Genomic DNA, 136,906 nt, shown 5'->3' with positions numbered 1-136,906 from the left:
AGGGACAGGTTGCCACTGCTGTGGCGCGGCTCCTCTTAGCTCCTCAGCTGCCTGCGGACCAGGGAGTAAAGGGACCAGGCCCAGCATCCTCTAAATTCAAGCTGAGGTGGGAGAATGGCACACCTTCCCTGTTGGAGAGGAGAAGGGATATGCACCCGAGGGCTTGGAGGACAGTAGAGCTGGAGAGTTGATCCTGGGCAGAGTTCCGGTTGCCAAAGGAAGACCCAAAGTGACGGCACTGCAGAACTCGAGGGACGAGGGTGTTCTCAGGGTAAGTGTCCAGGGTGGGAGCAGCCAGAGAAGTCCCGGAACTTTGTTTTCCAATTGTGTTGGTCTTCCTCTCTCCTGGGTGCTGAGAGGCTGCCGGCTCATGGGGGGTGCCCTGCCTTGGGGGAGTCCCAACTGCTGGTGCCATGGAAGAAGTCCTCAGGGAGCTCGCTCAGGAGTCCATCTAGGTCATCTGCGGTGGCGGGGGTGGGGGAGGAAGAGAGGGCGGGGAGACTTAGTGATAATATTAGGGCTCCACGTGACTCAGAGCCAAGGCTCCCGCCCCTCGGGAGGGCTGTCAGGAAGGTGGCTCGCCCAGCCGCCAGCACCCACACTGACGGGCCTGAGGCCGGCCCGCCTTCCACCTCCCCTCTGTCCCCCATATACCCACACACAACAAAGGCAGAGGCAAAACGCCCGGGCCACCTTGCTAAGAAAGAGTCTCCCCTCGGGCCTTCATGGCTCCTCTTTCCATCCAGAGGTACAGTGCCTGAGCAGAGGTCCCCTAGTGCAACCTCTGCGTTGGACAGAGGGAGAAAGAAGGCCAGGAAGAGTCACTAGATGTGTTCAGAATCACACAGTTCATTAACCTGGTTTCTCATCTGCAGAGTGGGAGACATCATCATCCCCTCCCCCAAAGTGCCTCGTAGGCAGAGGGGACAAAAGTAACTGTCCCTGACTACAGTTCTTGGATGGGGTGCTTCTGTCTGAGAACTTGGAAACAGAGCTGACCTCAGTAAGCCCTACTGCTACTCTGTTAACAAGGGCAGCTAACACATACCGGGGGCATGCTGGGTGCCAGCACAGGGCTGCCCATGCTATACTCATCACTTCATTTTGGTCTCACAGGGCCCCTTTAGAGGGCATCTCGTGGTAGTTCATGTTATAATCCCCACTTTACCTGAGAGAACAGGGTTTAAAGAGGTCAACAACTTCCCCAAGTAGCATCCCTTTGACACCAGAGCCCTAGCTTCCAACTAGAAAACTCCCGCTGAATGGACGGGATCAGGCAGCCCTAGAGTCAGTCAGGCTGGAAACTATACCTGCAGAGGCCAGCTCCCAGTCTGGCACAGAGCACTCGATAAACACTGCTGCTGGAAGGACAGAAGTCAGTTTTGGGGCATTCAAATTTAATTAGGGTGACCAGCCCTGTGCTCAGGGAAGCAGGACGGCAATTTGATTATAACAAAAAAAGTTGCCCCTCACTAGCTACACTGTGACCGTCTGAAGAAACACTAGGTTAAATGAAGGGGAGTGAGCCAGCCAGTGTGAGCCTAGGAAAACGGGAATCATAGTAGGAATCCGCATTTGTGTCTCCTAGCGCTGCCCGGCCACCACCAGCAGCTGCCTGCCCGGCAGGTCTGTCCCTACAGTGGAGATATGACACCAACCACACATCCTACAGGCAACTCGCCTCACTCTTATACTATGACCACCAGCAGCCTTCTGATGATGGCTCGGCTTGTCATCAAGCTGACCTACAAGGAGACAGTCCAAGATTCTAGGGAAGATTCCAGCATACGGGGTAGATACTTTTTCATACAATATAAAGAAATGGGCTTTGTGGTTTATCCATTGGTCTACTGTGAAATTTGGTTAACGCCGAGACACCTATCCATAATCCCACGAACTTTCGGGCCAAACAGGGTTGAATCAAAGAGCTAAGGACCAGACCTGGACTGTGTTAGCTTCACCTGGGTGAGGCTCCCTCCTGAGGAACAAGTTGGCCCTCCCCTCAAAGGTCTGTATTTGGGCCTCTCAGGTATGTATCCTGGTCCCACCCTAACCTCATGGATGTTCGACCCCTCAGCACCATCTGGAGGGCCTTGGAGCTTAGTCACTATGGGGAAATCTGCCTCTGAGGTCTGGCCATCAGTCCACAGAAGACTCAAGGATGGTGCCAGTCTATCTCCCCCTGTGGCTAACAGCACATGGCCTGGAAAGTGGGGCGCTTCGGTTCACATTCTTTGTGTTAATTAGTTTGTGGCCTGCAGCCTCACCAGAGAACACACCACATCGGATTTCTGTTAAGATTCTGTAAGATCCAAAGACTCACAGGAAGAGGAACAATCTGGCTGAGCTATTCAAGAGGAAATAGAAGGAGAACCTCTCTTGCTCCTGGGTGGGCTGACGGCCTTACCTGCTTCTGGGAGTAGTTCTTTCTCAGGTGATGCCCCTGCCTCTGGGTTCTGTGCTATTCTGAGGCCTTTCCCAGGCTTCTCGGTCTCATGCTGGAGGCGTTCATGGAAGCTTCCTGGATCCTGGGGACAGAGGATCTGGTTACCAATACCTGTGCCCCTGAAATCCCTCTGGACAGTTCTGCCCAAACAACCTCAAAGGAATAGGTGGGGGCTCAGGAAAGACAGGAGAGAGGAACGTGGCAGCGGCCAGTCACCCAGGCCCATGCTGTGGGGAGGGGGCTGAAACGCCAAACACCCCAAACAGCAGACAGTTAAAAAAAATAAAAGAAAAACAGAAAACTTTTGGCCGATTTTCTTTTCTAATTCTGCTGGTATCTGATGTTTTAGGGAATCTCTATAACTGGAGCAGAGAGTGAAGACGCCATTCAGAATTATGCTGAGGAGTTAGCCTGGAATTAAAAATGAGCTGTTAACAATCCCCAAACTAGCTAATATATGAACAGGTAATTAAAATTAGTAATTAAACCTGTTAACCATGGTTAGCCCTAGGGAATGGAAGTGGAGAAGGGTCAGTTTCACATTGCTTTATTCTGTACAATTTTTTTCAACAAGTATGGATGACTTGAAATTTTTTTTTTTTTTTTGGCCACACCTTGCAGCGAGGGGGATCTTAGTTCCCTGGCCAGGGATCGAACCCGTGCCCCCTGCAGTGGAAGCACACAGTCCTAACCACTGGACCACCAGGGAATTCCTGGGGTGACTTGAAATTTAAAAGGAAATCAAGATGGGACTTCCCTGGTGGCACAGTGGTTAAGAATCCACCTGCCAATGCAGGGGACACAGGTTCGAGCCCCGGTCCGGGAAGATCCCACATGTGGAGCAACTAAGCCCGTGCGCCACAACTACTGAGCCTGCGAGCCACAACTACTGAGCCCATGCGCTGCAACTACTGAAGCCCGTGCGCCCTAGAGCCTGCGCTCCGCAACTAGAAGCCACTGCAATGAGAAGCCTGCGCACTGCAGTGAAGAGTAGCCCCCGCTCGCCGCAACTAGAGAAAGCCATGCGCAGCAACAAAGATGCAACGCAGCCAAAAAAATAATTTTAAAAAAAAATGGAAATCAAGATGCTATTTTTAGAAGTGGGGTGATATTGAGAGAATGAAGAAGGTTAGGGAGAAAGATGAGAAGCAGCAAGTTAGAACTAAACATGTAACTTGACTAGATGTCATCTAGTCTAACCCACTCATTTTATAGACAAAGCAACAGCAGGGGAGGGGACAGGACTTGCCCAAGGTCATGTTACAAATTTCCAGCAGAGCAGGGCCATGACCTAGGTCTCCTGACCCCCAGGCCAGGTCATGACGACAACCGAGGATCCCAGGAAGGTGGGGGTGGCCACAGACGGGACACTGTGTGTCAAGTCAAGGCCGGGCCCTGCACCCTCACCCTGGAGTGGAGCTGCCTGGAACCCAGCCTCCCTTGGCTCCCAAAGGAGTTCTGGGCCGGCGCCCCCTCACCTAGCAGAGGTGGAAACCAGGAGGGAAGATGCAGAGCAAGTACTGGCTCACCTGACAGACCATCTGCAGCTGTCTGTTCTCTGCATTGCCACCTGCAGCAAATCCAACCCTCAGTCACTCACTGAGGGCCCCGCCCCATCGTGGACCCTCAACTCGGTTAGTTCTCAAGTGATTCCCATGCTCTCCAATGTTCAGGTCTGCCATCAGACACTCAGGGATCCACCCAGAAGCCAGCTGCTCCTCTAGGTCCTGTTACTGTGCCATCTGGCAGGTGGCTGGACCAGGGACAGGAGGAGATGGCCCTGTCCCCAAAGGGCATCTTTTCACTTCAGGGCAACTGTCCACTTCACATCCCTGCTCCCCAGGATAGAGGAGGGGAAGAAATCAGAAGACCCAGGCGGAAAGCGGCTCTACCCATCCCCACTCCATCTTGCTCCTCTTACCTTGGGGAAGGGCTGAGATGGCTTGAGGAAGTTCCCATCCCCAGAATCTGGGCTATAAACGTGGACCAGGTTGTTGGGCGTCACGTTGAGATAGTGATTTCGGAGTGAAGGAGAGAACACTCCGATCTGGAGTAGAGAAAGGGGGTGAAGGTGTCCAATGTCCTGACAGAGCGCTAGGTGCTGCCGGACGGCCACCCAGTCCCGCCTGCCTCACCCTTGCTAGCCTCTGCACCAGGGTCACAGAAATCACTCCTGCCGCAGCCCTGCTGCCAGAGTAGAACTGCGTACCCCATCCCCAGCCCCTCACAGCACGACCTCCACCCCCATCTGCCCCCTGAAGGATGGCAGTCAGGCCTTTACTCGGCTCCAGTGAGCCAAGGTCTTGCACTAGGGCAGCCACTCTGCCTGGGCCCTGGGAGGGCAGGGAGCCAGAGAGACAACCCAGGGCTTCCTCCAGGGCGGGAGGCGGGAGAGCAGGTCCCCACCTGGAGCTCCCGTACCTGCTTTAGCAGCAGCACTGAGCCAGGCTTCAGCTCATTCTGGCGTGTCTCCAGCAGCAACCTGTGCACCGTGCCCTGCATCTCTCCTGCAAACGCCACACCGCCCATCAGTATCAGGGCCAAGGGCAGCACAGTGACTGGCTTGGGCCCTGGCGGGGAAGGGGGCTGGAAACCGCCTCAATTTTCCCAACTGCAAATGGAGAGGGTGGCTCCTCCTCACCTCCTGACCTCAATGCGGCCACTCGTCACATTCCCAGGACTTAACTCCTCACCCGTGGGGTCCTTGAAAACCGCACTGGCGTCCACTGTGCTCCGGGTCAGGGACTTGATCATCACTGCCATGTTGGGGACTTTGTTCCTGGGCAGCTGCTTCAAGGCTGCCTGGTTACAAGGAGAGGCATTTGCTGAGCCAGCCACGTCCCACCTGTAAGGTTCCCAAGTGTGCCAGGACAACCCAGGGAGGGGGGTGGGGTGGGAGGGGGGCAGAGCACTGGTGTGGTGATGGTCTTCCTTTTCAGAGGGCCAAGAGGCAGTCTACAGGGCTCATCCCATCTCCCTCTGGCAGACCTGAAGCTGGCGGGCCTTTCATTTGTCTGCCCTGCCTCCTTTCTTTTGTGTGTTTATGTGTATGTATTCATATAGAGCTCCATCTCACAGGCCACAGGCAGGAATACATCAGCACACGTACTAACGTGAGTCTGCACGTGACCTTTGATCTCTGGGGAGCTCTAGGGGTAGCAGTGTGTTTACCCTACCCCATTCAGGGCCCAGATGTGCAGAGACATGCCCATAACCCACCTCCACCTATGCCAGATACTGTGAAAAGGCAGGTGAGTGGAAGACACAACCAAAGGGGCTTCACGTTGCCACTCAGAGACAGGCCTGGGGTAGCAGGGAGCAAACAGAGAGCCCTTTTCCTAAGGTGGAACAGGGCAGGAGGTTGGTGAAAGGGATAAAAATGGTCTTCCCTTTGGGTCTCAGCACCCAGGACCCTTACCTTCCGCAGCACCATGATGATGCTGTAGGTACAGAGGAAACAGGTAGGGTCTCTCTCATCCAGGCCCAGAGCAGATTTCATGGTCAGCCAGGGCCCTCGCCCAAAGTCCTCCTCCACCGATGCCTGGGAACTAGCAACAATCTGGCACAACAGAGCAGAAGGGGAGCCTGCATTAACAGGTCCGCTTTGCTAGAGGCCTTGACTGAGCTGGGATAGAGGGGTGGGAGAGCAAGGGTGAATTCCCTGCAGCACGGTGGTCACACTCTCTCCCTTCGTGTATCTCCAAGTTCAGAAAATGGTGCGTGAAACCTTGTGGCACATCACATCTTTCACTGAGAAGCAATAGCAAAGGTACACTAGCAAAAGTACTTTCACTGAGGCATTTGTTTACTTTAAATCAGGCCCTGACTTTAATTACATTAATGCAAAAGGCTATCTATGCTTGTCTCTTACAACGGACTTGCCAAGTCTTAGGGCTAGGGAGCTCCCACATATATTTATAGGCTTCCAGGCAATTTTGAAACCAATTATATTTTATCTGGGATGCCTCTGGCTTTAACTATTCACCTTATTATATTAAAAAATGTTTTGGGGCCCGTGAGCCATGGCCGCTGGGCCTGTGCGTCCGGAGCCTGTGCTCCGCAACAGGAGAGGCCACAATGGTGAGAGGCCCGCGTACCGCAAAAAAAAAAAAAAAAAATGCTTTGAATCCAGGTGAGTATTTATTGCTTTGGAGCTGAAATGGACTGGTGGATCTGCAGAGCTACAGGAAAGAGAAAAACTTCTAGAGAGAATTAAAAGCAAAAGTGGGTCTGGGAACGGAGCAGGTCAACCAGAATCCCAGGGAGGAGGGAGGCTGGGTCTCACCCACCAAGAGGGAACCCACCAGAGGCAAGATGAAGCCAGGTCCTTCCCAGCTTGATGCCCAGAAACCTGAAAGGCAGGGGTCCTGAGATACAATTCCGACAGCTATTACACTCTCCTCCTCTGAGGGAAGATGGAGTTAGCTGGGCCTTTCTTTCTTAGCTGGGAAAGAAGGCTGGACTCATGGTATCGGTTCACACCCCTCTGGCATCAGGATAGGCTTCAGTTTATGCCAGGAAAATTGCCACCTCCCCAAATGCCCTGTGGTGTGTGACCCCAGGGAACGGGCCGAGCAGCACAGACTCTGATCCTCAGCTACTGAAACATGTAGGGATGTCCCTCACTCTTAAACGATCCCCAGGAAGTTAACATTTGCATGGAATTAGTTACCTCTGTCTGGAATTTAGCCAGAGCACCATGAGTCGGAGTCTGGGGCGTGGAAACCATGATGTCGTCCAGATTTTTCCCACTGTGCTACAAGGGGACAGAGGAGGAGAAGGCGAGAGCAAGCTCAGCAGCTGTTATTTACAAGTACAGCTTCTTGTCTGGGTTACATAATGAGTTCAGGAAACTACCAGGGACAATTAACACATAGTACATCTCTCCTAAGGAAGTCTCAGGAGCCTCGTTGGCAGCTCAAAAAAGATGCTTTGGGGATCGTTTTGGGAGTGTGAGGAAGCTAGAGCTGGCCCAGGAACAAACCCCAGGGCTTCCTGAAGGGGGCGATGACTTGAATAGAGAGGCCTGAGATGAGTAAAGGGGCAGCTTTCCCCACACCCCTTCTCAGGGACCTCATCCTTCCCTACAGAGATCCATCCCAGGTCTCCTTGGATTTCTCTTAAAAGTGCCAGGGAAGAGCAAGTTAACAGGTAGGAATCTTTTCAAACACCTTTCAAATGTGAGGAAAGGGGGTAACCTATCACAACCAGACCAGATCCTCGGAGTCCAATTATCTGGGATCTGATCCAAGAGTAGTTTGATGGACCCTGTCTCTCCACTGCTGCCGAAATCTACACACGCAGCTCAGCCCCAACTCCCCCACATTGACCCCACACCAGCTATGAGTGATTCTGTGGATCTCCCAGAGCATCTGTGCCTTTGCACATGCTCTCCCGTCTTTCCACTGCTGAAATGTCCTCCAAGACACAGCCTTCTGACACACACCTCCGTAAACCTCCTACTCGTCCCTCCAGAGCCCACGCAGCAAGTCCAAGGAGCCCAGTGTCTCCCCAGCACCCAGGGAATGACCTCTACTCTCCCTGTGCCTTTTATGTGTAATCGTTTGTCTGCTTCTTCCACTCTCCTGGAAGCTCCTTAGGACGGGAATTATTTCTATGTTAATCTCTGTATTCTCAGGTCCAAGCAAAGTGCCCAACACATACCAGTCTTTAGCAAATATAAGTGAATGAATCTTTCTGCCCTGGTGCTAGGAAACAGTAGATGTTCAACAAACGTATGGAAATTGTGACATTCTCAAGCCTTAAGCATCTCACATGTGGGTTTTCAAGCATTCAATTCTTCCCACTTCTTCTGACTTCCTCCACAGCTTTGGAAACGCTCCCTCTCTGCACTTCCTTCCTCCCCTCCCTGGGGGGCGTGAAGATCCTCTGGGACTCTGCTGCTCTCCTGGGCCCCCAGCAGCCTGGGGAGCTCAGGCTCTGGCCAGAGAGAAGCTGTCACTCACCTGGTGAGGCAGGAGCCCTGCTGGGCCGGGGAAGCGGCGCGTTTTGGCGCGGGTGGAAGTGCAAGTGGGCTGCTGGGGTGTCCGGTTGGCAGCAGTGACCAGCCGCACCAGGTGGTTCGTGACGATGGGCGTCTGCAGAGCAGCTTGAGGGACTGGGGAAGGACGGGGGCCCTTCAGGGTGCTGACAGGAGACTTGACAGAAGACGCTGCAGCTCGGGGCTGGAAGGGCCCCCGAGGAAATAATCCAGAGATAGTCCTTGAGGGAGTAGCACAGCTTGAGTTGGGAGTTCGTGGTGTAAGAAAATGAGGTTTGCCAGATAAGCAGTCATTTGGAGACTGGAATGGCTGACCAGGGAAATGATTTTGAGGGCTGCTGTGAATGAGCCTGCCAGCAGCTTGGAGAGGCTGGGGTGCTTGAGGAGGGGGACCACCGGGAGAGACTTCCCAATGGGGCTGCTGACCGCGAACCACTGAGGCAGTTGGGACAGGAAGGTTACCCGTGGCACCAGGCCTCAAGCGGGACTGTGGAGTCCCACAGCGGACAACAGGATACGGGGGCACATCCCGAGCTGACGGGATACCAGTTATGTGGGTTGCAGACACGGGCCCCTTTTGGCAAGGTCTGCTCAGATCAGCTGCCCGGGCCTTTTTAGCCAATGTTGAGTCCTCCCGCTGCCAGGTGGGCAGGATTCCTGTGGCCTCACCGCTAACTCCAAGTTCCAGCTCCATGACGGGGCCCTCCAGCTCCACGCTTGCCAGGACCTTATCAAATTCATCTTGTTCAGGCCCCTCAAAGCCACCAATCACCTGCTGTTTGCTCTTGAAGGTGAGCTGGGGGTGGGAGACTGAGGACTGGGGTCTTACTGGGGTCTCACTGAGCACTTCTGTCAGTGTCACTCTTCCCTGATTGCCAGTCCAGCTGCTGGACATTGAGACAGGCCTTAGGGGAGCTGTTCCTGTGGAAGGTGGACCTCCAATGGCCCTGGGCATGCCGGAGGTAGAAAGGCGGAGTCCCAGGGCTGGCAGGCCCACAGCCTCTGAAGGAGCAGTGGGGCATGGCAGTAGCTGGGCCTCCTGTGGCCGGGAAGAGACAGGTCTCAAGCATCCAGCATTCACAGGCCGTGAGCCAACAAACTGGTTCTCTGCATCCTCCACAGCCGACAAGAAATCCTACAAAGAAGCAGAGACAGCAGGTCTTGGCATCTGGAAATCAAGAAACACTCTGCTTTTACTGCTTCGGGCACGTCGTGTGTCTGTGTGTACAGATACTCGCAAACAAGAAACCAAGGTGTGAAAGGCAGTGGTGGACTCTCTCACCACTTTTGACCTCGCCCAGGAGCCCACAACGAGGCTTCTGCCAGATGCATTCTAAGGTTAAGTCTTCAGGTAGCTTCTCTCTTTCTTCAGTCTCAGGTGGGGGGTGGGGAGGGGTGGTGGCGGCAGTTGGGGGAGCAGTAGGAGAAGCAAAGGAACCAGGTCACCCAGGAGTCAAACAAATCATCCAAGGTCACACACCCATCTCAAGGAAACTAGCTTCATGGTGTTGAGCCTGTGCACTAGGCATCTATCCATCTGGTCCTGCTGCCTGTCCTCCACCCACTCCTCACCCCCACCACACACACACACACGCACACACACGCACACGCTTAGTCTTCAGTAAGCCAGAGAGTCCTTGGAGCCTGCAAAATAGATAGAAGTTAAATATAGCTTTTCAGGCAGGTAAATGAAGTATGGATTCCGGTTGGGAAGCAAGGGGAGATTGACACCTTCAAGAGCAACAGACCTGTTCCGAAGGTGTCAGAACTGCTGATTTAACTGACAGGAAGGTCCCCTCCACCTCCACCCCCCGCTGCTGTACTGGACTGTCCAGGCTAGAGAAAGGATCTTTCTTGCTTCGTGTATCATCAGGAGAGTAGCATACTCTAACAGGACTACCTTAGGACTTAGTAATAATAATATTATAATTACAGCAGCAATAAAATCCTGATGGCCCTGGGAGTTGATGCAGCCCTTTTCCGCTGAAGAGCTCACTCTCAGACATGATGTCATCTGTCTTGGGAAAGGGGAAAGGGACTGGTCATGGAACAGAAACTTGAGCTGTCAGAGTCCTTCACTCTTAATTCCATTACTAGCCTAGCAGTCCTACCATGACCTGGTAAGACCCAGGAGGGTCATTTTTTTCAGCCCGTAATTACACATCTCCAAAGCTGAAAGACAAAGACAAGGACGCATATCTCCTTGACAAACCTGGCAGTTTTGAATTATTTGTAAAAACAAAAATCAAGTCCCCAAGTGATAACAAAACATCTAACATTTGAAAAACCTCACTGGGTGCCAGGTACCATGTAAACATTTTACCAGAATTCTCTCCATGAGTTCTCATGATGACCCTATGAATAGGTACTATTATTGTCCCTGTTTTATGGATACAGAAACGGAGACTCAGAGAGGTTAAGTAACTTCACAGAACCAGGACTGGAACCCATAAGTGCCTTTGTCACTATGTCTTGGGGCCTCAATGAATGAGACAAGCCAGAGATGGAATTTTAAGAGGTCTGAGGAAGGTCTGCTTTTCCCTTCAAACCTCGGGTTCCAAAAGCCTCAAAGGAAGGGAAGCATGGGACTGTGGCTGCCAGAAGGGTCCCTGGTGCAGCATTCACCATCTCACTAGGCACCAATTAGGCATCCGGACAAATTCTAAACGTGATTTTTAAAGCAAATCACTGGGAGACAAAAAAGTAGGCTTGAATGGCTTGTCATTGATAAAACTAGAGCAACCCTAGTCTATAAATGTAGTTTAATAGTTTCCATGTACATTAGACTGGAGTCAGGAGGCCATCCTGGCTGTTGGTGTCGTATTCTTTCTTTTTCATCTATTTATTTATTTATTTGGCTGCGTTCAGTCTCTGTTGCCGCACACGGGCTTTCTCTGGTTGCATCGAGCAGGGGCTGCTCTTCGTTGCAGTGCGCGGGCTTCTCATTGCAGTGGTTTCTCTTGTTGTGGAGCTCGGGCTTTAGGCACGTGGGCTTCAATATTTGTGGCACGTGGGCTCAGTAGTTGTGGCTCGTGGGCTCCAGAGAGCAGGCTCAGTAGTTGTGGTGCACGGGCTTAGTTGCTCTGCGGCATGTGGGATCTTCCTGGACCAGGGATGCAACTGGTGTCCCCTGCATTGGCAGGCGGGTTCTTAACCACTGCGCCACCAGAGAAGTCCCTGGTGCTGTATTCTTAAGCAATTATTTACCTTTTGGAGATTTACTCATTTAAATCCTGTTTCTTTCTGAAAAGGATTTGAGATAGCAATTTTGGGCCTCCTAGATGAAACTATATCTGTTAGATCTGAGTGGGAAGACAGCTGTGCAGATCACTAGTTCAGTGGTCTCTGGCTGCACCCAGAGATTAGGAATACCCCTGCCTGCGCCCATTCCCAGAAATTCTGATGTAACTGGTGTGTGGTAGGGCCTCGGCAGAGGTGATTCTAACATGCCAGCTTCATATCTAGTCTAATGTGTCATCTTCTGAGGAGAGAGGGGGAAGGGAAGAGTGTTTATGGCAGAAGAACGGCCATCACGTGTGATAGGAGAGAAAATGGAAGGCCACAGAATGCAGTACTTTGCCCTGGCTCAGGTAGCCAGTTGGTGACCCCAGGCCTCCTGCTGTCCAGTAACTGTGCTGTCTCTCCCTAAATTTTCTTCCCACATCAAGTACGTCATCGTGGGGCTTCCCTGGTGGCTCAGTGGTTAAGAATCCGCCTGCCAATGCAGGGGACATGGGTTCGAACCCTGGTCCAGGAAGATCCCACATGCAGCGGAGCAACTAAGCCCGTGAGCCACAACTACTGAGCCTGCGTTCTAGAGCCCGCGAGCCACCACTACTGAGCCCACATGCCTAGAGCCTGTGCTCCACAACAAAGAGAAGCAACCGCAATGAGAAGCCCACGCACCCCAACCAAGAGTAGCCCCCGCTCGCCGCAACTAGAGAAAGCCCACCTGCGGCAACGAAGACCCAATGCAACCAAAAAATAAATAAATAAATAAATTTATATTAAAAAAAGTATGTCATCGTGAAGGTGAATCCAATCATCCACGTGACACAGCTTCCAGGCAAGGGCCCTTATAATTTAAAGGTATGACAGTTAAGCAGCTCATCTTTCTGGTTTTTCATTTGTTTCCAAGACAGTTAAGTGGGTTGTTTACATTTCTCATCATTTCTCAGCCTCTCACAGACAAAAAAAGATATACATGTCAAGTAAAAGGAAACTTGGGCTCTGGGCCTGGGTGTTTACATCTTAAGACCTTCTCTGCCATCTCTGTTCACCAACACTTCTTTACCTCATCTTCAAACTCCTCTTCCACAGCAAACAGCTTCTGCAGACTGCATGCCTGAAAGGAAAACAAAGCAATTGAGGTTGGAGGACAAATACCGTTTGCAAGTACATTCTGTCCTCACTCTGCTTTTTCCCAATTCTAACAAGACCATCAGGTTTACTGTTTTCTGTTTGTTTGTTTTTCTGCTAGTGTTGGGGGGAGGAATAAGGGATGAGGAGAGAAGAGATGGGATTTACTTAAAGACTTAGATGACTTAGAATCCTTTCTTGTAAAATAATTCACTCAGGTCCATTTGCATTAATCTTTTTTTTTAAGATTTATTTATTTGGTTGTTGTTTTTTTTTTTTTTTTTGGCTGTGTTGGGTCTTCGTTGCTGCGCGCGGGCTTCTCATTGTGGTGGCTTCTCTTGTTGCAGAGCATGGGCTCTAGGCATGCGGGCTTCGGTAGTTGTGGCACGTGGGCTCAGCAGTTGTGGCGCACGGGCTTAGTTGCTCCACGGCATGTGGGGTCTTCCCAGACCAGGGCTCGAACCCGTGTCCCCTGCATTGGCAGGCGGATTCCTAACCACTGCGCCATCAGGGAAGCCCTGCATTAATCTTGTAATAAGAGGGAGGAAGCAAAGAGAAGACTGCCCACGGGAGCCTGCGTCATTCTTTAGACCCAGCACTGTGCAGTGGGCCTAAGGATTTTGCAACATCCCAAAGGTTTGGTGTTTGGAACCTTTGTCAAACATAAGGACACTCCCATAAATCCAAGCATGCCCAGCCTAGTGGCCTTGATTCTGAGAGTCAAGCTAGTAGTTTTTATCTAATCCAACACCCAAAAGCTAGGGTCCCAGGAGGGTGGGATGCCTCCCAGTCCACAGTTCAGTTCCTTCTTTCTGGGCAGCAGGGCTGCTGTGGCCAACATTAAAAGTGTGTCACTCCTAGAGTCAAGGGCTGTGCCTAACCTCAGACGCCAGAGCAGCAAGAGCTACAGTTAGGGAGACCGATCCCGGAATGTCAAGGATCAGACTGGAAGGGTTAGGGGGAGAAGGAGGGCCCAAGAGGCGTGACGTTTGAGCACACCGGGAAGGATGAACAGGAGTTCTCCAGGATGAAATGGAAGGCAAGAGGCAGGAAACTGAGGCCCAGAGGGAGGTGAGTGGAGAGGCCTTCCCTGAGGGTCCGGGCGCGTCCACGTCGAGCCCTGACTAGGGCCCAGGCCTCCCGACCCCACCGAGCTCTCTCCTAAACCCTAACCCGGCCCTGCAGCTCGCACGGGGGAGGGGCTGGAACCCGGAAGACAGGTCCATGCGGCCAGGAGACCGGGCGGCCGGGTGGTCCCAGGCAGGGCATTACCATGGCGACGGCCGGTAGTCTCCGGCCGCGGCTTGGCCGGGTAGACCCCGACTCTAGGGGTCACCGGGGCCTCGGCCTTGGTCCAGGTGGCAGGGTCAGAGTCCGGGCGACAGAGTCTCTGGGGCGAGCTCGGAGAGAGGCGTCTTCGCAGCCCAGGTGGAGGCCGAAGGTGGGTGGTCGGGAAGCTGCGGCTGGCGTCCTAGGCCGCTTTCGAAGCCGCCGCCACTCAGCGTCTCCGCCCTCTTAAAGGGGCAGGTCTATTTCTATCCCGCCGACACAAAGGCCCTTCACCGCAGTCTTCCGCCCCGGCCTTAAAGGGAAACGAATGAGCTCTCGGTCGCCCCCCAGCGGCCCCTAGGGCCCAATCCGCTTGTTCAATGCGCGCTCAGGTGAGAGCAAGGTTGGGAATTTGGGGCCCATTGCATCCCATCCTGCCCACGCTCCTCTCTTGTGTTAAGCATACTAGGGACTGAGTACTACAGCGGGACTCTCATTCACACCAGAATCTACCCTGTTGCTCTGTCTGTCTGTTCATCTCTCCATTCATCCATCCATCTATTCTTGCCACGCGTATATTAAGCAAGGTATTCTTCGTCGGGCTCTTTTCATCCTTCATGTTTCAGCTTAGATCTCAGATCTTCCCTGTCACCTTATCTCTCAAGTAACATCCCTCTCCCCATCACAACGCTTAATTTCCTTCACAGCATTTTTCATTATTTATAATTGTCATGGTTTACATCTTTTAAAAAATATTTATTTATTTATTTATTTATTTATTTGTGTGTGGTACGTGGGCCTCTCACTGCTGTGGCCTCTCCCATTGCAGAGCACAGGCTCCGGACGCGCAGGCTCAGCGGCCATGGCTCACGGGCCCAGCCGCTCCGCGGCATGTGGGATCTTCCCAGACCGGGGCACGAACCCGTGTCCCCTGCATCGGCAGGCGGATTCTCAACCACTGCGCCACCAGGGAAGCCCAAAAATATTTATTTATTCATTTTTGGCTGCATTGAGTCTTAGTTGAGGCACCCGGGATCTTTCGTTGTGGTGCAATGGGCTGTTCATTGCGTCGCACAGGCTTCTCTCTCTAGTTGTGGCGCAGGCTCAGTAGTTGCCGCGCACAAGCTTAGTTGCCCCGCGGCATGTGGAATCTTAGTTCCCCAACCAGGGATAGAAGCGGTGTCCCTGCATTGCAGGGCAGATTCTTAATCCCTGGACCACCAGGGAAATCCCATGATTTACATCTTTACTGTCTGTCTTCCTCACTAGAATATGAGCCCCATGAGTGTAGGGACCTTGTCTGGCTTGTTCAACTTTGTATCCCAGCACTTAGAACAATGACCCATAGAGTTACTGAATGAGTGACACAGCGACTACTATTTAACAGGCACAGTGCTTGACACTGGAGATGAAGAAATGAATGACTCCTTGTGCTCTCAAGTTCATGAACAAGTCAAGGAGGGAATTCCCTGGTGGTCCAGTGGTTAGGACTATGTGCTTTCACTGCCATGGACATGGGTTCAGTCCCTGGTTCGGGAGCTAAGATCCCACAAGCCGCACGGTGGCCAAAAAATATATAAAATAAATAAAATATGAACAAGTCAGGGAGATACAGATCAAAAGATAGAGTCCAGGAGAGCTGTGCAGACAGATGGGCAGGGGCCCAGAGATCTGGGAAGGCCAGCTCTTATCACTAAAGCCTACTGTGGTTACTGATTCAGCCCAACCTCAGTTTCCCTTTTTGCTTGTCACAAGAGAGATAGTCAGAGAGACAAGAGTTGCATGGTTTTGAGGACTCAAAAGGCAGAAGGAAGGTAGCTGACTCGAGTTCTTAACAATCTGATCTGAACCAGCCATGGATCTTCCCTAGGGTAGCCTGCTTGGTCTGGCCTGACCACTGGGCAGCCTATGGCTTCCATCATTACTCCATGTGGACCAGCTAACCTGTCATATGTCAGAATAGAGGCCAGAATGGTACTGAGAGAGGAAACCTGGACTTCTAATTCTCATTCAAGTTAGGAATTCCTTCAAGGTCTCTGTGCTTCTGAGCTAGAGGACAAAACCCCAACCCTCCCATTTACAGGCCCCCTCTCCTCCCAGGAATCCCAGGCACAGCTCACCCTGGATCTGGGCTCTGTCAGCTCCAGTTGAAGGGACACCACAGAGCCCAAAAAGCCAAAAGGAATAATATCAACTCCTACTCACACCGTAATTTCCATCTTCCAATTTTATTTTATTTATTTATTTATTTTAATTAATTTATTTTTGGCTGCGTTGGGTCTCCATTGCCGCGCAGGCTTTCTCTAGTTGTGGCGAGCGGGGGCTACTCTTCGTTGCGGTGTGCGGGCTTCTCATTGCAGTGGCTTCTCTTGTTGCGGGGCATGGGCTCTAGGCACGCGGGCTTCAGTAGTCATGGCATGTGGTCTCAGTAGTTGTGGCTCGTGGGCTCTAGATTGCAGCCTCAGTAGTTGTGGCGCATGAACTTTGTTGCTCTGCAGCATGTAGGATCTTCCTGGACCAGGGCTGGAACCCGTGTCCCCTGCATTGGCAGGTGGATTCTTAACCACTGCTCCACCAGGGAAGCCCCTGATTTTATTTTTATTTATTTGTTTGGCTGCACTGGATCTTAGTTGCAGCACGCGGGATCTTTGCTGCGACATGTGCAATCTTTTGTTGCCGCGCAGGGGCTTCTCTCTAGTTGTGGCCCACAGGCTCTAGAGCACACAGGCTCAGTAGTTGCAGTGCGTGGGCTACGTTGCCCTGAGGCATGTGGGATCTTATTTCCCCCACCAGAGATGAACCCGCACCCCCTGCACTGGAAGGCGGATTCTTTACCACTGGGCCACCAGGGAAGTCCCCATTATATTGTTTTGCCTTTTAGAATTCCGATGAACTAGGTTCTTATCCTGGGGATTTAGGGAATATGAATCCCTTATAATTGCCCAAAACATCATGTGCCTATGCACACATGCCTTATTCTGAAAGAAAATCATGGCTTTTATTACATTTTCATGGGTCAGAAGACTTTGCCTTGCACTGTCTCAGGACCAGGATACACCCTAACCCCTCATCCCCCTCCATCCCTTATCTTATCTGGATGCCTTACATTCTACATCAGGCCTTACCATCTCCTGCCTGGGCTATCGCCATCCATAGCCTCCTGCATGGTCTCCCTAGTCCAAACTCTCCTCCTTTCTGTCCACTCTTTGAACATGCAAATGGCATACTATTTTTCCACTGTAAAAATTCTTCAGTCCCTCCCAGTCACCTGAGGATGACATATAAAATCCCCAGGGACTGCAATGCCCTGGCATCTGATCCCCTGCCCTAGCTCATCTCTCAACCAATATCCCAGTCAATACCAATCCCTTTCCACCCCACTCATTCTTCATGCCTCATGTCACATGCTGCCTCCTCCAAGAAGCCTTCCTTGACTGCCCCAGGCAGACCCAGGTTTCCTTCTTGGGTCCTTGCACTTGGGGGCTACCTCCATGATAGCTTAGGTCCCTTGTATGCCCTGTATTGCCTTCAAATTTCCCTGACACCTCCCTGCTGGCCTTTGAACTCTTTCAGGGCAATTGACCATAGGGTTTCACTTTTGTGAGCCAGCACTTGGCATGGGACCTGGCACACAGAAGACACTCAGTAAGCGTTTGTTGAATGACCTAATGCCCTTTGTCAGAAGGGAGTGCAAAGGAGTCTAGGTAAATCCATGCTCACTTCCCTGTACAGTACCTGTACTTATTGGAAGCGGAGCCTCACCTTCTTAGACACAAGAGAGAGAACACCTGTATTTGTGTGTGGTGTGTGTGTGTGTGTGTGTGTGTGTGTGTGTGTGTGTGTGTGTGTGTTTGGAGACAGCATGCTGCACTGCCTATGGAGTTAGGCAAATGTTGGTTCGTATTTGACCCTGCTGCTAACTGGCTGTGTGACCTTGACTAAGTTGCTTTCCCTCTCTGAACCTTAGTTGTCCCCTCTATGAAAATGGAATAATGCATCTTCCTCACAGGGTTGCTGTGAGATTAAAGGAATTAATGCATTGAAATGGCTAACTCCATGCCTGGCACATTGGCAGGGGCTAAACAATGTGGGTTCCCTTCCCCCTCTACTTGAGTTTGCAAACCTGTGCTGAGATTTGTTATGGGAACCACAAGGCTTGAGTTTGTATCTATTTCAGCATATTTGCAAGTGTATTTCTTCCTAATTTGTATTTTGATCGTATGAGCAGTTGTATGCGATTCGGGGTGATGATGCGTGTTTATGTGTTTACGTTTGTCTTGGTATGGACAGTGGCATACACTGGAAGTGTGTACACACACTGAGAGTTTTGTGTGGCTGTGTTGGTGGGTGGGTGTTGCATGTTGAATGAGCGTGTGGAATGTGTGTGGAATTAAGTGTGTGTTGTGTGCTACCTACGAGGGTGGGGGTCTGAGTGTATGGGAGTGGGGAAAGGGCTGGTCTGTTTGTGTGGCATTATGTGTGTGAAGGCTGTGTAGACCAGCACCGTCGCATAGAACTTTCTGCCTTGTCCAATAGAGTAGCTATTAATAAGAGCACATGTGGCTACTGAACACTTGAAATGTGGCTGGTGAGACTGAGGAACTGAAGCTTTAATTGGATTTAATTTTAATCAATTTAAATGTAAATAGTCACAGGTAGACTATTGACAGAAACCTCAAACTTGTTCTCCACAGACCAAGTGATGTGCTTCTCCCTCCCTCTTATCATGGAAACCCATCCATCGCGTCCCGACCCCAGCAGGGAAATAGACCCGCTGGAGCCCCGCCCGCGCGTGTATGCGCGTGTGCGCGCGTGTGAGACGTACAGAGGGGGCTGCTACCGCCTCCCCCCAACCAGCTCCCCCCTCCACCCCCCGCAAGTCCCCAGGCGAGCAGTGAATCAGCCTGACAATGAGGTGAGTCATTCATGAACTGCTCTGGCCGACCCAGCAGGCGGGAAGCTAACGTCAGCCAGCCTCCCAGTCCTACCCCGCAACCCCCCGGTGGGATCGCTCAACCCCACGCACTGCAGATGTTGAAGAAACTGACGCGGGCGGATCAAGGCACTAAAGCTCATCTCCTCGGCCCCTCCCTTTGGTTTGCAATCCATTCATCCTCCAGCCCCTTTCTCCCCTCCGGTGGCGTGTGAATCATGACAAGATCTACGCCTCCAGTCCGACACCCACCTCCCCCAAGCCTCTCGCAGACGGTCTTCTTCCAAGGTTGGGAGGTGGGGGCAAGGAGGCTGGACACCTGGTGGGACGCCAAGGTCTGGCTTTGGACGGGAGGCTGACTCTCTCCGAACCGTGGGGGTGGGCGGGGCTCAGGGCAGGCTGCAGCCGGCTGGGTCTCTGCGAGCCGACATCCAGCTTGCCTGGAGCACCAAGACCAACAGGGGTCAGCAGGGAAGGAGTTGGTGAAGCTTGCTGCCTGGAGCACCTGTGGCTGGTGGTGAGGAGGGGATGGGGCAGGGGCAGCAGCATTCCTCTGGTTTCCAGGGAGGTCCCAGTCCCACATAGTGTCTCCCCAGTACCTGATAATCTTCAGAACCTGGTAGATGCTCTCATCTGCCCTCCTCTACCTGTTTCCCCAACCCCCAGCCTGAACCCCGCCACCCAGCGTCAATCAGCCTTCTTCTCTTGGGCTGAATGTCACTTGGGCTTGGACAACTTGGTCCCACGGTGGTGTCCTTTACAGGGTCGGAAATAAATCATCAAACACCTTAAAAATGTGTAGACCCTTTGACAAAACAGCTCTACCTCTAAGAATTTATCCTAAGAAAATAAAAACTGATGTGTGCAAGGATTTAGCTACAAGAGGGTGCATCACATCATTATTTAAAATGGTGAAAAATTTGAAACAACCCAAATTTCCATCAAAAAGGGATTGAATAAAGAAACTGGTAAAACAACACAATGGAATGCTGTGCAACCTTTAAAAATGATGTTGTGGAAGAAGATTTGATGCCATGGGAATATTTTCATGATGTATTACATTAAAAAATTAGATAGTAAGATATTGTATACTGTGTGATACAATTTTTCTTTTTTTTTTAATTAATTTATTTACTTTATTTATTTATTTTTGGCTGTGTTGGCTCTTCATTGCTGTGCGCGGGCTTTCTGTAGTTGCGGCGAGCGGGGGCTACTCTTCGTTGCGGTGCGCAGGCTTCTCATTGTGGTGGCTTCTCTTGTTGCGGAGCACGGGCTCTAGGCACGCGGGCTTCAGTAGTTGTGGCTCACGGGCTCTAGAGGGCAGGCTCAGTAGTTGTGGTGCACGGGCTTAGTTGCTTGGCGCATGTGGGATCTTCTCGAACTCATGTCCCCTGCATTGGCAGGTGGATTCTTAACCATTGCGCCACCAGGGAAGCCCATTTCTTGAAAAAATATGAACATAGGAAAAAGATTAGAAAAGCATTTACCCAATTACTAATAATTGTTCTCATTGAATTATGCACTTAGGAGTGATTTTATTTTCTTCTTTGTACTTCTCTAATCTCCCTCTACATTAAGAGTTTGTGATTTTTGGGACCTCCCTGGCGGTCCCGTGGTTAAGACTCTGCGCTTGCACTGCAAGGGGACATGGGTTCGATCCCTGGTCGGGGAACTAAGATCCTGCATGCTGCTCCACGCGGCCAAAAAAAAAAAATTAAATAAGAAAAAAAGAGTTTGTGACATTTTACAACAGAAAAAAATAATTATTAAATATTTTAGAAAGCCATTTGTGAGGGTGGTAATGGGAATTAACTGTAAATGGGCATTTTATTGGGTGATGAAAATGTTTTAAAATTGGATTGTGTGACGGTTGTACAAATTGGTAAATTTACTAAAAAAATGTTGAATTGTATCCTTAAAGTGGGTAACTTTTTGTTTAAAAACTGTTAACTCTTAACAAAAGCCATTTGCTGGGCTGTCTTCCAACCTGAACTTGAGGTCTAGGAGTAGGGATGCCAGATAAAATATAGGACACCCACTTAAATTTGAGTTTCAGATAAGGAATAATTTTAAAATATAAGTATAAAAATAAATAAGTTTAAAAAAGTCAGGAGCTCTTTATGTAAGTATACAAAATTATTCCTTGTTCATCTGAAATGTAAATTTAACTGGGAATCCTCCCCGCCCCACCCCCCACCCCCCACCCCCACCCCGCCCCCCCAATTCTGGCAACCTTAATCTGGAATCCTTGTTCCTACAGCATCCCTGGGGCAGAGAAACAGACCTGGGGGTGGACATCTGGGCTTGCACCTCCACCCACCCCTAGGGCAATTCTATAGATACTAAGTCTGGGAGAGTGGGATGGGGATCTCAGGAGTTGGAAACGGCAAGGTGAGAGAGGGTGGGGCAGAGATCACTTCCAGTGTAGAAGGTGAGTTCCTTGCTCAGGGAATGGGAGTGGCCGGAGCATTACAGCGGGCCCTGAACCAAGGGGCGGTAACACCAAGGCTGGAGGTGAGGGTCGGGCTTACCCTTTGCCATGCCCTGTGCTAGCTCTTCACACAGGTACCCCACATCCTGCTCTAGCAACCCAGGGAGGAGGAGGTCATTGTCCTTTCTTATGAGTGAGGAAATTCTAAAAGATAAAGTAAATTTCCAAGTTCATATAGCTGGTAAGTGGCAGAGCGTCAGCTCAGGTCTAGGTCTTTACCCTTTCATTGGGGCTGGGTCCAGTGGTTAAACTGATCGCACTCTGGGCTCTGATAACCTGGGGTCAGATCCCTGTATCCTTACTTACTGAGTCTGCTGCTTTTGGCAATTTCCTTATGTCTCCTGAGCCTCAGATCCTTCATCTTTAAAGTGGGGGCAATAATAATAACAATAATAGTAATAGCAACAGGACACTCATCTTGTGGAGTTGGGAGGATGAAGTGAAATGGTGCAGGTAAAGCCTGTTGCCTGCTGCTCCGTCTGTCTGCTGGGCAGGACGAGTCCTCAGTGGGTGTGCTAGAGAGGCCCTACTGCTTGAGGGTGATGGAATGTCCTTTCCAGACATGTAAATCAAGGCCTTCTCATTGGGGGGTCCTCGGTCCGCAAGGAGTTCCCAGGAGAAAGATGACACCGCGATGTCTCTGCGTATGCGGGGGAGACCCTTCAAACCTGAGGGGACCTCATCTGGCACTGTACCCACAGAGTCTGGGTTCTGCCCTGGTCCTGACACTTACTGATTGCTTAACCTCACTGGGCCTCTGTCTCCTTATCTATAAGATGGAATAGCACCTACCTTGTAGAATTGTGAGAATGGTAATACATGTGACAGGCCCTTTCAAAAGGAAGTTGCTCAATAAATGTTTAGCAGAAAGGGGGCAAAATGTATGTCAGGACTTCCCTGGTGGCTCAGTGGTTAAGAATCCGCCTGCCAGTGCAGGGGACACGGGTTCGAGCCCTGGTCCGGGAAGATCTCACATGACGCAGAGCAACTAAGCCCCTGCACCACAACTACTGAGCCTGTGCTCTAGAGCCCACGTGCCACAACTACTGAAGCCTGCGTACCTAGAGCCCGTGATCCACAACAAGAGAAGCCACCTCAATGAGAAGCTCGTGCACCACAACGAAGAGTAGCCCCTGTTCACCGCAACTAGAGAAGGCCCGTGTGCAGCACAAAGACCCAGTGCAGCCAACAAAACAAAACAAAATTTTGTCAACCAAAGACGACTTGCTGGAGGGACACAAATTGGGCCAGTTTGGTGTGGCTGTGGCCCATGCCCCTCCGTGTAGCATCAGTCCATTGTGTCTTGTTCTCTATGGTTTCATGACCTCAGGGCCAAGAGGGCCTTCCAGAATCACAGTGTCCAATCCTCCGATCACAGAGGGGAAACTGAGGCTCAGAGAGGGCAAATGATTTGCCTGAGCTTCTATAGGCAGAGCTGGCCTGTGTCTCCCAGGTTCCCTCCTTCACCACTGCTTCACTCTGCTTCTTGGGGCTCTGTTGTTTCCACAGGATCATAAGCTCCCAGAGGGCAGGCACATTTGCACCCTCTGTCCCCTCCCCGACAGGCACACCCCGCCCAGAGAAGATGCCCTGGAGGGACCTGCAGACATTTGGAATGTGACTGGCCATAACCGCCCTTGCACTGTTGTGCTCATGTGGCCTTGACTCCTGAGTGGGCAGACAGGAACCCCGTATAGTCCAGGAAATCCTGGGCCTCACTTCCAGGTCCCAGCAGGGCGGTGGGGGAGAGGTTTCCTTTTCAGCTACAGTCCCCTGGGCCTCCTGCTCTTCTTGCTGCTAGAGGGGTAAGAAGCCTCTGTGTGGGTCACTCTGGGTCCTGGTGGGTAGCGGGGGTGGAGTTAGGCTGAGAAGCTTTTTCCCACCTCTGTCCCAGGCCTCCTGGTCACCTGCTGTCCTTTAGCAGGTAGCTAGCTGCTATGCGAGGCTCTTGGTCGATATACTGGCAGCTTTTTTCTGCTTTCTCTCTCTACATAACATATATATTAAAGGTACCATGACAAATGGTGGTAGCTGCACCCAGAATTGTCTTTATTTTTAAACAAATTCACAGCTTATTCCAGAAGCCACAGCACTGGCTTTCTCAAGGCTCGGCCATTGCCGAGTGAAGAGACAGTGACCTGCTTCCAATCTCTGGGCCAGGAAGGTAGGAGGTAGGAGGCCTGGGAAAGGACAGAAAGTGTCGAGGGCTAGGTAAGGCTTTCAAGTGAGAAATGACTGAGGCCCTCACCTCTAGCCACTTGTTTTGGTTTTGGTGTTTTAGAGCTACAGCTGTAGAATTGTTAGCTCACAGAGCTGGAAAAATCCTCAGAAGTCATCCGTTCAATTATACCATTTTACAGATGAGCAAAGTGAGGTCCAGGGGGTAGCAGCCTTCCCAGGCACCTGTATGTTGCTCTTCTTCCAAACATCTCAAATAGTCAAGCGTGACTGTATCCTGGATGCTGGCCTGAAACAGGTTTTCTTCTGCCCCAAGCCTGGAGGAGGGGGTCCTGGGAGGAAGGCAGGAGAGGGAGGGGAGGAGGAAACTGTTTTTCCATCTTTCCTTTTCAACTTCACCTGTTGGACCCTCCAGAAATGTCTCCAGCTGGAAGGAAGAAAATCCAGTCCAACCCTCTCATCCTACAGGTAAAGAAACAGAGGCCCACGGAGAGGAAGGGACTTGTCCAGGGTCACGCTGGGAGGCCTGGGCCAAACTCAGGCATCCTGGGGGCAGTTTTCATTACACTCTGCATAGCTCAGTCCTCAGTGACACTCCTTTGCTTTGTGCCTTGGGGCACATGAATTGTTTGCCCTGAAATAAACTCTCTTGACTCTTGAATGTATTGTAAACTGCCCGTGGGCAGGACTGAACCTTAAAGCATGCTGAAGGAATGAAGGTCCCGCCTAAATTCGAAGCCTAGCACTACGCTGGATGTTGTCATCACATCTAATTTGGGATTCTCAGAGGGTCAGGACTGAAAGGAACCTTGGAGAACAGAAGTCCAGTCCTGTTCCCCAGATAAGGACACCAAGGCCCAGATGGACGCATCCAATAGCATACCCGGATGGAGCTGATCCTAGGACCTAGGTTTTCTCATCTCCTGTCCTGTTTTCTTATTTATTTATTTATTTTTGCAGTCCCCAAAATACCTAGCATTGTGCTAGCCTGATAATTTTTCAATGAGCTCAATAAATTCTTGCTAAATGGACTAGAAACAACACGCCTCTACGTACCAGTTGCCCTTGGTAATTGATAAAAGCTTTAAAGAATGCGTATTTCCTTTGATAAATATCCAGTAAATCGGTGTTGCCTGAGTTTATCAGCTCAGTTCTTCCTTGTTCTATTAAATATTTTCCACCCGAGGCTGTATTTAGGCACAGCTGGACTATTTCCACCCCAGGCACCCTTTGGAGGCCGGCAGGGCCACCTAAAAAGTGTTGCTCCACCGGGGACCAGAGCTGTGGGCTGGACCGCTCTGACAAGGGCCACCCCAGAGCCTCTGGAATTCTATCCATGGATCTGAGGCTTTCTATCCCAGGAGAGATTCTGGGTGAGAGTTTGCAGGTAAGAGCACATTGGCACTGGGTGCCCTGTCTGTTCCCCAGGTAATGCTAACTTTATTATTATTTATTTTTATTCGTTTATTTATTTATCTATTTTTGGCTTCATTGGGTCTTCATTGCTGCACACGGGCTCTCTCTAGTTGCGGCAAGCAGGGGCCACTCTTCATTGCAGTGCGTGGGCTTCTCAATGCGGTGGCTTCTCCTGCTGTGGAGCACGGGCTCTAGGCGCGCAGGCTCAGTAGTTGTGGCGCGTGGGCTCAGTAGTTGTGGCACACGGGCTTAGTTGCTCCTCGGCATGCGGGATCCTCCCGGTCCAGGGATTGAACCCGTGTCCCCTGCACTGGCAGGCGGACTCCCAACCACTGCACCACCAGGGAAGTCCCTAATGCTAGCTTTAGGTGCTGTGTGAGTGAGAGGGATGTGGAGGGAGATGGGTGTAGCTGTTGGTTCCGCAGCATTCACCGAGCAGGGAGGAAGAGCAGGGAGGAAGGTTGCTCTCTGTCCTGCTCCAAGAACTGGCCAGGACATTTCTCATGATTTTAGACAGGAGTAGCCGCTCCCAGAGCCCCTGGCACTGCTGCTCACCACTCTTTTTTTTCCCCAGCCCTGATGCCTCCTTCTCAAAGTCCAGTGGTGCTGCCAACCTGTCAGGCTATAGGTTAAACACCTGGCTCTCCTCCAAGATTGATTTCCTTCTACCAAGAGGCCAGATTCACCACTGGGTCCCAGGGTCAGAAGTTTTCCCATCAGCTACTAGATCCCATCTGCCCGATCATTCTAAATTGGGAAACTGAGGCACTGGTTAAGGAGACAACCCTGTGACTCCTGTTTCCATGGTGAATGGTCCTGGCAATGGCCCACCCCAGGGACTCATAATAAAAGATAGTTTTATTCTCTGTGAGACACCCTAAGATCCTTAAAGGCCGTTTCATCTCTATATCTCCAGCACCTATCGTTTGTGCTCAAGAAAAGTAAGAAGAATTCATGTGGAATTACTTAACCCCACTTACCAGAGAAGGAAAAATCTGAAGGCTCATCAGGGCCCCATATGGTGAATTCTCCTAAGTTCTGGGGCATTTGGCCACGGCGGGGACAAGGTGTTGATCTCAGAAACCTACAGAGAACAGGGCTGGAGAGCCGGGCTTGGGAGCCCAGCTCCCCCAGGCCCTTTTCCTAGTATTTGGTGGGACAGCCAGAGAGACATGGGTCTCAATCCTAGTTCTTGCTTGCATGAACTCTGTGACTGGGCAAGTTATTTAGCTTCTCTGAGCCTCAGTCCCTTCATCTGCGGAATGGAAAGGGCCTGGCCATAAGACAGTTACTGACATCTATCATACCACATGGGGAGATTCTTCCCCATGTTCTGAGATCTTGAGAGAAGAAATTCCAGAGTCTTCAGTGTCCCTGAAACTTTATCTGCTATATGTCAGGTGATGTGCTAGGTGCTGGAAAGGCAACAAAATATATATGATCTTACGGCTTTTCTCAAGTGGCTCATACTCTGCTTGGGGAGGTAAAATATATGCACTGAAAAAGCAAAATCCCAACCCAACCTAACCACCCAAGAGACATCATAAGATTGCACAAGAATGACAGGAAATGGATGGCACCATCATTACAGGATAGAGGCAAGAAGACCCCTGTCTTGAAGTGACACAGGATGACTTTGTTGGGGTGGCCTTTCTGCTCAGAGTCCACAGTCAAAAAGTGCTTATCCTAAAAAAAAAAAAAAAAAAAAAGTGCTTATCCTGGCTAAGTCATTTAACACTCATTAGGGGAAGAGATGCCATATGCCATAAATAGATGTATAGTTACAAATTGTTATCAGCATCAGTGAAAGCATATGTGGGCTTCCCTGGTGGCGCAGTGGATAAGAATCTGCCTGCTAATGCAGGGGGCACGGGTTTGATCCCTGGTCTGGGAAGATCCCACATGCCACGGAGCAACTAAGTCTGTGAGCCACAACTACTGAGCCCGCCTGCCACAACTACTGAAGTCCGCGTGCCTAGAGCCCATGCTCCACAACAAGAGAAGCCACCGCAATGAGAAGCCCGCGCACCACAACAAAGAATAGCCCCCGCCCTCCACAGCTATAGAAAGCCCACGCAGCAATGAAGACCCAACGCAGCAAAAATAAATAAATAAATATTTTTTTAAAAAGGAAAGCACATGTAACAAGAGGATCTTATTTAATCAAAGGACCAAGGAAGACCTCTTATAGAAAGGGATGTTTTTTTGGATCACGCCCTTGCAGCTTGTGGGATCTTGGTTCCCTGACCAGGGATTGAACCCAGGCCCTTGGCAGTGAAAGTGCAGTGTCCTAAGAAGTTATATTTAATTGAGCTCTATGGATGAGTAAGAGTTAGCTCGGCAAATAGAAGAGGGGAAGGGAGCATTCCAGAAAGAAAAAACAGCCTGTGCAAAGGTCCTGGGGAGCAAGGGACACACTATTCACGGACATGAGAGAAAGCCACAATGGCTGGAGTATAGAGAGCTAAGGGAAGTGAGGTGAGGTGGGACCAGATCATGTAGAAGCTTCTAGGCTGTTTTTTATCCAAGTACGAGAAGTATGACCAGCTGCAGCAAAATTCCCTGTGGTACTTACTAAAGATGAAGATTCTAGGCCCATCCCCACCCCCACCTCTGTCACTGGGGTTCCGGAATCAGCATTTTGAACATGTTCCTTAGGTAATTTGTGAGTACCCTAAAGTTTGAAAACCACTCTTCTGGGACAGATACAGATTTCGGTGACAAAATTGGAAAGGTTTTAAGCCCTCCCTTGATTAGATTTGTGTTCTAAAAAGGTCATTCTGACTTTGGGAGAAGGCTGGGATGGATGTGGGGAGTGGACTGACTGGTTGGGGAGGCAGCTATAATATCTCAGGTGAGGCATGATTTGGCTTCAGAAAAGGGGTGGGGATGAAGACAGGTGGGACCTATTCATGAGATACTTTGTAGGAAGAACCTTTATCATTTATTACAGAACATTGGGCTTCCCTGATGGTGCAGTGGTTAAGAATCCGCCTGCCAGTGCAGGGGACACAGGTTCAAGTCCTGGTCTGGGAGGATCCCACATGCTGCGGAACAACTGAGCCCGTGCGCCACAACTACTGAGCCTGCACTCTAGAGCCTGCGAACCACAACTACTGAGCCTGTGTGCTGCAGCTACTGAAGTCCGCAAGCCTAGAGCCCGTGCTCCGCAACAAGAGAAGCCACCGCAGTGAGAAGCCCGCGCACCACAATGAAGAGTAGCCCCTGCTCACCGCAACCAGAGAAAGCCCGCACACAGCACCGAAGACCCAGTGCAGCCAAAAATAAATAAATAAATATATTACAGAAACATTTATATAGTCACTTTTTCCGATCAGATAAGTAACACATGATAGCTGCAAACTTTCAGCTATACAGAAAAAGATAAAGAGGAAAGCAAAGGTAAATATTTTGCATATATTATAGGCTTTTTGATATACAAACATTCAGACATATGGATCTAGTTTTTTGTTGTTTATAATAATGGAACAATTCTGTAGTACTTGTTTGATTTCTGATTTTCAAGAGAACCGTATACCTTGAGCACCTTTTCAGGTCAATATGGACATATCTTTTTAAATGTCTGGATCTGGATGGTATTCCTCTGTATGGATGTGCCTTAGTTTATTTGCCAATCCCCTACTGATGGATCTTTAGGTTGCTTCCAACTTTTCACATCATTAGAAGCGATCTCTTTCCTTCTATACTCAGTTTTGAACACAACAATATTTATTTCCTTAGAATACATTTTCGTTAGTGGAATTACCGGGTCACTGACAAACCACCTAGGTTCTATCACACATACTCATATTGTGTTCTAAGGGGAGCTGTAGAAGAGGATAGCACCGAAGCCAGGGACCGGAAGTCTTCCCTTTGAAGGCCTTGGACTATTACTACATTACAGCTCTACCCTGGCCTTTCCCATTCTTTTTTTTTTTTTTTTTCTTTTTTTTTTTCTTGGCACACATTTAGCGTGTGCGGTCGGAACTGGCGGGTTCGAGACTTGTCCCAGACATCCACCCCCAGCCTGGACCCCTAGCTGGGGCCTCCACGGCCCTCCCAGCCCCTAGGAATCCATCCCCAGTTCCCCTCCCCCACCGCGGGAGGGCGTGTTAGGGAGCCGCTTAGGCAGGCAACGATTGCACCATCCACGGTTTGAAAAGGAAGTGGAGGAAGCGCAGGCAGGAAAATCATGCATCCCAAACGCCGAGCCCCCAGCAGCCAGGCCCGTACGCCTGCAGCGCTCCTTCAACCGCTACTCCCAGGGCTCCTTCAACCACTACTCCCAGGGCTCCGATCCCTTGCCTTCCTTCCTCTCCCCAGCCCAACTCTTTGCTGGGTACTGGCCCTTTTAGAAGCTGTCACGGTGGCGCTGTTGGCCCCGCCCGGCGGGGAGGGCCAAGAAGGAGGGGAGGGGTTGCTGGTGGCTGAAGCTGGGGGTGGGGGTGTGTGTGGGGGGGTGGTCTGGGTCTATTTTTAGCTCCGGGTCGAGTCACGTGACGGCAGTGACGTCTCGAATGTTGTTGTTGGTGGCGGCGGCGAGCGGAGCCGGAGGAGCCGCCGCAAAGATGGAGGAGCCGTCGAGGAGGTGCTGCCGCTGCTGCCGCCGCCGCTGCTGCCGCCGCCGCCCGCGAAGCCGGAGCTCGAGCCGCAGGGGGTGAGCGCGCCCCACCAGCCCCGATCCCATCTCCCCCAGGCTCCCCGGACTCGACGCGGCGCCCCCTCCTCCCGCCGTCGCTGCCCGCGGGCTCCCCGAGCGCGCGTCGCGCTCCGCGCCCCCCTTCTTCCCTCCCGGCGCCCGGGTGCCAGTAGGCGCCCCCCGGGAGCATCGCCAGCCGGTAGCCGGGCCTCTGGGTTACTGCGCGCGCCCCTCCCCGCCCCTCCCAGGCAGGGGCGCCTTCCCTGCAGGTAAGGGAGGGGCCCGTCTTCCCGCTACCTACACCCCCAGATGGCCGGGAGACCGGCCGGGAATGTCTGATTTGTCCTCTCCCGGGAGACGCGTGGTGCGTTGCAGGGCGTTTTGAGCCCTGCACCCGGATTCTGTGCAAAGCCCTCTTCGCTGGACACCCTTTCTTGGTACTCTGAGGTGAGGGGCGCTGCCCACCCCACAGCGCTTCTAGCCATACCTCAGAACGCATCCTTGATTTTGTGTCCTTGACATCCGTGCTTGAGGAGGGGGCCTGCGGGCCCACCTCACTTCTCTCTCCCATTATTCTCACCCCCTCCCCCGTGAGGCGTTACTGCGTTTGTTCCCACCCTCTTCTCCCGTCTGACACCCTGGAGCCAGAGAGAGAGAGCTAGGAGATGAAAGCTGCCCCCCTTCTTGTCTGGGGTGGAGGCCCCCCATTTTTCATCCTGGGTCTGTATCTCACAGAGAGAGGGACACTGCCTGTGCCTTTTAACTTGGGTAGGCTGCTTCCCCACCCCACCCTTCCCTGGGCCCCTGGGGAAGATGAGAATTGGCTGGGTGATAAGTAATTAATCTGGGAGTCTGGTTGTGGGGAGAGAAGAGGGGAAGGTGGGAGCACCCCATTTGGGGGAGGAGATGACCACATGATGTCCCCCGTTGGCCTTCTGAGATGAGGTGTGTCCCTAAAGAGGAAGGGTAGCAGCTGCAGTTGCTCTTGGAGGTGCTCAAGAGACCCACCACTCTGACAGTGACCACTGTGCTTCTGGGGCCTGGAATGAGCTTTGGCGACTGGGGGTGATGATGGTGGTGACTGGGTTCAGGGTCCAACTGGGAGGGAAGGATGGAGCAGACCATAGGAACAAAAGGAGGCAGGGGGTGGGAGATCAGGAGTCTTAGCCAGAAGGACCCATGACCAGACTGCTTTGCAGGACTGGAGCCTGGAGCTGGGTCCTGCCCTGGGCCTCCTCAGGTTCAGAGGATGTAGGCAGGGAGGGTCCTCAGTTCGAGTTCCAGGCAACAGGGGCCCTGAGCCTATGCTGGCTGTTTAGGCGCTGGGCTGGGCTGGGCTGGGCTGGGGATGGTGGGTGAGCCATGTTGGGGGCTGCCTGCTTCTTCATTTCAGTCTTCCTTCCTTCCTCTTCCTCTTAAACACAAAGCTTGGGGAGCCCTTAGTTTGCCTCCTGCCCCTTCTCTTGAATCTTCTCTTTGCTCTATCTCCCCTTGGACTTGGATCTGGGCTATGTCCAGACAAGGCAGGGTGGGCGTCTCTGAGTTAGAGGGGTGGGCCCCTAGCATCTCCACTATATGCCGGGAATGTATGCCTGCCAGGGGCCAGAGAGACCTACCAGGTGCAGTTTACTTGGGGGCAAGGATGGAGGACATGTTAGCTCCGTGCCAGCCTCCCCTTCCCAATATATCCTCCTCTGTGGCTGGATGGAGTAATCTGGGGTGGGGGGAGGGCAGCACTATCACATGCCCCACCCACTCTAAGTAGCTGCAGAGACAAAGGTTTGCATTCCCTTCCCTAGGGGTGGCATCTTAGCTGTGTGTTTAGAAATGGGGGCTGGGGCTGGGGGGTGGTGGTGTGGGGCGGGGAGTTTGTGTTTCTGCGGGGGGGAGGGGGCATCAGCTATAGGAGCTGGGGGGAGTGCAGTTGGTGCCCAAGTACCAGCTGCTCTTTAATAATTAATTCTTCCTACTCACATCCCTTTGAGGAGGGATGTCTGGAACACGGCATCAGGCTCAGCCAGCCTGCTGGAGGACGCACTCCTGTTGGTGGGGGGTGGGGGAGAGACGGCGAGGGGGTGCGGTTCTTGGCATTTTTGGAGCACTGTTGCTTGCTCATGAATGAAAACCTGATGCAGCCCGTGAGGGGGCCTATTGTAGCCGACTTTGGCTAATTAAACTTTCTCTGCCTTTCTTCTCCCCCACCCCACCTCACCCCAGCCTCGGCCCCAGCCGTTTCTTGGATGGGGACTCTGTCTGGTAGTGCTGGTGAGGGGGTACCGTTCTGCGTGAGGTTTTAGGGCAAACAGACCCGGTCTTCTGCCCTTTGCCTCCGTCTTGCCCCTCCCTCCCCTCTCACCCCCACCCCCCCCACCCTTTTTCTTTTTCTAGAAATAGCAGCCTCCTCCATCTGGCTTGTGCAGATGCCTGGAGCTGCGTCTGAGCAGACAAGCAGAAATGGGCCGATTGCAAAAATGAATTTGTCAGCCTGGGGCCTTTTTTCCTCCCCTGTTGCCCTCCCCCCTCCGTTAGTCTGGGCCCTGGACATTCAAGTCAGCCATCCCTCTTGGCTCTGATTGCCTGCAGGCTTCTGGTGGGCCAGCTTGGGGGAAGGCACACGGCCATGGAAGCTTTTGGAGGCTGGGGAAAGCGATCAGCCGTGGCCACGGTCAGGAGGGGTCAAGATGAGAGTTCCTTTGTGCCTTGGGATGGGATATCTGGGCTTGTAGCTTTCTGATGACGTCTTTGGGGCACATCTCATATTGTGAGCAGTCTCAGGCTCACAGGATTTGGTTCAGACAGCTCACCTGGCTGCCTTGACCTGGGGACAGGTCCCCAGCCTCAGTGCTCAGGACTTGGGCCTGCCTCTAGCAGGGCCGGAGCTGGTGTGCTGGCAGAGCGGCTGCCTGGTGGTGCTGGAGTTCAGCTTCCTTGAGGGTCAAGATACCTGCAGGGCAGCATTGTGAACTTCTGGCCTTTGAGGCGTTGCATCCTCCTCATGTCCCTCACTTGGCTGCCCTTCTCCTGCCACCCTCTGCCAGAGTTTTTATTGCTCGTGAATGGAGTGCGGGGATATTCCCCTAGGGTTTTTGCCTTTCCTCCCCGGCTTAGCCATGAGCTTGTAGGGTGAGATGCAGCAGGTTACCTGCCGTCCTGGCTGGAGGTGGGAAGTGGGTTTGGATCCTGGAGTGGGACAGAGGTCTGACTGGAAGAGAGAGTTCTCAGGGGATGGGGCCAGGGCCCTGGGGTCTGCCTACTTGTGATGTCACGGAAGCCGGGCTACTCACTGGTTTGGCATCGAAGTGCCAGGAGCCACACAGCCCTTGGTCCCTGACTGCCCACCAAGACCTTCCTATAACAAATGGTCAGCAGTGAGTTTCTCTGGCTGAGGAGGCACCCAACAGCTCAGGTTTTAACCATAAAGCTGCCCTTTCCCCTTGCATGGCCCTCCTTAGTCAAAAATCTATACCTGTCCTGTCTGTCCTGATTAGACGGTGGATGCTGCTTTGTTTCCCAGGGAGGCTTGATGGGGGTGTTGGCAGACACTCTCCACAGGTGGATGGGGGTCCGGGGTCCTGCTGCATCCTGCAGGGTGGGCAGGAGTGCAGCCTAACAGAGTCCTGAGCCCCTTGGGAGTTCTAGGAGCCCCTCCCTTCCTCTTCTCCCCAGGGGGTGAGGAAAATGGGGGCTCAGGGCAGATCTTAACGTAGATTGTGTACCATGGAGGCTCTGCCCCTCCTGAGTGCCCTGTTGTGGAGGTTCCTTTCACTAAGGAGATGGGCTGAGGCACTCGGGCTGCTGGGAATCGTGGGAATTTCTGAACCTGTGTTCCCCAGCCCATGGGAAAGGGTGTGAGCAGGGCTGGACGCCAGCCCCGGGGTGGGCATGGGCTGAGCTGTCTGCCCACGCGGGCCCTGCCAGGGCACCAACAAGCCCACCTGCCACCTTCCTGAGCTTGGCCCCAGTCCTGCGCAGCCTCTTTTGTCCTTGCCCCACACCTGTACCTGCTGGGAGCAATTCAGCCCCTTCTCTCTGCCTCCTCCCACCTCCCCATCTGAGTGCACCTTGCTCCAGCTACAGAGTCCAAACCTAGGGGGCAGCAGGCCTAGGAGGACTTGAGGTCTTCCTACTCTGTGCATGGCATACGTGTGTGCATGTCTGTGTGTATGTTCCTGTGTCCCTGCCGTGGCTGACTCCTGCGCTCCTCGGCTCCAAATGGACCCCACACCTGGCAATCCTTGAGAATGCAGAGCTTACCGAGAATTTATCCTGCCAGGAGGTGGGCTGTCCTGGGCTGGAGCTGATTGTCTCTTCCTAGTTTGGGGAGCAGAGTTAGGGTTTAAATCTCGGCCTCATCGATCGCTTCCAGCTACCTCGATTTCACTGGGTGTTGGAGGGCCTGCCTTCATCTGGAAGAAAACGAACGAGATCGTGTCTAGGGTGGATCGTGGACTGTTTAGGGATGGGCCCAGGTGGGTGCGTGTGTAGTGTCTGAGGCTTGAGGACTAGCTGTGGGGCTGGAGCGAGGTGGGGAGCTGGAGAGGTGGGGACAGGTTGGCAAACTCATGGTCCTGTAATACGGGGACATCCTCTCTTACTATATTGGCCTCAGCGGGTATACTGCTGGGCCTTTTGGTGCCTTTGTACAAACTGGAAAACGGTGTCCCTTATTCTGGGTGGATTTAGCCTGTGTAGCTTGGCAGGCAGAGCAAAGGCTGGATTTCAGACCTCGTTGCACAGGGCACAACCTATACAACACACACAAGGCCCTGGGCTTGGGCCTTGGACCCCCAGTCCAGAGGGCACCGGATGTGGGATGAATGTCTCTGTCTTTCGAAATTCTTGGAAACAGCATGGTTAATGGGTAAAGGAAAAACAATTGTTGCCCTCTTTTTTCTGACCTGTTGTTGAATGGGGGAGACCAAGACAGAAGCACATCACGTTTCCAGAGTTGGGTGGCACAAGGATCAGGGAGTAGGGAGAAGATGAGAGTCCCACCTCAGGCTACTGGGGCTGGGATACCAGTCTCTCCCTTAAGTTCTGCGAGGGGCTCCAGATCAGCCCTGCGTCTCCCCACTGCCCTGGACAGAGGTCAGAAGCACTTACCCTGCAGTTTCTCCTTTGGTGAGCACCATCTCCCACGTCAGGCACCCTTGGGAGTCTGTGAGGTCTCCCCACCTGGCAGTGGACATTGTCACCTAAAAAAGGATTTTGTTGTGGCTACTGTAGCCATTTCCCTTCCCTTGAGGGCTGACGTCCTCACCAATTAGAAAGAGAAGAAACCAGGGTCTGGTCCAGTTCTGTGCCCCTGGGCCCATGGCCCTCCCTCTCTTCCCTAGGTGTAACTGACAAGCTCCAAGGTCTCCTTTGACTCTCAGATTCCAGAGTTGGGGACCTCTAACCCTGCTCCATCTCTCCCCAGGGATGCCGTTCTGAGTGCCTGACTGCCTCGCCCCGAAGGATGGCCTCGGATGGGCGTTAGAGGCACAGCGGCCCCGGGCTCCTGTCCCGTCCGTCTGTCTGTTATCGTCTGTCTCTCTTGACATCACCGCAGCTCCACCCCCTCCCGTCCCAGCCCCCAACGCCAGCTTCCTGCGGGCCCAGAGCCGGCATGAACTCTCCCACCGAGTCGGGTAAGAGCTGGGAGGCTGGAGAAGGCACCTGGGGTGGCTTTGGATGTAATGGGCTGTATGGGTATCCAGCCCAGGCCAGCTGCCCTTCAGGGTCTGAGCCGTAAGGGAACAAGGGGTCAGGAGTGGAGAATCATCGTGAGAAAAGGACAGAGGCAAACCTAAAGTGATTGACCATGGGGTAGACCTGAAACTGATGGGTTGACGGTCCAGCCTGGCCCTGGGAGGGCATGGGTTCAACTCTGTCCCCAGGCCTGCCCTCTCAACTCAGGGGCCTTCAATTCCGTGCCACCCTGCCCTGTTCACCAAGACAGGCAGGGCTGAGGGGGATGTGTGCCCCTGAACCTCTGCAGGCGGTCCGGGGATGATGTTGGAAGAAGTTCCCTATGATAGCTGAATGTCCAGCTTCCTTTTTTGTGGTGGTGTCCTCTCTTCCTGGTGGAGTGTTTCTCTGTGTTCCTTACTTTATTCTTAGTGGAGCTTTGCAGGGCCTTCAGCCTTAGCCTATGTTGGGATATGTGATATTGGGGTGGGCATGCAGTGACATGTTGGCGGAGGAGACTTGGCTCTCTCCTTTGAGTCCAGGTAGACATGCCCTGGACATGGGAGAGTCCTAAGTTGGGGTCTCTGAGGTTTCTTATTCCCCTCTGCTCGTGGGAGCCTGCCTAGTGCTTCCAGAAATAGTCTATGGGTGGGACTCCAGGCAGCTTTGTGTACGGGTGGGTCTGGGTTTGTGCCCATGAGGGTGTGTCCAAATGGCCTGAGCTGGACCCTCAGGAGTTTCACAGGGGGGTCTTGGGTCAGTGTGGTGAGAGTAATAACTGCCTTCTCTCCTTGGCTGTCTCCTTCTGCACAGACTTAAAGGATCAGAGTCCATCTTGCTCAACTTTAACCGCCCCCCCCCCCACAGGCCATCCGGTCACTTAACATCTTTTTCTGTAGGGGTGGGAGCTATTTCTGCTTCTTTAGAGATAGGGAAACTAGGGCCTAGAGACCAAAACCCACTTGCAGGATGGTACTGAAGCAGCACCAGGGAGGAATCCAGGCCCCTTCGCCTCTCGTTCCCTGTCCTTGCCACCGTGCTCAATCTCATGCTTCCTGTTGTGAGGCTCCCCTGCTGGCGACCTGTGGCCCTGACTACAGCCCCAGGGCTTCCAGCAGATTCGATTCAGGGAAGCCGAAGCTGGCGGGATTGCTTGGCTTTGTGACCTTTGTTTTGGTCAAGGCTGTGCCCCCTCCCCTTTCCCTTTCCAGCATGACATACCCCGGGCACAGACAGAGTAGAGAGCCAGCTGGAGGAGGCTGGGCTCCTGAGACTTAACCAGGTCAGCTTTGCCGATGGGCCCCCTCCCGCAGGGTCTGAGGGTCCCCCTCAGGTCCTCCCGCCTCTGCCTGCCTCCATTCCCCCTGCAGGGGCTGTGCCAGGTGTTAGACGTGGAGAGGTCTGTGTGACTCTGGTGCTGGAGGGGGGCTGCCCTGACTTCCTGCTTCCTCCTCTGAGGCTGGGCTGGCGAAGGGAAGGAGAGGCCTGGTGGGTTCTCATCAGCCCCTCGGCCATCTCAGCTGGACACTGCCCCTTGCAGGGTCAGTTGTGCCCGGCAGGGGTGCCAACCACTCCCTTCCTGAGCTACCATGCTGACCTGTCCAGGAGCCACTTCCAGTCACACCGGGCCTGGGGTCTAACCCTTGGCCAAGGGAACAGGAGCCTCCCAGAGGCATCCGTTGGTGGCTTGGGGAGGACGTCTTCCAGCTTTGGGCTGTTATTCCCTTACAGTGAAAGGCTGAGATAATCAGCCTCAGATAGATCAGGTCAGTGGGTTGCCTTTCCACATGCAGGTGGTCCGAGTACCCCCTTGTAGCCACTGGTGCCAGGGCTGGCAGGGGCTGGAGGTATCCATCTGCGCTGAGCCGGGCCAGGAGGGGCCTCGAGTGGGGCCTGTGGAATTGGCCGTGCCTCCTGGCTAGCTTTCCCGCTCCCCCCAGCAGGGGGAGATGCCGTCTTCTCGTGTTCAGGAAGGAGGGAGGAAGAGAGGGGGCCAGAGATTGAGAAGCTGGTTTTAGGACTGTGGCCAGACCTCAGAGCTGGGATCGTCGTCATTGTTCAGGGCAGCGCCCTGAAGTCTTTCCCACCGAGTTTTCCCGGGGCTCCGGGCCTGGCTCGCCCGCTTGTGGAGTTCCAGCTGCTCTGGCCCAGGGAGAGGGCCAGCCTCCACACAGCCTCCCCCTTCGAGGGGCCCAGCATCTGCCATTCCCAGAGCTCAGGGTGGCATCTGGGCTGGGGCTGCGGGCGTCCGGCGCCTGGCAGAAGCCTGGGAAGTCAAATGAAACCATGAATTGTAGCTGGGCGTCCACATCCCGGGTAGACACCTCACAGGGCGCCCCGGAAGAGCGTGAGGCTGTGGGGCTGGGGATAGAGATGGGGATGAGAATGGTTAGTACCCGAGGCCTGGGTGCCCCGGCCCCTGAGCACCTCCCACCCCGTCCCGAGACTCACTTCTCTCTCCTTAGGGCGCAGAACGGCAGGCCTGGGTGAGGGGCAGTTTCCCTCCATTTCTCTCAGTGCAGGAACTTTCCTGTTTGGAAAAGAAAAATAGAAGATGGTCCATCCCAGCCTTCATAGCAAACAAGTTAGTAAGAGAGCACATTCCAGGTGAGGGGTGGCAGGTAGAGATTTGGAGAGATTTACTTCTGGGGCTCAGCCGTCCTCCCCGGGGAGTGGGAGCTGATCCACTTACCTCTGGGCTGGGCCGAGGGCCAGCGTTTGACCTGATTGGCCTCTCTTGCAGTCTCGGGAGTACAGGCAGAGCCACTGATGGGCTGCCCGCTTCCCTGAGGAGGCCACGGCCTGGGGTCTGGCTTCTCTTCAGGCAACAGGGGACTTGAGGAGCGAGGCTTTATTTTCATTTCTGCTCCCCTTAGTGGGACTGAAGGACTGACAGAATGTGCCCCTGGCCAGCCTGGAAGAGCTGCCCTGGGGCCTGGGCCCACTCTGGTCACCGCCCTGTCTTCCATGCTGTTGCCCAGAGGAGAGGGCAAGGGTGAGGCTCGAGCCAGTCTGTGTGGCGACAGGGCCCCAGGAGAGAAGGTGGCCAGGTTCCTTAGCCCCAGCTTGGGAGGGAGAGAAGCTTCATGACAACACCTGCCTGCCCAGCATCTCCCAGCTCGCTGCACACTTTCTCTCCTTCCCTTTCCTGGCTGCCCCCTCCTTTCTGGGTGACCAGAGAAACTGGGGCATAGGCGTGGGGTGGAGCCAGGAACCTCGGCGTCGCGCCTCCCAGCCTTGGGCTCTGCCTCTGAGCCCCCAGGGAAGGCGGAGAAAGTGGGTCAGAGTCGGCGTGGGGCGGGGGGTCTGGGAAGTGGACTCTGGTGTCCCTTCTCCACTTAGATGCCCCCGCTGGCACACCTCTGTGCTCACTATAGATCAGGATCTGCCCCACTCTCCCCTCCCCTGTCCCATCATTCCAGAGGGATTGAAGGCTTAGCACGGGACGTCCGGAGGAGGCAGGGTCAACCCTGAGGGGATGTGCAAGATGCCAAAGTAGGTGTTCACATTTTTCCCAGACTTGGTCTCAAGAGATGGTTCGGCCAGCACCTGGCATGGGACCTGGCGCACGGCAGCTCCTGGGCGATGCTGACGGGCTCCAGCATGACTGGGCTCCAAGGGCAGGAGAGAACCGGAGGGCAGGCAGGCCCTATGTCTCCAGGACCCCAGGGCAGCTGGCACCCCACACTCCATCTGGGGTGCTCCCCGGCCAGCCCTTGGCTTTTTTACCGTGCACAGAGCAGACTTTGCTTTTTTCTTTTCGGTCAGGCCCCCACTCCAGCCTCTTGAGCCCAGGAAGTGGGAGCCTTCAAGAGCTCAAGGAGCCACATTAGGTTCTCCTCCTCGAGATTTAGAGGGTTAGGAGGCCTGAGCCCAGCCTCCAGGGGAGGGAGCAGAGTGAGCAAGGTCATTGCGGCACCAGGGAGGGGTCGGTGCCTGTTCCTAATGAGGCTCCTGTAACCCACGCTTCGTGGGTGCTCTGTAAGGTTTGTGGGATGACACATGGGAGAGCTAGATGCGTGGGGATGGAGAAGAGACATGAACCGCAAGGAGAGGGGCTATAAAGCGAGAAGGATTGAGATTAGACATTAGGAAGACTTTGTTGCATGACTTGAATCTCCGAAGAAAAAAAAAGACACTTGTCCCCATCCCAGGCCTCCTGTCTTATTCCCCTGGAGGATTCTGGGAACTACACTGAGGATTGTCTGGCTGTGTCTGACACTTCACTTCCCACTTCAAGCTGTTACTGGAAGTCATAGTAGCGCTGGGAACTGCCCCGGGTCCCCGGCTCTGGCCACCTCTGGGTGCCCAGTCTCCTGGGTGCTCCCAGCTTTCCTAAACAGGGAGTTGTGTTTCCTTAGGTTTCTGACTGCTCCACGTTCTGGGGCCCCTGCTTTTGAGTCACTGTAACTGATGATTTCCTCTCTTCCAGAACAGGGCTGCCCTACCATACTCTTCTGTGCCTGGGGCAGGCAGAGAGAGTCAGGACAGGGCTAGCCAGCCCTTCTGGTTGCTTTCAGCGTGGGTGGGTGGAGTCCTGGCTGGGAGGGGCTGCTGCCCCCAGCTTTCTGGGTTCCCTTGAGTCTGCTGCCTGTCACCTGTTAAGGAGACCTTGACCTGCCCTTCCGTTGCTCTTGAGAGAGCCTGGTTGGCTAGGATGAGATTGGGGCAAGGGGTGCTGAGCAAAGTCCCCAGACCTACCCTGAAATGTCTACCAACTCCAGAGCCCTGTGGGGAGCATTGCTCCATCACCAGTTTTCTGGAGTCTGCCCTGGCTGAGAAGCTGAGGCTCCAGAGCTTTGTTTTGTTCCTGTTGACCTCCAACTCCCTCAATATACATCTTGCCAGCCAGTCTAGGGCCTGGGAAAGCCCACCTCTGCCACTTACCCATCCACGTGATCCCCCCCACCTGAGGGCAGGAGGCCCCTTTGCCATCCCCAGCTGGCAGGAGCCACAGCTACTGTGTCCTTGGTTGGCCAGCTCCTCCTGGGCTCCCGACAGGAGGGTGAGGTCATCTAGTCCAGGGACAGGACAGGTGTCCCTGGCTCCATGCCTAGAGTTGGGGGCAAAGGGGGCCAGGAGGGGGCTCCAAAATAGCCACTGTGACGTCAGGAAGGGGGAGGGGGACACAGACCCAGGAATAACCAGGCTATTAAAAGGCTCCAGTGAGGTCAGGGGGCCAAGTGGGAGGCACAACCTCAGGAGGAGGGATGGGCCAGCAGTGGGCTGGGTAGGCGGGTGTCACCAGTCCTCATGGCGCTCTAGCCTTAGGTGCCAGCAGGGCCCCAGTAGCCGGGGCTGCTCTGCCAGGCCTGGGGCTGGTGGCTGGTGGGGAAGGGCTGGATGCTGGCAGCCCCTTGACTCTTTTTGAAGGGGTTCCAACCTCAAGTCTCTTCCTGCCTGGGTACCGGGGGTCATTATACCTGTTAATGGAAACCCTGGGGCAGCTTCGTGTGCTCCCTGTGCAGGAGGCAGTGGGTTGTGGTGGTTAGAGCTCAGACTTGAACTTCAGACATCCCAGACCTACCACTGAAACAGCTGTATGACCTAGGGTGAGCGACTTCATCTCTCTGTGCCTCGGTTTCCCCGTCTGCACCTCTCTTCTGAGGTCATCGTGCAGAATAAACAAGGTGATGTATGTGCTGCTCTTAGCATTACACCTGGCACACTGCCACAGGAAGAGCTACCTGTGCTCTGAGAACGGGCAGGTGCTCCCAGGTGCCCTTCCCTGGGTGGGGTGAGGCCTGTCCAGGAAGAGTCTCCCTGCCCCCTGGAAGGAAGCCGAGCAGCCTCTGGAGGTGACACCCCTAATGGGTAGGCGGGAGCTGCCCTTTAGCTGCTGCTCGGGGGTCTGCCTGCTGGTCGAGGGGGTGGGGGAGCCACCCCCCAGCTCGGAAAGAGGGCAGAAATTAAATCAACTCCCATCCGTCGGCTGTTAGAGGGACTCCAGGGAAGATGCAAGTTTAGGCCAGGTGGCCCTGTCTGCCACCCTCTCCCAGACCCTTCCAGCTCCTTTACTTGCTCTGGATGGCGAGAGGGCAGATAGAGGAGGAAATCTGGCTTTTGGGTCTCTAGCCCCTCGCCAGCCAAGAGCAGCGCCAGAGCTGCTCCCAGATGCGTGGGTATTCCAGCGTGTGCCCTTCCCCAGCGCAGGCTCTGGCCACCCGGCTCTGTGGCGTTGGCCCTGAATGCAGGCCCTCCCCTGCCCCCATCCCCCTGCCTGGCGCTTCCTCCTGGGGTGGAACGCGCCTCCCCCTCCCCCACTTGGGGCCTCCGCCAGGCCCGGGCTCCTGGCAGCCGGCCGGCGGCTCCCTGAGCATGCTCCACCTATTTATAGACAGGGCCCTCCCCCAACTGCTATTTCAGTCTCCTGCCAGCTGCCGGCGGCTCATTCGGGAAGGAGGAGCAGGGAGCCGGGCCCAGAGCTGTCACCCAGGGCTGGGAGGGAACGCAGAGAGCCCGCCTGCCTGCTCAGCTCCCCTTCCTGTCCCCTGAGTGCTCAGCCATACCCGCTTCTGGGAGCTCTGGAAGGGCCAGTGGTTGGATGCCCCTCTAGCAGGGAGCTGGGCCTGTGGCTCTGGGGCTCCTGGCTCCTCCTGCCGCCTGCAGTGCCCAGGCCGGATGAGGCACCTCCCCACAGCGCGGGTCCCAGCAGCAGTGGCCTGAGGGCCCCGCCCAGCCACCTTCCCTTTGGCCGACTCCCGCCTCAGGCGGCCCCCTGCCGGGCATGCTGCTGGTGCCCAAGGCTCAGGGGCTTGTGGAGATGCTGCAGACCATCTATGAGACGGAATCCTGTTTCTCAGCAGATGGGATGCCAGGCCGGGAACCATCCTTGGAAATCCTGCCTCGGACCCCTCTACATGGCCTCCCTGTGGCAGGTAAGTGCCTCGGTGTCCCCGCCTGCCCTCTGCCATTGGGCATCCTTGTCTCTGGGGCTGAGCGTCTGGCTCCAAGTCTCGCCCGGATGGGGTCCTGCTTAGATCTTCCTGGAGGTCTTTGTTGAGGATATGTGCAGTCAGGGGAGGTGTGCTTACTGGGATGGGCTTCCCTGCTCTTCCTGGGTCGAAACCTGCCCTCCCACCATGCCCTCCAGCTGCACTCTGCTGCATCTCTTCGAGTCCCTTTGGCCTCAGGCAGGGTCGACATCAGCTGCTGGGGGCTGTGGATTACTAGAGGATCCTGGCCTAGTTGGCACCATGGTCAGAGGGGAGGAAGTGGGTCAGTGACCTGCCTCCAGGCTGTCTGCTCCCCGGGTCTGGACAAGGGAGGAACCCGTAGCCCGAGTGTCCATAAGAATAAAGGCTACCCCCACTCCTCTGGCTGGGTTCTTAGGGTCAGAGGGTCCAGTGCAGTGATTTCTGCCGGTGCCCAGTCAGGAGTGCCCTGGGCATCACACACCTGGGGAGGAGGCTTGATGCAGCTGTGGTAGAGGTAGGCAGAGGCCGGCAGCTGGGATGTTGGGGGTCTTGGCTGCCTTGGCTTCTGGCTCCCCCATACCTCTCCTCCCCCCCAAGCTTTGGTTTATTCTCAGCCCATGAGGATGAAGGAATGTTACTCAGGCTCATAGGGCTTGAGGACTCCCTAGCCCTCCCACCTTCTCAGCGGGGACCTTTTTGGCTCTTGGCTGGGGGTGGTGTCCCCCAGAGCCGGGCCACTCCTCTCCTCCCTCCCGGGAACCTGTTGGCAGCATCAGGCCTTCCTGGCACAGCCTCCCCACCAGGCCGGTACCACAAGATGCTTCCTCTAGGGAGGGGCCTGCTGGACCCGTGCCCGCTTGGCCCCTCCTGGCAGTGGCTTGGCACTTGGGTGTGGGCGTCTGTGTGTGTATGTATGGGGAGTCTTTGCCTCTGGATATGTGGGTGTGGGTCCCAGGCTTTGAACTGGAAGGTGGGAGCCATGTGCCTGTGCAAGTACCAGTGATTTGACTCTAAGCTGTCCAGGGATAAGGTTGCAGCCGGACTGGGATGTGTGAGAGGATGGAGGTTTGGGGAACATTTGGAAAAGCCTTCAAGCCTACCATCTGCCTGAGCAGGGATGCCCATGTAGTCTCCTCAGGTCACGGCATAACCCTGGGGACCAGCCCTGAGAGTCCCCGTGCAGGCCCCTGGGATGGGGGGGTGGTGGAACCTTGGGGCCAGCCGTGCAGAGTCTCTGCACAGTCCCCTGGGAGGGGTGTAAACGCAGAGGGCCGTTCTAGCCCTGGTCGAGTGGAGCTCACAGCTCTAGCTAAAGACCTGCCTGCTCACTCCTATCCTGAAGCCTCTGGGAGTCAAGGTGGTCCCTTGCCAAGCAAAGGGCTGACTGTGCAGAGCATCTGCCTGGGGGGTGGTTCTACCCCATTCGGCAGATGCCATAGCAGCCCACCCATCCTGTCCCCACTGCCCCTTGCCTCCCAGAAGCAGTTGGCGCTTGGCCTGAAGTTTCCTCCTCAGCACGTTCTCTCATCCTCTTTCTAGTTGGGCCCCAGAGTCCTTGCAGGCTGGAACCCTGCTGATCCCATCCATTCCCTAAGGCTCCCTGTCCCTGCATAGACCCCCCCCAGCCAGTCCCTCCCCCCCACCCCCTACCCCGACACATGCACACTGCCTAGCCTTCTGAGCGGTGGCGTGGTCCATGCTGGCAGGAGGGAGGCGTGAGTCACCTCAGCGGCTCGGGGAGAGGGCTAAGAATGTTCCCCCTGCACAGCTCTGATGCTGTGTCTGTGACGCGGCTGGGGACAGATATAGGCCTGGAGCTCGGCTGCCTTGTGTTTTTTTTTTTGGACTCTGGAATGTAAATAGATGTTTCAAATAGAAACGCTTTAACCTTTGGGTTAAAAAAAAATCCACCCCGGATAAACACGGCCATGAGGGCCAGGCAGCCTGGTGTTCCCCCCCCAACCCTCCCCCGCCACCTCCTCTCTCCATCTCTTGATCAGTCTCCAGACAGGATGCAAAAGCCTGTGGCTAAAAAAGCAGGTGTCCAGGGACGCTTCTTGGGCAGTGTGTGTTGCCAGGCCTCCCCAGCCCGAGGGCTTGAGGAAAAGGGGCTTTCCAGGGTGGGTGTCTGCCCTGAACCCTCTGCCCACTCCAGCAGTCAGTCTTTGGAGCCCTAGTTTAGGGGCATCCTTGGCTCTCTGGACTGTCTTGTGCGCACTTAGCACAGTGCCGGGCACATGGATGAATGAATGTTGCTTGAGGGGTGTTGCTTGAGGACACTGGCATCCAGGGTTCACAGCAGGGTTCCTGGGCTCTGTTCTGGGGCTTGGTCCTCTAGGTGAATAGACAGATATGGTAAGTTGCCCTGGTGGGTGAGCCAGAGTCTTGGCCGGCGAGCCCACGAAGGATGTGGGGTGCTCTCCTCTGTTCCTGCTTGAGGACGGGGACAAAACACAGCTTCTGCTAGTGCTGTCGGGTCTTCCTTGATAGATGGGGTCTCTGCCTGGCTCCTCCCGCAACAGCCCAGCACACAGTGGACACCCCTCTCGTACAGGCTCGGTCCCGGCTCGGGGAGCCCAGGAGCTTGAACTCTGGTGAGGGTTTCCCAGGGATGCAGTGCTGGGGGATCCCCTGCCTCCCTTCTGTTGGGCCTTGGATTTCCTTCTGGCCTGGACTGGGCAGCGCACTGCTGCTTGGGCAACGTGTAGGATGTTAAAAGCAGGCGTGGAGGAGGAGTCTTCTTTCCCCAGTGAGGGAGGGTGTGAATCCCGCTTATGCCAGGAAGGGATGCTATGCATGTTGGGAAGTGCCATGGGGTTTGGGTTTGAGGTTTCCCCCTGGATATTCTTATTCACGTTCTCCATACCATTCCAAGCTTGGCTAGGTAGGTGGGTGTGTAGGCATAGGGGTGTGGGTAGGTCGGAAGTGCGAGACTGGGGTGGGAGGGGAATTAATATTATAATCTACTAAATGATGGGTATTAGGGTGCTTTCCTTACCTTATCTCCCTCGGAAAGGTATAAATAGCTATGTTTTACAATTGAGGAGGATCTGAGAAGTTAAGGAACTTGCGCAAGGTCCCAGAGTAAATGACGGCTGGGCTTCCGACTCAGGGCTTTGTGTAGGGCGACGTCTAACCCATGCAAGAGCTTCCCTGTACAAACGTCTTAAAGGTGGCCCTTCTTCCAGGTGGCTGTATCCTCAAGCCAGAGTGCATGGCTTAGCACTGGGAGCATGGGCTAGACTTCAGCCCCCAACTTGCCCCTTCAGTTGGGTGCCCTTCTGCAGTACACAGCCTGCACAGCCTTATGTGGTGGGTCTGCCTTTGTTGCTTCCAAAGTTTGTGCTCCTCGACCAGAGAGACCATTCTGGTCTTGGGGGGCTCCTGAGGTTTCTGGGAGGAGACTGTTTTCTACCAATACTGGGGGCCGCTGGATCAGCTGTTTCCCTCCCTGTAGGGATTTCGGCCCAAGGGGGGAGAAGGGGGCTCAGGAACAAAGTTGAACACCCTGTCCCATTCAGACAGCCTCCCCTGCCCCCATCCCCCCCCACCCCATCCCCTCTTCTTGTTTTTGAGACCCTCAGCTGTCCCTTCCCTGCTGCACAGCTGCCAGACAGGAAATCAGATTAACCGTGTCCACGCACACAACTGTAACAGCTGTCAGGTTGGCAGCAGAAATGCGGCCAGCGGGGGACACTGCGAGAAAGTAGCTCTCAAACTTTCAGTTGCCACAGAATTACCGAGGGGAGCTATTAAAATGCGGATTCCCAAGCCTTACCCCCCCACCCCCACCCCAAGGTTCGGATTCCGTAGGGCAGCCCAGGAACCAGCATTTTGAACACATCTCAGATGATTTTGATGTGAGTAGGCTCAGACCATGCTTGGAGTATGGGCAGGGGTCCTATGGACAGGGGTCATGGGGCCTAGCAGCCTGCCCGTGGATGTCACCAGTCTCCCTAGAAGGCCTCGATGGGCTTTGGGACTCTTGGGAGAAGGCCAGCTGCAGAGGGAGGGAGGCTGTTGCCTCAGTCAGATTCAAATCCAGCTCCCAGCAGCCTGGCAGTCTGGAGACGGAGGATGTCTTAAGACACTGGGGAGCAGGTGTCTAAATCCCAGCGGGGCAGGGGATTATGACAAGTGGCCAGGGGGACAGGGCGCTCTGCTGGACGCTCCGGGCTGGGCTGTGTTCGGGGAGTAGTGCAGGCAGAGCTCCTGCCCTGGAGCCCCTGCTGTCCACCCCAGGTGTGGAGCGAGCAGTCCCAGCAACATTTGCAGACTTTGAACGGTTAGTGTGCCTTTTCATTGCTTCTAGCTTAGTGCCCAAGTGTTTCCTGGAAATGGCTGGGCTGGGAGAAGTGAGTCTACTTCTCCAGAGAGCTGCTCAAGACCGGTGACTGACTCTGTTTTTGCCGGTGAGAGATGCTTTGTGCCTTCCACCAGGGCTCTGCATCCCTTAAGCTTAAGGTCCTTGAGAGGCACAGTCTACCTCAAGGTTTCTGGGGGTTCCGTTCACTTGGCCCCCTTTTCCCCTGCACTCTCGGCTCTGGGGTTCTGGGGCCAACCAGGTCTCCCATCTAGATCCCTGGATCCTTCACACGGAGTCTGGCTCCCTGCTGTCATTAAGTTCAGGAATAGCCTTCAAGATTTCTCCTGGGTTTTGGTGGGAGGCGAGAGAGAACCAGAAGACCCAGGGTTAAGCCCCGGCTCCTCTGCCTCCTTTCCAGGTGACTTTGGATGAATTTCTTCCATCTCTGGCTTTACTTTCCTCCTCTGTCAACTGGGGGAGTTGAGTCTTTGACATCAGTTTCACGTTGCTTCCGCCTAAGAGGGGCTTCGGGTCACCCGAGTCCTGGCCCCAGGTGGATGTAGAATGGTCCTGGGGAGAGGGGTGTTGCCTGCAGCAGGCACAGCAAAGTTTCCAGATACCTGGAAAGGCTTTCTGACTGCCGGGAGCTGGGGCCCCAGAGCAGGGACCAAAGCTTGTGCTCACCTGTGTTAAGTAATGCTTTTAAGGGACTGAGGGATCCCACCGCTGTGGGCTGAGCCTCAGAGGACAGGGTGGCCCTTCTTGGAGCTAACAAGGCAGGGGAGGCCGGAGAGACAGGCCAGGAAGCGCTGCCACCGGGAGGAGGCTCTTCCCAGGGATGCCTCCTCCTGCGCTGGGATCCAGCTGCCGGCTGCTCCGGCTTGTGTGGGGCCCACTGGAAGGGCTTTGATTGGGACAGGACCACAGAGTGACCTTGGGACAGTCTGAAATGAGAGCGCTAAGAGAGCTTAGGCTTCACTAGACCGCCAGAGGGGTCCAGGACACACACAAATGTCAGCCATTAATAGCCTCTACTAGTACCTCCTGAGATTTTCCCAGGCTCTGCGCCAAGCCCCACTGCACGTGTTATCTCTCCGGAGCCCTAGCAGCTCTGGGATGTGGGTGCTGTTCTTCCTCCCATTTCACAGATGCCTGCACGCAGCACAAGGAGGGGCTTGGTGTCTTGCCCTGGGAAGTGGCAGAGGCTGACTCGAACCCTGGTGTTCTCTTATTCCAGAGCCCTCGCTCTTAACCATTACGTGATGTGTGTTGGCTTGCGCTGCATGGGGAGTTGGGAAAATTGCTAGGTGAGCGTCATCCCCAGCTCGCACATGTGGAAATACTGTCTGCATTGTGGTAGAACCTGTCGAGCCTAAATTGGCCTCCCTAGTCACGTAAGAGCACAGAAATAGATCATGGGAAACCGTCCTTGGTGGGGAGGGGTCATCGGCGTCATGGGGAGGAGTGTGAAATGCTGTTCCCTGCCTCCTTCCAAAATCCCTCAAGGCCAGCAAGGGGACAAGAGCCTTTTCCCATTCTCCAGAGGAACAGAACGAGGTCATTTGACATTTAAGGAAGCCGCTGACACCCCAGACTGCTGAGGGAGCTCCTGAGGGCCTGGGTGCTGGTGGAAGGCACTGCCCTCTAGGGTGGGCTGCCAGCCTGTTGCCTCTCCAGAGGGGCCAGTTCTCTAGGGCTGGCTCTTGCTGGGCACCTGGGATGCCCCGCACTGGAGTTAGCACTGCGTAGGTTAGTGTTCAGACGGAGCCCGCCTGAGCTGGGAGCCGGGACACCTGGGTTTGAGTCCCTGCGACGTAAATGGTGAGATCTCCTGCACAGCAGCCCGAGAGGCTTGGTTTCCTTGTCTGTGACACGAGGCAGCTGAAGCAGGTGAACCCTCCCCTTTCTCCCTCTTCGTTCTTCTTGTTGGGGGTAGTAGCTCTTCAGATCCAGGGCTTATCTGCAGAGGCCTCATTTTCATCCTGTGTAGACATTCCAAACCGCTTAATACACCCCTCCCTCAAACGCTATGTACCCTGGCTCCCCTCCTCCCCCCAGCCTTCTGTGGCTGGTGGCTTCTGGGAGCAGGGTCTTTTCAGAGCCAATTGTTAAGCTTCTTAGGTCTACCAGGTCAGTCTACCCACTGTGGTGCTTCTCCAGGGGGAACTCAAGGTACCATTTCCTTGCTGCTAGGGTTTGGGTCACAGGGATACTGGAGTTGGTGACTTCTCCAAGAGAAGGCTGGGAGCTGGGGCATGGCCTGTGCTGTGTTCAGAGCAGGAGGAAGGCTTGACCTTGCTTTTTATCTTGAACCCTTTTCCCAAAGGTGCTGCTAAAAACCTGCTCTTGGTGTCCTAGAACCCCTTGTCTGCTTGGGGGCAGTGTCCCTTTGCCTGGACACTCTCTTTTTAGTCTAAGCCTGTGCTGGCAGTCATCCCAGAGGTTACCCTGTCAGCACCTGCGTCATCCTTCCCCCACCCCCCCGGCCCCGCCCCCGCCCCGAGGAGTCAGGGTATCCCTGGCAGTACTGCCCAGAGAATCTGCTGTGGGAGCCCCCGCTGGGCTGATGGCGCAATGGGGCTCATGGAGAGATCGGAAGCCCAGCTAGATGGGAAGGAAGTGTCGCTAAAGTATCACTGGCGCTGCTCAGTTGTACCCATGAGCTGGGCAGAGTGGTCTGCTCTAAGCCAGAGCCTGGTGTGTGCGGGGCCCTTCTGATGGCTGCCCCCCCAGTTGCCTGGGCCGGGGCTTCTCCGGGGAGGCAGTGTTGGTTAGTCCTTCCGAAGGCTGGAGGACAGGATTCTCTTGCCGCCAGTTCCTAAGGCCACAGCTCCCAGGAGGCAGGGTCAGAGTCCCCGGAAGGGGAGGAGTATGGAGTGGGCAGACCTGAACCCTTCTGTCTGCCTCTGCAGGAGGTCCCTGGGTCAGTTACCGGCTTCCTCTCCACTTCTGCCGCTCTCTGTCAGGAGGAGGCCTGGGGTAGGAGGCCGTGCCCTCCCATGTGACCCCTTCCCAGGCCTTTGCTGGCCAGAGTCCCCAGCCTGTCCTCTTAGGGACCAGTGTTCCTCCATCTACTTTCTTCCCTTTCCAGAGGTCCTGCCACCTTTCTCAGTCCACCAGGAGGCGGTCGAGAGCCTCCTCCTATCATGACACTCCCATTTCCCCTTCCAGGTGCTTGGTTCTCAAGGCAGCCACTGCCACCAGCTCTGCTCATGCTAAGCTTGCAGAGGGCACAGATCCTCGAGGGGGAGCAAGGCCAGCCACACTCTAGGTGTCATGCCCAGAATACTGCATTTGGGGGGCTCTGTGCCTCCCCCCACCCTTTCCCTGACTCCAGCTGTCCAGCCGCAGCCCCTTCCATCTTGGATGGAGCCGGGCTACTACCTGCAGACCCACGGGCTGCTGCATCCTGTCCAGGCCCCACAGGGCCTGCAGAGTAATATTCCCAGTCGCTCGTGCTTCCTGCTTGTGTGGGAACAAGGCTGTGTGGCAGAGCCTGCCGGCCGCCCCGCCACCTGCATACCAATGGGACTGAGGCTGCGACCGCAGCACAGGACCTAGCATCTCTGCCGCGGTGGCAGCGGCGGCAGCGGCTGTGCGGGAGCCCTGGTGGGAGAGTCCCCTCGCCTGAGCCCGTGCCCTCTCTGCAGGGCTCCTGCAAGAGAAGCCAGCACTGCTGGCGGCAGTTCCAGCCCAAGCAGGGTTATCTGCTGGGAGCCAGGAGCACTTGGACCCCTGCCCTTCCCTGGGCGGGCGGGCGGGCTGGCATCCGGCTCCCACAGCCCCGGCACTGCCGGGAGCAGGTTGAAGCCTGTCCACCTCTTGGCTGAGTGATCAGAGTGCCATGGGCCAAGCCAGCCTTGCCTAGGAACAGATAACACTCCGGCCAGCCTGGGACCTTGCTGAGTGTTTCCGGGGCTGGGGACACCTGAGGCTGGCTGCTGGTTCCTTGCTGCCATCCTACTTTTGCACCCTGGACAGGGCCGGCCACCTCCAGAAAGGGCCTCTGTAGTTTCCCAGGGCCTTTCCTCCTGGTGCTGGGGCAGGACATGGGTTAGGAGGGAAAGTGAGTGAGTGTGTGTGTGTGTGTGTGTGTGTAAAACCCCACCCTCCTGGTCACATCTGGCCACTCCTGCAGATGTGGCTCTGGCCTTGTGGCCGCAGAGTCGTCAGTGTGGCTGGCGGGCAAACCACAGAGGAATGTGCCCGGCAGTGCTGGGGGAAGAAGGGCTAATGGGGAGCATGAAAGATACTATGCTCAGGCCACCTTCCCTCTCCCATCTCCAGTGGGTCCCAGGAGCCATGTTCAGCCATGAGGGTAGCATGGCCTTGGCCTTCAGCAGGCCTTGTCCCTGCCTTGGGGGGACACTCATTCAGTGCAGGCTCCCTGGAGAGATCCAGGCTCACAGACTGCAGTGGGTGTGGGAGCCTTTCTTAGCTCAGCCTTTAGCCCCCCTCCCGGCTCCCTCTCCACTCCTGATAAGAGATGGCAGTGGGGGCCTGGGCAGAGGCCTGCTCGCGAGGGCAGGGGACACCGGCAACCATCAGGATGGTGGGGTCTCTCCTTCTGCAGGCCTGGGCTGGAGTGGGCCTCCTTGCCACCGGAAAGTCTGCCCAGCTCCCTGTGGCCTCCCTGGGCTGGAGTGGGGAAAGTGAGGGCTGTCTTTGGAGAAAGAAGTGGAAAAGAAACAAGACGGTCTGGCCCTGCCTCTCTCACTTCCTCCTTTCCAGGCAGTGGGTAGCTTGCCTTCCCTTTCCTGCAGGCGTCAGGAGGCTTTGTGGGGTGTGGGCTGGGCTTGGGGCTCCCTGCTGGCGTGGTGTTTGCCCAGTTGCCCTGGCAACCGTAGGGCAGTGGTGGAGAGTGACATTCAGTGACCAGAGGACAGTATACAGGGATCGAGAGGTCGAGACCCATCTTTCCCATAAGCCCATTGGAATCTTTTGCCACTTCCTGGGGCCCCTTGGTCCATGGTCCACATGGGGGGCCTGGACGCAAGGTCTTGGGACCCAGCAGTTCCCTCCACCCCTTTCCCCTTTCCCCGCAGGTTCTCCCTGGGACTGGAGTTCTGAGATCTCTGCCTTGGCTCCAGCCAGCCCCCCCTGCCATTACCCTTCTTCCTGTCTGATTCCCTTTCCTTTCCTGTCTCCTCCTCCCACCTCCTCCCTGCGCCTGCCCGCCCATTCTCTCTCTCTTTCCCCCCTCCCCCCAGGCACAGCTGCTGTTTGGCTCACTCTATATATAGCGGCATTTTCAGGGTAATTACAATAAAACTGTTGAAAGGAGATAATCCAGCAAAGGAAGCGAGTCTGACTCCCAGCCCCCTCCTGTCCCTGGTTTGGTGCAGCCCTGCACCCCCCCTTTTCCTGCGGCCTCCTGCTCCCACCCCACCCCGTATTCCCATAGCCTCTCCTGCCCGCCCCATCTGCCCTAGCTGAGTGTGGGGCAGAGAAAAGGGGAACGAATAGGGATGCCCAGAGGGTCTCCACAGCCCTCTCCTGGGCTTAGAGAGGTCCCTGGCTGCTAGCCACGTTAGTTCTAGAACTAACGTCTGTGCCTCGGTTTCTCCTGTAGTATATAGGCCTCTTGGCAGGGATTGTGTGGTGTTGAGAGGTGGGGGAGGAGGCACAGGAAGGACGGTGGTTAAAAGTATAGGATTTGGGGCTTCCCTGGTGGCGCTGTGGTTGGGAGTCTGCCTGCCGACGCGGGGGACACGGGTTTGTGCTCCGGTCCGGGAAGATCCCACATGCCGCGGAGCGGCTGGGCCCGTGAGCCATGGCTGCTGAGCCTGCGCGTCCGGAGCCTGTGCTCCGCAACGGGAGACGCCACAATAGTGAGATGCCCGCGTACCGCAGACAAACAAACAAACAAAAAAAGTATAGGGTTTGGAATCACATCTTGGTTCCTTGATCACCTGGCTGTATGTCTTTGGTCGTGTTACTTACACCTCTCTAAACCTCAGTTTCCTTATCACTAAAGTAACTCACAGAAAATGCCCAGTGGCCTTAACTATCAATGACGATATTCTTCGTTGAACACTCGTGATCTTCCAGGTACCCTGCTTTGCTTATGCATGTTTTCTCTCTTTTTTCTTTTTTTAATAGATTGATTTATTTAATATTGGCTGTGTTGGGTCTTCGTTGCTGCATGCGAGCTTTCTCTAGTTGCGGTGAGCAGGGGCTACTCTTCATTGCAGTGCGTGGGCTTCTCATTGCGGTGGCTTCTCTTGTTGCGGAGCACAGGCTCTAGGCGCGCGGGCTTCAGTAGTTGTGGCGCACGGGCTTAGTTGCTCTGCGGCATGTGGGATTTTCCCGGACCAGGGCTCGAACCCGTGTGCCCTGCATCGGCAGGTGGATTCTTAACCACTGCGCCACCAGGGAAGCCCTGCACGTTTTCTTAGTGAAGTTCATGGCTTCGATCTCATTTAATGAAGGCAGAAGGTTGTATCCACAGAGCAGAGGGATTTGACTCCCCCCTCCCCCATTCTCTTTGGCTCTAGTAGTCCTGCCTGGTAGCTTTCTGGGCCCCAGGCATAGCAGCCAGGGCCCGGTGGGGTCTGGGATGGCCCACTGACCCCTTCCTGTCTCTTCTCCCCGCAGTGGAGGTGAAGCCGGTGCTGCCAGGAGCCATGCCCAGCTCCATGGGGGGCGGGGGAGGAGGCAGCCCCAGCCCCGTGGAGCTGCGGGGTGCGCTGGCAGGCCCCGTGGACCCCGCGCTGCGGGAGCAGCAGCTACAACAGGAGCTCCTGGCGCTCAAGCAGCAGCAGCAGCTGCAGAAGCAGCTCCTGTTCGCTGAGTTCCAGAAACAGCACGACCACCTGACCCGGCAGCATGAGGTCCAGCTGCAGAAGCACCTCAAGGTGAGCGAGGGAGGGCGCGGGGGTGGGGGGCCACCCAGACCTCTGACCCCCGCCCGGACCCGGCTCACCCAGCCTCGCTCCCCCTGCGCCCCTGCAGCAGCAGCAGGAGATGCTGGCAGCCAAGAGGCAGCAGGAGCTGGAGCAGCAGCGGCAGCGGGAGCAGCAACGGCAGGAGGAGCTGGAGAAGCAGCGGCTGGAGCAGCAGCTGCTCATCCTGCGAAACAAGGAGAAGAGCAAAGAGAGTAAGGCCTGGGGCCGCCCGGGGCCAGCTGGGACTCCTGCCCCGCCCCACGCCTCCCAGCTGTGGGGACCTGGCTCCAAGCTCCCGGGTCAGCTGTGCCCTGTCCTGCAGGTGCCATCGCCAGCACTGAGGTGAAGCTGAGGCTCCAGGAATTCCTCCTGTCGAAGTCAAAGGAGCCCACACCAGGCGGCCTCAACCATTCCCTCCCACAGCATCCCAAATGCTGGTAATGGCCCTTGGCAGGCATGGGTTGCACAGGTGTCCTGCTCAGGGGCTGCTTGGCTGCAGGATGGCAAGGGGCTCCTGGCCTGAAGCCATATAGGGGCCCTGTAATCTCTCCTAGGAGACGAGACTCCCACCCCTGTTTGTCTCCTCGCTGCCCTCCCCAGGATCCATTTCCTATCCCCATATGCAGTGGATGTTTCATAAATGTAGATTGCTTGGTGGCCGGTCCAGCTGCCTGGGTGATAACCTACATCTGTTTCCATCCCCTCCCTCCACCCTGCAGGGGAGCCCACCATGCTTCTTTGGACCAGAGTTCCCCTCCCCAGAGCGGCCCCCCTGGGACGCCTCCCTCCTACAAACTGCCTTTGCTTGGTCCCTACGACAGCCGCGATGACTTCCCCCTCCGCAAAACAGGTGAGTGAGTACAACCTGGCCTCCCAGGGTATGGGTGGGTGGGGTGGGCAGAGGTGGGAATGTGGAGGGGCCAGGCTAGGCCGCAGGTGTGTTCGTTTGTGTGCGTGTGTCTGAGCCCCGGCTGCCTTCTCCCCAGCCTCCGAACCCAACTTAAAAGTACGTTCGAGGCTAAAGCAGAAGGTGGCCGAGCGGAGAAGCAGCCCCCTCCTGCGTCGCAAGGACGGGACTGTCATTAGCACCTTTAAGAAGAGAGCTGTTGAGATCACAGGTGCCGGGCCTGGAGGTAAGGGCTCCTCTCCTGTCCCTGCTCTGAGGGCCGGGGAGCGGGGGGTGGCTCCGAGCAGGCCCAGGTGACAGCCACTTCTCCCATAGCGGCAGCCGTGTGCAACAGCGCGCCAGGCTCCGGCCCCAGCTCTCCTAACAGCTCCCACAGCACCATCGCCGAGAATGGCTTTACTGGCTCAGTCCCCAACATCCCCACCGAGGTACAGGCCTGCCAAGGGCTGGGCGGGTGGGCCAGCGCTGCTTTCTGTCCCGTCCGGTCTGTCTGGCTGAGCGTGCCCAGCAGGGACCCTCTGCCTGCGTGGACAGGCTAGAGGGACCTATTGCCCCGAAGTGGGATCTGTCCCACGGGCCTCTGGATGGCTCTTATCTCTCAGTCCCCCCAAGGTGGGGCTTGGTGCAGGAAGCGGGGCGCCATTCAGAGCCCTCAGCCTTGGCCCCAGGTGGCCCCCCTTTGCCTGCTCTCATGCTTGTCTCTCCCAACTGCTCCCCAGATGCTCCCCCAGCACCGGGCCCTCCCTCTGGACAGCTCCCCCAACCAGTTCAGCCTCTACACGTCTCCCTCTCTGCCCAACATCTCCCTAGGGCTGCAGGCCACGGTCACTGTCACCAACTCGCACCTCACCGTAAGTACGGGGCACATACCCTGTCCTCCCTCTGGTGTTGAGGTCTTCGGTCCTGGATGTCCCCGGCTGGGGCTGTTGTCCTCCCAGGGTCCTGATGGAGATCAGATGGCCCTCCCCCAGAGCTGGGGGTGGGCAGAGGGTAGGTGAGGGATGCTGGTCCAAAGTCGGCATGACTGGGGACAGTATAAACCCCTCCCTCATCTCCATCTCCTCTCCCCAGGCCTCCCCGAAGCTTTCGACGCAGCAGGAGGCCGAGAGGCAGGCCCTCCAGTCCCTGCGGCAGGGTGGTGCCCTGACGGGCAAGTTCATGAGCACATCCTCTATCCCCGGCTGCCTGCTGGGCGTGGCACTGGAGGGCGACACCAGCCCCCACGGGCACGCCTCCCTGCTGCAGCACGTGCTACTGCTGGAGCAGGCCCGGCAGCAGACTGCCCTCATCGCTGGTGAGTGGGCGGGCAGCTGTCCGAGGAGGGGGTGTCAGCCCCCCCCCACCCCATTCTGAGGGCTCAGGGAAGGACCAACTGCCAGGGAGAAGTAGCCAGGGATCCTCACCAGCCCTGTCACAGCTCCCCTCCACGGCATCATTGATTTCTTCCATATTCTACAGACGTTATTGAGTACCTACAGCCGGCCAGGCACTGTTCCCGAACTCTGCCGTCGTCATGGAGCTCACATTCCAGAGCAGTGCTGTCCAGTAGAGATATAATACAAGCCATATGTGTACTTTAAAGTGTTCTAGTGGCCACGTTACAAAATGTAAAAAGGAACAGGTGAAATTAGTTTTAATGACATATACTTAACTCAGTATGTCTAGGACACTATCATCTGAACATAAAATGAATATGAAGAGTTAGCAATGAAATATTTTACTTTGTTTCATACCATCTTTGAAATCTGGTGCGTATTTCACACTTAGAGTACATCTCAGTTGAGACAGGCCATGTTTCAAGTGCTCAGTGGTCACGTGTGTCTGGCAGCTATGGGATTGGACAGCGCGGCTTTGGACAGTCAGCCCATAAGTAGCTGGTGGCATCAGAAGAGGTTCTGCTTAAAAGACACGTGACCCTGGCCTCCAGGCTTCCCAGCTGGGTGGGATCCACGTCCATGATCAGGGAGGTCTTGCAGCTGGGGAGAACTAGTCATTGTTCATGCACACGGAGGGCCCGAGACTATACGTGCTCGTAAGTGAATCCAGGACGTTTTGCCAGAGGTGGTGGCTCTGAGCTGCGAGACTGTTCAGTTGTGGGGAGGAGGAGGAACGGGGTTCAGGTTTGGGGGCAGGGTGCTCCAGGCCCCTCGCGGGTTTCTCCTGAGTATGGAGGCGGCGCTGCTCCAGAAGCGGGAGAGTCTCGGGATGGGAGTGGGAGTCTGGTGCCCTGACAGTGATGGTTACTTCCCTCCCCGCACCACCTCCACAGTGCCGCTCCACGGGCAGTCCCCGCTGGTGACGGGTGAGCGCGTGGCCACCAGCATGCGGACGGTGGGCAAGCTCCCTCGGCACCGGCCCCTGAGCCGCACTCAGTCCTCGCCGCTGCCCCAGAGCCCCCAGGCCCTGCAGCAGCTGGTCATGCAGCAGCAGCACCAGCAGTTCCTAGAGAAGCAGAAGCAGCAGCAGCTGCAGCTGGGCAAGGTGAGCCGGGAGAAGCAAACATCCGGGGCCGTGCTGGGGTCAGGACACAGAGGGTGCCGGGCTGGCAGGGGGCTGACACCCAGGCCACTCCCCAGGCTGCATCAGAGGAGCCGCCTTGCCTTTTTCTAATTCACATCAAAGGTCTGTATGGGCTGGGCCGCTGTCTGCCGGGGAGAGAGGAGGGAAGGATAGAACCTCCTGGGCCACAGGCTGCATAGCCGCGCCCCCTCCCAGCTGACGCGCCTCCTTGCTCTGCTCCTAGATCCTCACCAAGACTGGGGAGCTGCCACGGCAGCCCACCACCCACCCCGAGGAGACAGAGGAGGAGCTGACAGAGCAGCAGGAGGCCTTCCTGGGGGAGGGGGCCCTGGCCATACCCCGAGAAGGCTCCACGGAGAGTGAGAGCACACAGGAAGACCTGGAGGAGGAGGAAGAGGAGGAGGAGGAGGAGGAGGAGGAGGAGGGAGAGGAGGAGGAGGAGGAGGAGGAGGAGGAGGAGGACTGCATCCAGGTCAAGGATGAGGAGGGCGAGAGTGGTGCTGAGGAGGGGCCCGACTTGGAGGAGTCCAGCGCTGGTTACAAAAAGGTGCCCCCTCTGCCCCAGCCCTCGATCTCGATCACCACCCCTGCGTCCTCCCCGCTATCTTTCCACCTTTCCCTCTCCCCAGTCTGCAGTTTCCAGGCTGTGCAGGAACAACTTTTTAAGAGTGAAAGGGGAGCAGGAAAGAGACAAGGGGCTGTGGAACGGAGGGAGCTGCTTGTGTCAGTCTCAGAGCTGTCTGTGCCCCGTCTGCCAGCCCCTCCCTGCGTCTGTGACTGCCCCCGCCTGTCTGCTTCAGTGTGTGTGTGTGTGTGTGCGCGCGCGCACGTGTGCACATGCACGTGGTCTGTGTATATCTGCGTTTCTGCCTGCGTAGGGCCGGTTGTGCGTCGGTCTCTGCGTGCGTGTGTACACACACGCCCCCGCTGTTACTACAGTCTGCCCTGGTGCCTAGCATGCACTCCATTCATTGCGGACACAGCTGAGCCCTCCGGGCCTGACTCATCCCACCCCCTCTCACACCCCCGTCCCTCCCAGCCTCTTACCTCAATGCTACTCCGGTAGCATGACTCATCACGTCCCCCCACCCCCACCCCCCCCCCCCACCCCCGCCCATCTCTCCCCATCTCCTCGGAGATGGAGATGAAGATGGCTAAGGCTGGAGTGTCTCCTGTCCCTGGAGGGAGGAGGGTGGGGGGAGGAGGCAATACAGAAGAGAAGGGCTGGATTCAGGCCCCCCACCCCCTGGGAGGCCACCTGACCTCACTTCCATTTCAGACTAAGCCTCACCCAGGCTCCCTCCCACTCTCCTCCTTCCCAGGTGTTTGCAGACGCCCAGCAGCTGCAGCCTCTGCAGGTGTACCAGGCGCCCCTCAGCCTGGCCACTGTGCCTCATCAGGCCCTGGGCCGCACCCAGTCCTCGCCGGCTGCCCCTGGGGGCATGAGGAGCCCCCCGGACCAGCCCACCAAGCACCTCTTCACCACAGGTGAGCCCCGCGCCCGCACGAGCTGTCCTCACATCGTCTGCCAGGGGCCTGTGCATGGCATCCAGCCTTGGGCATCGTGAAGAGATAAGATACAGCCCCTGCCCTGGAGAGATGGCCAGGGCCCCTCAGAGCACCCCGAAGGGAGGGAAGACAGGCCTTGACCCCCTCCCTCTGCACCACAGCCACCTTGTGGTAGTGGTGGCAGCCTCTGCCTCGGTGGGAGGGCGGTGAGTGTCCCTGCCCACTGGGGCAGCGTCTTCTTTCAGGGGCCCACCCCACCACTGCTGAGGGACCACCAGTTTTGTGCCCTCGCCACACAAGCCCTGGAGGCCTAGGTGGAGGGAGCCCGCTGTCTCAGCTTGGTCCTGCTGTTCTAGCTCCCTCTCTGCCCTGTGAGGTTAAATGTGAGGCCTCAGTCCATTCCAGAAGGCTCTTCCATGTGAAACTGCTCTGTGCTGGGCTCTGAGGGGGCACAGATGCTTGAGGACGGTCCCGACTCACCAGTGGGGTGTGTTGGGGGGTAGAGGGGCAGCACACAGGGGCTGTGACAGGAGGGGGAAAGGAGGATGTGCCATGAGGTCAAAACCGATGGGGGTGTCAAGGGCGGCCTGCTGGAGCCTTGAGGAGCAGGGAGGCTTTTGATAGGTGGTGATGGGGGAAAGGAATTTCATGAAAAGAAGAGGGGCAGGTGTGTGGGAGGGCAGCTGGGGTGCCTGTGAGGAGGTGCTGGGACCAGGGTGGACTGGGGAAAAGCTCAGTGAGCTCTGCTGAGGATGGCGGGGGCCAGGCTGTCACACGGCCCAGAGCAGTGCTGGCTGACAGGTGTGTCTCTGGCCCAGGTGTGGTCTATGACACGTTCATGCTGAAGCACCAGTGCATGTGTGGCAACACACACGTGCACCCCGAGCACGCTGGCCGGATCCAGAGCATCTGGTCTCGGCTGCAGGAGACAGGCCTGCTCAGCAAGTGTGAGGTAAGGGAGCCCCTCCTTCCAGCTTCCACCTCAAACCCAGCGAAAGCCTTTGTGTTGCCCCTGTCGGGGAAGCCTCTGTCTGGGTCTCTTCCTCATTCTCTCTTCAACCCCTGACTTCAGGGCCAGGCCCCCCAGGCACCTGCCAGTTCTATCCCTTGTAGCCTGGTTCCCCCATGATCTCCAGCTGAATGGGGGAGGGTCCTGGACTGGGGTCCCTGGGGGACCAGGGCATACTTTCTCAACAACCTTTGATCTCCCGAGGCTAGAAAGTGGCTCCATGTGCCCCAGGCTGTGGGGCAGAGAGAGGGGCTGGACCTCGGGGGAGCTGAGCCTGCGGTGCCATCCCTCTCACCGGCCTCTCTTCCTGCTCTCCCCTGGCAGCGGATCCGGGGTCGCAAAGCCACGCTGGACGAGATCCAGACGGTGCACTCCGAATACCACACCCTGCTCTACGGGACCAGTCCCCTCAACCGACAGAAGCTGGACAGCAAGAAGCTGCTCGGTGAGCTGGCCGGCCGATGGGGGGGCGTGGGCCAGGCCAGGTCTTCTGCCCCGGTGGGACTGGGGTAGGCGGGTGGGTTCCCGCGGGCGCAGTTGCTACACTGCACGCCTCCAGAGGGCGCCATTCACACAGACTACAACATGCTGGTGGGATGTGTGCAGGAGGATGGGAGGTGACGGGTCAGGCCTGGTGATGGGCTTTGCCCTTCTCCCTAACCTGTCAGGCCCCTTTTTCTCCCTGCCATTTGCCCCAGAGGTAGGATTGCCCCCCCCCGGGACGGGGGATAGACATCTCCCAGCTGGCATGGGCTGCAGAGGCCTGTCGTGTGCTGGGGCCTGGCCTTCTTCTTCTGTGGCTGAGTTTACTGCCCTCTGCACACCCCAACCTGCGGCTTCGGCAGTCGAGGCAACTTCCAGAGTAGCTCTGTTCCTCTTCCCTGCAGGCCCCATCAGCCAGAAGATGTACGCCATGCTGCCTTGTGGGGGCATCGGGGTGAGTAGGGCACCTGCCAGTGGGGATGGGTGGGTGGTGCTCCCAGCTCCAGCCCCTCCCTTCCTGCCCACCACAGCTGCACCCCCATTCTCGCCCTCCCCCTGCAGGGGGCACGCTGAAGCCTGCTCTCCTGCCCCCGCAGGTAGACAGTGACACGGTGTGGAATGAGATGCACTCCTCCAGTGCCGTGCGCATGGCGGTGGGCTGCCTGGTGGAGCTGGCTTTCAAGGTGGCGACGGGGGAGCTCAAGGTGAGTGTGTGTGGGGCCTTGGTCCTGTTGCCTCAGGAGCGGGTGATGGGGGCAGCTGTGGCTTTCCTGTCAGTAAGGCACCATCCTCTGTAATCTCAACCTTCAGGTGCAGATGTGGGGAGGAGGTGCCAGCTCCAGGCCAGCTGGGGGGTGAGGGGTAAAGAGGGAGTGACCCAGAGGCACTAAGGTCTGTGCTGTCATGGGTCTCACGTGGCCCTCGGCTGGCGTTCCTAAAGGTTGTGGGATTGATGCTTATGACGTATGTTCTCGTCCTGGCTTATGTTTCTCTCCTTCTGTGTCCACCCACTTCGTGGCCACCTTGCCCACCTGTCTGCCTCTTGTTTCTGTGCCTCCGTCTGTACCTCTCCAGAATGGTTTTGCCATCATCCGGCCCCCAGGACACCACGCGGAGGAATCCACAGCCATGTGAGTGCCACCGCAGCCCTGCCCCAGACCCACTGCCTTCACACCATCTCCCTCTCAGCAGAGCTGATGCGCGTGTATCTGTGAGCAAACATCCACTAAGGCTGACGACCTGCCCTCTTCTCCGCTCACCCCCGCAGGGGATTCTGCTTTTTCAACTCTGTAGCCATCACAACCAAACTCCTGCAGCAGAAGCTGAATGTGGGCAAGGTTCTCATCGTGGACTGGGTAGGCAGTCGGCTGGGGGGACCAGGGTCAGCCTTCAGGAAGCCTCCACCCCAGCCCCACGCCCTCGTCCTCAGGTGCCCGTGCTGGGGCTGTTAGCCCAGCCTTCACAGTCCCATGGGGCCCCCCTCCTCACTAGTGGAGACTCGAAATGCTTTTAGCCCCTGGTCCACCTTGGCCCCCGGCCCGCAGCCTTGAGCAGCCGAGGAGATTTCCTGCCTTGAGTGGTAGAGACAGCTCCTGCCGTTGCTGGAGTCCCTGTTGACTGGGGGCTGACTGTGTGCCAGACACGTGGTGCTGCTTCATGGCCGCCTTGCTTCCTAAGTAGTAGGATGTCCATTTCGATAAACAGAGACACTGGGCTGTTGGGGGACTTACCCAACCAAGGTTACTTAGCTTGGGATGTTGGGTACTGGGTTTCGGATCAGGCCTGTGGGCCCCGGCATTTCTGCTCCTGCTGCCACGCTGTGCTTCTCCGCCTCTGCCTCTCACAGCAGAGGGAAAGGCCCCTACCGCTCCCTGTGAGGAGCCAGCCTCAGCAAGGAGGGATCTAATCTCTTCGAAGCCCACCTTGGGCTTCAAAGTTCATGACGTTGGGTTCTCCTTCAGAATGCATCTGTCTGCTTTCAATTCCTGACTAGCCGTACTGTTTCCCTCCACACTCCTGAGCGGAGTGGGCTCGCAGGGAGATCTACCACATTCGTCCCCTGGCTTTGTGTCTCCTCTGTGCAGTGCCATGTCCCGGCCCGCAGACCCTGGTTAGAAAAGCGTGGGGTGATTCCGTGGCGGACAGAACACAGATGCCCTGTAGCTAGTGGTGGGCTGCACCCCCAGAGTCCACCACAGGGTCGGGGTGGGCCAAGGAGAATTTTGACCTTTGGGTCAGACCCTGGGCCTCTTCCCTGATGCTCCCACCCCTTCCCACTAGGACATTCACCACGGCAATGGCACCCAGCAAGCATTCTACAACGACCCCTCCGTGCTCTACATCTCCCTGCATCGCTATGACAATGGGAACTTCTTTCCGGGCTCTGGGGCTCCTGAAGAGGTACAGCTCCTGGGCTCAAACGTGGGGCCCTCGGGGAGATAGCAGAATGGGACCTGGCGGGGAGCCATGGAGGCCCGTGGTGGTGCTGGTACCTGGGGAGTCTGGGCTCCTAGTGGGAGGACCACGCCAGCCAACTGCCCCTCCATGCAGAACAGAGGTCAGTGGAGTGAGGGCTGGAGGCAGGGCTGAGGGCGGGGCAACGTCTGGGATCCCCAGGCAGTGAGAGTAACCCCTCCCCAACCATACTGCCAGGTTGGCGGAGGGCCGGGCGTGGGGTACAATGTGAACGTGGCATGGACGGGAGGTGTGGATCCCCCCATCGGAGACGTGGAGTACCTAACGGCCTTCAGGTGGGGACTGAGAAGAGCCGAGGGAGGGGTGGGAACCCCCTGGCCCTGCCATGGGAGGGACAGAAGACACTCAGTTCCGCATGGGTGGAGGGGGTCGGCTCTGTGGGGGGTGCAGAGCCTGGGGAGGCCTGGCTGAGCCACCTGCCAGGGTCAGCTTGGGCCCTCCCTTTGCAGGACAGTGGTGATGCCCATTGCCCACGAGTTCTCACCTGACGTGGTCCTGGTCTCCGCCGGGTTTGATGCTGTCGAGGGACACCTGTCTCCGCTGGGTGGCTACTCTGTCACCGCCAGATGTGAGCCTGTGGGGGGATCGAGGGAGGCTATGGAGCAGTGAATATGGGGTCGAGTGGGAGGTTGGGAGGAGGGTTGAAGGCAGGTCTAAGACTTGGAATCATCCTGGCAGCATCCTCCCACTCTCCCTCTGCCAACCCTGGCCTTGAGGGGCAAGCAGGTGGTGGGGGGAGCATCTCCTCCAGGAGTTGTAGGGATGGAGCTCGCTGATCCCTCATGTTTCAGTGGTGTTTTTTCATGGTGCTCCTTAGGAGACGCGTAATTGGATCTTTTTAGCCTCTTAGGTTTTGTGTTTTATGGAGCATTTAGTCCATTGACACTGAATTTTATTATGGATATCGATTTGGGTTTAAATCCACCATCTTCTTTTGTGCTGTTTGTCCCATCTCTCGTTTCTTTTTCTCTCCTTTCGGACTTTTTCTTGAATTGAGTTTTTTCTTTAACCATTTCCTCTTCCTCCCTTCACCCATCCCTAAAGGTTTTGGCCACTTGACCAGGCAGCTGATGACGCTGGCAGGGGGCCGGGTGGTGCTGGCCCTCGAGGGAGGCCATGACTTGACCGCCATCTGTGATGCCTCTGAGGCGTGTGTCTCCGCTCTGCTCAGCGTGGAGGTGAGGGGTGCACAGCGGGACTGGGGGAGGTGGGCCAGTAGGCCAGGGGGAAGGGGCCAGCGAGGGAGGGTCCCTCTCCTGGGTCAGGCAGCACCGAGGGCCCTTGGTGAGGTTTTCCTGATTCCTGAGGACAGGTGGTGACCAGGGAAGGCTTTCTAAATAGAGGTTTCCCCAGAAAGGCTATGCTTGCCCCTGTCATGGGGCTGAACGGCGGGATGGTTAGAGGGGCAGCCACTCTAAGCCTTCTCTTCTTTCCCCTGCCAGCTGCAGCCCTTGGACGAGGCAGTCTTGCAACAAAAGCCCAACGTCAACGCAGTGGCCACGCTAGAGAAAGTCATCGAGATCCAGAGTGCGTGGGCACAGGCAGAGGGACTCAGGGCCCAGCTTGCCAAGGGGGCGGAGCTTGTGTGACGCCAGGGCTAGGGCTGGGGGTGTCCGTACGTTTGGGGGTTTCTGGCTCTCCCTGACCCCCGGCCCATCCCTCATCCACAGGCAAACACTGGAGCTGTGTGCAGAGGTTCGCTGCTGGTCTAGGCCGTTCCCTGCGGGAGGCCCAGGCCGGTGAGACAGAGGAGGCCGAGACTGTGAGTGCCATGGCCTTGCTGTCGGTGGGGGCCGAGCAGGCCCAGGCTGCTGCAGGCCGGGAGCACAGCCCCAGGTGAGGTGCCCCCCACCTCCTTGCCCTCGCCCAGACTGCTCCCCCCCATCCCACAGTGCTTCAGTGCCCTTCCCTGTGCTTGTGCCCACAGGCCAGCAGAGGAGCCCATGGAGCAGGAACCTGCCCTGTGACGCCCTGGCCCCCACTCCTCTGGGCTTCTTCATTGTGATTTTGTTTATTTTTTCTATTAAAAAACAAAAAGTCACACATTCAACAACGTCTGCTGTGTGGGTCTCTCAGCCTCGCCCCTTCTGCTCCTCTTAGCTGCCTCAGGCCCCCCCTTTCCCCCGCCCCCCGTGGCCCATGTCTCAGCTCTAGAAGTTTGCGCCCTCTGTAGGGCCAGGGGTACCCTTTCCAGCCCTTCCCTCACATTGTATCCCACACCCACTTCCTGCATTCTGTCTTTGTCCCCCTTGGAGCTTGGGCCAGCTCAAGGTGGGCCTGGGGCCCAGATAGCACCTTCCGGTTCTGGGGTCCCCCTGAGTGAGGAGGGAACAGTAAGTTTGGTGCCTTGGCTTCAGCTGACTTAGGGGGAAATGCCTTAATTTCACCCTCCTCCCCTCTCCAGCCCCAGGGGAGGATCCGGAGGGTCCCTCTACAGTCTTAAGATGTAGAGTGGAGGGGAGGTGGGCTCCGGCCCTGCGATTCTCACTCTTTTCCCCCAGTGTCCTCACCATCTCCACACAGACCCCTCTCTCCTCCTCCTTTCTCCTGGCCTCAGCACCGAAGGGAAGCTTTGTGCTGTCGGATGTGGGCCTGAGTGGGCCTGAGGTCCGCGGGCAGGGCTGTCTTGCCTTCCCCTCCTCAGGGCCTATTTCCCCTTCTCAGGGGCTGGAGAGGGTGAAAGCGTGGGGGGGAGGTTTGGAGCTGCACTCCTGGGTTCTGAGGGGCCAAGAGGAGGCGCAGAACCGGGCCTGCTCTCCATCTTACTCTGTCGGCCTCCCTGCCCCTCTGCTGGCACAGTCTGGGGAGCGGGGAGAAGGTGGTCCCTGCAGGGGGGCTCCAGGCTGGTGAGAGCCCCCCTGCTGTTCAGGACCAGATTTCCCCAGCCATCCAGCACGCTGCAAGCAGAAGGGTCAGTGGCCCACCTCTCTCCTGGGGCCTTTGGCTTTGAAGCCTGGGGATGGTGAGTGGGAGTTCTAGAAGGAGCAGGGCCAGAACCCAGGAGTCTGCCCTCAGCTGTAGCTTGTCTTCCTCCTGGGCTTCCTTTGTGGGCCACCAGCCCAAGGGAACTAAGACCAGGATGGGGCTGGGCACTGCCCTTTCTCTTTCCCAGAAGCCCTGCTAGCCTTCTTGTTTCCAGGGCTAGGAGCCCACAAGGCTTCTAGCGAATGCTCTCCAGCCTGTGGGAAACCAAAGATGGGAAGCAGCTCCTAGGGGGCTGAGTCTTACTCCCTCCTTCTCCCCAACACCGCATATACTTTCTTTCCTCCCGTCCCCAGGGCTCCACCAATCTGTTTACATATTTATTATCCTAATAGGGGCCTGAGCAGGGTTGAGGGAGCCAGGGGAGGGGCAGGAGTCCCACCACCATTGGTTCATTGTGCGCTTGTGTCTTGTGTGTTGTTAGTGTGTTCCAGATCCTCCTGGGGGATGGGGATGGGGCTGGGCCCAGGGTACCAGGCCTCCCCATGCTGAGCCCCAGCTCCGGGCCGCTTACCCTCCCTCTCCCCACGGCCGGTCTGGTTCTCATGTAAACCCACTCCTTGCTTTGTCTCCTTGGACATGGATTTCAGTTAAGTATTGTGTAACCTGTTACACTGTGTGTCCTTGTGTAAATAAACTTGTTTCTGGCAGTGCCTTCTGGGGCCAATGTCTCTGTTCTCTGGGCTCTCAAATGGAGTTGAGGGTCTCATTCCCCCTCCTGGCCAAAAAAAAACTACCTTTCTCCAGCCCCTGGACTAGCCAATTTAGGAAACAAGAGGCTGGGGTGGGAGGGAGTGGGATCTCTGTCCTGTGGGTTAAGAACAAGGTTTCACTGAACGTAGCCACAGCATCTCCTGGAACCTCTGTGTGGCCTACGTGGTGATGGTGGGGAGAGGGCCCGGGCTGAAGGTCTCCCTGTTCCTTTTGACTCTCAGTCTCTGGGGGCACAGGGTTGAAGCGGGTGCAGAACAGGTGGCCTTGCAGCCACACGGGCAAGTCCAGTGGAGATGTGCACAGAGTCAAGAGAGGAGTCCAGAGGTGTGGAAGGGCTTTATTGGGGCTGCTCTGAGCCCCTCACAGTGTTACAGGAACCCACTGGTCTCACTGTTGCCTTTGCCCTTTGGGGACATGGGAGGGAAGGCAGGAGGAGGACCAGCCTTCCTGGGAGAGAGAAGGCCCTTCTTTGGGGCTGAGACCAGGTGGTGGGAGAAGTAGAAAATTCACCATGAGCAGGGCCTGTTGGGGGCTGGAAGGGGACGGGGCTGCCTCCCCGGAGTGTGGAGGTCACGGAGTGTGTGGGCTTTGTGAGAGGGAAAGTGGCAGTAGGAGGCACCTAGGGTCAGGAAGAGCGGATGGGTGGTGCTTCCTGGGCACTGAATGTGTGCACCAACCAGGGCACGAGGGCCAGGACCAGGCATGGCCAGAGGGTGTGCTTGAGGAAATTGAAGATGTAGAAAAGGCTGATCTGAGGGGGGTAGCCCAGCCAGTCCAGGGGGCCCAGCAGCCCCATGGCCAACACAAGGCAGGCTAGCTTCTGGCCATGTCCCAGGTATGCCCGCCGCACCTGGGCATAGCAGGGGGAGTGAAGGGCGATGCCCAGACCCAGGGCGGCCCCTGAGTCACGGCTCAGAGAGGCAAAGGGCCGGCTGTCCAAGTGTACCCACTCAGGCCGTTCACACCACTTAGAGGCTAGGTTGATGGACCTGTGGGGAGCGAGAGTCTTTGCCAGGAGAGAGATTCCCCTGGGTCCTAGAGGGCTGATGGCTCTCCACCCCTTTGGGGCCTACCGCCATGTTCTGCCGTGACCCCAGGAGACTCAATGTTTGTGAACAGCTAATGTGTCCCGTTTTAGCTACAACCAACCAGAGACCCACCAGGCCAGGTATAGGTGAGGCAGGACAGACCCCAACTTGCCCAAGCTTCAAAGCAGGACTTACCAAGAAAGATCCAGGCCCAGTGTAAAGAGGGTCCAATAGATGAGGCTGGCACCCAGCAAGAGGGCCAGTGAGGTCAACCCGTAGAAGCTTAGCTCCCGCTCCGTGGGCACCCGGGGGGTCATCAGCCAGCCCAGGACAGCACCTAGGGAAGTGGGGTGACAGCAGCTTCAAGGAGTTTGGGGATATGACCCCCACCCCGAGCCGCAGGGTAGTTTGGCAGGAGAAGGGGGCCCTTGGGGTTGGCTGTACAATGGGAAGATCATACACTGGTCCTCCCACTGCCAACGGCACCCTCTGGGTCCACCCTGTTGCCCCAGTTGCTCACCAGTTATTAGGCCAACCAACACCTGGTGAGGGAAATGTGCTAAGAGGAAGACCCGGGACAAGCCGACCACCAGCAGGAAGGTGCAATAAGCCAAGCTAGGTATCACCCTCACCCAGCGGCTAAAAAGAAGAGAGGCAAATGGTTCAGGAGGTGTCCACGCACAGCTTCCCTCAGCACCCAGGCACCTCACAGTTTGACCAGATGCCCCGGCGTCAGCAGAACTCCAGCTCCCAGGCTGCCCTGCTGCTGGGTCTTTTGGGTCCAGGGTACCATAACCTCTGCCCCCGTTGGTGGGCAATGCCAAGGTGTACCTGTGGGTCCGAGTGGCCACTTGGGAAGAGATGGCCGTCATTATGGGCCAAAGGGCTGCTCCTGTGATCATACAGTGTCCGGAAGGGCTGCCTGCCAGGGGATTCAGAAGCTTGTGGTGAGAGGATGCTGGTGGAACCCAGGTGCCCCTGGTGACTGCTCAACCCAGCTGCCTCCCCGTGGCCGAGGGGAGAGCCTTCCTCCAGCACTGACCCTTAGCTCCCTCTGCCCTGAAGCGGCACGGGTGCTCTTCTCCTATAATTCAACATGGTCTTCCCTGGGTTTCTTTGTTCTCTGGCCCAGTAACTGAGAGGCTGGGCCTCTGATTAGGTTGCCCCAGCTGAAAAGTACGACCAAACACTCACTGAACCCTAACCACATTGGGAGAGGGAAGTTTGAGGCTTCTCACCTGGACCAGTTTCACAAGAAGAGGGGAACTGGTGAACCTGGGCTGGAGCCTGGCTGTAGTACCCAGACTCATGGACCCACCAAAAGGGCCTATCTCCAAACAGAAACCTAGAAGAGAACAGATGCAAGATGCCATTACACGCACACACAGCCAGGGGAACGGGGGCTGAGGCAGAAGGGCACCTGGAGCACTCTGGAGGGCTTACAGGCTGGAGTCAGAAAGGGTGTCCAATTCTGTGCCATTGCCTTGCCAGGGTTTTTTACCTTGGAACAGGAGAAAGCATGCTATTTTTTTTAAAGTGATAAGGAGGCAAGAGATTGTGGTGTGTGCGTGTGTGTGCTCTGAGATGCTCAGAAGTCCCATCCTTAGCCCTCCCGCTACAGGGCCAGCTCTGCTCTTGCCATCTATAGAGAGCCCAGGACCTGCCCCTCGCCCTCCCTCCCCAGACCCTCACTGACCCTCCTGCTTCTCCTCTCTCCGTTTCCCAAATTCCAGCCTGAGTTACTTAGGTAAGCCTCTGGTCTTTGAAAATGGGAGTGGGGAATGGACAAGGAGGCTGAGAGAGAATGAGGAAGACAAAAAATTTCAAAATCCACTGGCTTAGCCAGGTGCTTCGCTGGACCCTGGAAAACACACTGCAGAGGCTGCTGTGGCCAGAAAGAGAAAAGGTGGGAGAGCAGAAGAGATGCTGGCAGGAAGCCAAGTGCTGGGGAGGGAGGTGCGGAAGGGATTTGCCTCTCCCTGCCAAAGAGTGAGCCTGGATCATGCACCAGATGCTCAACACATACTTAGGAAATGAATAGGGGCTCTGCCATGTGGGGGGCATTAAGAGTGTCTACCCAAGGGGGTGGTCTTAGGGGAACAGGACTAGAGAGGAAGGCTTATACAGACTCTGAGGAAGGAGAGCACAAAGCAAAGAGCAATTCAGTAGGAAGGAAATGATCAGACAATTGCTTTCCGTTTACAGCAGGGATGAAGCCCTGGCTGAGAAGAGTGGAAGGGAAGGTATTTTGTTTTTCAGCAAGTCATTCCAGCCCATCCATTCAAGTGTCTCCTATGAACCTCCCTTCCCTCCCCCAGGCTGGCAATCTGGCAACAGAGACAGTGGTGAGGGGTGAGGGGAGGTGCAGCTGCATGCCCAGCGGGAAGTATAGCTCCCTTCTGCACCCAAGAGAGAACAGGTGGCACAAAGAGATACACCCCAAGGGCCCCACCCACTTGCCTGGGGTTCCTGGCTTCTAAGTCTGTGTGCAGAGCCTACTAGTGAATGAAGGGGAAAAGGGAGAAGAGAAAGTGTTCCCTGGAAGGCAATGCTTTAGCCCAGTGCTTTTTGAAATTTCCTGTGCACACAAATCGCCTGGGGTCCTTGCTAAATGCAGATTCTGATTCAGTGGCTCTGGCGTGGGGCCTGAGATTCTGCATTTCTAGCAAGTTTTCAAACGCTCCTTATGCTGCTGGCCATGGTCTGGGGGACCACACCTTAATCCGCAAGCCTTTTCTGTCCTTAGCCACTAGTGTGAAGCCTGGCACAAAGCATGCTTCTTAAAAACTATGTCAAATAAACGAATGAATAAATGAATCAAAGAGGGAGTTGAGAAGCAGGACTTTCTGCTACTTAAGTCACCACAGATGCCTGTTAAAATACAGATTCCCAGCCCCTCCCCTGGAGTTTCAAAATCTGTCTGTCTGAGGTGGAATGGGGTATTTGCATTTTAAATACGCCCCCTTAGGTGATTTCTCTGATCAGGCCCGTTAAACACCAGTTTAATGATTAGGATGGGGACTCTGAGGTCCAAGATGCACAAAGATGCTCATAGGGGAAAAGTCAGTGGCCACGGGGTAGGGGTGGGAGGTCTTAAGGCCATGGGTTCACTGTCGGGGGGGTGGGGGGGGAAGCCAGGCCTTTGAGGCAGCTGACGAGAGAGATCAAGGACTGCACAGGGCTCAGGGCCTTTGGGGGTGGGGGACCAGGACGCGGGAGGGCTTCGCTGTCTCACCACTTGAAGACGAGGTTGAGCCACTCGGTGATGAGGCTGATCCAGAGCACTGCGATGCCCACCCGGCGAGAGGCGTAGTAGGCCACGGGAAAGTAGAACAGAAAGAGGCTCTTGGGGTCGCCCAGAAAGGTGACCCAGAGCCACACGTTCTCCAACCAGGGCAGCTGGTTCTGCAGCGCCTCGGCCATCGCGATGCCCGCGCCCAGCGTGGACTCCATGGCGACCCCGGGGTCGGCCCGGCCACGGTTTGAGCTAAGGCGGAAGCCGAGGAGTCCTGGCGACCGGGAAGCAGCTCCTCACGGCCCTCCAAAGCCCACCCTTCGGATCCGAGGCCCCGCCCCCTGCCGCCTCAGGCTCGCGCGAGCCAGGCCTCCTGCCGGTACCGTTTCCTCCTCCTGCGCTCTTCCCGGGCCTCCCTCTCTACTGGGCAGCGCAGGGGACAAATCTTTTCGAAGGCGTTTCCGCAGAGCCCCACGTGGCTGCTATTGCCGGCACGTGGGCAGAGGGCGTAGAGGCGGCTCCAGCTGCTGTTCCGGGTCATCGGACAGACTAACCTGAGGGTCGGCGGTGCGTCCAGGGTCCCTCCTTTACTTCTGTGAAGATGGATATGTAATATCCCGGGCCAGGATTCCTTCCAGACCAGACCTTTCTCCTCCAGTACAGCTACCCTCCAAAAATATTTCGAGATCTCTTGGAGAGAAGGCTAGGGACAACCCCTGCTCCGGGGAGCCAGGCATCCCTGGTTGGTGCTGAAGCGGGCCCCTATGTTTGCACACACAGCTGGCTAATCGGTACACGCCTTCCTCCCCCAGCCCAAGACTCTCCTGCTTGAATTCCTCTGCTGTTGATTTGGAGGCTGACAGATCAGCCTCTTGATTTTGAGGGGTCATCCCTAACGGCTTGAGAGTTGTTACGCATGGCACAGTCTAAATCACCCTTCCTCCCAGTTCTGTGCTTGCCTTGCCCCTCTCCTTTCGTCGTCTTGTCATCTTGCCTTCCAGAACCCCGCTGGGCAGGTAAACCACGAGATAGTAGCTGGGTTGGTAAAGGAAGAGGAGAGGCACACACCCACGACAAAAGTTGGAATAATCCCTTGGAGGAACACACAGAAAATAGAAATCTCAGCAATTCTAGGTGAGGTCTTGCCTAGAGGCAGAGGTGAGGTGGGAGGAGACTGGTGAAGTGGTTCCTTCCTACCTCAAGCAACTTTGTTCTTGGAGAGTTTTTGAGGGGTAAAAATGAGAATGTTAATTTGGGTTCTTCTTGGAAAGAGAGTAATTTCACTAATTAAAAGGGTGTGGGGAAAGGAAGCTGGATACAAATCTCATTTTGCTCCCTTGCTAAATGTTTTTCAATTGCCCCAAGGAAAAAGCCTAAATTTTCTTAGTCTTTGAAAGTTTGCTTGGCCTCTAGCCAAGACAACCTTTACCAGCCCAGTCCCACATTCTGTTTCATGATATTTCTGAGCTACTTTATGCTCCCTGAAATCACCAAGCTCTCTCCTTTTAGGGGTCCTGACGTCTGCAGTTACCTCTGCTTAGAACGTGGCCACTCTTTCCCTGCTTGTCTTTCAGGTCTCAGATTTTTCCACTTCTTCCAGGAAGCTTTTCCTTACAGTGCCTGGCAGTCATTCATGAGAACCTATAATCACAATGTTATATAAAAGGTGGAGTGGCAGTTATGTATGACTTGTTATGGGGTAGATGTGAAAGTTCTCTGGAAAAACCCAAGTATGAGGGAGCAGTATGTTTATTTCTATTACAATGATTGTACTAATATGGGCCCAACTTTAGGAAATTGATGTCTCTTGCAAGGCAAGGAAACACTTTTGAAACTTGTTCAGGTTAAGTAGTGCCAGGACTGGCCCTTCGCCTCCCTCTCTTTGCCTGTTGCTACTCATACATGAGGCTCTAGAATTTCTTTAGTGGAAGGGTAGGTGGGTTAGGGATGGCAACTGGTGATGGTAGGGCTTGAAAATGCATCTGTATCCTACTTACATGTTAAGAAAACTGTTTCGTATATTACACAGTCATTAATGGGGGGCCCAAAACTCCTGCCCCAAGGCTCCCTTTGTCAATACCATTGCTCCTCATTCTGGCTCTTTGCCAGGTTTTCTAGAGGAGAGGGCAAGATGGGAGATGGGGAAGCATCTTGAGTTCCAACAGTGATGGGTGATCACGGAGGAACTACCATTTATTGAGGATCTACTACGTGCCATGCATTTGTACACATTATCTCATTATCTCCCGCTCCTCCTAACTACTCTGTGAGGTATTATCTAATATAGCATAGCAGTAAATAGCACCGTCTTTGGAAACAGGTAGACCGGATCCTTGCTAGTTGTGCGATCCTGGACAAAGTTTAGTCTAAGACTTAGTTACTTCCTCTGTAAAATGAGGATATTGATTCCTACATCGAAGGGTTGCTGGATGCTCAACAGTGGTAATACAGAAGGAATAAAGAAAAGAATCAGGCTTAGTAATTTGCTCAAGGTCACATAACTCAGTGGAATTCCGGTTCCGTTTTAGCTAACTCTACAGCCAATGTTCTTTCCACTACCACTTTGTAGTTAGGTGTAACCGTTTTGAGCAAGTTTGGTTAAGTCTTCTGGGCCTCGGATTCCTCATTTGTAAAATATAGAGTTCATTCATCAGACTCTTGTGTCAAGGTGTGCACATAAGGGAGACTGCAGTTCCCTCCTCCCTCCCGTTTTCATTCCACGTAGGTCATTTATCTTTAACTTCTAAAATGGACCTTGCAAGCCTGTTACAAACCGGGCGCAGCCGCACAAACGTAATTATTCACATTCCTTTTTATTTCCTCTTTTCTCCTCATCCACCTAGGCTCCCGCCCCACCCAGTCCAGGCCACGCCCTAGCGTGTGACGTCAGCACGCCCCGTGCGTCGCGGCGCGGCGCTCACTGGGGGCCCGGCTTTCGCCCGCTGCTGCCGCCGCCGCCGCCGGCCGCGGCTGCTCTCCCAAGATGGCGGCTCCTCCGGGCGAGTACTTCAGCGTTGGGAGCCAGGTGTCGTGCCGGACGTGCCAGGAGCAGCGGCTGCAGGGCGAGGTGGTAGCCTTCGACTACCAGTCCAAGATGCTGGCTTTAAGTATCCTTCCCTGCGCGGAGCCCGAGGCCGGGCCGGCGTGTATGTGCGGCCGTGGGGGGGCGGGGGACGACGGCGGTGGCTGGGGCCCTCTCCGGGCCTAGGGGCGACCGGCTACCGCGGCGCCCGGAGCGCATGCGCACGGCCCTGAGCTCCCCTCCCCCTCTCGTGGGTCCCTCGGTCCGCCTTGGGGACCCTTGTCTCCCACCCCTTGTGGGAGCTGGGCCCCGATCGAGGGTGGGTGGGTGGGTGGAGGGGGGCTTGACACGCTGATTGCTTTTCGGGGGGAACGCTAGGAGAGGGGACACAGTAATCCGGAGAGGGGTGGTCGTGGGAGGGGGCTGGTGATTGGAGCCCGGATGGGAGGGGGACGGGTAAAATCATGTGGGGAAGGGGTGTGTAGAGTAAGGAACTGCTAGTGAGTGGTACAAGGGTATGGAGTTCAGGAGGGGTTGTCCACTGATGGGATTTGGTCCAAGAAAGGGCGGTGGGGTGGTGACCAAATGGGCCTCGCCTGTTTGGGGGGAGAGTAACTGCAGGACAGAGTTTGTAGCAGAACTGGGGATAGGGGCTTGTTTTGCTGGTGCTTGTGTGTGCGTGGTGCCGCTGGGGGCAGGGAGTGCTGAATTTTCGGCTTCTCCGTGATTTGGAAGTTGCTGTTTTGGGGATGTTTGTATTGGAAACCTGGTCTAGAGAGAGGACCACGTTTTTCAGGGGCTTATGTATGGACGTGTGGGTTACAGGTGAAAGAGTAAACTGTTTTCTCTTGTCAGCTCAGCACATGGAGTCCTGACTTCTCCATAGCAGTAGCCTTCCCTTTTGAATGTGTCAGTGTTTAACAGAATGGAAAAGGTGGTCTCTTTCTTTGGGGTGGAAGTGATTTCTGAATTACTCCAGGAAACTCAGTCGTGGAAATGGAATACTACCTGGTTGTAATAAATGTGCCACCCCTTCCCCTTTTATTTGAGCCACAGGTGGGTTTATTTGGATTTTTTTTTTTTTAAGTAATCTCTTATGGCACCTTTCAAAAGGAAGTTTCTTACTGAGTCTGCTGCTGCCTTTGACTGGCAAGTATTTTAATTCATTTAGCTACTGGTTGTGGATTTGTAGTTTAGGAAGATGTCCTTTGAAACTAATTACAGCAAGAAGAGTTGCAGGTTTTTTTAAATTTTTGTTTTTGTTTTTTGAACACAAGACTTCATACCTGGACCAAGTAAGACCTTTTACATTAGTGGTTTAGTTGGAAGGGTTTCGGAATGAAGAATTACTCTACCTTTATTTGACATACAGTATGCTTTTGAGAAATGGTTGGAGAATGAGTGAATGAGTGAGTGAGTGAGTGAATGAATGAATGAATGAATGGGTTAGCTAGCTGGGTCACCTTGAGTGAGCTTCCTTTCCAGTGTTGTAGTTTTCCTGTGCAAAATGGGAAATCTCAAATCTGAAAAAGAGAAAAGAGCACTGTTTGGATATAGGGAGTATTATACCAAGAACAGAAAGTACTTGCTCTTCAGTGTGGTTCATTAGGTTCAAGACAAACAGTATACATAACGGCATTAAAACTGTATTAAGCCTCTTCATAAAACCGGTAAAGAGAAGGTGACAGAAACACTGTCGAGGCTTCCAGTTTTGGATTGTGTCTGGCTTTGAAAAGCTTGAGATCTTTTGGTTATGGGGTTGTGCGGCAGGAAAGTGACAGGCAGAGACTTCCTGAGGAGAGGTGTGATTCTTGTGAGGCTCCCTCTCTTGCTTGTGGCACACCTTTTACACAAGCCTTGGGTGAATTGTGTTTTCCATGCCCCTTTGGGATGTGTCAGTTCTCTGCTTGCCCCTATTTTCCTTAACTTTATTTTTTCACCAGAATGTCCCTCTTCCAGTGGAAAGCCCAACCACGCAGACATCTTGCTCATAAACTTACAGTATGTTTCAGAAGTGGAAATAATTAATGACCGAACAGAAACCCCTCCTCCCCTAGCTTCACTCAATGTTAGTAAGGTAAGGACTTGAGGGCAGTTCTGGTTCTCCAAAATGATGGGAAATTTGAGTCTCATTGACTCTTGGTGGTACATACATTATCCATTGTTTGTTTTTCATTTTTTTCAGTGATTTACAATTGCTTGTTTTGATATATTTTTTAAAAAAATATATCAGTTTAACTTTTCTCTTTATTCCTGGGTATCTTCAGAAGATTTTAAGAAATGTCTTAATGCCCAAATAGAGAAATAGAGTTGAGAGCTGGCTTTTGTCCTTTGTGAAAGAGGGCTTCCCCGCCCCCCGCCCCTCCCCACAACCTGCAGTCCATGTGTGAACTTCCAGTGTTGGGAGGGTTGGGTAGGGACGTTGCTTCTGAACCTCCTGAAATTGTGTATGTGTGCACATGAGAATATATGTTTCCTGGGTGAAGATTTGGAATATGTTTTTAGATTCTCAGAGGGATTAATGACCTACAAAAATTTGAAAACCACTGCCTTAGAGCTTTGTTTTTGTCTTTATGTTTGAATTTCGAGGTCTAACAAAATTAGAGTTTTAGGATATTTTAATCTTGGATGTACAAATTGGTCTCTGGGAACCCTCAAATAACTTTCCTGATTCTTTAGTTCTGTTAGCCAAAGTTCATGTTGATCAATAATAGTAATACCCCAAGCCCTGTTGTAGCCTTTGCTGTCCCCTGTACTTGGAACACCCTTTCAGAATGACTGGAGTCGTATCCATCAGGACTCAGTTTAGTGGCGCCTCTTTCAAGAAGTCTTCTCTGATCATTCAGGCTAAAGTGATTTGCCCCCATTCTCTCTTACAGTACCTTAGCCTTCAGAGATAAGGTGACATATCATTTACAGTCCAACCTGGGACATTTTCGAGAGTAAAGGGGTGGGTGGTGCTTTTGTTTTACACCAAGTATAGATTGGTGTGTCCTGGGCAAATTGCGACTTAAGGTTACCCTCTTCATAGCTTTTTTGTAGTTATAATTGTATATCATCTGTTTACTTTTCTATCTAACCAAAATTTGTTTTGTGGGGATCGGAGCTATACCTGTTTTGTTCATCACTAAATATACAGAGCCTTGCACAGAGTAGGTGCTTCGTAAGTACTTGTTGAGTGAGTAAGTTAGGCCCTCAATTTTCATAACTGTTGCCTTAAGTCTCTTGAGTTAGTGTGGTGGAAGTTTTTTTCCCTGTATATGAGTATTGTAATAATGTATATTCTCTTGCCTCTCTTGGGAATGTAGTGTGTTTGCTACAATTCAGCAAAGCAGGGAGACACTCAGGCAGCTGAAACAAAAGAGAGTGACTGAGGCTGGCAGAATGCAGTTACCTCAGATCTGGAGCTCCCTTCTTACTAGATTCCAGGGAAGGGCCACACTTTTTTGTTTTACTGATGTCTGAGGACAGATTCAGAAGGGTCTTGGGTTTCATATTAAAGGCTGTTGCGTACAGAATGTCCCATTCTTAGACTTATAGATTTTTGGAACACTGGCTCAGTCCTCCTATTAAAGTATAGGTCGTCTTTGGATGATCTTCTGTTAGCAGAAGAGATTATTTATTTTATTTTTGGCTGCGTCGGGTCTTTGTTGCTGCGTGCGGGCTTTCTCTCGTTGTGGTGAACGGGGGCTACTCTTCATTGCGGTGCGCAGGCTTCTTGTTGCGGTGCCTTCTCTTGTTGCGGAGCACGGGCTCTAGGCGCACGGCTTCAGTAGTTGTGGCTCGCGGGCTCTAGAGCGCAGGCTCAGTAGTGGCGCGCGGGCTCTAGAGTGCAGGCTCAGTAGTTATGGTGCTAGGGCTTAGTGGCTCTGTGGCATGTGGGATCTTCCCGGACCAGGGCTCGAACCCGTGTCCCCTGCATTGGCAGGTGGATTCTTAACCACTGTGCCATCAGGGAAGTCCCCAGAAGAGATTTTAAAAGTTTCAAATAAAATAGTTTATGCCTGGTATGTTGAGGGTGAAAAGGGCTCTAAGTTATCCTTTAGTGTTTGTAGGGTATGAGAAGTTTGTCAACAACCTTTAGTGAGTAGTCGAGGAAAGGTTATCTGAAAGAGGGATGATTTTCTCAAATTTAAAAGATACAGGATTCCGCTCTTATGACCACCAAGTGCCACCATTTATCTGAGAGGGGCTGGAGTGGTGTGGGTGGGACTGTTAAGTGGGAGCTGTTGAGAAGCAATTCTTTTCTTACATTTGACTTCAAGTATAAATGGTTCTTGGTTATTAGTTTGCGGATTATCTTTGCCTTTAGGGTTTTGCTTTCTGCTGGTCAGTTGTCTACTAGCATTATTGTAAACTAGTTGTTTACCCACTCTTTCAAGAAAGCAGCCAGAAGTAATAGGTTGTGGAATACCAGAAATCTTTACTTTTCTTGCTTTGTGGCCTGCTAGCCAAGTCTTGAAAAAGGAGTCAGAAACTGAAGACTAAAATTAGGTTGGAGGGCTATCTTTGGGTTTCATTTATTCATTCTTCATTCGTAGAGTTGTTTATGAATAAGCTATATTGGTTTTCCCTTGAAACCAACCTTTGAGGATGCTTTGTGATTCTTCCTGAGGGCTCTTACTGTTACTGAAAACAGCTAATCTGGGCAACTACATGTTGCTTGAATGACATGAAAAGCTCATCTCATTTAAGAGCATGAGCTTGAGTTTTTTTTTTTTTAGGATGGAGGATTGTTTAAGCATTTTAGAAGGGAACTAAAGTGCCTTGAAATCCCTGGAAGAAAACTGTTGATACTTGCAGTCTAGGGAGCACTACCTGTGTACTCCACTTGCAGTGGAAGATAACATCACATGATGGCTCATCTTGCTGACATAGTAAGTGCTCTGTTTAATTAAACCTGTTGATATAAACCGGATATTTACTCCGACCCAGCAGGAAATGGAATAGAGGCCTTTTAAAGGAAATATTTAATTCCAGCCCAACTAGAGATGGTATGAACTAGCAATTCTTGGAGATGAGCTTGTTCAGTTTTTGGTTGGCACTTTTACTGCAGGCTAAGATGTCCTATGTCTGTCCACAGCAGTGAGACGTAAGAGGAAGCTTGGAAGACGACAGTGGGGTCGCAGAAGGTGGAAGTTTTGAATATCATTTTATCTTCTCCACAGTAACATTGTACCCTGTAAAATTGTTTCGAATTTCCTGACTGTGAAAGTACAAAAGCACACCAAAGCCAATCATAAGTGAGGTTCAGGTTATTCACCATGTGGCTTATTAGTTTTCTGTCACGAGGAAGGTTTAAATCTTGCATGAGGATGAGAGCCCAGGGTCTGCATGGTAGGGTGAAGTAAAGTGTTTCTTAACAAGTTCCTTTGAGTTGACTCCACATTTTGTTCTCTGGGGATAGAGATTGCCCATGAGTTAGCAGTGCTCTCAGATGATTTGGGACATGTCAGTATTAACAGAGTTCTCTTTTATGTAGTGTTTATCAAACATTTACTGAAAATTATTTTGTGCAAGGCATTGTGGTAAGCTCTGTTGGGGACCACACCTTACATTTTTCTAGGGCTTTACAGTTTACAAAGAGCTTTGACACATCTTGGTTCATTCTCAAAACCGTGCTTTGTGATCTTTAGAGTGTATTCTTTTCCTTTTAGTTTAAGAGATGGGAAGATAGGCTTATCAGTTTAAGTGACTCGTTCTAGGTTATATGGCAAGTAGTGTGGGAACTATTATTTTTATGTGCCACCCTCTGAACTAGTAATCGGTAGACATCTCGTTTAATCCTAACAATAGTCCTTATGGTGTGCGTACCATCACTATCTTACAGAAGAGTAAACTGAGTCTCAGAGAGGATGAGTCACTAGCTTAAGGTTGTTCAACTAGTAAGTGATCGAGCTGGGATTTGAACTCAGGTCTGATGTTTTGATGGCAAAGTCCCATGTTTTTTCTGCTTCTGTGTGCTTACCCAAGGAACTTATAGAGTAGGTTGGTGACATGAAATGAGTATGCAGATATCTATAATCCTAAGTAATATTTCTGAGTAAAGAGAAACATCTGTGTTATGTGGTCAGCAGCAGAATGGTCTAGTAGAAAGAACATTGGAACCAAGTGGATAAGTCGTTAAAGTCACTCCCCTGCCTCTTAACCTTGCTGGGCATCAGCTTTCTCACTGTGGAGATGGGATCATGTTAGTGCCTATCTCATAGAGTTGTTTGGAGGATTCGGTCAGGTTGACCAGAGCTGGCAGATGTTAGTCCTATTCTCCCGCATTAGCTGTGTGCAGCCAGTTGATGTTCCTTGAATTATGGTGTAGGAGCAGGATGGGGGGAGAGGGACAGTATGACAAAGGGAAGCAGCCAAGAACATTGGCACTGTTCCTATGTCAGTCTTTCCTGATACTGGATCTGACATTCACTCAGATATCAGAACTTGCCAACCCAAGACTGGGGAAAATCAAAATTATATTGGATACCTCTTGTTGTGACCAGAATTAACATGAGTTTCCAGGGCAGTGTTATCAAGGGGCACAATTAAGTGAACACTTGCCTGAGTACTGGAGGTTAGTGTGAGCAGTCAAAGAACCTAAGAGGTTGTGCTTTCAACTCCTGAGACTCTTAGGAAGAAACTCACTGAGACAGCCAAGGCAAGTGTTAGGTATTCATTTGTTTGGATAAATGCCTCCAGTGCATCGAATGATATGTAAGTCTTCTTTTCACTTTGCTGATTTGGAGAAGACTTTCTGGAGGAGATGCTCGTATGTTGTGCAGGAGGCAGGAAAAGGGACAAAGCATGGAAAAGAGAACTCCACGGATAAGGCATCTACCTCCCTTACCACTGACTGATTGATCAGCCTGTTTTGAGTATTTATTACCCATTTGTACCTTACTAACCAGCACTGAGTGATTAAATGGAAGAAGAACCAGGAAGAAGAGATTCAAAGAGCATTTCATCAGCACCTGGTAGTGAAGAATGAGTTTGCTGCCTTTGGATAAAAATGATACTTGGGAGATTGGTCTGGGAGTGGAAGGGCCTGGGAAGGCTGAGAAAATGGAAGAGTCACAAAGTTCACTTTTGAAAGGAACTGTTGTCATTGCTTACCTTTAGGTATGATGTCACACAGGGAAGAACTGACTTGGTTTTTGTTTTGATTTCTAACCAGCTTGAAAGCTAAGATTTAGCATAACCTTACGGCTTTTTGTTGATGTGAGGGATAATCCTCAAGTGTGAGAAAATTCCTGGGGTCGTTGGTAGCTACTGCATTGTGGCCTGTGTTCATGGACGTATCCTGTTAGCTGAGACCTTGACCATATCTTGACCCTAATGTGTTGAGGTATGGAGTTATCACCAAGTAGAATCAGGCGACTTGGCCACCCTATGTTTAGGTATGTATATATTAGTAAAAGGTAGAATGTGTTCATATTGTGAAAGTGGAAGGAAAATAACCTGTCTAGGGAAGGCAAGACTTTTTTGTCAGATAAAATTTTTCTGGCTCCTTGAAGCTACGTGTAACCTACTGGCTCACTTGATTAAAATATGTTGTCAAGGCCACAGTCCCAGGTTAGAGTCCACCAGTAAGTTTTGCACCTGACTCTGAGCAGACAGCTGCTTCCTCACAGAAGTGTCATGAAGATGCAAGTGTGGGGTGAAGAGGAAGAACCCATCGTTGCTGAGTAACAGGGACACAGTAAGTAGTGAGTGGTGTGAGCTGAAGTCAGAGAGGTAGGTGATTGACTGCCATTTTAAAAATCACTAACCTTTGAAAGAGGTCACATTTGGTGGCATTAAAACATTGGGGTCAACCTGATAACCATAATAGGGGGTGCGGCGTTCCAGGCTAGAGCTCATGACTCACTTCAGGCTATAGTGCATGGCAGCCAGCTGACTTGGTGGAGCCCTCCTCAGGTCAAGAGTTTGGTTCTGAAGGGGGCTTTCCTGACATCACAGGGGTGTGGGGAGAATCGTCTACATGAAAAGACAGATTGCTCGGCCCAAGTGACTGGCAGAGATGTGCCATAGGTGTGTTGTTGCAGCCACCTCTGCATTCTATCTCTTTGACACAGAGACGATTCAAAATAAGCACTTTACTGATAGCTCAGTGGTAGTATCTCTTACAGTGTTAAGAAAGGGGTATTCTAACTGGTTTAATTTTCCTGGCAGAGATCAGGCTTGGGGGGAAGAAAAAAACAAGTGGTGCAGTCAAGTTCTAGCATTGGAATTTAAGGCTAGCTTAGATAAATACCAGAAACTACCCTGGAGAGAGAAGCAAATTGTACATGAACTAGAAAGTTAAAGGATCTATATACCATGCCAAAAGTTAACAGTATAGTGTGGTAGAATGTGGGGAGTTTGAAGAACTGGGTTCTTTTCACAGCTGGGCTGCTAATGAATTGTTGTATGACTGTGTGTTAGCCACTTAACCATTGGGAACTGTTCTGTGAATCTCTAATAGTCAAGGTTTCTTTTCCTTTGATCTGACTTCCCTCTCTCTCCCCCTCCCTTCCTGGTGCTGGGAATGTCAGGATGATTAAGGTATTGCTTTTGCCCTCAAAAATCTCATGTTTGGGAGTGGTGAGAGACAGCAGCATTTAACTTTTTGCAGGGGGGGCAGCAAACCTTTTCAATGAAGGGCCCAATAGTAAATATTTTAGGCTTTGTGGGCTATACATTCTCTGTCACAACTATCAACTTTGCCTTTGCCGCAAAAGCAGCCGTGGGTGATATGTAAACAAATGGTCGTGGTCGTTCCAATAAAACTTAACTAAAACAGGTGGTTGTCTGAATTTGGCCCACAGGCTGTAGTTTGCCAATCCTTGGCTTAGAGTAGTGAACATTTTAGGAAAGCCTTCTCAGATGTAACAGTGGAGTAGGGTCTTGAAGAATAAATCACAATTCATTAGGTAAAGGGAGGGAAGTTAAATGGAATCAAGCTGATTTGGATTGACTTCAGTTTGTCCATCTTTGCAATTTTAGAAACTTTTGCTGTTCTGTCAGTGAGCTAAACTGGTGGCAGTTCTTAGAAATGAAGGAAGGGACTAGTTAAGTGCCAGTATTGGTGTTAGATGTGTATCTTACTGAACCCCAATAACAACCCTTTAGGACGGGCCCCCATGAATGGACTAAGGCTCAAGAGAGGCTATGCATCTTGCTCAGATTCATGTAGCTAGTGAGTGGTAGGTAGGGCTTTGATCTGGAATCTCTTTTGTTTGGGGTGGGGTGGCAAGGGGGTGGCTTTTCATTTTTACTTTTCTTTTTCTGCCCTCTTCAGAGCCCAGGAAACGACAGCACATGGTTCTTTCACTATCTCTGAATAAAATCAACTCTTTATTCTAAAACTCTTTATTGCCAAAAGCCCCCATTTTGACACATAAAGTGCATTTTCCAACTTACTGTTCCAGTTATATTTTGGAAGTTATTCTGTTAAGGATTTATAGCCTCTCTAGCAGCTCTTACAGAAAGCAGAAGAGAGAGAGCCCTGAGCTCATTGGCTAAAGGAAGGTTGGATTATATGAATTTTTTTGAAATAACCCACAGCCACCTTCTCTGTGCTAATAATAATGATGTTATAATAATAACAATGTTAACAGCTGATATTTGTACAGTGCTTTACAACGCACCTAGTGCTTTCACCCACGTTATCTCCCTTACTCCTCACGGCCATGTGTGAGATGGCTAATTTGAGCGTGTACTCTCACAGATAGGTTGCTGAGGTCAAGTTTCAGTTTATATCTGCGCCAGTTTTTTTTCCTGGCAGAGTCCTGTGGAGGTTCCACAGCAGTGCTGGTGTCAGGGTCTTGGGACTAGGAAGTTACTCTGTTGGTGTCCAGGAGGTTTAGCTGTCTTTTGTAGCTATGAATAGTGTTTGTTGACATAATTACAAATAACTAAGAAAAACTATTGACTTTGCTGGCAACTAGTTTTTATTCTAAGCCAGGTGAAGTATAAAACTTTGCTTATAGCGTGTACTGACTGACTTGAGGCTGGCCTGTATTGTACGACAGCAATATGGTGGTCAGAGCCTGGAGACTGAGGTGGCACTGTGGCCCCTGGATTTGCAAGGGTGTTTTTCCTTTTTTTTTTAAACATCTTTATTGGAGTTTTAATTGCTGCACGGTGTTTTTCATCAGAGCTCAGCACTCTCAATGTACCTTAACTTTCTAGTGCAGAAGACTTGCTTGACTTACCTTCTCTAGTCTTGGCACATCAGAAAATGATGGGTTCAGGGAATACCCATTATTATCGGCCTGAAATGCTTTCTCACATAGGATCTGTTTTCTTAAATGCATTCCCATGAATTACCTTCAACCAAAGAAATAAAGGATGTCCTTGAGGTTTGGGGTGAGACTGGGACCCTTTTCAGAAAACAGAGGCCCTTCATTAAAAGGCAGACAATTGTGTTCTGTACAGAGGACATTGATGGAAATGTCAGAATTCACTGATAAAAAGAAGATGGCAGCTGAGGCTTAAAACGTTTTCTCTTTTATAAAACATTTTCTTTTACATTCAAATTTATAAGTGTATTTTCAACATTTCTCTTAGGTGGAACTATTTGAGTATAGTGCAGAGTTCAGAATGCAAGCTCTGGAGTCAGACTGTCTGGGTTCAAATCCAGACTCTCCCACTTGTGACTTGGTAAACTTGGGCAAGTCCATCTGTTAAGTTGGAGTGATTTTAGTCCCTATTTCACAGAATTGTTGGGAAGATTAAACATTTAATACATGTAAAGCGTGTTGTTCCGTGCATTGCGTGGAGTAATTTCTCACTCAACAAATTAGCTCTTAGGATTTTAGTGTTCACTGCCAGGCCTCTTGGACTCTACTGTTCCCCTGTTTGACTCAGTGTTTTGGTTCATTGTTATGTATTCTGGGACATGACTTCAAGCAGGGTTCTCTATTTGAGTTCCCAGCTATCTGAGGTTGTAAAGAACAGTATTTTATTAGAAACTTTCAGACAGGAGCTTTCAGCCAGGGAGCAGGAAGACTTGGGGATATTGATAGTTGGAAGAAATGTATATATTTTTTAAAATAACTTTATTTAATGAATCTCATATTGATGAATATTTGGGTTATTTTGGGGTTTTCATATTATTCATCTATCTCAGGTTACTTTTTTAAAAATTTATTTATATTATGTATTTATTTTTGGTTGCGTTGGGTGTTCGCTGCTGTGCGCGGGCTTTCTCTAGTTGCAGTGAGCGGGGGCAGCTCCTCGTTGCTGTGCCTGGGCTTCTCAGTGCAGTGGCTTCTCTTGCTGCGGAGCACGGGCTCTAGGCATGCGGGTTCAGTAGTTGTGGCTCACGGGCTGTAGAGCACAGGCTCAGCAGTTGTGGCGCACGGGCTTAGTGGCTCCGCGGCATGTGGGATCTTCCCGGACCAGGGCTCGAACCCGTGTCCCCTGCATTGGCAGGTGATTTCTTAACCACTGCGCCACCAGGGAAGCCCCAGAAGAAGTATTTTTGAGCCTTGTTGCTAGCCAAGAATGAGGGCTTTCCAGGAGTGCACCCCAGAATTGAAACAGCAGGAGCAAGCGTGGGCCCTTAAGATGACGGTGGTTCTTGGCTGCTTTGGTCTGCCGTCCCTCAGCCTCCATCAGGCCTTGCAGGCAGCACTGCCAGTTCTGAGCAGCAGCTGCAGTGCCGCCTAACCCCTCAGTGAGGGCAGCTGGTTGGAAGGCCCGAATACAGAGGGAAGACAAACCAAGAGTGGCTCAGTGGAGTCAGTAGGTCACATCCAGCAGGTTCCTCTCTGGACTTTGCTTCCCTTGTTGGATCAGCTGTCACAGCCTGTTAAATACTTGCAGTAGGAATCCCTCTGGATTCCTCACAGCACCTGTGCTTTCCTGGTCTGGGTATGTGGATATAAGATGGCCTAGCTGGTTACCAAGTAACAAGATGAGGTTATAACAAGATGCTTGGATTATGTTGTTGTGGCTGCTTCCTCTTCTCCATGTCACTGAGTGCAGGAGGAGAGATGTGTTGCCGCTGTTCACTGATTCACTCACTCGAGGGTTACCCAGCAGCGGGCGTGACGAGAAGCCTTTTAATATTGATGTGCTTTGGAGTCACGTTCATGCACTTTTCTTTGTTTTGCCCACATCAAGATGCTATATATAAAATGGCCAAGAGAGGAAGAACTGGTCAGTAGACAAGGAATGAATGTTTTCACAGGGAATTGTGCAAAATAAAAGGAGGGGTAGATGAATGCAGGTTGTCTTGTGCAGTTATTTCAATTAGGTCACATGTCATTAGTAACATGTATTTGTAGGCTTGTGCTTCTCAGTTTGCCTGAACCCAGTGTATTCTTAAAGTTGGTGCCTTTAACATTCTTTATGATTTTAACCAGTTAGTGCTTCAGTTTTGATTGGAAGAGAGGCCAGCAGTTAGCATGCTTGCATTGAAAATGAATGTAGTATGGTGATAGTTACTGAATTTAAAAACTGCAGTCCTGATGACCCTCCGAAGCCTAAAAGGCACACCCTACACCTTCTCTATTGGGGACAGCTTTTATTGGTTCTGTCTGGCGATTTGACAGTAACCATAAACTTATGAACTTGGAGTAACTGGACCATTTATAGATATGCATTAGTTTACAAAAATACGATGTGGGGAAATGTAGAGCTACAGCTAACTTGAGGGTAGAGTGATAGTCACTTGCTTTACAAAAGGAGGCTTATCCATATTTGTTATGGGTTTTCAGGAACATGTGTGAAAAGAGCAGGGTAATCTCCCTTCCCTTCTCACCCCAATTTTGAGAAGAAACATTTCTAGATTCTTTTTGTGAAGGTAATCTTCCTCCTGCCTAATTGATGCAGTTCTCTGTGGCAGAAATCTACCCCATTTATACAGCTTCTTAGTGAAAGCAGATCTGTGTAGCTGAATATCAGGTTTAAGCATTTTCAGATAGCCATGAAAATACAGTTCATAAACTGGCAGCTGGAGGCTTCAGGGTTTGCTGTGAATCCAAATCCCCAAAGCACAATTGCAGGTACAGGTAGAGTAGTTGAGGCTATTGGGGCAAATTGAAATAGTCAGCTTACACTGACTTCTGCTGACTTTTCCAAGGCTCTCCCTTGTATCATTTAGCATTTGGGATCAGTCTGCACTATGGGTTGAGATGGAGAGTCATCTAGTCCATTCTCCTTTGCTTTCAGACCCTTTAGAAGAGATTGTACAACAGGTATTTGGCGGAGGTCGGGGGTGGGAGTGGCTAGGGTGTATTTTGAAATCATTGTTCTATAATCATTGTGTTGATTTGACTCAGGCTGTCTAAACAAATCACTTGTGGCTGAGATTTATATCCATTTTACTCTGCCTCTGGCAGAAATTCAAAAGTGGTTCTTCTTCCAGCCTTCCTGCCCCTCCCCAACCCCAGCTTAATTTGTCAGTTCCATTCTTAAATATTCTGCATGGATGCCTGCTTTTTCTGAGCCAACTCTTGTCTTCTTGAATGGGTGCTGTTACTATCTAGGCAACATAAGCTTTATAGAAGCAGCTTTGTCTGACCCAACATTGGGAGATGTTTTTGGTCTTCAGGGATAAATATTTTTAAAAAGACCTCAAAGTGAGACCCTTCTGCCTGCTCATGGGGTAGACATCTGCCTGACCACTAGCCACTTCTCAGGAGCTCTGCAGGAGCTTGGTTAATCCAAGGGAGCTCTGCTTCCCTCCAGTTTCCCCTTCTTTCCTTGGAGACTTCAGATTTTCTTCAGGATTGTTTGGAAAGTGAGACTCAAGGAAACTCCTTGTTACTAGGGTTTTCTTGGTGACCAAGTAAGCTTTGCTTGTTACTGCTTAAAACACACCCTTAGCAGTTCTCGTTCCATAGAAACTGAGTGCTTTCAAGCCACGAGGCTTCCTTGCTGCAGTTGGGATTGCCAGTGCTCGGGGGAGTCAGCCCTGTGCATTTCCTTCTCTGTAAAGTTGGAGCCTGGTGGGGCCACAATGGCAGAACCTGGCTTGAAAGATCATTTATATACTGCTGCTGTATTTGTCTCTTTCCATGTCCTGGGGACCAAGTGAAAAGGGAGCTCTGGCTTTAAATCACTGCAGAGTTTTGGCCTTTCTTCCCCCTTTTACCTAGGGAGTCCGAAGTGACAGCATGTATGAGCTGTGCTCATACCCCCTCCTCCCTCAGACAGTCTTTGAAACTCAGAGACAGTTGAGACTCCTCAGTTACTCTAACCTGATTGAAGGCCTCCTTTTCTCTTCTTCATAGTCAAACCCACACTTAAGAAAGTGCTTCATTTTCCAAGTTAGACACTTCGCTTATTTTTCCCGCTGTAGAACTATGTTTGGCTTATGGTTTGAAAGGTCACTGTTAAAGCAGAATATGAATGTTTAAGAATTCCAAGCATCTAGGTACTTTGGGAATGTGCTGGAGGTATGATCTCTCTTTGCATCTAAGGAGCTGGCATTTGGGGACAGGTTGGGTGTTCTCATGTGTGTGTTTGTGCGTATGTCTTTAGCATGCTGCAGCGTCAGTATACTAAGTACATGTTCTTGTTCGTGGATCTGAAAATCTCCGAGTCGTTTGTTTGACTTTCAGATGCATTATCTGCCTCTCGTGTAAACCATCAGCGTACTTGTCTTGTCTTCCACTTGAATTTGTACTTCTGTAGTCTAGCAACCAGAAATGTATTAGAGGGGCAGTAGGGATAGACAGGATACCCACCCCTGCTGGGAGCGATTTACTAGATTTGAGTTGACCTACTAGATTTTACTACAATTCTTGATCAGTTTATGGTTGTTCCACTAGAGGGCAGTTAAGGAACAGACACGCGGTAGAATGCAGAGCATTCCTTTTTTTTAAAGAGCATGGTATCTACAGCCCAAGTTGAAGGTGGACGGTATCCACGGTTAGGTTTCCTGGAGTCCTGGCTCCCCATGTGAGTACAGATAATGGTACTAGAATGCTTGAGTCTTTAGAACTTCAAATCCTGGTCTTTGAAGGTGTGGTAGGCATTTATTTCTAAACCTGAGGCTCTAGCACAGTAGCTGATAAAAATTCTTAATTCTTTCCTTTCGTAGAAATGTATGCATTACCTTTTATGTCTGACCATCACTTTCCATCAGGTAGGGCCCCCCCCCCCCGCCCCCCAGTCATACTCTATAACCTTGTCCTGCTCTATTTTCTTCCTAGCACTTAGCCCTGTCTGAAGTTGTCTTGTTTGTTTTGTTTATAGTCGGTCTCCCCTGCCCCCTTCTGTGCTGTATCTCTGGCTCAGTACAGTGAATGTCTGGCACACGGTAGGCATTCAGTAAGTACTGGAAGGAACGCGTGTTTGCCAGGAATAGCAGAAACTGTTGAGGTATATTGTGTATGTTTTTGTTTGTTTCACTTTTGATCTCTGAGAAAACTGAATCTACCCAAATCAGTCTTTTCCAGCACCTTTTCCTCAACTTAGGTCCTGAAGGAAGGATGAAGGTGAACGCTTTTCTGAGTCTCTTTCCTTTCCCCCACCCTAGCTTGCCAGCAAAGCACGGACAGAGAAGGAGGAGAAGCTGAGCCAGGCCTATGCAATCAGCGCTGGTGTCTCCCTAGAGGGCCAGCAGCTCTTCCAGACCATACACAAGACGTGAGTTGGGGGGAGCATAGGGGTCCCTTGCCCCGGGGGTGATGCTGCCTGGCTGTGCTGTCTGGTGGATGATTTTGGGGTAGTTGTGTTTATGAATGTCACAAGGGAAGCTGGGTAGTGTGTTAGCAGTACTTCGGCTTCCAGGGGTGCGGTGCTTGTTGCCTTTCTATATGGTAGAATGGTGTAATCTCCAACAAGTTGTCTGCTCTGGGCTTCAGTTTCTTCATCTGTAGAACTTAGTTTTGGATTAGAGTATCCCTAAGGGTCCCTTCCGGACCTAGTATTCCATAATTTAGAACTAGTGATTTCTTTCTCTTTTATTATTTTGATCTTGTACCTTTCTCTAAAAGCTGACGCAGTTTTATTAAGGGAAAGTTATATCTGTCTCCCTCTTCCCAATTATATATTGGGGTGAACATAGGGAGTTAGGGAGAGCAGAAGGCCACCTTATTACCACCTCATAAAAGACATTTTGTCACAGCAGAAGTCATTTGACTCTCCACTAGCTTCCCTAGCTGCTGAAAAACGGAAACATTTGACACTCCCCCTTCCTCCTGCTGCCTTCTGTTACCCTATTTAACCACCTGAGTCTGGTGCACAGATGGTAGCTGGCATCAGAGCTGTTTGAGGCCATGGTGTGAGTATCTAAGCGTTTACAGGTATGTGAAGGAACTCTCTTAGCAGTGGCAGCTGCCCTAGGTTCCCCCAAGTGTGAACTGGGATGGATTTTCCCAGTCTGGCAAGTTACCCAGCTGTCTTATAATTGAGAAGGGCCAGTTTGAGGAGCAGCTATCATTTCGGGTGGTGGGGAGCAGAGTACAGATTGCAATAAGATGGGGAGTTTTTTCTGTCTTTTTAAAGGTACCATTTCCCCCTAGGCCAAAGGTTGGCAAACTGCAGCCAGTGGGCCAGATCTACTCATTTGTTTATGTATCATCTGTGACTGCTTTTGAGGTACAGCAGCAGAGTAGTTGTGACAGAGATTGTATGGCCTGCAAAGCCAGAAATACTTGCTGTCCGACCCTTTACAGAAAAAATTTGCCAACCCCTGCCCTAGGCTGCTATTTAAATTGAATCTAGTGGCCTGAGCCTAGCTATTTATTTGTAAGTCAAATTAGTTTGGACTTCTGAGGCTGCCACCAAGTTTTCTGTGGGTTTTCAGGTCCCTAATGCTTCAGAGTAACTCTTCTGGACCATCCTTGGAATAAGTGTGCATTTGGTTTCATTGCTTTTCCTAGCCAGTGGTGCCCAGGAAATGTTTCTTGGCTACTTCTCCCTGTGGGCTGATGGCAACCAGTTATTGGCTGAGTGGTGAGCTAGGAACTTGGGGTTAGCTTTCTGGAGTTATTTATTCATCAGGCAGGAGGTGTGGGATGCCCCGCAAAAGGTAACTTTCACCTGCTCTCTTCTCCTTCCAGCATTAAAGACTGTAAATGGCAGGAAAAAAACATCGTAGTCATGGAAGAAGTTGTTATTACACCCCCATATCAAGTGGAAAACTGTAAAGGCAAAGAGGGGAGTGCACTGAGCCATGTACGCAAAATAGTAAGTAAAGGAGCCGTGAAACCTTAGGGAGAGGATGATTCCTCAGCCTTCTCCCCCCAGCCTCAGGGCAAGACATTACGCCACAGTCCCTGCCCCTTTTGACACAGCCTGCGAGCAGCCCTGCCTGCTCACCCTGCCTCCCTGCACCATGGTGCTCTGCAGCCATGGCTTGGACACTTGGGGGGTGTGGAACCACTGGGCGGTGCAGAATAAAGCGAGTGGTCAACCCCGTGTCCTCTGCAGTGTGGCTTTTTGGAATTATCCAGACCATCCCATGATATTGCGTCTGAACCCAGGCAGGGTTCTTCTCGAGAAGGGCTGTTTGGTGTACATCAGTGGCCGTTGGAGTCTGTGACCCTTCATGTGTCATCTGACTTTCTAGATTGAGTTGCAGCATTTGTAAAAACAAACTGAGCATTGAGAGACCAACATTGTGGATGTAAAAAGTTTTAAGACTGTAATTCCCCACCAGCTTTTCATTCTGCACTTGTGTAAGGAGGGGAGAGGGAGTTTGGGTCATAATAATCTCCCTTCATACTCTACTTTATAGATTCCCCTTCTTTTAGACAGTCTTAGCTGAAGCTGCAAAAAAATGTGGCTGAAACAAGAGGACCGCCCCAGCTATCTTGTTGGGAAGGCCAACAGACAGCAAGGGCAAAGGTGCTGAATAATCCACGAGCTAGACAGCCAGGACGGGCTGTTGACGTCTAGAGTGAACTGTTTGGGAGGCCTTGTGTGCCCATCTCTTTTTCTGATCTAGGCTGACTGGTCTCTTTCAGGTTGAAAAACATTTTAGAGACGTGGAAAGCCAAAAGATACTGCAGCGTTCACAAGCCCAGCAACCACAGAAGGAGGCTGCCCTGTCATCCTGAGTCCACACACACAGAGGACTCTTCCAGCATCCAGCCAAGGAGGCGATGGTGGTGGCTTCAGCGGAGGCAGGCCGGGGGAGGGAAGGGATTCTATATTTCCTGTTGGCTCTTGTCAACAAAGGGTCAGCATTTCCAAATCTTAGACTTGAACAAACAAAACACCCAACAGAAAAGAACAAGAGAATAATTTAAAAGTTGAATCATTACTTGACTAACAGACTTTGGTCCACCATGTCCTTTTCACAGCCCCCTTCTGGAACAGTCACCTTGTTAATTTTATTTTTGAAAATTCCTTTCCTGCTCTGCCCTTTCACCTCTGACTTTCCTTTCCCAGTCTGTCTCTGCCATTCTGTTTTTATAAGTGGCTACACTTGCCTTCTGAGTGATTGAAAGAAACTTTTACATCTTCTCTTCCAAAATAAAAGTAACAAGCTGACTGTGATACTTAAGTTGAGACTAGAGCAGCAGACAGAGGTCTCACTTTAAATTTTTCTTTTTTTTTTTTTTTGTTTTTGTTTTGTTTTTCTTTTTTTGCACAGGGCATGGCTTGAATTAGTTTTATTTTTCTTAACTTTAAATATATATATGAAAATATATATTAAAATGTTCTCTAAATATTTTCTGCTTCTTGCAGGTCTCTTTTTACTAGATCATGGCCACTCTTCCCACCTCATCCCTCTGAAAATAAAAGTGTATTGTCCTCCCTACCACCCATAGCCAGGCAACTAACTTGACTTAGTTCACAGCAAGAATCTCCTGCAGCACTTTGTAGAGCCAGTGTATGCAGACGGGATCTGGCTTTGAGGGTTCCTGGTAGCGTTTTAGTCTTTGACTGTATGTGCACCGGTCTCCCACTTGGCAAAAACCTCAGGATTCTCCCTCTGCCTTTGTCTTACTCCACGGTACTAGAAGAACTTCCTCACCGCTCTCCTGTCTCCTAGATGGGAGCGTCCACTGCCCTTTCTCCGTGCCCTCTGCAGGAAGAACTATTTTGCACGGCACATCTCAGCTCCTTCTCGAAGGATGGTTTTCTTTCATGAGAAACCTGGAGTCTGCCTATTCCGACCTCTCTTTAACTCTGTATCCAGAGCCACTAGCCCAGGAGAAAGCTTGGGTGACCTATCATTTCTCTTCTGCCAACCTCCTGCTCTTACGCCCTTCCCTAACCCCCCTTAAGTTTTACAAGCTTATGACAGTTTGTATGTGCTCAGCCGATGGGCAGAAAACCTGGGAAGAATTTCTGGACTTTAGCCCACCGGTTTGTCTGGTTTGACTAACCTGCTGAGAGTTAAACTGGCACCCACTGCCTCTGTGCTTGCAAGGCGGTCCAGTGGGTAGAGTGTGCCACCATCTGAATATCAGGCACTGTGGCGTGGGAGGTGGGTGATGCTCATGTGACGGGCTAGAGCTTTGGGGGTCGGGTGGGGGTTAACTACTATTGCTTTGGCCATGATCTCTTTCCCCTTCCTTTTTTTTTTAATTAAATAAATGGATCAAAATTAAATAATTCAAGCCCTGCCTTCAAAATGAAATTTTTTTTTTTTTAGTATTGTTTAGCAAAAACAATAAAACCCAAATTTTTTTAACCATCACTCATGTCTCGGGTTTGTGCGTGCTTTAGAGGCCCCAGAGGGAGGGGTCTGAGGATGTGTGTGTTTGGTTTAAGCTTTCCCTTTAAACTCTCTGGCTTTCTACTCTTTACCCTCTCTCCTTCTACCACTGAGAACTCATCTAGAAAACAGTGCCAGGTATATAAGTTAAGAAGGGGATCCAGGGTTGGGAGCTGCATGTAAGTGGAGTAGAAGAAATAAAGGGGGTGGGTACATACATGAGACCATCTGTTACAGGACTGGTTGGAGGAAAAATGAGAGAAGACTGAGAAGTATACTTTCATATCAGCTGCCATTGGCCAAAACTTGATTTAAAGTACCAAGCCTTTGATTTAGTCCGCGTGGAAATGTAGACTTCTGGAGAAGATAAAAGAGGGAGAAGAGAGGCGCCCTTGCAAGGTCTAGAAAACCGGAGAGATGTGATTAAAGAAGTGAACGTGGTTAATGGGAAATGTCAGTCCTGGAAGGAAGCTCTGTGTCACGTGTCCCACATCATCACTTTCTCCCCATTGGTCTCTAGGTCTGTGAATGGGAGACAGTGGGTACCAACTGTTTCTGGTAGGAAGCACTTTTGACTCTTTGGTTTTATTTCATGAAATGGTGTGGGGGAACTTTGAGCAATTCAAGAGGTGGAGTTAGTATGGTGGGAAAGACATGCAGTGTGGAAGGAAGAACAAAGGCTTTGGAGACATAAATAGTTAGCTTCAAATTCTCACACTTCCATTTCCTCCCTTTGTGACTGTGGATAAGTCATTTTATTTGTCCAAGCTTTAGTTTCCTCACCTGTAAACATGAAACTAATGCTCGTCTCCTAGAACTGATGTGAAGGGTTAAACAAGATATTTAAAATGCTTAATACTTAGAAGGTACTCTGTAAATGTTAGTATACATGTTAGCTTGGTCCTGGGGTGGTTAAATCTGGAGATGAGATTGAATTACTTGGTTTTCAGAAGCTCCAGCTTTGTTTTAGAAGTCTTTGTTTAGATGCCATTTTAAGTGAGGCTAATATGTAAAACATTTGGGCAGAGAGATAGGGGGCCTCGGAGCCCTGCCCTCTCAGTCTCTTACAGATCTCATCCCTACCTCTTCCCTGAAGTCTCTGAGAAGTTTCTTTGATTATAATTTGAAAACCACTCATTTTACAGAAGGTGAGTGGGTTCCACCAGGGCTAAGTGACTTGTTTGGAATACTGCCACTGCCCACAGTGGCAGTGCTGGAACAAACCCCAGGCTTTATGCACTTGTGGGCTCCTAGTGCTTCCCTGTGACTTCACGAACTGATGGTATGTGTATTGTTCACTTTGTTAGCCAGGTTTGGGGTGGAACACAGAGGAGCTTGGTGAGAGGGGCAGGAGTTGTGCCCTGGATGGAAAGAACATTGAACTATTGAATGTGGTGCAGAGGGCTTGCATCTATGGTGGAACACGTACAGGGGGTTTTGCAGTGTTTCCTTAGTTTTGAAGCATTCTCCTTTCTCCTGAAACACACATACCTTTACACCCCAGCACCCGGTCACCACCGCACTACCACATACATGCCTTTGGGTTTACTGCTATTTAGAGCGTCTGGTCAGTATGGTGAAACAGCCTTACCACGGTGAGTTGATACTGAATCTGTGCTGTTGTAAGTCTGAACAGCTCATTGCTGATTCATGTTTGGTGTATTGAATATTGCTCAAGCACTTCAATATTGGTTAAGGGGCTGCAGCCTAGGAACCACTGATTCACGGTAAAGGCTCCTTGACATTTTTTTTTTAAATAATTAATTTTATTTATTTATTTTTGGCTGAGTTGGGTCCTTGTTGCTGGGCGTGGGCCCTCTCCAGCTGCGGCGAGTGGGGGCCACTCCTCATTGCGGTGTACGGGCTTCTCATTGCGTGGCCTCCCGTTGCGGAGCACGGGCTCCAGGCGTGCGGGCTTCAGTAGTTGTGGCTCGCGGGCTCCAGAGCGCAGGCTCAGCAGCTGTGGTGCACGGGCTTAGTTGCTCTGCGGCATGTGGGATCCTCCTGGACCAGGGCTCGAACCCGCGTCCCCTGCATTGGCAGGCAGATTCCCAACCACTGTGCCACCAGGGAAGCCCTCCTTGACCTTTTTGAAGGTAAGAATGTGTGTGTCAAAAATCTGTTTTCCCATAAGGCATACTGGTAAAGGAAGAGGTAGAGGGCTTTCAGTCATGCACAGAGATAGAATCTACTGTCCTGCTGATGTGGAGGATGCTGAGAATGTGTAATACTAGAAGCTTAGAAGCCGCATTATACGGGATGTGTTGAGGGGACAGGCTGGGGACAAGAGTTTGGGAACTGGGATTGGTCATCTGGGTTGGAGGATAGTCATTGTTTACATGGCAGATTTGCTTTCCCATCCCTGCTGGAGGCCGCCGGTGCCAGAACGTTCCCCTTTAAGAAACGTGAAATCGTCATGTACTGCCTAGACTTCAGGGGTTTAACATGACGGCATGAAGTACTTTACAGGTGAAAAAGGGGTGCTGTTGGGCTGCCATCCACTGGTGATAGACTGCTGCTGGGCAATGAAGTTTCAGAATGGGTTTGTTCTTTATTATAAAAGCCTTACATGGCTTGTTACAGGACAATGAGAAAGCAAGGCAAATATTTTCCATCTACCACCCCCCAAAACATTTTTGACATCTTTCATATCCTCTAGATGTTAACACCCTTCTCCCTGACCCTTGCATTTCTGAAAATGCAGCGTGCTTCACCATGTCAAAAGAAACTTGCCCACCAGTTCCCTCATCCCCAGCCCACAGAGAGCACTCTTTAATCAGTTGGCACCTTAGAATTGATACATGTAAAATGTATGGGGGCTAGGTGATCTCTAAGATTACTTCCAAGCTCAATAATCTGTTCTATTTTATTTTATCTTCTCTGTCTTTTCGTACAATATCTTGCTTCAGTGCCACCTGTGAAGCCATCTTTGACAGTGAAAATGGAAAGGGATTCCTACAATTTGTTTATATCACTCATACCATGTGGCATGTATAACCTGCATTATAGTTATTTGGGTTTATCTTAAATGGTCTGATGAGGAATTTTGAGGCCCTAAGGCAAGGATAATGTATTATTCCCTAGCATCCAGCCATCAAGGTAAGACTGAAGGTAGAGTTTTGAAAGTCATCAGTTTAATAACTGGATGAGTTGCCTGAGCCAAGATGAAGAGTGGTCCAGGCTGACTTGAGTTTTGAGGAAAGCTTGAAGTCAAGTTTGGAAAAAGGATGAGGGGCCAGTAAAGAACATGGGAGGAGCTGGGGAGGAGGGTTTACCGGGTTCCAGCTTGAACAGCACCGGGGCCCTCCCCCAGGTTTCTCCAGAGCAGACTTTGGCAGCTAGGACCAAGGTAGGTCAGATTGTGGCCTCCCAAATTTCCAGTTTTGTTGAAAAGACTAAAAAACTAAGTTCCTGAACTGGCAAGGTAAGGCAATTCTCTAGTGACTTCTTAACCAACCTCTCTTCCCTTTCTCCCAGCTAATCCTGATGCTGACTGCAACAGTTAGTCTTCAGTGGAGGGACTAAAGTGGTGGCTGCTTCTTCTGATCTGGCCCCCGTTCTGGTCTGTCTCGTAGCTTAAAGTAGTTGTTTATGCTTACTGTGGGGAGGTACGTGTACTGCTCTAAAGAGAATATTCTGGGATGGCTCCTGAGATGTAATTTAAGCTGAAATCTGAAGAACAAGGCGCCAGCAAAGGGTGCTTGGTTAGAGGGACCAGCAGGAGGTAAAGTTGAGGTTGACAGGAGCTTAGGGATGTTTAGGAACTGCTAGAATGTAGGAGGCTGAAGCCTAGTGAGCAAGATGGAGAACTTGGCAGGAGCCAGATCACGCAGGGCCTTGTAGCCATTGTCGCAGGGACTGGAATCTCCGCTCTCGACACAGTGGGAAGCTGTTAGAGGGTTTTAAGCTGTCAGGGGATGTAGGCTGATGTTAGATGGCAGCAGTGGAAGCAGAAAGACTTGGCATTAAGCGCCTGTTGCAGTGGTTCAGACAAGAGATGGTGGTGGCAGAAACATTGCAGGACTGATCGGACTGGCTAATAGATTGGATGTGAGGGCAAGTTGGTCAGAGAAAGAGGAACTAAGAATGACATCTGAGTGGATGGCCAACAGTGGGAGAGGAAGAGGTTTGTGGGAAAGTGGAGTTCTGTTATTTTGTCTCACCCGTGAAAAGCTGGAGAGCAGATGGCAAATGGGCAGCTGGATAACGAGCCTGGAGTTCAGAGGAGAGGAGTGGGCTGGAGCTAGACTTTTAGGAGTTGTGACCTCGTCCTGAATGCTGAGAAACGGATGAGGATCCATGGCCACGGTAGGGGTTTTGGCCTCTGATTGAAGGGGGCTCTTCCTCCATAATAAAGAGGAAGGAAGGAGAAGATAGTACCGCTGCAGGTGAGTTTGTAGGTTTGGCAGGGAGATGGGGGTGAAGGAATATGTGGCCGGTGGCTCCGTAGACACGCGAGGGAACCACCTTAAGATTGCTGAGTGCTCTTCAGGGGTGCTGCTCATGCGTTAGGGTGTAACCGCGTGGCCACTGTGTGAGTCATACTGAGTGACTCGGTGTAGACACAGCGTGGATAGTTGGCTATAAGCGGGATGGGAGGTTTATCAGGTCTGTACTGTGGTGGGAGAAGGGAGTTCAGCTGAGGATGTTTGCAAGGGGGAGTGATTATAGCGGTGGTCCCTTGACCCCTACAATGCATGCTGCTGTCAAATACAGTTCAGTTCTTGTTCAGATTAACCTTTATGAAAGTGTCTTGCCGTCATTCACATGCACTGGCTAAGGGAAGGATATGCAGCCATGTAACTCCAGAAGGCAGCGTGTGAGCAGTGTGCTTCTAGGCAGGATGCTTCTAGTTCCAGGGGTGGCCCAGGTGTGGTATCCGAAGCTCAGCACAGGTATCCTAGCACTGAGAAATGCCAACGATCTTGGAGCTTGTATGGATATTTAAACTGCCTCCCAGTTTAAATATCCACTCTTATAGCATCCTTGACAGGCTGCCCCTACTCGAACACTTCCATTGATGGGGAGCTCATTACTTTGAAAAGCAACATGTGATAGCTGTACCTCGCCGTTTGGTCCTCCACGCAGCAGCTCTAGAACTGAGGCTAGAGCTCCAGTCTCCTGCACTCTAGTCCTTGCTCTTTATGTCCTTGAGTGAGGGTCACTGAAGTAGCTAAACAGGCAGATATGACTGGGAGCTGTCTTGTCTTCTCCAGTGAAATGGCTTATTTTTAGCCAACTATTCCAGCCTCTTAAGAGCTTTTAAAAAATTTTGGTGCTATAATCTAATATACTAGTTATCCATCCCAATGTTGTGTTCCAGTCTTTATAAACTGTCTTTTCATATTATCTAAAGGGATATCGTGAGAGAGTTTAATAAGATCCAGATGTTTGTCTGTGATAGCCACATAACAACTCTTATCAAAAAGGGAAGTAAGCTTGTGTGGGTAGACTCACGTGGGCACCTAGTGCCATCATGTTTTCGGTAATGATGAGACTGCCTGTTTCATGAGCCCTTTTTGAATTTTGTTAACTGTTGTTACACTTATCTGACTTTTGAAAATTGGAACTTGTGCTGCGTTCTAGTCTCTGGCAACCCTCTGTGTGTAATGTTTTCTCAAAGATTATTGACAGTGATTCCTCAAGTTTTTCCGGTATAATTTGCTTGAACCAGATCACACTTGAATTAATTCAAAGGGGCTCAAGTCTGATCAACCACAAGCCGAGACTAATTTCCCATGTTGGTGGTGGCTCAGCTGCTCTTACCATTCTGGGCATCATGTGTATTATTCACCTGTGACCTTGACTTCTTAGGGGGATGTTTGGCTGGCATGGGAAACAGTGGCCCACTCTTTGGGGCCTTGTAGCTTAGTGGTTAGGCGCTTGCCTGGATTCAAAGAAGCCTGAGTCATGTCAGATTTCACCTCTGCCACTAGTTAGCAGTATGACTTGGCAACTTACCTTGCCTTGCCAAGCATCAGTTCCCTCATCTGTGAAATGAATGTCTTGGTTGAGAATTAAATGAAGCCTTTAATGAGATGCCTGGCCCTTGGTAACCATCTCTTCCATACGGCCATTATTATTATTCTCTTTAAGAGTTTGCTGGGTGGGGCTCGTGAGCACACTCAGGAACCTAGAGAGAAAGTAACTTGTTTAGCCTCCCAGGGCAAGGCAGAAGCACGGGGTACCCTGGCCCCAGACCCCTCTGTTTCAGAAGGAGATACTGGGTACTCCTGGAAGGCCAGAGTGGAGTACTTTGACCTTCGGCCTAGTGAGAACAAGAGCGAGCGTTCCCTTCCTTTGCGTCCAGATGTCTTAGGCAGGAAGTAAGAATGAAAGAAGAGACACCTGGCTGCTTCCTCACTTGAGTGAGGGCTCCAAGGGGCCTCCAGCTGCCATCCTGACAAGAAGTAGAGGAGGGCCTGGGTCTCCAGAAGGGAGAAAGAGGTGGAGGGGGGAACACCTGCTCTTAGAAAAGCAGGGCAGGGTCCTGCTCCCCTGGATATAAGGCCAAAAGGCCTTGGAGATTTCCTCAACCTGTCCTCCATCCCCACCCTCAGGATTATGGCTTCCTGAGAGCTGATTGCTCCTGCTTTGGGGGGTGGGGCTCTGGCAGGAGGCCAGCAAGGCAGGTAACTAGAGCTGAGCTTCCTCTGCCATTCCTGGGCTGGGATTGCACTCAGCAAGTAGTGCCAGGAATATATATGAGTGCCCAGGGCTTCCGCCTGAGGCCCTGACCTCAGTGGCCAGATTAGGCCAGGATCTAGCTGAAGCTCTTCTTGTAGGAGAAGGCAGCGTTTCTCCTGCGATCGTGTGGGAAATAAGTGAGGTGGGGTGTGGAGTGTGAGTAAAAAAAGGTCGAGAGGATTAAAAAGGCCATCTTCCTCGATTGCCTTTCATCCTAGTAGGAATAATGGAATGGGGGCGGGTGTCTGGGGCTGGGGGATCTGGTTGCTGGGGTCTCAGGCTGAAGTGGCTTTTGCCAGAAGCCTAGGTAGCAGGTAAAATCTTGGGAGATGGAGGGAAGGTGACCTCGAGACCATGTTGGGGGACCTGGCAACGTGGTGAGACCTCTGAATGGTGTTTGCGTGTATTTTTCTTTCCTAGCATCACCGTGCTTCCCCAGGCTCCTGGGTGGAGGAGTGTGGCGTGGGCTCTCAGTATCCATGACGGCCTGGTGCCATCCTCACTCCAGCCCCTCGTGGGGCAAGGATGGGGCAGGTGTGGCCACTCCTTCCTTACGGTGACCATGGCCACAATGATGGCATTGGCCTTGCTGGGAGTCTGGCAGCAGTGTGGCCAGCACCATGTACCTACCCAGCCTTGGGCACTGTGTGGACTGTGGGGGCCTCCACTTGCTCAGCCCCCTCCCAGGCTCCCTGACCGTTTAGCTCTTGGAGCTGAGCCACAGTAGTCTCAGCCACCTGGCAGGTGGCTCCTTCCAGGGCCTGTGGGGACTGTGGTGCTGCTGCTTTCTCACAGTGTCCCATGGGATCTGGCTGGTGGAGCCCTGGGTGAGGGGCCTGGGTTTCCTGGAGCATCTGGCCCTCAGCCACACCAGCTGGCTCACCTGTGCCCGGACTTTTCCATCACCCTGTGCTCTCTGCTCTGTCTAGACCTCTCACAACCTGCTTGCTACCCTGGAGCCCTGCAGCCTGTGGGGCCTGGGAAACTTGGGGCAGCTGGACCTGAGCCACACAGCCGGGCTGAGCTGGGCACTGCTGGAGCCAGGGGCGTCTTCCACCTGTGCGGGCAGGGCTGGCTGGGAACCGGCACAGCGAGTCAGGGGCGCCAGCCTGGAGGTGCTCTCTGGCTGGGACCGACGTCAGCAAGCAGGAGGCTGAGGCCTTTGCAGCCCTGCAGGCGCTGGGCCTGCTCTCTATTGTAGGCAGCCTGCTGCAGCATGTCAAGTTCAAGATGTGGCGGGCATCCGGACAGCAGGCATGCTGCTGCTGCTGACCAGCAACCCCTGGGTCTGCGACTGACCTGCAGTGGGCCTTTGGGAAGCTGGACCACCTGTGGCACTTGCGTGTGGCTGACCTGGGTAGCATGACTTGTGATGGCCCCGGGCGGCTGGCGGGGCGGTGCTGGGCAGTGTGGAGCCCCAGCTCTGCCCTGGCTAGGTATCGGGCACCATTCTGGTCAATGCGGCTGCGGTCATGGTTGAGTGCAAGTGCAGGTGGGGCCCCAGGAGAACTGGAGAGCAGGGGAGCCCTCTAGAGAGGCAGCTGGAGGAGGGGGAGAAGATGAAGCTGTGAGAGAGGAAAAGGGATGGTCCTTAGAAGTCTTCGGGGCTCAGTTGTCTGCCCAGGCAGGGTGGGAGGAGTGGTGGGAGGGGAGAGAGAAATGGCTGTGTTCATCTCTCAGGGCCTAGGGCCAACCACCCTCCTCACATATTTCCCCCGATCTAGCACAATGCCATCTTTTCCAGCCCTAGAAAAAGAGGGATCTGGCCCCTAGTCCTCAACACTTCTTTGGGGAAGAGGACACTAAAAGGTAGAAACTGAAGACCAGAGGGAACTGGGGTGGGATGGGTACAAGGAAAGCATTAATCCTCATCTCCCTCCCCTTCCTCACACATGTCCCTGGCCTCTGCTGTTGGGGACTTCATCAGAAACTGGTTGCTAAAGTTACGATGGAGGTGGGGTAAGGGGACTGTTCCCGTGGGCACAGCCCAGGCAGGCTCCTAGAACTATTTGGTGGATGTACACTATCCCAGTTCTCAACACCTTAGCTCCTTCCCGATGGCTGTGCATCTTGTCCCGTTTGAATCGGGGTTGGGTCAGGAGATTGGAAAAAGAAAATCAGTTGGAAAGTTGATTCTGTAGTATGTGCCTGCATTTTGGTGAAGAAAACTTGCCTCATGTGGTGGGGGGTGGGGGGGGTGGGAGGGGAAGGCAAAATGACCTTTAACCCAGTCTTTTTCTCATTCCCCTTGACTGGCGTCTTCCCACCCAGCAATCACACAATCTCATTCCCTAGTTTTCTGCCTGGATACATCCCTTTCTCACATACCCAGGCTTTATCCTAGTGACTGTAAAAAATTAGATGTGAAAAGGTGTTTTTTGTTTGTTTGTTTGTTTGTTTGTGGTACGCGGGCCTCTCACTGTTGTGGCCTCTCCCGTTGCGGAGCACAGGCTCCGGACGCGCAGGCTCAGCGGCCATGGCTCACGGGCCCAGCCGCTCCGCGGCATGTGGGATCCTCCCGGACCGGGGCACGAACCCGTGTCCCCTGCATCGGCAGGCGGACTCTCAACCACTGCGCCACCAGGGAAGCCCTGAAAAGGTGTTTTGTTGTCCCAAGCTTTCACTGGCTGATTGGGAATTTTAAATTCATATTGTCAGAAATGTTTCTTGGGCAGGAGGCCCCTCTCCCAGGGAAATGAAAACAGACCTCCTGAATTAAACGGCCTTGTGGAAGCGCTTGTAGAGTCTTAACCTGAATATCAGAAGATGAATTTGTATGTTGCGGGGTGGTGGTGGGGTGTGCAGGAAGATAGGTGGGGGTGGCTTTGTGGTGGCAGTCCCAGAGTGTCCAGAACTTTTGCTCATTTACTTATTCAACAAATGATTCCTGAGGCAAGAAATAACGGTAACACCTTTTCATTTATTTATCTATTCGGCACACGTTTCCTGAATGCATCCTGTCTACTAGGCCCTAAGAATATAATTGTAAACAGAAACCAGACACTGTCCTTGCCCTCATGGAGCTCACAGTCTAGTGTTAATCTAGTCATCAATGACAACAAAAGAATCACAAATATATAATTGCCAGTGTGCTGATTCAAAGGAAGGGTGCCTTTTGGTTATGAGAACATAAAATAGAGGAACTAAGAACAAACAGCACCGAAGGAGAAGTGGGGAAGACCAGTTGGAAACCTGGTGCAGCTAAACTGACAAAAGGTGGTAGTTTGGGCTAGAGTGGGAGCGTCGGAGCTGGAGAAATGGACTGCCTGAGTTGTCCCATATGTCCACATCAGATCTGTCTTCTCTCAGGGGACAGAAGGAAGGCAGACCAAGATCACAGTTCTCTACAAGTGGCTCTTAGGAAAACTTCTTTTTTTTTTTTTTTTAACTTTTATTGGAGTATAGTTGCTTTACAATATTGTGTTAGTTTCTACTGTACAGCAAAGTGAATCAGCTATATGTATACATATATCCCCTCTTTTTTGGTTTTCCTTCTCATTTAGGTCACCACAGAGCATTGAGTAGAGTTCCCTATGCTATACAGTAGGTTCTCATTAGTTACCTGTTTTATACGTAGTATCAATAGTCTATATATGTCAATCTCAGTCTTCCAATTCATCATACCCCCTCCTTTCTGCCTTGGTATCCATATGTTTGTTCTGTACATCTGTGTCTCTATTTCTGCTTTGTATATAAGATCATCTATACCAATTTTTTCAGATTCCACATATATGCGTTAATATATGATATTTGTTTTTCTGACTTACTTCATTCTGTAAAGACTTACAGTTTCTCGGTCCACCCATGTGTCTACAAATGACCCAATTTTGTTCCTTTTTATGGCTGAGTAATATTCCACTGTATATATGTACCACATCTTCTTTATCCATTCCTCTGTTGATGGACATGTCCTGGCTAGGTTGCTTCCATGTCCTGGCTACTGTAAGTAGTGCTGCAATGAACATTGGGGTGCATGTGTCTTTCTGAATTATGGGGAAAACCTTTTACTTTCAGCTTAAACAGAAGCAGAGGGATTTCCTCTGGGGTGTGTGTTGTGTACACCATTTATTGAACCCCTACTATGTGCTCGAACCAACACTGTCACATTTAAACCTCACAACAACCCTGTGAGATAGGTGTCATCTCCGTTTCCCAGATGAATCTTGGAAAGTGTAGCAATATGCCCAAAGTCACAGGGTTGCATTAGGGGTTGAAGCCTAAGTTTAGCTGCATTCAAAGGCTAGTTCGCTTACTGTTCCCTCCTCTACTCTAGTTTTCAACTTTGCAGCTACAAGAAGGGACCCTTGAGCCTCCATGGTCAGAAGGAAAGACAACCCTGCAGCAAGAACACCTCCTTCGGTCCAGAACTAGAGAGCGAGAGCTTTGTTTCCTGACGGAAGTGGGGGGAAAAAAACCCCGCGAGAGCCGGAAGTTGTGCGTCGCGTCCTCGCGCCGGCCTCCTTGGCCGCGGGGTGAGGCCGCGGCGGACTGCCCTTCCTCAAGATGGCGTCGAAGATAGGTTCGCGACGGTGGATGCTGCAGCTGATCATGCAGTTGGGTTCGGTGTTGCTCACACGCTGCCCGTTCTGGGGCTGCTTCAGCCAGCTCATGCTGTACGCTGAGAGGGCCGAGGCGCGCCGGTGAGCAGGCCCGCGCGGCCGCCGAACGCGGTGGGGGCGGTCCGGCCTGTCCCAGCAACGAGGGTGCGGTGAGGTGGGGAAGAAGTTGCGGCCCAGAAGTTGGGACCCTTGGACTTGTTAGGGACTCTGGTCCGGAGCAAGGTGGGCATGGGGCGTAGTGTGGGGGTCCTAGCTATGAGAGGGGCCGCCGGTTTGGGGAAGCAGTGGAGCTTGCGGGAACCTAAGGGGTCTCAAGGCTCTTTCCCCGCTTCATTCTGTGCTTCATTCTGTCCTCGTTCCTTCCCCCCTCCCGGCTCGCAGGAAGCCCGACATCCCAGTGCCCTACCTGTACTTCGACATGGGGGCGGCCGTGCTGTGCGCTAGCTTCATGTCCTTTGGAGTGAAGCGGCGCTGGTTCGCTCTGGGGGCCGCACTCCAGCTGGCCGTTAGTACCTACGCCGCCTACATCGGGGGCTACGTCCACTACGGGGACTGGCTGAAGGTGAGCGCCTCGGCCCTAAGTGGGACTTCGCTGGGGTGTTGGGGAGCCAATGCCCGGGACAGTTGGGCGATGCCTGGTGCTATCCAGGAGCACAGTGCGAAGCCTGGAAAGGCTGAACCCCCAGGCGTGTAGAGGTTATTACAGACGGCGAGAATGGAAGGACCTTAGACACCACGCAAACCTCCCCTTCAGAGTGTGGAAACTGAGGTCCAGAGATGCAAAACGGACTTTCCCAAAGTTACACCACAGTTAGCATTACAGGTGTGACCAGAACCCAGGTCACCTGGTTCCCAGAACGCTTTAAACCATTAGTTATCTCAGACTCATAGGGCAAAAGGGACCTTAGAGAGTACCTGGCCCACCCAACCGATTTTATGAAATTTAATCCTAGGGCAGCATTTAAGCCTGTAGATGCCAGGACCTGTGCCAGGCACTACAGGCTTGGAGATAAGCCTGGACCAAGGCATTACCTGCAAGGAGCGGACTGTCAGTCCAGTAGGGGAGGCAGATGTGTGAATAGCCATAGGACAGTGAGATCAACGGTTAGTTATGGAACAGCGTATACTATATAGCAAAAAGAACATTGGGCTTCGAGTGTGCAGACCTGGGGGTGGGGAGGGGGGCAACGCTTGGTATCTGGGTTCTGCCACTTACTTTCTGTAGCACCTTGGACAATTTTATTAACCCCTCTGGGCCTCCGTTTCTACTTCTGGTAAAAAAACAAATTACCTATCTCTGCTCTACCTGCCCACCACACTTGGAAATGGTAAGAGGGTTCATCAGGTGGAATGGGATGTATAGAGATGGGCAGTTCTGCGCTCCGGGAAGCCAGGAGAAGTGTGGTGGCTTCAGGTCCTGACTGGGGTCCCCTCGCCTCGGCCTAGGTCCGTATGTACTCTCGCACAGTTGCCATCATCGGTGGCTTTCTTGTGCTGGCCAGCGGTGCTGGGGAGCTGTACCGTCGGAAACCCCGCAGCCGTTCCCTCCAGTCCACCGGCCAGGTCTTCCTGGGCATCTACCTCATCTGCGTGGTAGGTTGGGGGACTGTGGGCTGGAGGTGCCTGACTGGGAGTGAGAAGTGAGCCCGTGCCTGGCTCCCGGCAGTGGCCCCTGCCAAATTCTGGGCCTCGGGGGCCCTTCAAGTGCCTGAGACCTGGCCGAGAGTCCCTTCTTCCGGCATTATTGCCACTGGGGAGAGAAGAGGATGGGTTGACCCTTCAGTCCCAAGCCTGAGAGCCAAAAGAATAAGCGGGACGGGTCCTCTCATGGCTTCAGCCCCCAGAGGACTGGGAGAGGGGACAAAGGAGAGGTTTGGTAGAGTTCAGGTCCCAGATGGGACTCTGCCACTTAGAGCTGATGGGGCTGCCTATTATGGGTAGCCAGTTATGTCCTCCCTGGTGCTCGGGGAGGCCAGTGTGGATGGGGATGTGAACAGGCCCCAAGTCACTTGGCTTCATCTTAGTTGCTGGGCACCATCTCCCATGTGCAGAGCTCTGTATTCAGAGGTGAGAGCCCCGGTCTGACTGTGGAACCTCCTCCCTTCTGAGACCCCAGAGTAAGGAGAGACAGAGGTCCTAACCCCATGGAGCTCCCTAGTCAGATGGGGAGACACAGGCTTTACTTTCAGAAAGCCCCAAGTCTGAGAGGGGAGTCAGAAGCCCACCTCGTAGGGGCTGCTTGCATGCCAGGGGTGGCCTTACCCAGACAGGCTCCTCAGCCTGTTGGAGAGCCTTAGAGGATGGTGTGTCTCTAGGCCTACTCGCTACAGCACAGCAAGGAGGACCGGCTGGCGTATCTGAACCACCTCCCAGGCGGGGAGCTGATGATCCAGCTCTTCTTCGTGCTGTATGGCGTCCTGGCCCTGGCTTTCCTGTCAGGCTACTACGTGACCCTGGCTGCCCAGATCTTGGCTGTTCTGCTGCCCCCGGTTATGCTGCTCATTGATGGCAACGTTGCCTACTGGCATAACACGCGGCGTGTTGAGTTCTGGAACCAGATGAAGCTCCTTGGAGAGAGCGTGGGCATCTTTGGGGCCGCGGTCATCCTGGCCACCGACGGCTGAGCTGCACAGCGGGAGTCTGCGATGGGTGCGGGGAGCCACTGAGGGCTACCCTACCTTCCTCCTTGCTGGCCCAGTTATGTTTACTTATGCTTTTTGGTCTGTTTGTTTGATCATTTGCGTTGTGTGCATGTGTGTGCGTACGCATGTGTGTGCGTGTGTTGGTAAGAGGCAGGTCTCTTCCCCAGTTCCTGGGCTTGGGCCTCGGTGAGGTGGGAGCCCTGATGACTCTGCCTTACAGGTTTCTTTTTCCTGTTCGTTACGAGGAGAGCTGAGGCCAGCTGCTCCCGTGGGTCTCCTGTCCCAGGGAAGGGAGTAAGGCAGGGCTAGGGTGGGGTACTGAGAGCGGGAGACAGGGGAGAACTGGAAGTGAGCCAATGTGAAACAGTCCCTTTTGAACCTGGCAGATGCAGCTAGGCTCCGCAGTGCTTTTCCGAGACTGAGAGCGAGCCAGTGTGCACGCTGACACTTGGCTCAGGCCCAGGAGGAGCAGAGGGGCCGGGCACCACGGAAGTCATGTGGGCTGTCAGGGTCTGCCGGGGGCAGAAATAGCACTAGCTGTCACCCACCTTGAGGGTAGAGCAGGCCCCAGTTTACTCTGGGGTTTGCAGGGGTGGGACAGGCAGCAGCCAGCTTCCTGCCTCTGGCCTTCTGTTTCCAGCTCTGTGGTTGGCCTGGTGGGGGTGAGTGCCCTCCCAAACACCAGACCACACAGTCCTCCAAAAATAAACATTTTATATAGACATTTGGCTTTGCTTCTCTGTTCTCCCCACGGGGCACTTAGCCATTGGCTGGGATTGATCTTGGGTTTCTTGAAATACCATATCTGGTTAAGCCCCACCTTGATCCGCCCGTGATCTTCCCCCTGTTCTGAGAGTTCCCACAGTCCTTTGGCTCTCTTTAAGAGTCTCCAAATGCTCCCTGTAGTATATGCTTTGACCTTTCACTTCAGTCCCTCTTGTGGCTTATCTTTTCCTCCCCATTTGGTGCCAGCTCTTTTCGATGAAATCTTTGGTGAGGGCAGCTAGAGAGAGAGAATTGATATTAAGTGTCACTGTGAGGCCGAGGAGTTTTCATTTCACAGGGGAGGAAATGGAGGCTCAGAGAAGGTGAGCAGCTTGCCTCAGGCCACAGAGCTGGATTCCAGGTCAGGTCTGTCTGATGCCCACGCCCAGATATGTACGGGACACCAGCCCTCTCCTGGGGGTCGGTTGTGTCACAGCAGCCCCGTGTGTGTGCCGTGGTGACCCTCTCCCTACTCGTCTGCACACCTCCTGACAGAAAGTAGCCCCAGCAGCCAGTATGGTTCCTGGCACATGGTGGAGGACAAAAATGTGAAATGAAACCTCAGGCTTTGGACTCCTACCCATCTGAGATGTTCTCTTCCTGCAAAGATGGAGACACAACCTCCAGGGGGGCCCAGGGGAAAACATCCAAGTCTGGGCTTGGCCCTGAGCCCTGCCTGGAAAGGGAGCTGGGGCTGCTGTCAGTCTGGTCTGTGGCATGGAAGATGTTTCCTAACTAAGGGGTAGGGGAGTCTCTCTGGGGACTGCTGACAGCTGGGGGAGGGAGGTGGTGGCAGCATTCATCTGGGGGCCTCGGCCTCATTTAGCTCCTCTCTTCCCTCTAGGAAGAGGTTCCCCAGCCCTCAAGATCTTGTTTCCAGAGGGTCACTGCTAATTTCCTTTCAAGTGTGAGCTGACTTTCAGACAAGTATTTGCATTTTAATCAAGGTCTCCTGAAAAGTTGCAAGACCCGAAGGAACTAAAACGAACGGTGGAATATCAGGCAGATGTGGGTGATGTTTTGGGCAAGGGAGCCTCAAAACAGCACAGAGACCACAGACACTGGCCCACCCTTAAGCCTTGAGTAGAGCCCTCAAAGGCAAGCCCTCCTCCCCCCAGATCCCTAGACTGAAAATTCAAGGCCATCTGGTTGTGGCTTTGGAGCAAGCAGGGGGTCTTGGGCGGGCCCTTCTCCTCCCTGCCCTTGTCCTCACTTGGGTGCCCCCCTCTGGGCAGGGCAGGGTAGAGTAGCGGCTGCTGCCTCTACAGCTCACTCAGCCAACAAGCCTGGTCCGGCCTGTGGCTGCCTCGGGTCACCTTCAGCAGGCACGGCTTTTGGTCCACCCTGGCTGTCCCAGGGCCTGCAGGGCTGGTACAGAGGGTCAGCTGCCTGGGTCAGAAGCTGGTTTGCAGAAGGAGTCTGGCAGCCCCTTGGCGTGGTTGACCAGCTCGTAAGAGTCCCGGATGTCGGCTAGGCCAAACCAGAAGAAGATCCACTGCTTGTTGGAGAAGCTGCCGTCGCTGTGTTTGAAGTACCTGGTGGAGGTGGGAGACAGGTTTTAGGCAAGGCCAGTGCTCACTGCTCACTGGTTCATTTACCGAGGACCTGCTACAGGCGCACCTCGTTTTATTGCGCTTCACTTTATTCTGTTTTGCAGGTACTACGTTTTTTACAAATTAAAGGTTTGTGGAAACCCTGTGTGGAACAAGTCTATCAGGGTAATCTTTCCAACAGCATTTGCTCACTTCGTGTCTCTGTTGCATTTTGGTAATTCTTGCAATATTTCAAACCCTTCACCAGCAAATAGATGATTATTCACTGATGGCTCAAGTGATGGTTAGCAGTTTTTAGCAATAAAAGTATTTTAAAATTAAGGTACATACACTTTTTTTTTAGACATAATGCAATTGCACACTTAATAGACTACAGTATAAACATAACTTTTATATATACTCGGAAACCAAAAAATTCATGTGATTTACTTTATTGCAATATTCACTTTATTGTGGAGGTCTGGAACCAAACTGGCAGTATCTCTGGGGTATGCCTGTACATGCTGGACACTCTGCTAGGACCTGTGGTGTGTAATCTGATTTCATCCTTATAGCATTAGCCAATAGCCTGGTGGTGTTATGCTTTTTTCACAGAGAAGCAGCTAAGGCTCAGAGAAGTTAGCTAACTAGCCAGAGTCACACAGCTAGGAGGGTTAGAGTGAGGCCCTCTTTTGCTCTCTCCACACTGCCTTGGCTGTGCTGCCCGGGGAGGGGGGGTTCCTGTTCACTTCTTGGTGCCCACAGAGCAGAGTAGTGGGGGATGAGGTGATAACTGCAGAAGGAAAGAGAGGAGGGAGTGTTCCACTGGAGATGCAGTGGGCCTGGGGTCAGAGCTTGGCAACTCGGCCTGGAATAGAGCCCTGAGGTGCTGGATTTCTGCAGACCCTGGGAGAGGCAGGCTGCTTCCCGGGTGGAGACTGTCTTCAAGGAATCTACCCTAGCCGGGCAGAGCCGGGTTAAGTGTGCTCTGCCTCTAGGGAAATCTCAGGCTCCGTGTGTGGTCCACTCCCTGGGGAATGTGGGGCCACACTGAGCGGGCCATTTCCCTTGGGGAAGAATGGCTAATGAAAGAAGGGAGGCCCAGCCTTCCTGGCTGGTGGTCCCCGGGGCGTAGCTGGCCAGAGCTGGAGAGGAGAGTGGGGGCGCGGCCCAGCCCAGAGCCGGGAGGGGCGGGACCTACCAGGGATTGATGGGGTTGGTGACCCGGGAGCGCCAGAAAAGCGTCTGCAGGTCCCGCCGCAGGCGCTCCCACAGCATCTGGCCGGAGCCTTGGCCCTGGCGGCTGGAGCTCACCACAAACTTGTCTAGATACGGGGTGCCCCCAAGTACAGGCTCCGTGGTCAGAATGGCAGCCGCGTTGTACCTGGCGCAGCGGGGGAGAGGCAGGCTGGGACCTCTCCTTGGTCCAAAGCTCCCCGGCTCTGTCCCTTGGTCCCTGCCCTCTGGGGCCCGCAGGCTCACCCCTCAGAGACGTAGACAGAGTGCAACCTCGGGCGCAGCGAGGCCAAGTAGTCGTCCCGGAGCTTTTTGCCGAAGCTGACGTTGACCAGGTTCACTAGGAGGCCCTGGTCCAGGCTGTCCAGGCTGCGCACTCGCAGCATCCGCTCGGCGTTCTGGAACAGCGTCCCGGACCCTGGGGGTGGGATGGAGGAGGAGGGGTGAGTTCGGCCCGAGATCCAGGTCCCCTCCGCTCCTCCCTTTGCGCAGCCTGGTGGGGATTCCAGATAGGACAGGGGCTGGTGGGGCAATTACTCTCCTTGGGAGCTCTCCATAGTGAGACGCTTCCTAAGATCTGCATAGATTTATGCGCGATTTTCACTCAGGGATTTGCTTTTTCCCCAGGCGGTTTGTCCCTCAAGTCCCGCCTATCGCCTGTAGTCCCACCTACCTCTCCTAGTCCCGCCTACCCTTGCCCTCCCCCGCCCCTGGTCCCGCCCACCCATCCAAACCCCGCCCACGTTTCCTAGCTCTGTCCATTCCACTTGGTTCCGCTGGGTCTGTGGTTCCTCCCACCCACCCAAGTCCCTCCCATCTGTCTAGTTCCACCCAAGTTCTAGCCCAGAGCCGTCCACCTCCTTGCTCACCTCCCCCAGGTTTGGCAAGAGCAGGAAGCCTCTACTGTCTGGAGAGGAAGCCGCTTCTCCTGGCTCCCCAAACCCCGACGCACCCCCCGCCCCGGCCCTCACCCTTGTTGCTGAAGAGCTCGGTGAGCAGCGTGCTGGCGTCGGTGATGACGGCCGAGGAGTGGTGAGGCAGGCGGCTGAGCACGTCTACGATGAGCCGAATTTGCTGCCGTTCTTTGGTGCTCACCCACTCGGCGTTGGCCACTAGGTCCAGGTCGGCGGGCAAGTTCACGTTACTCAGGACCTGTGTCCAGGACGAGGGGGTGAGCCTCCGACCTGCAGCCGGACAAGGACTGTGCCCCCGCCCCACGGACCTCTCCTCACTGACCCCTTTTCCCTTACTTCCTCCCGAAGTCCTTGGCCAGTGAGGGGCTCAGATCTGAGCACCATAGGCTGAGTCCTTCCCTGACACTCCATTTCCGACCCATGCGGCTGGAGAGAGACTGACTCTGGGGCCCGTCTGGGAGGCGTGCAGGGGACCTAAGAGAGGGGCTCAGCCTGGCGCAGAGTCGCGGGGAGTGGGGTCCAAAAGGAGGAGACACACCTTGTTACTGCTGTCGTGCAGACCGCCCGTGGTATTGAGGAAGATGATTTTGGTGGGCCGCAGCGCCTTGGCCAGGGACGCGGTCACCTCCAGGGAGTCCAGGAGCACGGAGCGGCGGGCGGCCGTCTCCCCGATGGGGCACAGGATGGGGATGCTGCTCGACTCCAGGCACCACTGTAGTAGGTCGGTCTCCACCGAGACGATGCCGCCATAGCTGGGGGCCAGACGTGGTGCTCAAGGAGGTTGCCTCCAGGACCCGCGGGTCTGGGGCTGGGCGGGTGGAGTAGCGTGATCTGAGGACGCAGGGGCACGCAGGGTCAGCACTAACCTGGCATGAGGGGCTGGCTCAGCAGCGCCCAGCACCGACCCGCCGCCAAAAAAAGGCACGGCGGTGGCGGCATTATGCCGCAGGGCGTCCACCAGCACCTTGCATCTCTGGGCAAGCTGTGCCTTGGCCTCCCAGAAGGAAAGACAGCCCGAGGGCGCCGTGGGAGCGGGCAGCCCCAGGACCACCAGGGGCTTCATGTCCATGCGCTGCAGGAAGGCCAGGGCGAAGGCCAGGCTGGATACGGCCTTAGGGCACTTGAGCACCTCCTCGTCCACCTGCGGAGGAGTGGGCGTTCAACGGGCACGACACCGGCCCTGACTCCTGCTGCACCCGCTTGCTCCTACAGCTGGGTCCTCAGGGCCCTCTCGGGGCCCCCACCCTGCCCGGGAGCTGTCAGGCTCCATCTCTGGCCACCTGCGCCCACCTGCTTCGCCCTTTGCCCCGTTGGGTCTTGCCATCCTCTTATCTCACACTAGTGTTCCTCCCTCCGCTCCTCCCTGCGACCTTGGACTGTAGGACACCTTAGGGGGAGGGGTGACGCAGGCGGCTTCTATCCAGTTCTATCCCTAACTGCCAACTGAACCCCTAACTGCGCCCAGGTTGGGAGGACTTCTCTGGTGCATCACGTTTGACGGGCTGGGGACCCGAGGCTCCTCACCCGGGCTGGGCGCGAGACTTTTCGAGGAGCGCACAGCCTCGCGCAGTCCCAGGCGCTCGTCTGGGCTCCGTCGAGCCCCTTCCTGGCTCCGCTGCACAGAGTCCGCAGCCCGTCCTGCCATGCCTGGCGAAACGTCGCTACACAACCCCCGTCCCCTGTCTGTGACCCGGCCGACGCCGGGCTCTCTCACCTCGATGACGGCAAAGGGCCTGTCCGCGGAGTGGTGGCAGGTCTGGAACTGCGTGAGCCAGTGGCGCGCCTCCCCGGGGCTGGCCCCACACTGGTTCAGGAAGGCCTGGATGTCCCGCTGCACCAGCGAGCGGCCGGCCGGGGGCCCGGGGGAGTCGGGGGACACCGGGGGCGCGGGGGGCAGTGTCCACGACGGCTCCTCCGCTGCAGGCGAGTGGATGTCGTACACGGCGCCCTCGGCCTCCTCTTGGGCGGGCTGGGCCGGCGCCCAGGCGGTGCTGAGCCGGCGTCCCGGGCTGGTGCCCCTGGCCGCCCGCCGCCACGTGCTGCCGCTGAGCCTCCGGGCGCCCCCAGTGCCTTGGGGGCCGCGCAGCCTCCCGCCCGCAGGGGCGGCCCGCAGGGCCCAGGCCAACCGCGCCGTCGCCATGACAACCAAACCTGCTCACCCCCCCACAAGTGACCGTCTGTCCAGAGCTCCTGGCTCTGGGGGCCTCTTAACCTACGGCGGGGCGGGGCTGGGACTGCCGGGGCGGGGCGCCGACGGGGCCCGCGGAGTCGCCTCCGGGTGCGTTTGAGGAGGGTCAGGCCATGGGTCAGAAGGCGGCGCCGAGAGGATCCCCGCCCCTGGGGTGGGGGGATGGAACCCACTAGCGAGAGTCACGAGGCAGAGATAAACGGTGGCTGGGTGTCTTTAATTTGCTGCCAAGGCCGGTTCCAGGAAGGGCTCAGGGGACCCACAGGTGGATTTGGCTCTCTGCGGGGTCTTGAATGATTAAGGGGGAGTCTGATTAGGGCAAGAGGGGAGAGCAGGTTGCAGTTGACGCCTGGCTGAGGGAGGAGACTGGAGGGAGACGTGGGGGAAGAGTGAAAGCGTGGAGGGCGGGGATGCCTCCGTCCCGTTGGAGTTCAAAGAAAATGGAATCACGAGGTTACCAGAGTTAGCCAAACGCCAGCCACTGGGTACCACCTTGAAGAATTTTGTCATATCTTCAAATCGCCCCTTATTAGTGTTCCAGTTTTTCTTTAAACTTTTTTTTTTTTTGCCAGAGAAACCAAATGTTATAATATGGTATAATGAAATTAACATTCTGAATTATGAAAAAATATGACATATGCCTTCTTACTTCCTTTAGCAGCCCCCCCATCCCCCATCACCCCCAGTGCAAGCCTCCATGACCTCCCACTTCTGTTATCTCAATCCTCTGCTAATTAGACTTCCTGCTTCCACCCTTGCCCCTTCAGTCGACTGTTCAATGAGCGGCTAGAATTAATCCTGTGACCTGGCAGTCCAGCGGTTAAGACTCCCCCTTCCAATGCAGGGGGTGCGGGTTCAATCCCTGGTCGGGGAGCTAAGATCCCACATGTCTCGGGGCCAAAAAAACAAAATATAAAAACCAGAAGCAGTATTGTAACAAATTCAGTAAAGACTTTAAAAAAAAAAAGAACTTCTTAATTTAAAAATTTATCCACATCAGGATTGTAACTAGAAGGCCATTATCACTCGAAAGAAAGTCTTACAAATAAAGAGAGAACAAAATGTTATAAATTCCAGCTGGTTAGTGTTGTCTGCTTCTCTTGGGAACAAAGAATGTTAGCAAGCACCAGGTGGTAGAGGTCCCCTAGCACACTGTGAGACTTTCTCCAAGGTAGGATAATAGCTTCTGACACATGCAGAACGCCAGGCGCTGTGCAAAGCACTTCACACATAGTAACTCATTTAATCCTTACAGTGACTCCAGGATCGGTATTATTATTACATCCATTTTATAGACGAGGAAGTTGAGGCACAAAAATACGTGAGGGACAAGGTCATTGAGTTCGTAAGCAGTGGAGCTGGTCTTTGAAGCAAAGCAGTTTTGCTCGCGATCCATGCTCTTAAGCAAGATTTGAAAAGGACTTGAAAACTCTCACAGGATGTGATTCATTGTTGCTTAATACCGTATCCCCTGTGCTGCCTAAAAACACCTGGTGTGCTAACAGTTGTACATATCCTGCCCTCGGGTACACTCTATCCCGGTGGGGTCCCACCCTCTGTCTTTACAGAGGGCGGTGAAATCATCTGTAGAGGGGAGGTGACTTGGCCAAGGTCACACAGCTTGTTAGTGTCATGGCTGGACCCTTGACATCCTGAGTTCCTACCCCCTGCTCTTTCCTCCCTTTCGTACAGCTCTGTGTTCCCTGTGCTGGGTGTCAGGCTCTGCCTGAACGGGGAGCAGCGGTCTGGGCTCTTCTCTCCTGGGTATCCCAGAGGATGCTGCGTGAGTGCACTGACCCTGCCAAGGATCCCCCACCAAAACACACGTTCGCGTGAACGCACACGTACACGAGCAGGCACACACACACACAGCACAGCACATGCACGCACCGTCCTGGGCAGGAGACTCCTGGCAGGGGGAGACGGGAGCTGACCTCTGTGACCTCCTCCATTGACTTTTCCGTTTTCCTACTTAGAAATCCTGAGTTCCAACAGAGTGAAGCAATGGCAGGGAGGGTGTGTACCCCTTGCCCTGAGGGGCCACCTCCAGGGCCTTCGTTCTCTTCTCTCTTTACTGCTGCCCCTCCGATCCCCACACTTCCCAGAATCCACTAGAGGAGGTGGTCTTAACCCTTGGAGCCCAAATCATTTTCCTTCTTTTTGCTTTCAGAGACCCTCAACCTGAAATGTGCTTCCCCTTCCTGGTCTCTCCAACCAAACCCCCCGTCAGAGCGCCCACCCTCCGGGCCACGCTTTACTCAGATTTCCTCTTTCTGGGTCTCTCCCGCTTTTGCTGCTCTGGGTCTCTGCCCCTACCCTGGCCCCTCCTTGCTTCTTCCAACTAAAGTGTAAAGGACCCCTTTTAGGTCCTTTCCTCCCAGCTGCGGCTGAGTCCTGCTTCTTGCCAGGTTGGGGCCCCCGTGAGGGCAAGGATGGCCTCTCCATTCAGACTGGGGCTTCCTGAGCGGGGGGCTGCTGTCTCCTTCCCAGACTGGTGGCTTCCTGAGGGCCCGCCAGGTCCAGTAGCCAACAGCATCCTCCCCATTTCCCCTGGGCCGGTGGGGCAGATATTGGCTGGGGAACTCCTTTCCTCTCCTTTGGGTTTCAGCCCAGAGGGCCGTGTCCCCAGGCAGCCAATGGGGCCCAGGGATACCCCGAGTAGATGATTAACTCCAGGCCGGGTGACCCTGGGGTCACTCTCCCTGGAGAAGGCCAGCCCGTGGTTGGGGAATTGGCCCGGCTTTCTGGAGGAGATGGCTGCGGGTATGGGGTCAACACCCCTACCTGACCCACCCGTCTGAACTGAAGGCCTACAGGATCATTGTTGGCCTATGGTTCCTGCTTGAATTTTATGTTTTCCCCTCTGAAGCTGGCTGATGTTTCGTCTTTCAGAGCAAAGCCTATTGTCAATGGGCCCAGAATCAGGCTCCTATCTTCTAATCAGGCCTCGGGTCCTCGAGATGCTGGGAGCAGACACAACCTTCCAACCCCTCTAGACACTCCCCTCAGCAGGGGCCTCAGCCCTGGGCACAGGGGCTGGTTTGAAGGACCAAGGTTTTCCCTCCCATGAGAGTCCTCCTTGACTGCCACTTAGTACAGGTGGGCATGGAGGTGACAGGAATCTGGGCAGGTGAGGGTTGATAGCTGACCGTCCCAATCACAGCACCAGAGGGGACATACGCACAGATACACAAAATACACAAAAGTAGAGACCCACGCCACCCTTTGAGATGCACACAGATACACAGGTGTGTAGACACACAAGCGTACAGAGATACACAGAGTATATAACATGGAGAGCTCCAGCATCCATAGTCACACAGATACATATGTGCACATAGAGAGATACACGTGTGTAGACACACAGGTATACAGAGAGACACAGGTCCACTCAGACACACATATGCATACAGAATTGTGTACATTTGTGGAGGCTTTCTCAGTGACTGTGTCATACATAGAAACACACGCACGTTTACATGGAAGGATACTGAGAACACAAAACTATATAGCCAATTGTAGTCATTGACAACCACAGGGATATTTAGATCTGGAGATACAAATGTACACAGACTTGTGTACACACACACACTACATACAGAGTTAGAAGCAGAACCCACTTCTCCCCGAGACCATACCCATCTACCCATGTACAGAGGCACACAGCCATACTCATTCATATGCTCGGATGGCATCTGGCATGTGAGAGGTGCCCAGTAGTTATTTATTGGATAAACGAATGAAGAGAGGACAGAGAGAAAGAAGCAGAGCCTGTGGAAAGAAAAGGCTGGCTTCATGGTTTGTGGGGTTTGTGGAATCTGTGTCCGTGAGCTTGGCCCTAGGATTGCCCAGGCAGCCCCAAGGCGGCCCTCTCCACCAGTGAGGAGCACACAGTATGTGCCAGGTACTGAACTAGGTGCTCTGAGGAAGCTGCCCCTTTTTTTTTTTTTTGGCTGGAAGTCAGGAGGCCTGGGGTCTGCCACTTCCTAGGATGCAAAGGTTTGGGCAAGGCTTTTAACTTCTATGAGCCTCAGTTTTCTCACCTGTAAAATGGGGGAAAGAAAACTTAATCTCATTGAATTGTGGTGAGGATGTAAAGTTCTCTGTGGGCATGCAGTCAGCCAAATTCTTGCAAACATTATAGGACAAACAACCTGGTTTCTTCAACAAATAAGTTGCAAGGAAAGAGTAGGAAGGGAAGGATGAACCTATAGATCAAAAGAAGCATTTTAAAAGCCTCTTTTCATCCTTATTTGGATTCTGATTCAAACAAACCATAAAATATTAGACGATCAGGAAAATTTGAGCGCAAAGATACTTGACATATTAATTTTTTAGATGTGATATGATTGTTAATGTTTTAAAAATGATTCCATATCTTTTTTTTTGTTTTTAACATCTTTATTGGGGTATAATTGCTTTACAATGGTGTGTTAGTTTCTGCTTTACAACAAAGTGAATCAGCCATACATATACACATGTTCCCATATCTCCTCCCTCTTTCGTCTCCCTCCCTCCCACCCTCCCCATCCCACCCCTCCAGGCAGTCACAAAGCACCGAGCTGATCTCCCTGTGCTATGCGGCTGCTTCCCACTAGCTATCTACCTTACATTTGGTAGTGTATATATGTCCATGCCTCTCTCTCGCTGATTCCATATTTTTAGTATACGTACTGAATATTTATACATGAAAAGATAAGATGCCTTGAATTTTCTTCAAAATAACCCAGGAGAAGGGAAAGCAAGGTGGGGGAACAGAGCCACAATGAGTTAGGAGTTGCTACTTGTTGAAGCTGGATGATGGATACAGGGGATTCACTATACAATCTCCCAACTTTTATGAATGCTTGGACGTTTGCAAAATAAAAGATTCAATGAATTCCCATACGTGCATGTTCCCAGTCTGACATAATGTAAACACTTAGTAAAGCTAGTTTTCTCCTTCCAGGCATAGTTTTCCTCCAAGGTATAAATATGTGAAATACTAAATACTCCACAAATACACAGTACAACGTGGAGGAGGAAACCCACAGATTTATGGCTATAAGATTTTCAGTTCCAAATGTGCCATGAACCTCTTGTCCAGCAGGGGGCTCCCTACTCCCTGCCTCTCTCTCGCTGTTGCCCCGGGGGTTTGTTAAAGGGAATAGACAACCGGACTTCAGGGAGGTAATCTGAGACTTGTTCTCCCATCTCTTTACTTGGCTGCCTTGTGAGTAAACTCTCTCTCGGCTGCGAACCATGGCATCTCAGCGTTTGGTTTGCTGTGCGTTGGCCAACGGACCTGCTTTGCTTGGGCACACTCTCCTTATCAGGAATCACCATTCATCAAGTTACGTTGACGTTACCGGAAACAAAAATGAGCACTCAGAGGTGGTATCCGACCCATTCTCCGGTCTTTAGTCTGACCTGCTTGGAAGATGGCGCCAAGCCTCCCTTTTACATTCATGTCTTCATCTCTCCTGCCCACCGTGCTGTCCTCGGTCTCCGTTCCTTCTTCCTTTGTTATGTAAGGTCTAGGTGTCCCTCCCGGAGGCCCCTGTTGTGCCCTCAGGGGTGTCCCCGAGTCCAGCACGTTAGCACACCCCATCATTTAACCGGAGGGCAGTGCTCGCGGTGTACTACGGGGCCTCCAGGAGCTGAGAGAGGTCTGGGGACAGAACGAAGCCATGAGAGTCCCTTGGAGTATTAGGAATCGTTCCGGGTTCTTCCAGAGCACGGTATGGCCAACACGAGGAGTCACGAGCCCTGGGCTTGAATCCCACATCCAATTCTCCTTCACAGTGTGACCTTGGACCAGCCCTTAGACTACTGAACCCGTTTCCTTATTGTTAATCAGGAGAGAGTAATCCTTAGTTCACAAGGTCAGGGTGAAGATGCAACAAGCTCTGTGGAGACCATGAAGATGATGACAATGTTTCCATTAATACTTGTGGTGGCCTCTTCCCAGAGAACCACCACCCCTCTTCCCCTATTGCAACAGGCAGGCAGCCTCTTTTCTGAACACTGCTGTCCTTCGATTATTGTTCCCCTTTATTTTTAATTCTCTGACTCTGAGGGGTTCGGTACAACAGCCATTAACCACATGTGTCTGTTCATTACTTGAAATGTGGCTGGTTTGAATTGAGATGTGCTTTTTTAAAAAAAATTAAAATTTTAATTTTGTTATTGAAGTATAGTTGATTTACAATGTTGTGTTGGTTTCAGGTATACAACAGAGTGATTCAGTTGTATATATTATATATTCTTATATCATTCAGTTATATGTACATATTCTTTTTCAGATTCTCTTCCATTATAGGTTATTACAAGATATTGAGTATGGTTCCCTGTGCTATACAGGGATCTGTAACCGAAAATGGGGTCTGGCTGCTTGCCGCTCAAAAGCCAATAACGAGGGACTTCCCTGCTGGCACAGTGGTTAAGGATCCGCCTGCCAATGCAGAGGACACGGGTTCGAGCCCTGGTCCGGGAAGATCCCACATGCTGCGGAGCAACTAAGCCGGGGTGCCACAACTACTGAGCCTGCGCTCTAGAGCCCGCGAGTCACAACTACTGAGCCCATGTGCTGCAACTACTGAAGCCCACGTGCCTAGAGCCCGTGCTCCGCAACAAGAGAAACCACTGCAATGAGAAGCCTGCGCACAGCAACGAAGAGTAGTCCCTGCTCGCCACAACTAGAGAAAGCCCCCGTACAGCAATGAAGACCCAACACAGCCAAAATAAATTAAAAAAAAAAAAAGGAATAGATTATCAGCAGTGTAAGAAAGATGATGCACACAGGTAGGCATGTTAGCATCTGATAGGGACATTTTCTCTGAGATGACAGAAGGAAACAGAGGGAGAGAAAAAGCAGGATTTGTCCATAACTCTATGATAGGAAGGGTCTTTCTTAAGTTTATAACCTCTAGGTATTGGGGATATTTAGGAAGGCTACTATAATAATAGCAAATTCTGGGAATTCCCTGGTGGTGCAGTGGTTAGGACTCAGTGCTTTCATTGCCATAAGCACATGATACGTATTAACTTACTTAATTCTCACATAAAGCCATGAAGTGAGGCTTTACCTTTTTTTGTTTTTGGCTGCCCCACGCAGCTTACAGATCTTAGTTCCCCAACCAGGGATCGAACCTGCGCCCTCGGAAGTAAAAGTGGAGTCCTAACCACTAGGCCACCACGGAATTCCCACCATTATTAAAGAGATCCTAGGAGGCTGGTTTCAGACAAGTGGAGGTAAGTTGCTTTCAGGGTATAGGCAGGGCTTCCTAGCAGACAACTGGAAAAGGGGCCTGGAGCTCAGGAGAGAGGTCTGGGCAGGAGAGGTATGGAGAGGGTGGTGGATGAGACCCCTGATCCTGGGCATGAGCTGCCAGGGAGGGCTGTAGAAAGGGGAGAGGTTGGAGGGGGTCCAGAGTAGGAGGCCAGTCAGGAGTCACCAAGAATCCACAGGTGGTGATGTTTGAAGAAGGAAAGGGCAGCTCACACTGTAGATGCCCCAAAGCCTGAGAAAAGACCATTGGCTTTGGGCTTCCCTGGTGGCGCAGTGGTTGAGAGTCTGCCTGCCAATGCAGGGGACACAGGTTCGTGCCCCGGTCCGGGAAGATCCCACATGCCGCGGAGCCACTGGGCCCGTGAGCCATGGCTGCTGAGCCTGTGCGTCCGGAGCCTGTGCTCTGCAACGGGAGAGGCCACAACAGTGAGAGGCCCGCGTACCGCAAAAAAAAAAAAAAAAAAAAAGGCCACTGGCTTCACTCATTAGTGAGTTTTCTGTTTCAGTGGGGTGGTGGGGAGGTAGGGTGGGGGAACCAGGTGGCAGAGGGTTGGGGAGAGGTATGGGATGAGACCATAGCATGGAACTCCTGGGGAAATTGAGGCTGGAGAAAGAAGCAGGGCTACAGTACTCAAAGTATGGTCTGTGGCATCACCTGGGAGATGGTTAGAGATGCCCTATCTGGGGCCCACTCTAGGCCTACTGAGTGAGAATCTGCTTTTTAATGAGATCCCCAGGGGATTTTATGGGCATTAAAGTCTGAAAAGTAGTGGAGCAGAGATGTGGGCTGGTCCCTAGAGGTCAGGAAAGGTGGCTTTCTATATGGGGATGTCCCTAGTGAGTTTGAGGAGGTGAAGAGGGAGAGGTGAAGACACTGGGGTGAGGACTGAGGCTTGTGTGTGCGTTTATGGCTGGGCAGGGGTTAGGTGTTGTGTGGGACTCATGGCTAAGGTAGTGTGGTGCTACGTGGAACAGTATTTCCATGTCGCGTGGCTGAAAGCTCTGTGTGTTCTCCAGAGGAGAGAGGAGTGTGTGTGTGTGTGTGTGTGTGTGTGTATGTGTGTGGTGGCACGTGTGAAGGTGAGATGTGGGACAGTATGTGTGTTTTTTATACATCAGAAAGGTCAACTAATGGAAATTTCATACGGTTCGTCCTAAGATGTGCATGTCCAGAGGTGAGGTTAATGTGTAGGTAGGGGATTGTGGGGCCTTAGGGCTCAGGAAACTGTCCTAAGGATGAATAGTCAGCCTCCGGGGCTCAGGGAACTCAGGGCGTGTGTCCACACCCCAAAATACTTTTCTGGTCCTCAGTGGCTGGCGGAGACGGATTCCGCTGTGTGCCCGCAGGCTGTAATTACACACTAGTGCCACGAGAGGGCAACGCCGGCCCGGCCACGCGGTACGAGATCCTGGTGAGTCCCGGACTGGCCGCGTCCAGTCCGCCCGCAGTGCCCACATCCTCGAAGTAAAGAGATCCGCGCGAGGGGCCGGTGGGAACGCACCCTGGGCGGTGGGTCTGGGGGTGGGGTACTCCCGGCTCTCTCGTGCCAAGACTTACGCCCCTCCCCCCGAGCTCTGGCCGCCCCCACCCGCAGCCAGCACCCTCCCAGAGCCACCCCATCTTCGCGTGCCTCTCTCGGATCCCTTACTCCAACCCTCTTCCCTGAAAACCCAGCCCGCAGGTCAGGGAGTGAGGGTACAGTCAAAGAGGGGAGGCAGGGGCCAAGGCATTGAAAGGAGTGGGGGTATTATTTGGGGCAAAGATGGGAGGAGGGGTCTCAGGCATCCTCAGTCGGGACGGGACGCATTAATGGAGCTCCCACTGGGTACCCGGTAGGGCGCTGGGCGAGTAGAGACGGGGATCGGGCACGGTCCTTGCCTTGATATGGGCTCAGACGCGCGGGTTCCGGTCCCAGCCTCAGAGACTGGCCTCGGGCTGGCTTTGAACAGGATTTTTGCTCCCTCCCACGCAGGGATGGATCCTCTGTTTCCGTCTTCCCAGCAGGGAGAAAACTCGCTTCCCTCACTACCTTACCGGTTGTTTTGCCTCCGACTGAGAAACCTCAGGGAAAGTACAAATGTTCCTCGACTGGACTGTTAGTGTGGTGGGCAGGCAAAGGGGAGGGAAGGACACAGCCCAGGGTGGGTTGAGGCCAGTACCGTGGGTGAGGATTAAACAGACCTGGGGAGCCACTGAGGGATATTGAGGAGGAGAGTGGCCAGATCCCAGCCGGGTTCTTGGAAGAAGGAAGGGATGTGGGATGGGGTGGGAGGAGTGGGAGTGGTGGATCCCAGGCAGAGAGGCCAGGGTCCTGACAGTGGGAATGGAAAGAGGAGCTGGTGGTTATAATTAGCATATACCTTTTTTAAAAAATAAAACATTTTTCATTATAAAAGTAATTTAGGGAAACAACTGAAAAACTGGATAAACAAAACCCACCTAGTCTAGTAATACAGCTGCTGTTTGCATTTGGTCTGTCTCCTTCCAGGCTTTTTTAAATATATTTCTAAAACATGGCTGTGTTATTGTGTACATATTAATTTTCCTGAGTTTTCATTTATCAGGATGTCACGAACATTTTTCATATTACTTCCTGAATTCGTTTCCTAGGGTTGCCTTAACAAAGGACCACAAACTGGGTGGCTTAAAACTGCAGAAACTTATTGTCTCACAGTTCTGAAGGCTAGAAATCGATCAAGGTGTCAGCAGGCCATGCTGTCTCTGAAATTGGTAGGGAAGAAGCCTTCCTTGCCTCTTCTAACTTTTGGTGTTTGCTGGCAATCCTTGGCATTCTTTGCCTTGTATCAATAGATGCATCCCTCCGATCTCTGCTTCCACCGTCACCTGACAATCTTCTCCCTGTGTGTCTCCTCTTCTTATAAGGACACCAGTCCTACTGGATTTTTAAAAAAATTGTTTATTTATTTAAGCTGCACTGGGTCTTAGTTGTGGCACACGGGATCTTCCTTGCAGCATGCTGGCTCTTTAGTTGTAGCATGCGGGCTCTTAGTTGCAGCATGCATGCGGGATCTAGTTCCCCAACCAGGGATTGAACCCAGGCCCCCTGCATTGAGAGCGTGGAGTCTTACCCACTGGACCACTGGGGAAGTCCCAGTCATATTGGATTAAGTGCCACCCTACTCCCGTATGACCTCATCTTAACTAATCACATCTACAACGATCCTATTTCCCAATAAGGTCACATTCTGGGGTACAGGGGTTAGAATTTCAACGTATCTTTTTGGGGACACAATTCAACCGATAACACTTCCTAACTCGGCCTTGTAGTGACTGCCTAAGATTTCAACAAGGGTAAAATTCCCTCACTTACTTAATTAATTTTCTATTATTAAACACTTGATTTGCGTCCAGTTTCTATATGATTATAAACAACGTCCTGATTAGCGCTTTATGCATTAAAATTCCCTCATATTGTTGAATGACATTTTTTAAGGATCAATATTCAGAAAAGTTTAGGAAATGTTTTAATTATGTTATTGGTTTGGGGAGAGGTCTGGTGTGGAGAGAGGAAGCAAAGAGAAGCAAAATGAAGAAAAGAAGAATTACGCATAGGTCCATCGGCCAGAGATAGTTTCCACCAGCCTGCTGTATATTTTCATATACACTTACTACCCTTAATTTTTTCCCTAGTTTAGATGTTATTGCAGGTAACATTTCGGATCCTGATTTTCCCGCTTGACATTAGATCCTAGACAGCTTCTCATCCCATAGACTTCATAACCATGTTTTGGGTGATTGCATGGTATGCAATAGGAATATTTTACAATTTAATATTGAATATGCTATTATTAGATATTTATAATGCCTCCAAGCTTTTATTATTATAAATAGACCATGGTACACATTTTTTGTGCTTAGATTTCTTTTATTTCTTTCTTTATTTATTTAGGCTGTGTTGCGTCTTCGTCGGTGCGCGCGGGCTTTCTCTAGTTGCCACGAGCGGGAGCTACTCTTCGTTGTGGTGCGCCGGCTTCTCATTGCGGTGGCTTCCCTTGTTGCAGAGCACGGGCTCTAGGTGCGCGAGCATCAGTAGTTGCAGCACGTGGCCTCAGTAGCTGTGGTGCACGGGCTCCGAGGCATGTGGGATCTTCCCGGACCAGTGATTGAACCCGTGTCCCCTGCATTGGCAGGCGGATTCTTAACCACTGGACCACCAGGGAAGTCCCTGGGCTTAGATTTCTAAATTGAGTTTATTTCAGTCAGTGCCCAGAAACGGAATTTCTGGGTCAAGTACATGAATAATTTTAATGCTCTTCAGTCTTTGGAAGTTGCTTTTCTTTTTCTTTCCGATGAAAATATAATTGATGTACAATATCATATAAGTCACAGTTGTACAATACAGTGATCAACATTTTCAAAATATGTTTATTTATTTATTTTTGGCTGAGTTGGGTCTTAGTTGCCGCATGCGGGATCTTTCCTCGCAGCGTGCAGGCTCCTCTCTAGTTGTGGCATTCCGGTTTTCTCTCTCTAGTGAGGTGTGGGGCAGGGGCTCTAGGAGGCGCGGGCTCCGTAGTTGCTGCGCTCGGACTTAGTTGCCCGACTAGGGATCAAACCGGCATCCCCTGCATTGCAAGGCAGATTCTTTACAACTGGACCACCAGGGAAGTCCCTGGAAGTTGCTTTTCGAAAGGGTTGTACCAATATACACCCTCATCAGCCATGAAGGAGTGTCTATTTGTCAGCACTTTTGTCAGCTGTGAGTTTTACCTTTTTTTTTAAGTTTTGAAATCTTACCAGGTAAAATATTGTCCCATTTTGTCTTTTTTGTAACCGATGATGCTAAACTATTTGTTCTAATGTTGCTTTTCCTCTTTTGGAGTTGTCTGTTCACGGCCATTTATCTTTTGGGCATTCTACTGTTTTACTTAGAGATTTGTACATTCATTTTACACATAAAATATACTAACCTTTTGTCATAACGACCATAAGGATGATTTCTTTTTTAGTCTGTTGACTTTCATTTGAAAAAAAATAGTTACCGAGAAATGCAAATCAAAACAAGAGTGAGATGCCACCTTACACCCATCAGGATGGCTACTATCAAAACCCCAAGAAAATGGCAATTGTTGGTGAGGGTGTGGAGAAATTGGAATCTTTGTGCACTGTTGGTGGGAATGCAAAATGGTGTAGCCACTATGGAAACAATATGGCAGTTCCTCAAAAAAATTAAGACGGGAAATTTTATGTTATGTGTATATTACTATAATTATAAAAAACACTAAACCTAGGGAAGCCGAAAATATAACACTAAAAAAGTTATTGAGTTCTGTGTGAAGTATTTTTGTATGCTGGGCACGGAGATTATAAAAACAGGAAGACATCAAGGTACCCAAGCACCATGAAGATCGAAGTAGAAAGCACCGTCCCAATGCAGTTTCATGTCTGCTTTGATAGAGGGTCGAGCAGCCGGGGTTCAGGGAGCAGTCAGGGGTGACAGCTGACCCAGAGTGGGTGAGTGGTGGGGTGGGGGTCAAGTTCCTTGTGTAAGTAAAGCTGGAACAGCTTAGGCGTTAGTCTGGCAGAGGGAGGAGGTCTGAGTCGCAATTTCGGCTATGCTTTTATGACACGCACACACGCTTAATGCTTCCGTGGGCAAGGCTGTTGTTGACCTTTCTCTGTGATTTTTTCCAGTGGTTTTATGCTCATAAAGAGCTTTTCCCTCAAGAGGTCTGATGGTTCTGTTTCTTCCTGGTTTCCAGTGGTCCAGTCTATTTTTACATTTAACTCTTTGATCTACCTGGAAATTATTTTGGTGATTGATGGGGGGATAAAGGACCCCAATGGAAAGGCAAAGAGGCAGAAGGGGAGGCTGGGTGGCTACCAGGAACCCTGCCTTCATTGCTCATCACCCTCTCTCCTCCCTGTGGTTCTTTTAGGTGATGGCTGGTGGGTGTGTGTGTGACCGAAGCCCTGGGTCATTGGAGGTGATGATCCAGTAAGACCACGTTGGCCTTGAAGTATGAGGGATGCAGAGCAGACTGCTGTAAGGACTTCCAGCATAGGGATTAAACAGGATGGGATGGAGGAGTATGTGCTATCTCTCCCCGCCCATCCCCTGCCACCCAAGCTGTCACTCTCTGCTCCCACTCGCCCCCTCCTTATAAATAATTTTATGTATCTGTTTGTTGGCTTGTTTGGATCTGTGCTCCTGCTAGACTGTAAGCTGCTGGACGACGCACGCCTTGTCTCTCTTGCTCTCTGTTGTATTCCCAGTGCCGGGAATATTGGGTGAATGAAGGAAAGGAAAGAATGGCCTCTTTGAGCTGGCCCCGTGGGGCTGTAAGCAGGTAGGGATCCGGGAGTAACTGCCATTCCGAGCATCTGCTCCAAAGCCTGTGGGCAGATTGCTGGGCGAGGGACTGAGGATCCAGACCCTCCAGTCTGGGGCAGACCTGTTGTGTCTGGTTTTCTGGTCTGCATTCCATGGGGGGCAGGGAGGCTGAGGGGCTGGGAGTCTCCTTCCCACAGATGTTCTCTGTAGCTGAAGCCGGGGCGCAGAGGCAGGGGTAGGAGACAGGGGCAGAGGCTGGGCCGGTGTCTGAGCCCAAAGGGACAGGGCTATGGGAGGCCTGGGCTGAGTCATGGAGGCGGCTGCTCCTGAGGAAGCTTCCTGAGACATTCATTACAGCCAGGAGGAGAAGTAATTAAGCCAGAGAGCAGCAGGGGTTGGGGGAGAGGGACCTGATTTTCTCAGTAGGCTCCTGGTGTAATTAATCAGGGCAGAGGAAGGCAGAGCTCTGCACAGTCTGGGAATATCGATAATAGAAACGTGGCTTCACAGCCTCAGTCACCCACATCTGTGCTGACCACCAGAACAGCCGGGGCCCAAGGAATGTGATGGCATCTGGTTCCATGAGGCAGCCTGAGACAGAAGAAAGAGCTCAGGCCAGGGTTAGACTGGCCCGACCCACAGCCCCGGTATGGCCATTTACCTGCTGTGGGGCCTGGGGCAAGTTGCTTAACCTCTCTGAGCCTTAGTTTCCTTATCAGCAGAATGGCACTGATAACACGGATCTCACAGGATTGCTCTGGGGATTAAATGTAAAATGCTTAGCAGTGCACCTAGAGTGCAGCAAACACATGTAGAGTTGGGATTCAAAAAGTAGTTTGTGGCAGCTGGGTGTGAGAATCCACACGGGAGCAGGTGACCGGGTGGGGAGTCCAGAACACGCAGGCTTTCCTGACGGGGTCCCGTGGTTCTGAGTCCTGGGGCAGGCAAAACAGCCTCGGGTATCGTCTAACAGGCACTCTGTACATTTTTTCCATTATTTGTGGTCCTTACAATGACCCTTGTAAGGGTGTTCTTATGCCCATTTACAGATGAGGAAACTGAGGCTCAGAGAGGCAAAGTGGCTTGCTGAAAAACAGTGGGTTGTAGAGCTGGGATTCTAGTTTAAGCCTGCTTCGTGCCACAGTCCTCAAATGACCCTTTCCTTTAGTCTGCAAGGTTACAGAAACTTGGGGTACACAAGCCACAGGAAACCAAGTGACCCCATCCTGGGGTGAACCATGGGAGCGATGGGGCACCCAACCTCCTCCTCAGACACCCCACAGGCCGTCCTCCCTGGACATACACTTGGGCGTGTGTCTTCAGGGGAGAAATTGCTGGACACTCACCTCTCTCTTTATGGGCCAAGGGGGTGTCTCCACCTCGTTACCTAATCCTGGTGAATCGTGGGTCTCTGCTCCTCTCAGGTCCTAAGTCTGGCCTCTGCTTTTTCCCTGCTGAGACCACAGCCCCACTGGGCTCTGGTCCTAACTTGGGCCCTCACTCGTGGCCAGAGGCTGGAAGGGGTGGGAGAGGCGGGCTGGACTTTGACACTGGGCCAGGGAGGTGGTGGTCGATTATACATCTTTTATTCTCATTTCTTTTGTTTGTTCTTGATTTTTTCAATTAGAACTTTTCTGATTATAAATACATATTCATTCTAAACTAGAAAAATTACAGAGAAGCACAAAGAAAAGAGCCACCTGTAATCCCATCCCAAGAGATAAAGCTCTTAACATTTGTTTTAATTTTAATTAAAAAAATTTTTATTGGAGTGTAGTTGATTTATGACGCTGTGTTAGTTTCAGGTAGACAGCAAAGTGTATCAGTTGACATATATTGACATTTTAATGTATAGAATATCCCTACAGGATTTCTTCCTAGAAATATTTCTTCCTAGAAATATATATATATTTACAGACTCAAAATCATTCTATATGAATTATTTTTGTACTCTGCTTCCCCCCATGTAAGCATATGTCATAAACATTTCCATATCATTTAACGTTTTTCTAAAACGTGATTTTAATGGTTCCATTAAAATAGTACATCTTTTCTATATACTGTATTTACCATTTTGGGGATTTGGGTTGTTTCCCTTACTGTGTGTGCGCTATTGTTAATTGCAGCTATGATGAGGATCCTGGTGCTTACCTCTGGATGTGTCCATTGGTTACGTTCACAGAAATGGAAACTCTGGTTGAAAGGTCATACACATTACCAGCCTTCTGAAAGTTCTCTTACAGTCTTTTTTTTTTTTTGATAAATTTATTTATTTATTTTTGGCTGTGTTGGGTCTTCGTTGCTGTGCACGGGCCCTCTCTAGCTGCAGCGAGTGGGGGCTACTCTTCATTGCGGTGCGTGTGCTTCTCATTGTGGTGGCTTTTGTTGTGGAGCACGGGCTCTAGGCGAGCGGGCTTCAGTAGTTGTGGTGCGTGGGCTCAGTAGTTGTGGCTCGCAGGCTTAGCTGCTCCCGTGGCATGTGGGATCTTCCCTGACCAGGGCTCGAACCCACAACCCCTGCATTGGCAGGTGGATTCTTAACCACTGTGCCACCAGGGAAGTCCCTCTTTTATAATCTTATCTCTGGTGTTTGCAAAGGGGCCTGGGCAGCACTGGGCATTATCATTAAAAAAAATCTTTGCCAAAAATTTTTTTTTTAATTAATTTATTTATTTTATATTTATTTTTGCTGTGTTGGGTCTTCGTTTCTGTGCGAGGGCTTTCTCCAGTTGCGGCGAGCGGGGGCCACTCTTCATCGCGGTGCGTGGGCCTCTCACTGTCGCGGCCTCTCTTGTTGCGGAGCAGAGGCTCCAGACGCACAGGCTCAGTAGTTGTGGCGCACGGGCTTAGTTGCTCTGCGGCATGTGGGATCCTCCCAGACCAGGGCTCGAACCCGTGTCCCCTGCGTTAGCAGGCGGATTCTCAACTACTGCGCCACCAAGGAACCCCTGCCAAAATTTTTTAATAGAAAAAAAAAGTATCTGTTTTAATTTGCATTTCTTTGATTAATAGTGGAATTGAATCAATTCACATTTGTGAGTCATTTGTGCATTGCCCTTCCTTACTTTTTAAAATAGGCGTCTCTGTGATTCTCACCGACTTATGTAACCCGACTGGATTTAATTAAGAGCAAAATCGAGATTTAACGACCTTGCCAGTTGAGACTAGACTTAGATAATCAGTATCGGTAACCTCAGAGCCGACTTGGTGCCTGACACCCAGACAGATGTGGCAGTGCCGAGGCCGGTCTGGGAGCTGCCTTCCTGGCTGTGCCTCAGTTTCTCCATCGGTAAACCGAGGAGCTGGTGTCTTATGAGGAGGCCGGTGCAGGCTCTGGGTTCAGCCAGCACCAGGTTCAAATCCATGTGCTAAGGTTTTCAACTTCTCTGAGTCAGCAGTTTCCACCTCTGTAAACCGGGGCTAATAACAATGCCTCCCTCACTCAATTGCTGGAAAAATGAAATCAGATGATAAGGATGCTTCTCAGGCAGCCCTGTGCCCCAGCTAAGCCTTGGTCAAGTTGATATTATTTTGATTATTATTATTACTGGTAGTAGTAGCCTCAGCAGCAGCGGTAATATTTAGGAATTCCTGTTGAGTCTCTTGCTTCCACCCATGGGGAATCCAGGTCAAGACGTGGATCCCACAAGGGGAAGGAGGCCGGGACAGCCAGGTGTTCTTGCGGCAGCCAGGCTGATGGCCACGGTCCGGGCGGTGGGGAGAGGAAGGAAGCAGGGCTGACCGAGCAGCAGTGGATAGCAACGGGAGAGGCGCTGGAGGGGCTCTGGCCTCGCCTGGGTTGGAGCTCCACTGACAGGGATCCCGTCACTTTTCCTGGCTCCGCGGAGCGATCGGAGGTGGTGGGGTGTCGGGGAGTGGCGGTCCCCCCCCCCACCCCGCTCCTTATCAGCGGTGGCCGGATGAGCGCGCGGTGGGGAAGGGTTCCGGACCGGGGCTAATGCAGGCGGGCGGCGGGCGCCGTGTTTGCTGAGATAAGCGCGCAGCTCTGTACACAGATGCCACTTAGCTGCGCAAACAGGCGTCGCTTGCCTCGGGATGCTCAGGACCCCCGGGCTGGCGGGCGGGGCGGGTGCGACGGCGACTTCCCTGCCAGAACTGCGAAGTATGGGGTGAAGGGTGGGAGCGCGTGGGGAGTGGGCACGTGGGGGGTGTGGGGTGCTGATGAGCCGCGGGGCGTTGTCAGTTTCTGGAGGGTGCGCCCCTGAGCCGGTGGGAGTCCGTGTGGGTCTGAATGGAAGCATGTGTGAAGTGTCTACATCCCTGAAGGTGACAGTTGGGTGCCTGAGCTTGTGGGGTGTTGGCAGTGGGCACTAGTAGGTATCAGAGGGGCTGTGCCATCCTGTGATGTGTGAGCCTCCAGGGCACAGCCCTTACATCCTGCAGCGTCTCCTCCAGCCAGGCCTCAGGGACCTACTTGTCCACTGCTCCCTAACAAGCCTCACCTTCCTCCCCTTGGGGACAGGCACCCACACCCCTGGGTTCCCAGAAGTGGGAGACTCAGGCTGCCTGTGTCCCAGCAGGGCTGGGACTGTGGGACACTGAGCAAACCCGAGAGCTGGGGACAGCACCAGGCAGGGGTCAGGGCCAGAGAGCCCCTGGAGGGCAACACCCCCCGCCCCACTGCCTGCTCTATCCCAGGGCTGTCAGCTCTGCCCCCACCTCCCTCCTTTGGCCCCCATCTTCCACTCCTAGCGCCTTCAGGACCTCAGCGTACTGCTGGAGGCTGCAGACTTGGGGCCACCACCCTTCTCCTCCTCCTTAGGGTACCCCATGCTCAAGGTAGCCTGAGGGAGAAACTGTCTTATCTAGGAAAAAATGAGCAACTGCTCAGACCAGGAAAGCCTGCCGAACGTAGACTGGTCGTAGGCGTATGGCCCAGACTCCCAGTTGAGAGCAGAATCCAGCTTGGCCCAAGTTCAAGTGTAAGCCTTACTGACATCTGATTAGCTTGAAAGACTGTCCAGTCCTGTGCAGTCATGCCTGTTCCTGCCACATGCTTAAATCTACATTTTTTTTCCTACTTTGGCCAGAACCTTGGCTAAACTTTCTCTGATTTTGACGGATTCCTGCTTGAAAGCAAGGCTGCCAAGTACTAGGATCCAGGTTGTGCACTGCACGAGAGCATTGAATGTCAGAGGCGTCGCTCCCATCGTAGACATAGAGTAATATATTTGAGCGTGCAGTGGCTTCCTCGTCAAGTCCTTGATTGAGAGGGGAGCCTACGCAGGCACCCAGGGCCATGTATGGGAAAACACACTCTCTGGCTCCCACACGTGCAAGTGGTTTGACCCCATCCAATCCACGCTCCAGAGTCCTCCAGCTTTTCCTGACAGCCTGCCACGTGGGATGTGCTTCCCAGCCCATTCACTCTGAAGTGGGGATGCTTGCCAATTAGTGTGGACCTGCCATTCAGATACAGGGTTGGGGAGAGGTGTGTGGGTGAGAATGTGTGTTCAAGTGTGAATGTGGCTAGGGCTTCCATCGTCTGGGGTTCTGGAGTCCCCTGTCCCTGTCCAGGCAGAGCTGGACAGGGCTGGAGGTGTGTCTGTGCAGTGATAATTTCATCCAGTACCTGAAAGAATGCATATGTTCTCTGGCTGCCAATTTAAAATGTTTATGCAAATTGATACACTGGACTGTAGTGATCATACCACTAAGGGATTGGAAAGGCAAGCCACAGAGTGGAAGAAGAGATTTGTATAGGACTCATATCCAAAGTATATAAAGAACTTGTACAAATCAATAAGAAAAAGGTAGACAATTTGATAAACAATTGGATAGAAGGCTTAAAAGGAAATTCACAAAAGAAGTCAATAAACATATGAAAAGATGCCCAACTTTGTCATCAGGCAAATGCAAATTAAAACCGCAATAAGGGACTCCCCTGGCAGTCTAATGGTTAAGACTCCATGCTTCCAATGCAGAAGGCATGGGTTTGATTCCCGGTTGGGGAACTAAGGTCCCACATGTCGCGCAACATGGCCAAAAAATTTTTTTAAAAACCCAAACAAATCCACAATGAGCTACCACTACACATCCATCAGAATAGCTAAAATGCAAAAGAGAGATAATGCCGTGTGTTGACAAGGATGTGGAGCAACCAGAACTCTTATCCTGCTGGTGGGAGTGTAAACTGGTACAACCACTTTGGGAAACTGTCTCTATCTACTAAAGCTTAACATATACACCCTATAATCCAGCAGTTCCACTCAAGGATGTATACTCCACAGAAATGTGTACACGTAGTCACCAAAAGACACTTCCAAGGATGTTCATAACCTCAGTATTCATAATATCCCCAAACCTGAAACTACCCAAATGTCCATCAACAGTAGAATGAAGAAATAGGGACTTCTCTGGTGACGCAGTGGTTAAAAATCCACCTGCCAATGCAGGGGACACGGGTTCGATCCCTGGTCCGGGAAGATCCTACATGCCGCAGAGCAGTTAAGCCCGTGCACCGCAACTACTGACCCTGCGAGCCACAACTACTGAGCCCACGAGCCTAGAGTCTGTGCTCCGCAACAAGAGAAGCCACTGCAATGAGAAGCCCGTGCACCGCAATGAAGAGTAGCCCCCGCTCACCGCAACTAGAAAAAGCCCGTGAGCAGCAACGAAGACCCAACACAGCCACAAATAAATAAATAAATTTAGTTTTTTAAAGAAAGAAACAAATTGTGACATATTCACAGAATATTATACAGAAATGAGAATGAACAAACTATAACTACACACAAGGACAAATTTCACAAGCATAATGTTAAGTGAAAGCTGGACATAAAAGAATACTTATCATGTGATTCCATTGATACTTTAGAAGTAAAGATAAGTGATTAGGCAGGGAAGCGATGGGAAGGGGGCAGCTAGTAGGAGCTCTGGGTGAGGGTTGATAACGTGCTCTGTTTCTTGTGCTGGGTGCTAGTTACACTGGTGTGTTTAGTTTGCGAAAACCCATTGAACTGAATGTTTACAATTTGTGCATATTAATGTATGAGTGCTATTCTCAAATAAAAAGATGAAAACATTTTTTTTTAACATTTATCGGGTGCCCACTGGGATGAATTTAAGCTCTATGCCACTGGTTAAACTCTCTCTGTCCTGTTCCTCCCCCCTATCCCCTCCCCCCTCTCCTCTCCCCCGTCTCCTCTCCCCCCTCTTCTATTCCTGGTCCTCATCTAGATGCCAACATTCTCATTTTCCCAGGGCTGGCCTGCTTCTGGTTGCTCAGGTCATGTAGTTATATTCAAATATATTTTAAAAAATTTTTGTTAGAGGAAGGAATGCTATAAATTTGTTTTTCACAAAGATGCTGTATAGACAAGTGCAGTCCTTGCCTGGAAGCCTTGTTTCTCATTTGATGTTTTATCAGTTGGAATTAGGTTCAGCTTTTTTTAAAAATAATTTTTAAAAAATTAATTTATTTTATTTATTTATTTTTGGCTGCGTTGGGTCTTCGTTGCTGTGCACGGGCTTTCTCTAGTTGTGTCGAGTGGGGGCTACTCTTCGTTGTGGTGGGTGGGCTTCTCACTGCAGTGGCTTCTCTTGTTGCGGAGCCTGGGCTCTAGGTGTGCGGGCTTCCATAGTTGTGGCTCATGGTCTCTAGAGCGCAGCCTCAGTAGTTGTGGCACACGGGGCTTAGCTGCTCCGTGGCATGTGGGATCTTCCTGGACCAGGGTTTGAACCCGTGTCCCCTGCATTGGCAGGCGGATTCTTTTTTTTCTTTTTTTTTTTTTTTTGTGGTACGCGGGCCCCTCACTGTTGTGGCCTCTCCCGTTGCGGAGCACAGGCTCCGGACGCGCAGGCTCAGCAGCCGTGGCTCACGGGCCTATTCGCTTCGCGGCATGTGGGATCTTCCCGGACCGGGGCACGAACCCGTGCCCCCTGCATCGGCAGGCGGACTCTCAACCACTGCACCACCAGGGAAGCCCGGCAGGCGGATTCTTAACGACTGTGCCACCAGGAAAGCCCTAGGTTCAGCTTCAAGTGAAGATAAACTCAAATCAACAAGGCCTTAAATCAGTGGTCCTTAAACTTGAGCATGCATCAGAATCACACAGAGGATTTGTTAAAACACAGAAAACCTATTGTAAATCAACTATATCTAAAAAAAAAAAAGTTAAAACAATAAAATAAACAGTATGAACTTAAAAAAACAAACAACCATATTGCTGGGCCCCATTCCCAGATTCTAGTTCAGTAGGACTAAGATGGGGCTTGAGACTGTGTAGTTTTAACAAGTTGCCAGGTGATAATGTTGCTATTCATCTGGAGACCTCACTTTGAGAATGACTTCCATAAACACACAGGGTTTTATTTTCTCATGTGAAAAGCCCAGAGGTTGGCAGCCCAGGGTTGGTGTGGCACTGAATTGTCAGGGATCCAGGGTCCTTCAAGCTTTTCATTCTGGCTGCCTCATGTGTCATTTGCCTCATGGTCCAATATAGCTGCTTGAGCTCCAGCCATTAGGTCTTCCTCCAGCAAACAGGAAGGAGGAAGAAGCAGGAAAACAAACCCATAGTGTTATGGTGCCTTAAAGTGCCTTTAAAGACACTTCCTGGAAATTATAAACAGCACTTCCATTTGCAATTGATTGGCCAGAACTTAGTCACATATACAAAACTAATTGCAAGGGAGGTTGGACAGTGCTTTTTTATTCTGGATGGCCAGGTGCCAGCTAAGTCAGGAGTTCTCTGACTAATGAAGAAGGGAAGAATAGATATTGGGGGCAACGAGGAAGTGCCAAAGAGCACACCCCACTCCATTTGCCCAGGGCTAGGGAACCCAGGGTCAGCAGGTTAAGATTAGGTGACCTCAGGTAAGGCAAGTCACCTTACCTTCATGTGTCTGTGAAACGGGGACTCATTCATGTCCTCATCTGACACACATTTATTGACGCTCTTCCCTGGCCTGGTACTGGGCTGGGGGCCAGGATGGAGAGGAATAAGTCCAGGGCACTGTAAGCAAGGTGCCCACAGTGGAGGGTCCAGATGGACAAATACCTCTGTCCTCCCGATGCAGGGCATTGAGGGTTACGCTGTGTGGAATGCAGGGAGGGGCCCTGACCCAGCTGCGGAGTGGGAGTGGGGTTGACCCTTACAAACAGCTTCCTCCTACCTTTAGTTTTGTTGTAGGATCAAATGGAAACAATGGATGTGAGCGTGGCTTGTTGTTTTTCTCTCTGAGACATGGACCCAAACTGGGTATATGGCGTGGAATTCCCAGTGCCGCCAAGCCTTGCCAATGGGAGGGGTGATCTGGGAGAGGGTGGTGGAAGCTTTAAGAGTGGATGGAAACTGGGAACTCTCTTCCCCCAGAAAGATGTACTTTCACACAAATTTTGCCACACAACGTCAAGGCGTTCAGAGACCCCTGAAACTTATTGAAGGGCCCCATTTAAGAACTCTGATTACAGAGAATATCTTCATCTTTTGGCTAGTGGTGGTTTTTAGGAGCCCCAGGCTCTGGGACAGCAGTTTCAAGAGGTTTTCCTGAATAGCCCCAATTCTGGAGCCGGGACTTTAAGCAGGAAGACCGCTGTGGCAGTGGCAGAGGTGGCTCTGAGACCAGGCTGCACTTGCAAGGGATCCCAGAGCTGGGCAGAGGAGACAGAACAGAGCAGGGCAGAGGGGAGCAGGAGAAAGTGGACAGAGGATGGAGGAGGGCAGAAGCGGAGGACCATGAGTGCATCCCGCAGGGGAACAGGCAGGCCTGTGGTGCCTGCAGCGGGGGTGGGTGGGCATCAGAACAGGCTTCAGGCCAGCATCCTCTGGCTGGGGGCAGCACCCCCCTGTATTCCATAA

The 136,906-nt window shown here is 52.6% G+C and overlaps 6 protein-coding genes across 18 annotated transcripts in view; 3 read left to right on the top strand and 3 right to left on the bottom strand.

The window, feature by feature from the left end:
• Window positions 1–14,306, bottom strand: part of HROB (homologous recombination factor with OB-fold) — a 14,587-nt gene extending 281 nt beyond the window's left edge. Inside the window, exons 1-10 of one of the 4 annotated variants that reach the window (XM_032616910.1) lie at window positions 14,079–14,306; window positions 12,742–12,792; window positions 8,413–9,582; window positions 7,119–7,202; window positions 5,865–6,005; window positions 5,140–5,248; window positions 4,868–4,953; window positions 4,368–4,493; window positions 2,408–2,528; window positions 1–460 (exon numbers count right to left, since the gene is read on the bottom strand). The exon at window positions 1–460 is cut by the window's left edge and continues 154 nt beyond it. In XM_032616910.1, the coding sequence (XP_032472801.1) occupies window positions 369–460; window positions 2,408–2,528; window positions 4,368–4,493; window positions 4,868–4,953; window positions 5,140–5,248; window positions 5,865–6,005; window positions 7,119–7,202; window positions 8,413–9,582; window positions 12,742–12,792; window positions 14,079–14,081 (1,983 nt within the window). In that variant the 5' untranslated portion in view covers window positions 14,082–14,306 and the 3' untranslated portion in view covers window positions 1–368. Of the gene's footprint in view, window positions 461–2,407; window positions 2,529–4,367; window positions 4,494–4,867; window positions 4,954–5,087; window positions 5,249–5,864; window positions 6,006–7,118; window positions 7,203–8,412; window positions 9,583–12,741; window positions 12,793–14,078 lie in introns of those variants that run through there. The other 3 variants (XR_004347561.1, XM_032616911.1, XM_032616912.1) reach the window with 3 other exon arrangements.
• A 15,274-nt stretch (window positions 14,307–29,580) lies between these two features.
• Window positions 29,581–64,465, top strand: HDAC5 (histone deacetylase 5). Of its 8 annotated transcripts, none has more exons than XM_032616383.1 (27): window positions 29,581–29,750; window positions 35,152–35,362; window positions 42,209–42,280; window positions 53,223–53,482; window positions 53,580–53,724; window positions 53,835–53,949; window positions 54,232–54,362; window positions 54,499–54,645; window positions 54,735–54,847; window positions 55,139–55,270; window positions 55,491–55,713; window positions 56,689–56,900; window positions 57,163–57,486; window positions 58,262–58,427; window positions 59,267–59,400; window positions 59,782–59,902; window positions 60,324–60,394; window positions 60,537–60,644; window positions 61,015–61,070; window positions 61,208–61,295; window positions 62,221–62,340; window positions 62,593–62,690; window positions 62,865–62,983; window positions 63,460–63,593; window positions 63,858–63,942; window positions 64,086–64,251; window positions 64,343–64,446. In XM_032616383.1, the coding sequence occupies exons 2-27, from the start codon at window positions 35,341–35,343 to the stop codon at window positions 64,380–64,382; spliced, it is 3,402 nt and encodes a 1,133-aa protein (XP_032472274.1). In that variant the 5' UTR covers window positions 29,581–29,750; window positions 35,152–35,340; the 3' UTR covers window positions 64,383–64,446. The 8 variants fall into 8 exon arrangements, with proteins under 8 accessions (XP_032472274.1, XP_032472273.1, XP_032472277.1 ...); XM_032616382.1 differs by having other exon boundaries at window positions 42,206–42,280; XM_032616388.1 differs by having other exon boundaries at window positions 29,583–29,750; window positions 60,345–60,394; window positions 64,343–64,465.
• Window positions 64,466–66,428: 1,963 nt separating this feature from the next.
• G6PC3 (glucose-6-phosphatase catalytic subunit 3) lies at window positions 66,429–70,820 on the bottom strand. Of its 2 annotated transcripts, XM_032617978.1 has the most exons (6): window positions 70,375–70,798; window positions 68,378–68,484; window positions 67,971–68,061; window positions 67,660–67,778; window positions 67,335–67,476; window positions 66,429–67,100 (listed from the first exon to the last, which is right to left on the bottom strand). In XM_032617978.1, the coding sequence occupies exons 1-6, from the start codon at window positions 70,590–70,592 to the stop codon at window positions 66,737–66,739; spliced, it is 1,041 nt and encodes a 346-aa protein (XP_032473869.1). In that variant the 5' UTR covers window positions 70,593–70,798; the 3' UTR covers window positions 66,429–66,736. The 2 variants fall into 2 exon arrangements, with proteins under 2 accessions (XP_032473869.1, XP_032473870.1); XM_032617979.1 differs by lacking the exon at window positions 67,660–67,778 and having other exon boundaries at window positions 66,435–67,100; window positions 70,375–70,820.
• A 2,397-nt stretch (window positions 70,821–73,217) lies between these two features.
• On the top strand, window positions 73,218–91,701 carry LSM12 (LSM12 homolog). The gene is made up of 5 exons (XM_032617039.1): window positions 73,218–73,481; window positions 75,340–75,473; window positions 88,860–88,969; window positions 90,388–90,514; window positions 91,294–91,701. The coding sequence occupies exons 1-5, from the start codon at window positions 73,358–73,360 to the stop codon at window positions 91,384–91,386; spliced, it is 588 nt and encodes a 195-aa protein (XP_032472930.1). The 5' UTR covers window positions 73,218–73,357; the 3' UTR covers window positions 91,387–91,701.
• A 5,473-nt stretch (window positions 91,702–97,174) lies between these two features.
• TMEM101 (transmembrane protein 101) lies at window positions 97,175–107,608 on the top strand. Of its 2 annotated transcripts, XM_032617643.1 has the most exons (5): window positions 97,175–97,384; window positions 103,957–104,323; window positions 104,624–104,804; window positions 105,689–105,835; window positions 106,558–107,608. In XM_032617643.1, exons 2-5 carry the CDS (start codon window positions 104,187–104,189, stop codon window positions 106,864–106,866), a joined length of 774 nt encoding a protein of 257 aa, XP_032473534.1. In that variant the 5' UTR covers window positions 97,175–97,384; window positions 103,957–104,186; the 3' UTR covers window positions 106,867–107,608. The 2 variants fall into 2 exon arrangements, with proteins under 2 accessions (XP_032473534.1, XP_032473535.1); XM_032617644.1 differs by lacking the exon at window positions 97,175–97,384 and having other exon boundaries at window positions 103,630–104,323.
• A 958-nt stretch (window positions 107,609–108,566) lies between these two features.
• NAGS (N-acetylglutamate synthase) lies at window positions 108,567–113,513 on the bottom strand. The gene is made up of 7 exons (XM_032617641.1): window positions 113,046–113,513; window positions 112,198–112,472; window positions 111,870–112,083; window positions 111,389–111,569; window positions 110,664–110,835; window positions 110,383–110,565; window positions 108,567–109,184 (listed from the first exon to the last, which is right to left on the bottom strand). Exons 1-7 carry the CDS (start codon window positions 113,469–113,471, stop codon window positions 109,031–109,033), a joined length of 1,605 nt encoding a protein of 534 aa, XP_032473532.1. The 5' UTR covers window positions 113,472–113,513; the 3' UTR covers window positions 108,567–109,030.
• Window positions 113,514–136,906: the final 23,393 nt, after the last annotated feature.

Source organism: Phocoena sinus, chromosome 20 (assembly GCF_008692025.1).
Source record: "Phocoena sinus isolate mPhoSin1 chromosome 20, mPhoSin1.pri, whole genome shotgun sequence".
NCBI classification, from domain to species: Eukaryota; Metazoa; Chordata; class Mammalia; order Artiodactyla; family Phocoenidae; genus Phocoena; species Phocoena sinus.
Note: the sequence above shows the minus strand (reverse complement) of the source record. Positions and strands in the feature narration are given on the sequence as shown.

What these genes read in the sequence shown, in the direction of transcription:
- HDAC5 (XM_032616381.1), top strand. Translation starts at nt 42,130, where the DNA reads ATGCTGCTGGTGCCCAAGGCTCAGGGGCTTGTGGAGATGCTGCAGACC. An exon ending in ACATGGCCTCCCTGTGGCAG is followed by an intron (nt 42,281 to 53,222) that starts GTAAGTGCCTCG and finishes TTCTCCCCGCAG; the next exon opens with TGGAGGTGAAGCCGGTGCTG. An exon ending in CAAGGAGAAGAGCAAAGAGA is followed by an intron (nt 53,725 to 53,834) that starts GTAAGGCCTGGG and finishes CCTGTCCTGCAG; the next exon opens with GTGCCATCGCCAGCACTGAG.
- G6PC3 (XM_032617978.1), bottom strand. Translation starts at nt 70,592, where the DNA reads ATGGAGTCCACGCTGGGCGCGGGCATCGCGATGGCCGAGGCGCTGCAG. An exon ending in GTGGCCACTCGGACCCACAG is followed by an intron (nt 67,779 to 67,970) that starts GTACACCTTGGC and finishes TCTTCTTTTTAG; the next exon opens with CCGCTGGGTGAGGGTGATAC. An exon ending in GTTGGTTGGCCTAATAACTG is followed by an intron (nt 67,477 to 67,659) that starts GTGAGCAACTGG and finishes CCACTTCCCTAG; the next exon opens with GTGCTGTCCTGGGCTGGCTG.
- LSM12 (XM_032617039.1), top strand. Translation starts at nt 73,358, where the DNA reads ATGGCGGCTCCTCCGGGCGAGTACTTCAGCGTTGGGAGCCAGGTGTCG. An exon ending in TTCCAGACCATACACAAGAC is followed by an intron (nt 88,970 to 90,387) that starts GTGAGTTGGGGG and finishes TTCTCCTTCCAG; the next exon opens with CATTAAAGACTGTAAATGGC. An exon ending in TGAGCCATGTACGCAAAATA is followed by an intron (nt 90,515 to 91,293) that starts GTAAGTAAAGGA and finishes GGTCTCTTTCAG; the next exon opens with GTTGAAAAACATTTTAGAGA.
- TMEM101 (XM_032617643.1), top strand. Translation starts at nt 104,187, where the DNA reads ATGGCGTCGAAGATAGGTTCGCGACGGTGGATGCTGCAGCTGATCATG. An exon ending in ACTACGGGGACTGGCTGAAG is followed by an intron (nt 104,805 to 105,688) that starts GTGAGCGCCTCG and finishes GCCTCGGCCTAG; the next exon opens with GTCCGTATGTACTCTCGCAC. An exon ending in GCATCTACCTCATCTGCGTG is followed by an intron (nt 105,836 to 106,557) that starts GTAGGTTGGGGG and finishes GTGTGTCTCTAG; the next exon opens with GCCTACTCGCTACAGCACAG.
- NAGS (XM_032617641.1), bottom strand. Translation starts at nt 113,471, where the DNA reads ATGGCGACGGCGCGGTTGGCCTGGGCCCTGCGGGCCGCCCCTGCGGGC. An exon ending in GAGCCAGCCCCTCATGCCAG is followed by an intron (nt 112,084 to 112,197) that starts GTTAGTGCTGAC and finishes TCTGGCCCCCAG; the next exon opens with CTATGGCGGCATCGTCTCGG. An exon ending in TGCACGACAGCAGTAACAAG is followed by an intron (nt 111,570 to 111,869) that starts GTGTGTCTCCTC and finishes TCCTGGACACAG; the next exon opens with GTCCTGAGTAACGTGAACTT.